Source organism: Pleurodeles waltl, chromosome 12 (assembly GCF_031143425.1).
Source record: "Pleurodeles waltl isolate 20211129_DDA chromosome 12, aPleWal1.hap1.20221129, whole genome shotgun sequence".
NCBI lineage: Eukaryota > Metazoa > Chordata > Amphibia > Caudata > Salamandridae > Pleurodeles > Pleurodeles waltl.
Window position 1 is genome coordinate 677,284,328 of NC_090451.1, and position 132,252 is coordinate 677,416,579.

At 43.3% G+C, this 132,252-nt stretch overlaps 3 protein-coding genes across 3 annotated transcripts; all 3 read left to right on the top strand.

The window, feature by feature from the left end:
- Positions 1-3,044: 3,044 nt before the first annotated feature.
- LOC138267233 (extracellular calcium-sensing receptor-like) lies at positions 3,045-31,789 on the top strand. Its single transcript, XM_069216088.1, has 5 exons — positions 3,045-3,194; positions 4,689-4,967; positions 18,259-19,089; positions 30,659-30,782; positions 30,885-31,789. Exons 1-5 carry the CDS (start codon positions 3,045-3,047, stop codon positions 31,787-31,789), a joined length of 2,289 nt encoding a protein of 762 aa, XP_069072189.1.
- A 937-nt stretch (positions 31,790-32,726) lies between these two features.
- LOC138267234 (extracellular calcium-sensing receptor-like) lies at positions 32,727-94,200 on the top strand. The gene is made up of 8 exons (XM_069216089.1): positions 32,727-32,748; positions 48,839-48,958; positions 60,145-60,301; positions 62,622-62,913; positions 74,057-74,875; positions 86,126-86,353; positions 93,076-93,199; positions 93,296-94,200. Exons 1-8 carry the CDS (start codon positions 32,727-32,729, stop codon positions 94,198-94,200), a joined length of 2,667 nt encoding a protein of 888 aa, XP_069072190.1.
- A 6,586-nt stretch (positions 94,201-100,786) lies between these two features.
- Positions 100,787-117,964, top strand: LOC138267235 (extracellular calcium-sensing receptor-like). The gene is made up of 5 exons (XM_069216091.1): positions 100,787-101,157; positions 101,753-102,583; positions 109,058-109,285; positions 116,853-116,976; positions 117,060-117,964. The coding sequence occupies exons 1-5, from the start codon at positions 100,900-100,902 to the stop codon at positions 117,962-117,964; spliced, it is 2,346 nt and encodes a 781-aa protein (XP_069072192.1). The 5' UTR covers positions 100,787-100,899.
- Positions 117,965-132,252: the final 14,288 nt, after the last annotated feature.

The window sequence follows — 132,252 nt, forward strand, 5'->3', positions numbered from 1 at the left end:
CATTTTAACTCAACACAAAGCCTTTTAAGATACCTATGTTCCTCATATCCAGGTGCGGCATTTCTGCTAGAGCGGAGGAGCGTTGCCCCAGCCATCAGCTGCAAACCTTTTACCAAAAAATGATAATAAACTATGTTTATTATTGTTTTTTTGTAAATGGGGCGGGCCACAGACTGTGACGAACACTGAGGGGGAGTGCACAGCACTCTCCTTCACTGTGCATGCATGTTTGGCGGGCCGCCTCGGGCTGACCAAAGACACATGCGCAGTAGGCTCTATCCAGCATAGCACTGTGTTGCCGGGCTGGAGAGAGCAGACACAGGCTTTCAGTCTGCCTGGGAGCGCCGTGGCTAGACGCTCCCAGCCAATCCTAACACTGCTCTGAACAGCGTCAGGATTGGTCGCAGGGCAGGCTGGGAGCTTTTGCAGCAGCCTGCCTGCGCAGGAGAGGAGCAGGGCAGTGGTGACGGCAGCGACGATTGAGGTATTTTTTTAAATTAATTCCCTCCAGCCTTACGCAAGCCGCCCTGCCCCTCTTTAACACCGCAAGCCACTCCTGCTCACATCCTTAATGCCACCACTGTCGCAGAACGTACTAATGACCTAAACCTTGCTCTATGGAGGCGCTCAGCTCTCACTTACACACAAAGGCACTTATTATGAGTCTGGTGGAGCAGAATTACTTCATGGAAATCCACTCTGCTGATTCCATGTGGGTTGTTTTTTCCAAACCCGTTTTTCCGTGTATGGACGAACCAGAGCCGTCATTGCCAAGCCATAATTCAGCATTATAAAATCACATGAGGCTTTGCCTACAGTAACAGCCAAGCATCTTTCCCTGTTTTATTCTGACACATAACACTTCCCTTCCACAAACTCCATCTCACCCACTGACTTGGGTATACATTTACCACCTGCTCAGAGCAGAACAAGAACATTGGTTTTAGTGCATATGGTGAGATCTGGGAACCCTAGTTTGAATGTATTAACCATCATGTTTGTACACTAAACTACAATTTTCTATTTGCAATCAAAAGTAATGGTCTTTTCCGTCTTGAAAAGCATTTTGCATTGATTAGTGTTTTGTGGCTTGCTACACACAGTAGGGATGAATTCTATTTCTTTTATAATTCTTGGCTTTAAACATTATCTTTTTAATTTTAGTATAGACCCAATGTCTCTTTCAAAACATTTGTCAAATAGGCAATAACCAGCTGTTGAACACAGATGGCTTCATTCATCTGTCAGTTCACCACTGCTGAAACTCTGGAAAACTGCAAATCTAAAATTGCTATCTTGCCTTGTTCAGGGTATCACATGGACTGGAATTCTGGAATTCCTTACTTTTATTGTACCTCCAAACAGATTTAACAAATGTATGCATTCCTATATCAAACGTAATAAGCACTGGCAATGCCAATCAGTGTAGATTTAATATACTAATACATGAAAGAAACTGTTGTACATGGCTGTGTTTTCTTGCATTGTCATATTAATGCCAGGCTCATTGGCTTTGCAACTACTTGTTTTATTAACTGCAATCAAAAGTAATTCGAAAAGGATTCAGGCTGCATGGAAAAAAATCACAAAAACCACAATATAACTCCAGGACCAATTATAAAATAAAGATAACTATTTTATGAGTAAAATACGACCAAAATATGAAAATCCAAAACGGGGAACTGGAAATATGATTTTTTTATAAAAAATAAAGTGAAAAGACTGTGTGTATTCTGTGTGGATTGTGCTAGGGTTCCAAATCGAAGACAACCATTAATGGGGAGAGTGGCTATCCATATTCTGTTTCCCATGAGATCACAAAATCTATTAATGAGTGGTCAATGCTCCCGACCACAGCCATAGTGGTGGTCTAGAGCCACTGAACTGCTATCAACTTGTTGCCTAGGTTAGCAGGTGGAACAGGTAAGGCCACTCCACCCTGCCAGTTCCTTTCTCAGTGCGCAGTGGATGTGGTATTTTATCCTCTGCATCATTCTTTACCTGACACAAAATATGCACCAGTGCTCATAGGTGGATGTAGAGAAGCGGTGAGGTATAACCACCATCTGGTCTCGCTTAAGTAGGAGGGGTGTAACCTGTTGAAGGCAGTTTGCCAGAATCTTTGCCGGAATTTTCATATCTGCATTAGGTAGTGAGATCGGTCGATAACTAGTGCAGTCCAGTGAGCTCTTGCCAGGTTTTAGGAGCAAGATGATTTTGGGCCTAATCATTTCCAGAAGTGGTCAACTGTTGTTGAATATACCTTTGAATCATTTGCATAGTAAGGGGACTAGTTTTTGTGATAAGTCTTTAATACATATTATACCAGATAGCCAACTGTGCGGGTGTCAGTGTGGGCCAGCAGATGCGTGAGAGGAAGTCTTCTGCTATGGACTATGGACCTTGATGAGGGGCACTCAGAGGTATAATGCATCATACTAGTCCCAAAAGTGGTAACGTTGTCAGTCCTCAGTTGGGTGTTGAGTTAGGTGCTTCAGTTGGACAAACAGCTTTTCCAGCAAGGGGCAGACTCAGGATCATCTCTCATTACTGGGGAACTATCTGTCAAGCAAATCTCAACTCTTTGTGATTATAGTGCTGACCTTATCACATATTGCTGGGATGGTATTTTGAGCTTCCTATTATTTGAGTTGTAGTTGGAAAGTGTCTTTGTGGTTTTATATGTGTTTGTGAATGTCATTACCTGTTTTTCTAGCCCTCTCTGCTGTCGTACTCCCTTTCTAGATATGACGGGGTTTTTCTGGATTTTCCCTCTGAACTCCTCTTTGGCCGTGGCCTGCACTACTTGTGTTCTTAAAACTGTTTATTCTCACCCTGGAAAGGGGTCAGCATAGAGATTAGTTGTTCTTTGTCTATTGGTAGCTGGACAGAACTTAGGTCCAACTTGATCTGGATCGTAGCATGGTCTGACACCCAGTTAGGTCAAATTACCATATCAGGAAGTGGGTCAATGTCAGACAGTAGTCAATGCGCATGCGCGAACTATGCACACAAGAGATCAAGGTATAATTCTATTAATCAACATGGTGGTGACGTTCCCCCCGCTCTATTACGATGTTTCCGCCAGTCTGACCAGTGGACACGTAGTAATAGAGCGCTCCCACCTGTCAGACCGGCAGGGTCAGTGCTATGAGATAGCACTCGGCCTCTTTAAGGGAGCCGAGTGCTATCTCGTAGCACAGAGGGGACCAACTAATACCCTCAAAATGCGCATTCCGAGGGTGTTATGTTTGAAGGCCCCTGCACTTGTTCGCTCTCAGCCTTTTTATGGTGGGGAAACCGCCATGAAAAGGCTGGCAGAAAACAAGGTTGTAATCAGCCAGGCTGCGCTGAGTTGAGCACTGCACTGGCTGCCACAACATTACTTTTGTATCAGAAAGTATCATGGATCCAGGAAATTCAACAAACATATTATTATGAACACGGCTCCAGAAGCAAATGTAACCTGCATAATCTACTGGGAGGAGGGGAATTAACGGGCTTATATATTTACTATTCAGGCAACACAGTGCAGCAAGACAAGTTGTTGCGCTTTGTTGTGGGAATGGAAGAGAGATGAAAAACACCATATCTACTAAGATTTGATGCTCTACAGCTCTCAGCCTGTGCTGGTGCACTTGTGGCTGCCTAGTGCCAATGCAGCTACCTTTTCACCATAGTGCAAGGGTGCTTGCATTATAGGCAGGATTGTTTTTGTGTAGAAAGTACTCCTTTCAGCACAAAAACAATCTTTAAAGACATGTTCCTCTTTCTATGTGGGCTGTAGAATTCAGCATCCATAAAAAGAGGAAGTAACAAGAAAAAGTAAAGATATTTCTTCAAGTTACTCCTGCTTCAGGAAGGCATAGCACTTTGACACATTCCCAAGGTTACACATCGTCGTAAATCTGAGAATGATCCAGATTCAATGGATGAATGCATGGGAATGCACACACTCCACCAGGGCCGGACTGGGAACCCAAAGCAGCCCTGGCAATTATGTCACATAAGCCCCCCAGGGGGGCGGACAAAGCATTGTTGCTTTTGATCTTTTGTTAATGGGTACTGATGTTGCAGCACTGCTGCAAAACCAGCCCCTCCCCCTTAACAAAACCGTCCCCCACCCATCCAGCCCACGGGAAAATACACAATGCCTGCTACAGCTAGTCCTGCCCTGTGCTCCACTCATGTAAGGCCTCCAGACACAAAGTAATGCAACACAGTTCTTTCAATTGCCTTACATTACTTTGCATTTACTAGACCACACAAAGGAACACAAGGTGACCTTCAATTGCTTAGTAAATGCCAAAAAAGGACTTTGTGTCGGGCCTGCACAATAAAAGTGACCCAATCTAAAGCCTTCGTAAATGTCACCCTTAAGTGTACCCTACACGCTCCTTGCAGCTGTAATCAATCATCTTCCTGGCCAGATCAGTTTAATGCGTATATCCACTGTTTTAGTGTGGTTGGAGTATATGTTTACAAAGAGGGTTATTTCTTATCCAAAGTGAAAAGATTGACTATAAATAGACAAGATGCACAGAAAATGTGAATGAACTTAGGAAAAGATCTTCAAAAATATATAGCATATACCATCACTTTACCCTTTTCAGTAGCTACAAACAAATGGAGGCAACTATATGTTACTGATCTTTTTTTGAACTGCTTGTTCAAGGTTTGTCTTTCAGAATTACCAGTGGCTCCAGGCAATGATGTTCGCCATTGAGGAGATTAATGGCAACCCTGACTTCTTACCCAACGTCACCCTAGGCATCCAGATCTACGATTCTTGTTTAGAACCGACACAGGCCCTCCAGGGGACCCTGTGGATGTTGACTGGGAAGCAAAGGCACATTCCGAGCTACCAGTGCCAAAGGGATGGTCGCCTTGCTGGATTTGTTGGAGATGCTGGTTCCTCTTGTTCAATCCTCATGGCACATTTACTGGGACTCTACAGATACCCTCAGGTATGCACCCGGTAACAATGTACATATTCATGTAGACTTAAGCCCTGATTTGTGCTCTTAAGTCAAATGCTTGTAGGCAAATACCTTCATTTAGAAAAGTAAACACTCACTTCTAATCAAAAATAATTTATAATTGCGATGGCATTATTTCACATCCTATTACCTAGTACATGTAATTTTGTTAATAAACAAATCTACTCACAAATGTGAGATGCTAGCATTTCAAGGTGCGGTCCCTTAGTAATTTGGTAACCTCCCACAAATGTGCAAGGTTATTGGCACTCCGACACTGCTGGAAGGGACATTACCACTCTAAATATGGTAAGAAATGTCCTCCAGGAGCAATTTTTTTCTAGGGCAGAAACGTTGAGGTACACCTAAACTGGCTGGGTGTAGTGTAAAAGGTTATTCGATAAAAAATATATATTTAATATAGCAAAGAAAAAAAACGGGCCTTATTTATATATTGGGGGAGAGGGTACTCTGTTGCAATAACGACGGAGTTCCCTCCCGGTGGCAATTTATTGTTCAGCCCACCAAATGTAATTGCGGGCAGTCAAAGTTTGGCCACAGCAGAGACTAATTTGTCTCTGCCGTGGCCAATCTTCTCCAGTGAACCTGGGGATCAAGGGCCATTGGAGAAATAGCTACATGTCCCCCGGACCTATTTGAATGGGAGGACATGAAGTCATTTTTTTTTACTGTTCCTTATCGCCACAGGTCTACCGTTTTATAAATAGTGCCCAAAGCTGAATGTGCAAAAAATGCACACCAGTTACATTTGCTCATAAGTAAAGATTTATGCATGTAAGTATTGATGGAAACCTGAAATTCTCTCCAAAAGCACTCATAGAATTCCTTGTGAATTTCAACAGACTGGAAAGTTGCTCCAATTGTTGCTGTCTGTCAACGAGATTTTATCAGTGATGGAACCCTTTGGATATTCATTTAATCATCTCTCTCTTCTACACAGAGGGGCATATTTCTCAAAGTGGGCACAAGGGCGATCGAAAATCTAAGTGAGATGGCTTGATAAATGTAGAGTAGTGCAAGGCAGCCTTGCGTCACTCTGCAGCAGGAAGGTGTTGCATGGGTGGAACCTGGGTGGTCCCACACATCCACCCATTGCACATTCGCAGATTTACCATTAGTGGTAGACCTGAGAAAGAGTCACATTGCTACGCCTCCCCACGTGATATGTAACAAGGAGAAATATCTCTATTTCTTCTTGTTTGTTCCTCTTTCTACGTGTGCTGCACACACACAGAAAGAGGAAAATGTCTCTCAGGACTGTTTTTGTGAAGGAAAGTGTCCCTTTTAGCACAAAACAATCCTGCCTAAAATGCAGGCACCCTTGAACATGATGCAAGGGTGCCTGCATTAGAGTGAAGCAGTCAAAAGTGCACTAGCACTAGGAAAGGACAGGAACACACCATATAATGTTAAATAGGGTGTATTACTATCCTTTCACACAGCACAGGGCAGCAAGATGGCTTGTTGCACTGTGCTGCGTAAAAGACTGATAAATAAGGCCCTGAATCTGGCAGCTAAGCCTATTTTAAGCTGAATGAAGAGACTCCCAATATACGCGACTATTTAAAAAACTCAAAACATTAGCAATAAAGATGCTGATATTTCTGCAGTCTTCCGAGGCAACGTTGCTTACTTGGGGTAGAAGAAAATACATCTGTAAGTTCTGCTGAAAACTGTGCCCTTCACTTCCTCTCAAAGAGCTTTCTGTACACAGCACACTGAACAGCAGGCTTGTCTGCTTTCAGCCCCTGTGTCTCAGCTAACATCTGAAGGCCATTACCAAGTGTGAAACAATACACATTGTGATGGTCTAACTGGCTGTAATGCAAGAAAGAAATTGCAGTTCAGATCGAGACTCAAAACACTTCTTCTACCCATGTTGCCATCTCTTCACCAACTTCCCCATGTATCTATTATATTGTACCATACCTTGTTATTTATTAGGCATGTTTATCTATTTCTCCTTTTTTGCATCACATTCCAGTCACAAACTATGAACTAAATAGGGCCTACCTTTTAATTAGCTATGCATGTACATCTAGGCAGTTCCAGCACAACCTATCATCGGTACGGATTTGGTTTGATCCTATGCCTCTGTTCCTGGAAGCAATTTAGTTCTGCAATGTGTACTTAACAATTAAGAGAAATAGAAACCGAAATGGAATTCAGTATGCAAAATTGAAGGGACTGTCACTGGTTCCCATTCCTTTATTGTATCCAGTTTAACTCTAGCTGTATCCTGTTTACAGCAAGGTTATGTCTTGCCTCAAAGATGTCAGTCAGGATAACACATCTAAGTATCATTCCATAGCCAATTGTAGGTACCCTCCACCCATAGTTTGTATTGCCACCTGACCGGTATCTGACCAGCTGATCGGTATTTTCATGCCAACACGTGGAAAAAATGAGAAGAGTCATTGAAATCTGGTAATTTTACATTAGAAATGCATACTAAAAACCACAAATATAAGGTGAAAACATTTCAAATTAATTTTAGTGCTGTTATGGGTGGGCTTTCACTTATATTAACTGCATGATAGTAGCTCCCAGATGCAGAGTTGGGGACAGTGTTGACCTCAAGAATAAATGAGGCAAGGTGTCCCTAAGGACAAGATTTAAAACAGCATTGCAAAGAAGAAATCAATGAGAAAAGAAAGGACTGAAAAGGATGTTTGAGTTCAGAACTTTAGAGGAAAACAGGAAGGTTTATTAAACTACTAAAGATCAGTACATAAGGTGATACAGTAACACAAAGACATGCAATAATGAACTAAATCAGAAAAAAATGACTAAGTCCAAAATGTGCAGCAAATCAAAAAGAAAACGGGCATCCTACCTAGAGACTCACAAGAGCCCATCTCAGCCCCAAAACTGAGGGTCTGTTATAATTAATGTTTCCATAGAAAGCAGTGAATAACTGCACAGACAACATAAGATGAGCAAACATATATGGACAAATCACTGCTCAGTATTTAAAAAATATATATATCAGCTCATCCATTTAACAATGTCCCCTAACATAAATGTATTAAACTCTTTCTGACTTAGGGTAATTGAAGGAGGAAAAGCAAATGTGTAACAACAAAGAATTGAAAGAAATAGACGTTCTGCCTACCACGTGCAAGCAGGAAGAGCCTTGAAAGTGGCAAAGGCTTCCACTCGGACTTCTATTTGAACATCACATCTTTAAAACATCAACTAGTGCATGTTTTGCTGCATAGTGTCAGGATGAGTCAAAAAAACACACCGTGACTATAATTAAACAGGAGACATATTTTTCAAGATGGAAACAAGGCCCATTTGAGGCCTAGTTAAGCATAGGCTAGAAAAAAACATTTCTATGCAGCTCAGTGTTTTTGTTTTAATAGCAAATGATTCATATTAATATGTACACATAATTATAATAATCAGAAAGTAGCTCCCACACTGTCTGAACTATTCAGAAGATTTTACCCAAGCTGCTGTTTGAGACCTAGTTCCTGGCTCTCCCACAACCCATAAGTACATGCACATGGCTGAGAAAAGTGGCAATTCATCAATAGGTGGATTTAGATCTAGGCAGAAGAATTCACCTTCTGCAACACCCTCTTTCTAAACCAAGATCTAGTCGTATAGAAAGTGTTAAGATGTTTGGGGCTTATTCACAATGGTAAATTTGGTCTAAACCATAGTTATACAGCCATATTTATCCTTTATACCCCTCCCAGAAATTCACAAAGTGATTGCTGAGAGGCCTAAGTGCATTTATTAGTGCTGATGTGTCTGCCACACGTGTGGAGAAATATATAGTAATAAACCCCACTGATGGCCTGTTAAATCAGACTTCTAAGGGATAATTTATTTGGAAGTTTGGAAACATACGTAAGCATGAATTTGTGAATGTTGGACTTGGCCTTCTCTGCCGGGCATTCCCAAATATTTTGCCTTCCCCACAACCTTTCTAAACCCATTTTTGCAGGCTTTTTGAACTCATGCCTAATTTGCATATTCAATTTACTTATAACTCCCTATTAATGAGGCACTACAGGTACCCAGAGCCTGTACATTTAATGCTACAATTGGGCCCTCAGCACTTATTGCTCCACCCTCTTAAGTAGCCCTTTAACACGTCTTAGGCCTGCCTTTGCAGACTGTGAGTGCAGTTTTTAAACTGTCAAATTGGCCTGTCAAAACAAACCTTTTGTCATGTCTGAAACTTCTTTTTTAATACACCTATGTCACCCTTAGGGTAGGCCCCAAACAGCTGACAGGGCAGGGTACAATGTATTCAAAATTTTGGACATGTACGTTTAAGTTTTAGGTGTTCTGGTAATGAAAAACTCCCAAGTTCATTTTCACTTTTACAAGACTCACCTCACCTCACCTCACCTTTAGGATAACATTGGGTTACCTTATTGCATTTAATAAGTATCGAATTTTGATCTAGAGTGTAGGGAGGAAAGTTATGTTTGGTGTCTGAGGATTTGTAGTTTAAAATTCACTTTGATGGTAAGGTTGGATTTTAAATCACATTCTGAAAATGTCACTTTAAGAAAGCTCTAACAAAAGACAGGGCAAACAAATAATCCCCCAGGGTACTGGGTAAATTACATTTTAACAGTAAAGTGTTCCTGGTGGATTTATTAATAAATTACTCAAGTGTTGGTCATATAATACAAGAAAATACATATTAACGCATTTTAAAATAAGAAAACATACTGTTGTAAAAAGAAATGTATTGGTAAAAACAGTCACTAAGGAACAAAATATAAACAGTTCAAATCGCCCAACACCATCGCCCCCCACTGAACAAGATCATTCATCATGTAATTCATAGAGCTTGAATTCAGGGATCTCAGAGAGGTGTAGACTCCTCTTAACTGAAAATAGGTACTGAATCCCTAGTCCAAAATAGAAGTCCTTCTTTTTCAAAATACTAAGGACTCATTAGCAAGGGTAATGCTTTAAGTAGTGTAAAGGAGGAGAAAACACTGACGTTTCCACAAGACCATCATCAGGACTCAATGTTGACAAACCTAAAAAGCACAAACATAAATCCATATCAGTACTCCCTCAAAAAAAAGAATAAGGACAGGATGTGCACCGCTTGCCAACACCTAATGTGCAAAGAGTCAACCAAAACCTGCTGAGCATGTAGGTGTGCCAAAGTGTCAAACCCCTAGTACGGACCACACGTCTAGGTGTCCACCACCACACATTAAATTAAGGCTAAACACATGCTAACCACCTAACCAATGCATTATGATCCAAACTACCAACCATCATTGTGGAAAAAAACAGGGGTAAGGAGTTAAGAAGCAAAAATGAAATCACCACAAAATAAAATACATTGCTCTTACTGCCCAGCAAAAGAGCAAAGATAAGGCCGGCCAGGGAAATAATCTGGAAACAGGTAACCACACTGTAAGTACATGGCCAATAATCACCTAAATCAGTCAAAACTAAACCCTTTCCAACATACTTACTGGAAAAGACTGCTCCAGTTCGTTCCCACAGGTGGCGCTGGTTGAGTACACGTACATATGCCACAGATGCAGAATGCAGTAGACAAGAGGGCAGCAAAGGTCTTAGCCACTACAGAAGTTGTACAACGTGGCATAAAACCAGTATATAAATCTCCACTCTCAGGGACAAACTCTTACTAGAAGAGGTGCAGCCGTTAGCTCCAAAGAGCAAATGTAACTAGTTTTCAATTACGGCAAGGACGATGAAAGCGCCTAAGCACATGGGGTTAAATGGAATCAGTACGGCTCATGTGATCCTACTACACATTATGGTGGCCATTTTAAAGGGGTAAAATGGCCAGACAAACAAATACTCGGCAACGGAACAGCCCAAAAGAAAGTCACTAACAAATATAACCCACATTTTAAATTCAAAATTAACAATACTCATACTTAAAAGTCAAACTTAAACATCAGAAATCAAAAATCAAAGAGGCTGTGTGGGAGATTGTAGTAATGAAGGCCACACACGAAGTCCTTTGTATTGAAGGAAATAGAGGTTTTAATGGTGAACAACGAACGTGACTTCCTCCCAATCCAGCCAACACCAACTGACTCGTTCAGAACTTCGCACCTCAACATTCTCATTCTCTACATTCTTTAACTACGGAGTAGTTAAAGGAACACAGGGAATATTACACATCCTCTTCCTTTCCAATTTTCTCAACAAAAAAAAAAACTTAGCTACACATAAACACGACAAACAGAGAACTGAAACACAAATGTAACTGACAAGTACTAGTACAGGAAGAAATACAGTTTTGCTGGTGAAAAACTCAATAAAACAGGATTACTAAATACAACTAGACAAATTGTACATAGTCCTGTAGATAACATGGTGGTCTGCGTGTCCTCTGGCTGTGACCACCATTTGAAGTGTCATCATAAGAAACAGACTCAGGACTCACATTCTCAAGTTCCGAACATCTAACTCCTGGAACAGGCAACTGATGCTCTGCTCTCTCCTTTCCATCTGACTTAGTAACTAAATCATCATCATAAAACTATTGTACTTCTCTATAGTAGTGTCTACCCGGACACTCCCCTGTTCCTCCTTCCTTTGGTCCTTTGGTAAAGTGTCACTCTCCTTCCATTTATCAACGTTCTCCAACTCCACATGACTCTCACCTACCTTCTTAACTCTGAAAGGACCCCAAAACATAGAAAGGCCACGGACAACTCTGCCGTGTCTGATCTTAACCCGATCACCCTCCGTTACGTCTTTCTCCCTCACGGGTTTGCTCACACCATTAGAATCACACACAGCACCACTAGCCAACCATGCTGGTACGAACTTAGAACCTGGCTTCCTGCCTCCCATCCTTTCCAAAGGAGAAGTCCCCGTAGCTCTGTTCACAGTAGTGCGATGAGCCCAAATCATCTCTTCCACCAATCATTTGACATCTTTCCCACTCTGAATACCCATTAACATGGTACCCTTCACTAATCGGTCCATCCTCTCAACCATTCCATGGGCTTGTGGATTGTAAAGAGCTGTGCGCCTGTGAATAATCCCACTGCTCTCCAAGAATTTCCTCATCTCACGTGAGATAAGTTGGGTACCATTATCAGTTATTAAAACTCTAGGAAAACCTTCCTCCATGAATACTTCCTTCAACACTCCAAAGGTACTCTAAGTACTAATTTCCTGCATAAACTTTACCACTACCCATCTTGAGTGTACATCCACCATGACGGCAGCATTTCTGTACATATTCCCCACACCTTGCATAGGACCAATGAAATCCAAACATACTGTACTCCAAGGTAATCTAGGATCCTCAATATGCCCCTGAACTCCTTATGCACCAACTTTCAATCTTTTTTCACTCTCTTTACACATCGTGCAATCTACGACCCACTTAGAAATCATCGTCCATACCTGGCCACCAGAAATACTCTCTGACTCTCTTCTTGGTCATAGTTTGACCAGGATGGCCCCCATGTGCCAATACAAATGTTTTTTTCTTAAACCCTCTGGCAGAATAAATTTGTCATTCCTCATCACTAAGTTCAGGTCTACCACAGATAACTCATCCATCAATTTTAAATAAGGTCTCAACGACGGACAACGGTACTGTCCCTCCTTTTACCCTCCACAATCATTTGCACAACCCCCTTGAGAACTAAATCCTTCTCCATGGAAGTTGTCCATTCATCTGCCTAAAACGTACTTTCGCCCCAGTCCTCAATATCATCCAATATCATCCAACCAAGCTATGGGACCTTCCTTTTCTTTGAGTAAATCTTCTGCCTTATCTTCACACCCTGAGTCTAAGGGTAGCCTAGATAGACAATCTGCTCAGCATTCTCCCAACCTGGAATGTAACTCATAGTAAACCGATACTCTTGTAACCTGGCCGCTAACCTTGCTAGTCTTGCAGAATCTTTACCTGCCCCACCAGGACACAAAACTTTAAGTAACGGTTTGTGATCAGAACGCAACGTAAAATCGATACCCCAAAGAAACGTTCTGAAATACTCCACAGACCACACAGCAGCCAAAGCCTCACGTTCTATCACTGAATAGTTCCGTTCACAAGCCGTCAGAGAGCAGCATGAAAACGCTACAGTTGTCTCTTTTCCTTTACATACTTGGGCAAGCACTGCTCCTAGGCCACAGGCACTGGCATCCACAGTCAACACTGTTTTAAGGCAAGTGTCAAAAGGAGACAAAATACCAGCCCCACAAATGTCTCTCTTGACTGCCTCGGAAGCAAATTGTTGTTCTCTTCCCCACCTGAAATTTGACCCTTTCCTCAGCAATAATCTTAGATCAGTTTTTTGGGCAAAATTTTCAACAAACTTGTTATAATACTCTATCAACCCCATAAATGAACGCAATTGGTCTTTGTTACATGGAATGGGTGTTGAGCGAATGGCGTTCAGCAAATTTTATTTAGGTCTGAATCCTTCTACCGAAACAGTATGACCTAGGTAATCAATTTCTTCAAACAGAAATTTGCACTTGTCTCTCCTCAAGGTCAAACCAGCCTCACACAGTTTGTTCAAAACTGAATTCAGAACAGTATTATGTTCACTTACTGTATGACCGAAAATCAATATGTCATCCTGAAAATATGTCACATTCTGCATCCCAGAAAACAAGTTTGACATAATTCTCTGAAACACACTCGCTGCCGAAGACAACCCAAAAGACATTCTAGTGAACTGAAACGTGCCCTCCACAGTTATAAAGGCAGTGAGTGCTCGAGACTCGTCATTTAATTTGATCTGGTGGTATGCACTCCTCATATCCAGCTTTGAAAAGTACTTCCCACCCTTGAGTAGAGCCAAGAGTTCATTAATGTTTGGAAGAGGAAATGAGTCTGTGACAACAAATTGATTTAGGCTACGTAAATCCACACAAAAACGAAGTGGTGACACCCATGGAGAGGCCTCAACAGGTTCAATAATACCTTGTTCCTTCATATCTTGCAACATTTTTTTTACTACATACCTAACTACCAGTGGCACACTTTGTGTTTCATAGGAACTGCATCTTTCTTGAGTACAATTTTATGAAAATAGTTTTTCAGTTCTCCCAGCTTCTCATCAAAAACAGCTTTAGCGTCTTCAAGAATTTTCTCCAGACACTCATCCTCTACTATTAAGATCTTTCTACCAGAATGAGGATTAATGATAAAGTGTAAGTCAAACTGATGCTCCCACCCTACAATTGGTGGTCCAGACTCAGCCACGTAAATTTTCCCTTCAACGCAACGATGACCAAACTCTTACAAGAAATAAAATAACCTAAAACAACAATGTCTACTCCTTGATATCCTCTGGGATTTATGTCTTTAGGTAACAAATAAACTTCATACCATAACGCGATCCACGACGACTTTGGTATGATAGTATATAGTGATCCCGAATCCACCATTAGTTCCACTTTCTTCCTTTGGGTCTGTTCTCTCTTCCTCTTTCTGATACAGGAGACTGGACAACTAAGATGCAAACACTAACACCGCTCTCTTCTGCCAAATCCGCTACCGCAACTCTTGAATTGAAGACGTCCTCGCACATCCGAGCAAAGTGTCCCTTACGACCACATTTCCTGCAATCTTTATTCACAGCGAAGCACCATTTAGCATCACTGGTATGAGCTGAACTTCCACACCTTGCACAGAATTTAGATTTAGACGAGAGTGGACTTCTGATCCCTTGTTTACTGGATGTAGCACAACTATGCTTAGAAGAATTAAATTTCTTCATAACTACTGCAACTTCTTCTTCACTTTCAGCGCTACCACTTCCTTTCTTGTTAATCTCTCGTATGCAAATTTCCAATTCTTCCACTATTTTTGCAATAGTAATGGCATCCTTTAGAGATGGATTCGTAGCTGCCCACAAGCGTTCCTGTTTTTTTTTTTACTCCTGCACTGCACAATGATTTGGTCGCGTATTAACTCATCAGTCATGAGACCGAATTTGCACTTTACAGATAGTTCACGTAAGCTAGAAATAAATTCTTCTAACGACTCACCTTCTTTTTGTGGTCTAGTGTAGAATTTATATTGTGACATTACTATATTTTTTTCTTTAGCAAACCTCTTCTCCAACCGTAGTTTTGCTTCTTCATAAACATCTCCTAACGGTTGACCATCACCCTTGCAGATTTCCGGTAAATATTTGAACATATGGTGAGCCTCTTTGCCAATGGTACCTAACAATAACGCCTTCTTCCTATGCACAGAGAAGTTCTGACCATCTAATGCTACCACATAGTTCTCAAAAAGATCTATCTATTCCTCCCATTGGACAGATGATTGAGATTTATGGTCCAAAAATGGAGTTGGAATGTTGATGGCAGAAGCCATCTTAAATTTCTAGAAGGTAACACTGTAATAGCTTTTATTAATGCTGCCTCTCTTTCAAGTGGTTGCTAAGGATCTTTCCTCTATTCCAGCAAAAGCGAGGAAAAACCAGGTTTCACAGCGTGGTTGCTAAAGGACCTTTCCTCTATCTAGTCCAATGAGAAATGAGCAGCTTTTCCTCCATTCACAGTCACAGTGGAGGTGAGGTTCCTCGCTCCCACCACCACACCGATGTGCAGCTTTTCCTCCAATCACAGTGGAGGTGGGGTTCCTTGCTTCCACCACCACACCGATGCGTGTTTCAAGCGACAGGAAGGTGGGAACACTGACCGTTGTGCACAAGCGCGTGAAGACAGTGCGAGACACTCAAACGGTCCCGGTATGCCAGCATACTCCAGGAGTCTCCACGGTATGCAACACCGTCCAGGAGCCTTCTTAACGGTACAGCGCTGTGACAACCTTCGGCAGGATACCAACAGGGCGCGCAGGGAACAAATGTGCAGCACGCGTCTGCCAAAGCGTACAGGTCCACTTTGATCACGCTCTCACTCACCTCAATGTCCTCTACAAGTGTGGCTGGAGCTCGTCGCCAAAAATGTAGTAATGAAGGCAACACACGAAGTCCTTTGTATCGAAGGATATAGAGGTTTTAATGGTGAACAACGAACGCAACTTCCTCCCAAGCCAGCCAACACCAACTGACTCGTTCAGAACTTCGCACCTAAACATTCTCATTCTCTACATTCTTTAACTACAGAGTAGTTAAAGGAACACAGGGAATATTACAGAGATCAATCATATCACAATAGGTCCTAAGATCATGCTACGAATTGCGGCGGCCATCTTAAAGAGGTGCAAGCTGGGCAGAAGAACATATATCCCAAGAAGTAGGTGTCTCAAATGTAAAACAATTCATTCCACCAAGTCCTAGTCCTAGGAAAGGTGGCCATCTGAACAAAAAGCTTTTAGTAGTCTTCAAAGTGCCAGTGCATAAGAAGAGGGGTACAGGAGAAGCAAAACCACCTGCATAGACTAAGTCTACAAAAACTCAACCAGAACATCAAAAGAAACTTAAACCATTAAAATAGTTTTTTTTATGTGCAATAAGTAAACCTAGAAATTTTAAATCCACCGAAGCATAGAATCTGCCAGTAAACAGCAGGAAAATCAGGCATCACAGAGTAGGTGAAAGATGCTATTCCACCTTTCTACATTCCTACACCTCTCCAAGGTCTCTGGATTCAAACTCTATTAATCATTTTGGTGGATGATCTTGTTCAGTGGGGGGGGACAGTGTTGATTGATTAGTACTGTTTATATTGAGTTTCCTTGTTTATACACGTAAGTACATTTAGGAAGTTGGCATTTTCTTGTCTTAAACATTTGGTGCCTATAGGCCGTTCGTGGCTCACACGACTAGGTGTAGTTGGCAGTTAGCCTTTGAGTATTCCTTCCAGCCAGCATCACAATAGAGGGTCTGGGTGCTGGCAAGATGTCCAATCCTCAATAAGTGGGCAGAGCCTGTCAGCTTACACACAAAGGACTTCACACTAGCCAATTATGACCCCAGCCAGACTGGGAGCAGGACAAGGAGACAGGAAGTTCCAGACACTTCCACAGGGAGAAAAATTCCAGAAGCTTCTGCCACTTCAGAGGAGGTACTGTGTATAAAAATGAGACCATCTAACCCACTCTTCTAGTCACTTCTGGACATGTGGGAGAGTCAGGAAAAGGACTGCTCAGATGCTCTGATACGTGAATGACTGCTAAGCTGTGCTGCTGCTCTGTGGTACGAGTAAAATGGAAAGGACCTTTACCCTGAACCCCTGAACATCAGAGTGACGCCAAGGGCTAGCTGGCTGGCCTCCGGGTGAGAGCATCAGGGACAGAAAATGCTCCAACCATCTTGAAGTCTGAACCTGGACATCCATTACAGCTCCCCTTTGGAAGTGATGCAGGGTGCTGCAACTCGACACGGGCTGCACATTGCAGGCTTCTTAGCTCCTCATCAGAAACAACGCAGCATGACCCAACTTGATGCAGGGCCCGCATTGCTCCTTAGATCTACAGCTGTGTGGCACAACTCCCCACATAAAGGACATAAGGTACAATTCTCAGTGGGCCTGACATGGGCCCTGTATCTGGCCCATACTCCATCGCGGTTGGTCTGAACTTGAGAATTTGTCCCGGTCCACAGAGACCAGATAACCACAGTTTGCGCTTTATGCTTTTAAGCACTATTTTTACCAATCCCTGTAAAGTTACATATCTCCATTTCAAATGATTGAAGTTTAGTTGTTTTGACATAAGTCTGACTAGTTTTGTGCCAATTTATTGGAGGGCTAAGCACGGAATAATTCAGTAACTTTGATGGTTCACCCTCATGGGGTATGTGACTGTTACTTCAGAAGGGCTCACAAGCTCATCAACCAACAACTCAACTTGTCACAGTGAGCATTTCCAAATTCCTCTCTGACCTTTTTCCACCCTGCAGGATAGAAAATCAAACTGATTACTCCCTGACTTGCTGGTCATGTAGAGCAATGGCTTTCTCCATCGTAAAAACATTTTCCCTGTAGAAAAAAAATATGTGCATTTGCAAAAGAGGCTCCATTGCTACTGTGCAGAGTTCTCCGCTATGGGGAATTTTGCAAGGGAAGAAGGGGCCCTTTTAGGAGAAGCCACATGACATTTCCAGAAGTGAACCCTGAAATTATGTGCCTGCTACATTCAGAAATAATTGTAAATCCTCACCTATATTCTTATAGGGGGTTTTGTAATGATCTGGAGAGGGTCTTCTGAGCTTGATGTGATCGGTGCATACTGATCTAACTAAATGGTGCAATAAAGGAATGTGTAGTGTCTGTATGGTGAACATTATAGTGCTTTCTATGCAAAATCCTCAAATAATTATGAGATTTATATTTATTACAGATCAGTTATTTTTCAACAATCCCATTCCTCAGTGACCGCAGCCAGTTCCCATCCTTCTTCCGGACAATCCCTAGTGATGACTTTCAGTTCCGTGGCCTGGCCCAACTATTGAGGCACTTTGATTGGAACTGGGTGGGCCTTCTAGCAACAGACAGTGATTATGCCCAAAATGGAGCTCAGGTTTTGAAGACAGAGCTTAGGAAGGCTGGGACTTGTGTGGCGTTTTCTGAGAATGTTATTCTCACTCAACCAGACAGAAATGCACCTTATATTGCCCAAGTGATCAGAAACTCAACAGCAAATGCAATAGCTGTTGTTTCCCTTGATTCACACCTGGTACCTTTGCTCAATGAGCTTGTGAGACAGAACGTAACTGGAAAGGTATTCATTGCCAGTGAAGCCTGGTCAACATCAGCACTTCTGTCTGTGAAGAAGTATGCAGAACTCCTCTCAGGCACAATCGGTTTTGCAATCCACAGTGGAGAAATGGAAGGCTTCAAAGAACATCTCAACAGTGCTCATCCTTTAAATTTCCTCAGTGACACTTTCATCAAGGAATTCTGGGAAGCAGCTTTTGGCTGTCAGTGGCAAGATTATGAAGTAATGCAAGGCTCATGGAACACTACCACAAATCTATGCACAGGGGAGGAAAAGCTGGAAAATCTCTATGGAATTTACAATGATGTTACAAGTCCAAGAATCACATACAATGTCTACAGGGCAGTGTATGCCATTGCCCTGGCTCTACAGAATCTCCAGGCTTGCAAACTTGGAAGAGGCCCCTTTCATCATGGAACCTGTGGCAACATCTCAGATTTCCAAAGCTGGCAAGTAAGATATGATTTTCTCAATGCTTATTTAAAAACTTTCCAAAAGGGGTGTGTCAAAGTAAAATATACCAATAGTCCATGTACACTTTATTGTTTGCTGTGTTATTTTTCAATTGCATCCTTAATAGGAAGGGCACATTCCAAATATAACAGTGTTACACAATCCATTACAATTCTAGCACAGCCCGGTGCATTATAATATGTTTATGAGAATCCAATAATTATTTGCACAGAAAACACTGTAAGTCAACCTACGTATACATGGCAGATACACACTGGGCAGAACTAGCGTTTGAGTAGAGTACAGACAATAGACTGTGATACACAGAGTGAGCAAAAAATCAAGCAGAACATAAGAGACAAAGAAGGCATGAATTGGTGGAAAAAGCTCTGAAAAAGTTCAGATTGACTAGTGGACACTTGCATAGTGTAGTGCAAGAGTTTTAGTGGTTCATACTTTTACAAACACATGCCCAGATTTATAAAGATCTTTTTAACACAGACCCATTGCATAATCCAGGTGGGTATTTATAAACCAATATAAATGGCGATTTGTATTGGTTTGTAAACAAAAGTAACATAATGTAGCTGAATATGCTGTCTTGTGTGTTTTTTGCATCGAAGGGACGTTCCATGAGTGGTTCATGGACATTCCTGTGTATCCATGAATGGATTTTTAAGCAAATGTGTTCCTACAAAGAATTATAGATATGGATTTGTGTCAAAATCCAATTCATCCCTGAGGTTAGCGTAATGAGGATAATTATTTTTTCTCTCTGCATGTGTGCTGAACAATGCAGCATACATACAAATAGAAGATTGCCTTAAAGCATAGTTTTTGTGCAGAAAGGGGCTCCCTTCCTGCACAGAAACTATGCTGACCACAGCACAGACCTCCTTGCAGTATGGTGCAAGGGTGTCTGCATTGAGCATGGCTGATGAAAGTGAGGCAGGGCAGGGACAGAGCAGAAATGTGTCTCTTCTTTGTAATTGTGACGCAGTTCTCTCTCCAGTTCATGCAACGCAGAACTGCAACTTTGCTTGCTGCCCTGTGTTGCATCAGCTCTTTGTATATCTGAGCCCAAGGGCGTAAAATGAAGTCCCAGAAACATCCTGGTTCAGGCACAAAAGAAATTCAATGTTTAGTGGAAATTAAAGCGCATAATCAATTTTCCCCGGACACATTCAGCTAGAAATAACCCGATGAAATCTACGCTACTAAAATTATTGAAAAGAGACAAAGCATATATAACTGGATGTGCAAACGCCAATATTGCAATAAATGTCTCATTCGAATTCACAGAACTCAGAATAGGTGGATAATATCACACTTGGGAAATATTTCACTGTTGGCATATTCTTGTTTCCCGAGGGAGCTATTCTTACCCACGGCTCTGGCGCACTCTTAATGAGACCAAATGCATACAAAATGAGTTAGGTACAAATGTGTGTGTTAAGAAAAGGCTGCTATGGATAATCCTATATTATTATTCTTTATAGCCCTGCCTCAAAATCACTGTGCTCACCGTCTTCACTCTTCCTCACTTCGTGAAACATTCTAATCACCTGCCAATCACCCAGGATACTTTAATCTTTAAATGACCTATCTTTCTTTTTACCTTGGATTTATGGCCCTCTGACATACCCAGTTACTGAACCACGTCATTACTATCCAACTTTATCAACCTTTCAAATTATCAATAAAATGTTATTGCCAAAAAATAATCTTAACCAACTTTAAACAAGCTTTCTTTCCCATAGGTCTAGCAGTGGGAAGGGGGAGGCAATCTATCTTTAAAGGAAAACATAGGAGCATATGGAAAAGAACACACACTATGTTTTTCAGTTAATTAAAAGTTGCTTTAGGCCTGCTGTAGATTTGAACTCACAAACCACATCAATCTGAAGTATTACAAATGAAAACAAATTTATCCCAGAACTTCAAGCTAAAACATGATAAATAATATAGTACCACTTTCCTTAAGACGATGCAAGCTTCTCCACTGTCAGTCCTGGAATGCTCCATGCAAACCTCCACGCCTCTTGAGAAATGTTCTTGTGTCATACATGGCCAGCAGGGCAACAATGATTTTGTTATCACGGGATGTTTCTGTGAGAAAAAGGCCCGTTTAGTGGTCAGATTAATTTTCTTTTGATGGGTCTTTCTAGTTAGGGGCTTGCCTCAGTCCATGCAACTTAAATAATATTTCCTTCCTTGCCCGGTCTTTCCTAAACATCCAAAAGCTTGAACCCGGCCTATGGTGATAGGAGATTATTTCAGATGCAGGAACGGCTTCTTTTCTGTCAGTAAGAGGTAAAACTGCAGGTTTGATTGGGACAATATTTATTCTGCTTTTGCCACACTGAGAGCAAACTAGGGGCAATCAGACTTCGATCTTGAAAATATAAGTGATCTTCCCATCCATGGCAAATTTATCATCCTTTGCTTTCTTCTTAGGCTTCTAGTAGTGCAGTGAGGATCTTAGTATCAAATATAAAATACTACACAATACTATGTGGACTGGAAATCAATTTATTACAGCCATGCAGGGTTGCTAGGCATTCCTGGCACATTTTAAATGAAGGAAATGAAGCAGATATGTGGCAGGATACGATCCTTATTCCCCTACCTCCATACATCTTTAAGGTCTTTGGCGAAGGAAGGGCAACAAAGATATCAATCAGCATATAGGCTATAATGTAGGCTGTGACATACACTCCCGGAAGAACAGCCCACAGTTTGAACAGTACTCACTGTTCCTTGTTAGAACATCACTGCCCTGCACATAATATTGTTGGTTCACATCACATACAACCTATTGCCACAGAACACCTAAATCACACACTGCACTGTGGAAAAAATAAGGGTCACAATTAATGGGCTCTTCCTGTGCCGCATCATCCGAGCGACGGGGGGGTGAAGTCGAAGAACGTTTGTCTTTCTTCGACTTCTTCTTCTAATGACCCGAATGTCCCGATGACTTCGAGGACGAAGAGTGGTGGTGACTCCACGGCAAGTCTCAAGACCTTACTCTCGAACGAGACCATGACCGCCGCGGAGTCGAGTGTCGGGCCGCCATGAGCTTTAGGGGCAACTCCCTCAAAGCTTTCGGGTTCATGGGCCGACACTCGGAGCACGACTTCGGGTCGTGATCGCGCTCCAGGCACTAAAGACACACGAGGTGCGGATCCGTCACCGACATCGTTCAGTGGCAGGAGCCGCAGGGCTTAAAATCGGTCTTGCGGGACATCCCTCAACGCATCCACAACCTCATTAAGAAGAATTAGACAAAAGTGTTGTCGTAGTCATAAAATGACTGAGGTAGTTCTCTCCGGATCTGCACGTAGGCTGGCGTGGAAAGAAAAGAACTGACGTCAGCGCGCCGGGGTGGCACCTATATAGGACCGCAACGTCATCACGGCAAACACGACACCAACAATGCCCGCGGAGTCGACCAACGCCACCTGACAGCGCGCAGAGGTATTGCTCAAAGAAAAAATCTCCGGATCCGGACTGACGCCTGGGGAAACTCAAAGGTAAGGAATCTGCAACTAGAAGTCTCTATCAGACAGGCATATTTAACGTATCAATAACTCCTTAATATAAGTGTATCCGGGGTTTGTAAGTTAAATGTCACTAGTGGAGTGCAACACACATTGTGCCAACACTACAGTGACAATGCAATATATGACTAAGCCTGCACCAGCATTCTGGCTGTGCAGGTTTAAACTGCAAATTTGACCTGTCTAAATTGCCTTTTAAATGCCCATAAGGCAGGGTGCATAGTATTTAAAAGCAGGACATGTAATATTTATTTGTTAAACATGTCTTTCCAGTAAATATACTAAAAACTATTTTTACCATTGCAGGGTTAGCTGTTTCATAGGAAAGAACTTAAGAGTTAATATTAATATTAAATAATGTAATCTCTCCAAAGAAATGTATTTTTTGCATGTTCACCCCCAGAGAGTGCACTGATGCCTGCTAACCCGGCCTCAGTGCCAGTGTTCTAACCCCTTACAACGTGTATGTTGATTTGGCTATCCCTGATTTGCAAAGAAGGACTTACTTATAAGACCAATGTATATGGTACCTAAGGTACCCAGGGCATGGAAGGCAATATGTCCACCCAGGGCTGCAGCACTAATTGTGCCACCCTGTGTGTGACAAGGTACAAAATGTCTCCCAGCCTGCCACTGCAGACTGGAAGGGCAGTGATCACAATGCTAATTCAACTTTGCCACTGAAACCAATAGCAAAGCCCCCACTTGTTTTAACAATATATGTAAGTCTCCCATAAGGGAGGCCTATGAAGCCCTACTGCAGGGACCTGTATGTTATTGTGTAGGACATGTATTTTCACACGTATGTCTTAACAGCAACATCTCAAAATTGTCATTTTGCTGTAGAAAAGATAGTAGCCCCATTGGCTAACAGAGATTTACCGGCTGACCTCTCAGCACGGCAAAGTTAGTCATGGCATTAAACCTAATTTGATGCCCAAGTCGAATGTGATGTCACTATTAAAGTAATGCACCTTTTAGAAAGTTGCCACTCTGTGACCCAGTTGTCTAGTAGCCTCCCATGGTCACTGGCCAACAGACAGCTTTCTGCCTGCCTAGGGAGTCGTGTGAATGACTCCCAAGCTTAGGAATAATAGCATCCTTCTGCAGGGCAAGGTGTTACCTCCCCTTCGCAGGAAGCCACTTAGGGTGTTAGCCTAAAAGGCAAGGTTCAAAGACAAAGCTGCTTTTGGTGAGCAAATGGTGATCACACTTCTGACGGGCTGCCCTTTGTTCAGGTAGACGGACTGGCAACAGAGACAGAGAGGTAAGACCAGTGCCCAAACCAGTTTTCTTATAGGTGTGTAGTCCACAGGTACCTACACCTTTAAGGTGGGCTACCAAGTTCCTAACAGCCGAGGAAGGGTGCGGACATCTTGAGTGTGGACAAAATAGTGCACTCTGGTATTGTCAAATGTCACAAATAGCTGGAAGGTTATCACCAAGTGGGAGGGGGCCTAGAAGCTCATTAGCTAGTGACCACATCATCACCTCAGGGTACCTTCTGGGAATAAATATGGCACCTAAGGCACCCTGAACCTCAGATCACATCAGAACTGGAATGAGGACTCAAGAGGGACTGCCCTTTTGACCCCCCAACTGCTCAAAGAGAGGCTGTACTATCTCCTGGGCTACACTTGCTGCACCTTGGGCTAGCGAAGACAGGACTGTGTCTGTGGCTTTTGACTCAAGGAAAAGTCATACCCCAACCCCAGGGCAAAGAAAGGACTCCAAGTGTCAGTTGGCTGACCCCTTGGAACCAGCTCCAGGGACAAAAGAGCCAGAGTAGCCCAACTCTGCAAGTCAGTAGCCACTTCTGGAAAATCACCACTGACTGCAGCTGGGTGCCCCAATAGTTAATTCCTTAACAGTCAAAAGTTGCACCCGAGTCAGGAGGCCTCTGGACGTCTGTGTCCAGATTGGTCACCCAAGAGGGAGACCAGCCTCTACCAAAGGATATCACTGGTTCTGCTGTCTATAGAGACCAGTGGTCTAGCAGCCTTCTACTGACTCAAAGAGGTCTTTGAGGGACCCCAAACTCTCTGGTCATCATCGCCCCACCAGACCGTAGACTCAGGGGTAACCGCCATCCTGTATTCTCAGCACCAGGACCACTTCATTAAAGTCTATGGCGGTCGTGCTATAAACTTTGTAACTGGACTGGAAAAGGCATTGGAGGCCATGTAACTGTCGAAATCTACCTCAGTGGCCCCCCAGGCCTTCTCCCTGTCGGATCTGATCACCGAAGCTGGACCGGAGTAGCCAAACTAATTTTTACAATTTTTCAAACTTTACAGTTGCCAATGCTTGTTTGTGGTTGGATTAAAACATTAAGAATCCTTTAGAAATCTGTATCATCTGAACCCTCTGGTGGATTTTGCTCCTACTGGACTCTAAAAATTTATGAAAATATAATCTATTTTTATAAATTGGTGTCATCTTTTTTTTCATGTGAGGCTTTTTTTACCACATTGTTTTTAACTATTGAATGCTTTGCACTGATTTCCTTTGCTGCTCAAAGCCATAGCTACGCAGGGTTGAGCTTAAGGTTGTTCAAAAGAGCCTGACTGGACCCAAGACAGTTTTTTTTGTGTCTTTCATGGTAAGGTCGCACAACCATACTGTACAATACACCCAAATCCTCATAATCTCCGCAGAGGAGCCAGATAAAAAGGTAATTTTCCATCTGTTTATTTATTATAAGTTTAATTTATTAGTAGCATTAGATTTCCAACACATATTTTACAAAAGGTACTTTGACCTGCCTAAAGCTTCCAGAAGCTCATTTGGATAGGTTTCCAGCTGTCCCAAGGAGCAGAATAGCTCCTTAATGAGGTGTGTTTTGGCTAGCAGAGTTGGGACAAAAGACTTGGGTGAGGGGAGACGTCCTGTTTCTCTGACAGGATGACCATCTGAGCAGCACCCAGGAAAATTATCTTCAAAAGAGTTCCCTGACAGATGTAGCTCATACCTGGACTTGTCCCCTTTTTGTTCTTCTAACCAGTCAGGCACCTTTACCAGTGCAAGAGGAGCTGCCACCAGAACTGTTTTTGAGTAACAACAGGGAAACGTTTGCTAATTTCCCTTACCACACATCTGCTAGAAGCCCTTTTTTCTGAAGTGCACTGCTGATCAATTCTAATTATACCTGCCCTGGAACCTGTTGGCAGCTCTTGCTGGAGTGAGTCTTGACCCTCAAGTGCTTTTCCAGGGGCTCTGAGGCTCCTAGATATGTCAAAGTGTACTTCTTCTAATAGCCTGAACACTGGAAGTTAGAAACTTTTTTTGGTTACAAAGATTCATGGAGGACCGTGTCAAAACTAAGTCAATGAGACAAAGATGCGTTTTTGCAGGGCAAAAGATTCAGGTTGTTCCTGCTTGGAGTTCTTCTGCAGCATCAAATCTGTTTCATGAGACACTGCACAGAGGCTATCCAGCCTTATGGACCTCTGTTGAACTACACCTTTCGGCCTTGCCCCACTGTAGGAATCTATGTTCAACAAAAGTGGTTAGGGGCCTGATTTGGAAGTTGGCGGAAAACGTGCCTTGTCACAATGGAGTATGCTTCCGGCCAACCTGAAGCTCAGCACGCCTCATGTACAGTCAGTGGACCTTCAGTGTGTAGACAGCAGAGAGTGCTCCGTCTCTGCTCCCTGTACACAAATCTGACAACCCAACAGAGTAAGAGCCCTCGGAGGTTTAGCCATTTTGTTTGTCTTCCCCCTCATATTTATACTGGGAGGACACATGTCCAGTTTTCACTGCCCATCACTGCCATGAAAAACATGGTAGTAAGCCTCAATGAAAACTTTTAAGTGACCCTAGCATCATGTGAAAATGCTCCAATGACATGAGGGTCATTCTTTTTTCTTATTTTCAAAAGGTAAATCCACTTTGGGAATTTAAATTCAAACAATTGTAAATTTGATATATGGCTCAGTTATGTTGACAGAGCTGTCTGTCAAACTTACAATTCATTTCCAGGAGCTGCCAAAGGCAGCGGACATCCCTAAGCACGGTGTGCAGAGTACCCTCACTAGAGTGGGAGTAAAGTATTCGATCATGGCAATGATAATTACTCTGTCCACAAACAACTAAATCAGCCCCTACGTCCGAGGGTAGAAATGTTCACTGGACGAAGGCACCAAAAGTATCTGGCCAGTGAGGGACCTTCCGTGAGTGCAAATTTTTAATTTATCTAGCTCAGGACTTTCCCACCAAAAGTCAATGGCTTTAGCAGAATCTCATCAACCAGCAATCTGGCCTCATGCAGCCCTTCTCGGCTACACCCTGCTGCCTTGCCTCCCTGAGGTTTTTGGACTTCCATTTCAGAGACATAGGTCCTGATTTAGATGTTGGTGGATAAGTTACCACATCACAATGGTGGCGGATATCTCATCTGCTGATATATAAATCCCATTGCATCCTATGGGATTTAGATTTCGGCTCATGGGATACCCGTCACTGTTGAAATGGAGTAACTCATCTGCCAACATCTAAATCAGGCCCTAAGTTTGAAGGTAAAATGTATGACCAGAACAAACCTGGTTTCTGGATCTGACCCACGATCTATCGCTGACAGCTTTAAATCATGTCTAGGTACTGGTCAAGTGCAATCAGATGATTGGTGCTTGATACGCGCAGGGATTAATTTTATTTAAATCTTTAAAAATGCTTATCTTTGGTTTACCCTCAATGGACTTATCTCATTTTGGTATCATTTTGTTCATTAAAATAGTCTCTTTGGTTATACATTTTGGTGGGATTTTTATTGTGTTCTGTTGTCAACTTTCAAACTGTTTGGTTACTTCTAAATGCTGTACACATTCTCTTAAGTTAAGCCTGTCTGCTCAACATAACTACCAGGGGTGGAGTTCAGAGAGAAACTACTGAAACCTTTTCTAGAGCTAACAAGAGTAGAGTAGTGACATTATTATTTGTGGTCGACTGCCAACCTACCATCCACGCCAGCTAATAACACTGTTTCTCACTGTTGTGGCACCTTGCGCTTTCTGCAGGGTCACCCCAGATTTTTGCCTTCCTTCGCAGATGGCTTTTAGGACTCTGTACACTTTTCCTCTGCTAACCTGTGGTGAAGTGTTTGTGCTCTTCGTTGTTAACCTGGTACAATTGACTTAGACCTGATTGGAACATTTAATTTACTTGTAAATTCTAATAAATGATACTACATGTACCCATGGCCTGTAAACTAAATGCTACTTGTGGGCTGCACCACTCATAGTGCCATCCACCTAAGTAGCCTTTTAAAACATGTTTCAGGCCTGCCACCACAGCCACTGTTATTTCTCCCTAACAAAATAAACCTATTGCCAGACCCAAACCTTCCTTTTTAATACTAATAAGTCACTCCTACGGTATGCCAAAAACCACTCCTAGGGCACGGTGCGCTGTATTTAAAAATTAGTACCTGAGTTTAAGTTTTCCATATCCTGAGAGCGAAAAATGGCTAAAGCCATTTTTCTGTGTTGCAAGGCTCTTTCTTACATTGACTAAACCTGGGTTACACTATTACACTGAATAAGCGATAACTTCTGTTTGGGAACAGGTAGAGAAATACTTCTTTCACTCATGCGAATTGTAATTTTAAATCCCCTCTTAATGTAAAGTTGGATGTAAAGTTACTTTCCTGAAAATGCCAATTCTAGAAATTTGGCATTTTTCTGCTTAAGCTAAGTTTGCCTTTCTGCAAGTGTCCAGGATCTCATGATCGTGAATGGCTATCCTGTGGTATTTTGTGTATTCCTTCCAAACATGTAGACAAAAATAGGCCTAGGTGTGGAGGAAAAGAATCTTCTCGACTAGACGGCTGGGGAGGAGCGGAGCCCTGCCTTGATTACACTTCAAAGGACCCTGCCTGCACCACCTGGACCTGGTGCTGGCCTCTGCTGGAGATCCCCAAGAGGCGCACCCAGGCCCTGATCCCTTGGCTAGCATCAAAGTGTACTTCTCCTGAAGTCAAAGTGGAAATTCAGATGTTTTAGGCTCCTCACAACTGCAAAGCGGCCTTTTTGCACCATGAAATGACCGCCCATGATGACTGTCAACACAAACCTCCATCAGGACCTGGAGTCAGGGTTGACAGTGGCTATCCACAATGATTATCATTGCAAAGATACAGCAAGACTTGCATTTTATGCCAGCACTGATAAACTGCATCGATTGCCAATGCAAAGCTTGGGAGATGACTGTCTCTTCAACCTACAACTGCGACCGTCCTCAACTCTCGGCCTACCTATCATGCCGACAATGACCTAATCGCGGCTCTTGCCAACACAAATGGCAGCTTCTTACTTGGCCTTGAGAAGCTAATTCTTCACCGGGACGAACCTGGTCCAGGTATATAAGTCACACTACATTGCGGTAGCCTGAACTTCGCAGGAGTAGCTTTATCAGTACGTTTTGGGGGATGTAAGCTTCAGATTTCCCAACAATCACACTGACATATCTTGTTAAAATACATTATGAGAAGCTGTACATGAGGGGGGGCTTAAGAGGCAGATCAGAAAGGGGGAAGTGAAAGCAAGAGAGAGAAAGAGATTTTTTGTCTGTGAGTGCATGTACAAATACAGGGTGAAATCCGACAGACACCTCTCCATACCCGACTAAAAACACCTGTACCCAACTATTTACTACAGATTAATTTTTTAGGGGGGTGTAGTACCCAAACACCCCCCTCCCCTCCACCAAAGCTATGCACCTACTGAACTTGTGACTTGAACCAGAACGGCTAGATAAGAGCTGCGCTTTGTGCTTTTTGGCACTCTTTTTACCTAAAACTTTAAAAATTCATAACCCCTGTACTACTGATTGGATTTCTGTCATTTTGGTGTCATTTTTTATTACAATTTACAAGTATAGTCTATTGTCTTTCTGCAGTTTAGGGCCATAACAAACTGATTTCACAATGTTCCCAGACACCCCAACAAATTTGCTTCATTGGAGTTGGCACACAATACTATTTAAGTCTTTCCTCGTAGTATCCAACTCAGCTACAAGTGAAATGTGAAACCTTTTGGCTATCGCTAGTTTGCAACATAAAAAGTAATTTGTTATAACAATTGACTTTGGTGTTTATAGATTAAGTGGAAATTACTGACCAGTATTGTTATCTGATCTCTGATGTATATAATTGTATGTACGATGTCTCTCCCGCACTGTCACTTAAGTGATCAGTAAAATCAACACAGATGTTGTGTGTGTGCATATATATATTATTTGTAATACAAATGTCCAGATAAAACTCTTTACATATGTACAATATGTCTCTATATCTGAGTATGCATGCTTAAAATTGCCCTTAAAATTGGGTGATCCTGTCCTGATGGTCTGTTTAGACGTAGCCAAAAGCATAAACATTACAAATTAAAATTTAAGTTGTTTCCTTGAAATATCTCCATTGTGTATTTGTACATAAAATTTCAGCACAGAATGTGTTAAAGTACTCATCACTCTATTTCTAACATATGACTGCCTACCAGAATAGCAATAATACTAAGGTCTTCACTTCACCTTTCCTAGCTTCTCCACTATATCAAGAACTTACACTCCCAGAATAAAGATGAAAGACAATTTATTTTTGATGCTTCTGGCAACTCTTTACCCCAATATGACATTGTACACTGGCAAATAGTAGAAGATGGCACAATGCAGCACAGGCTGGTGGGTCATTACAATTACCAAGTCCTATCAGGGGAGAGCCTCTATATCAACACCAGTGTGCTTAAGTGGACAGGCAGGACTAAGGTAAGAAACTCAATCATATTTTCTTTCCACGTCAACCACTGCTTCAGAGAAAAGCCAAATAATGCACTCCTTTACCTTTTTTGTATAAATAAGAGCTGCAATGCAGATATGTACTGTTTATTTTCAGTGATATACATTTGTGCAGGTTCTGCCTTTACCCTGGGCTTAGTTCCTACAGATAATGGGGTAATACATGCAGCATGAGGGAAGTATTCCATGACCTTTTAACTTTGTTGTCACAGGTTCCAATTTCTCTGTGCAGTTCCAGCTGTCCACTTGGATTTAGGAAGGCTGCAAAGCAAGGAGCACCCACATGTTGCTTCCAGTGTGTTGTGTGTCCAGCAGGGGAGATTTCTAACCAAACTGGTAAATCAAAGAGTAGCCTTACAACTTACATAAAAAGCAACATACATAATGTAGACAAATATAACGTTTAACTTATTGTTTTCATCAATTTACTTTTTATAGGTTCTACAGAATGCTCAAAGTGCCCTTCTGATCAATGGCCTAACAGCAGACAGGATCAATGCATGCTAAAGTCCATAGAGTTCCTTGCTTATGAAGAAACTCTAGGAGCCATCTTGGGTATCACTAGCATTTTGCTATCACTTATCCCTGTTGCCATCTTAGGACTCTTCCTCTATTACAGGAACACACCAATTGTCAAAGCCAACAACCGCAGCCTCAGCTACCTCCTGCTCCTGTCTCTAGCACTGACCTTTCTTTCCACATTGGCTTTCATTGGCTATCCCACTCCAGAGAAATGCCTTGTCCGCCAGGTGGCCTTCGGAATCACATTTACGCTCTGTGTCTCCTGCATCTTGGCCAAAACCTTAACAGTGGTGATCGCTTTCAGTGCCACCAAACCTAACAGTGACTTAAAGAAATGGATTGGACCTCATTTTCCATATGTGATCATTGGCCTCTGTACATTTTTTCAGATGCTGCTTTGTGTGTCATGGCTAATTTTCTCACCTCCATTTTCTGAATACAATACTCAAACACAGCCTGGAAAAATAATCATTGAATGTAATGAAGGGTCATCCCTTGCTTTCTGGTGCATGTTGGGCTATCTGGGGCTGCTAGCCTTTGTCAGTTTTGTTGTTGCATTTTTGGCCAGAAAACTGCCAGACAGCTTTAATGAGGCTCAATACATCACTTTCAGCATGTTTGCCTTCCTCTGTGTTTGGCTCTCTTTCATTCCCGCCTATCTCAGTACAAGAGGCAAGTACACTGTAGCACTGGAGAGTTTTGCCATCTTGATTTCTAGTTCTGCATTGGTTTCGTGCTTATTCCTACAAAAGAGTTACTTGATCCTGGTGAAGTCGGAAAGGAACACAAAGCATTACCTGATGGGAAGGGGTTCCAGGTGATGCAAAATACTTTGACAAAATATCTACTCTTTATTGTACAACCTTTTTCTTTGTACCAAGTATAGCATGTTCACTCTTAACATTTATACAGTTTTACATCCATCTAGTCTAACACCATTCAAATTAACTGACGGACGTATACCATGCTAATAAGCATGTAAGCTCCCTTTGATTATCATCAATACCTTAAAATAAACATTTTGTAAAATACCTTCTGAGCTTCCTATTTTGGACAATATTTGAAGAACTGACCTTCCAACTATACTAGCAGATTAATATTGTCCCTTCCTAGTCATCTACAGCAGTAAGAGGCATATTTATTATAGGTGATGTGTCACCCTGAGCCTTGAAGTTAACACTTTCAGTTAAAATGTGTGTAGTTTGCAAAATGAGGAAATTTGCTCTAAATTTTCCTATGTTTCCTATACTGTATGTGTGATGCACAATGTTGCACACATGCAAACCTGTAAAAGATTAGATATATAAAAGCATTCCTCCTTGATAATGCCAATGTCAAATTGGCATTCTTTTTTATGCAAAAGCCTCTATATTTTTTTTAGTAGACAGAGTTTTGCAACAAAACACATAGGCGGTTTCTTGGGAACATCCATGTGCCTTCCAATAAACACCCCCTCGACGCTAAGTACTGCAAATTAAGGCAATTTCAAGTGACTTTCCAGTACACTGGACAGTATATTTCAATAAACATTTTACACCAATGTTTGTCACTGGGTCAGTAATCAGACTGGGGCGCAAATTAGAAATTTGCGCCCAAATCATATTATCAACAGTATGAAATTACCAGAGGGTCTTTAGCTATTTTCACCTTTCATGTAGACTGAGAGGTGGCACTCTCTGTCTGTCTCAGTGCTCGGTACCCTGGAGCGGGGCAACTGTCAGATAATAGATTAATAAGGGAAATAGCAGTGATGCCAGCATGCCGGCCCCCTTCACAAAAGGTGAGTGTGCACAATAAAAAGGCATACCTCAGGAATCAGAAATGTGGGGAAATATTAAACTAGTGAAGAAAAATGTTTTAATTGTGAAGAAGGGTAAGGCCCAGGATTGAGATACAACCAATACCCATCAGGTGCATGTATAAGAGGCAGAACAGAGCCTAGACCACTTTAGCACCAAAGTTTGTGGATGGCAGACGAGGACCTTGATCCTTCTGGCTGATGATTCTCTACAACAACATTGAGGGTAAAGCTGAATGCAAAACTGAGAAGCGGGCCGAGGGGGCGATTCCTTTATTTAACACAATGATAAATGCCACATGCAAAAGGGGGCAAAGCAAAAGAAAAGCCTTTACCACAACTAGAACAGAGGGAATAGAATCCGGCTGTATGTATACCTCTCACCTACAAAAATGTTGCCTGTATTTATTTTCCACCACTGGCATTACTGCTGCTTGCATTGCAAATGTCCAAAGCGAGTTTGAAGCTGGTGAGCAAAGGGAGTAAGCTTGCCTCCCTCAGTGTGGGGTTGGGGTGGTGGGTGGAGCCAAGTTCTCTCTGTGTAATTCTTGAAAGAAATAGAGAGCAGGCAAGTAGTGCAGCTTACAGCTGTTTTGTAGCACTAGCTTACATAAAACTTTAAAGTTACAACTACATTCTGTGACAACATAAAGTAAAACTCTAATGGTGCAGAAATAGCTCTACTGGAGCAGGGAATATCTCTTGGTTCCAGTCACTACCACATCATAGAGGAATCAGGATCCACTGATTCTGCTTTCCGGTCTTTGCATGAAACTTGCATCAGGACAGCAGAACAATGTGGATGGCTGGTTTCATACAAACCTTCAAGGTTGAGCACCTTGGTTAAAAAAAAGTGGTGGCTGAACTCAAACCATCCTCTAAAAATAGAAAAATCTCAATTAAGGTTGGAAGGAGGGGACACTTAACCATTGATAAAGAGAAAAACCCGTTAACCATAAAACTAAAAAGCTGACTAAACCCTACATTTACCATAGATTGTGACAAATTCAGTTCACCAAACTAAACTTGTAACAATAATCGAAATACAAGTCATAAATTGTTTAGTCAACGCCTGCATTATTTCTTATCAAAACAATCGCCTTCATTACGAGTCTGGCAGTCACTGGACCGCCAGACTTGCGGATGGTGATAGTACCGTCGCCAATGCGGCGGTTTGAGTGCCATATTTCAACCCTGGCAGTTGAGCTGCAGGAGGAACACCAGCTCCACCAGGATCAGGGATCCCAGCGGTCTGGCAGTAGGTGGTGGTCCTAAGCAACAAGCACCGCCATGATAAGGCTGGCAGAGAACAGGTGCAGGCGGCCCCTGCACTGCCCATACACTTGGCATGGGCAGTGCAGGGGCCCCCTGGCCAGCCCCTCTGCAAAGTTCACTGTCTGCAAAGCAGACAGTGAACATTGCAAGGGTGCTGGTGCATCCGGCGATCTACAGCATTGCTGCCAGCCCATGCTGTAGACTGTTTCCCCTAGGCCAGCTGGCAGAAACTCAGGTTTCTGCCCAATGACCTAGGGGGAAACTCTGCCCGATGACCTAGGGGGAAACTCCTAATGGGCCCGGCGGGGAGGTAGCCAGTATGATGGCAATCGCCCCATTGGAACTTCAGCAGACGGTGCAAATTGTTCACCGAACTCATAATCAGGCCCAATGTCTTAAATATTGTATTAATCATCAATTAAACACATTTGAATATAAAGAATCAAAGTAATGAGCTCTCCTCCACCACCACACACTCACTAACACGTCTAGACACAACATTGCAAGCAAGGGCTCTGAAGGAGTAAGTGATCGCAAAAACGTAGAACATTTTCTCAACAGGTCAGTCCCATTCCACTGTATGGACAGTAGTTAATGCTATATTGTGCTAATGTATGTTTTAGGGGTAAATGCATAGTTTTTAAACCACCTTCCTCAGGATAGTAACCATATCTCAAACATCTACAGTCTGCAAGGCAAGTTGGTCCGAAAGCTTGCAATAAAGAATATATGCATCGCAGCCAGAATATTATTTCATTACAAAACAATGTGGGGGTACACTGCTTGCAGACGGTGTAAAAGAACCCCTTAATGCCAAGTGAATGTAGAACAGATAATGTAGTATACAATAAACAGCACAATGTGAAAAAGTACAAGAGAGAAAAACCGATGTACAAAAATGACCTTACTGTAAATGCAATAACATGTCTTTGGGTAAGAATACATAAAGCAGAAATTCTTTCTAATTCTATGATAGGCAATGCCTAAGAAACCTATAAGCATCAAGCCACAAACTTGCCATCATAAAAGCGAGCTAATGAGTCACTGTCAATAAAACAAGTCCCTGTTAACTACACCCAACCTGGCATCTCCGCTCTGCCGACCTCGCCCTAGCAACCGTCCCAAGCATCCGCAGAACTACAACCGGCAGTAGATCATTCTCGCAACTCGCCACCAAAACGTGGAACACTCTTCCCACCCACCTGCGCCAGACCAAAGACCTCCTTACCTTCAGGAAACTTCTGAAGACCTGGCTTTTCGAGCAGTAGCAGCACCCCCCCTCCCCTCCTCAGCTCCTTGAGACCCTCACAGGTGAGTAGTGCGCTTTATAAATCCCTGATTGATTGATTAACAAACCCTGCACTGGGGATAATCAGTCCAAGGTAAGGCATAGTGCTATAGAGTTGATAGAAATGCATACCCCCTAGGAGTTAATGGGAAAAAGTACATGCAACACAAACTGTGTAGAGACCAAAGTCCCACTCAAACCATCCGCAGGTTTCGCCATAATTCATCGAAGGTTAGATTTTAGGACCAGGGAGACAGCTGAGTCAATCTGCGCCAGGTGTCTTATGTCTATTGTGTTTTTATGTTACATGACAGTACCTCTTTCTAAAAATATGAAGGTGTACTTGGTGTCCATCATTCTCCCTGAGGCACATAACTTCATTCTGTCTCTGGGTGTCTCTCGCACTGTTTCTACAACATTCTTTTTCTACTTATTTTCCTTTCTCTTTTCCCATCCCTTCTCCAATTTCTCTTCCTTTTACCATGAGTCATCTCTTCAAGCCCTCCTCTAGTATTATTTCAGGAACTCAGTCTCCCCTTTTCTCTTTACACCTTCATTTCACTCTCTCTTTCAGTCACTTCTTGCAGGAGGCTGCCCTGGTTTGTAGTGGGTACCACAGGTACTTACACCAAGTCCAGTTATCCCTTATTAGTGAAATGTAGTCAGTGTCTAGAAGCCAGGCTGTCTAGAGGTAGCTGTAGGCAGAGCAGCCAAAGCTGAACTAGGAGAGATGCAAAGCTCTTGCAATACCTACTGCAGTCACACAGTACTTACAAACAAGAAAGACAATACTCAGTGATACCAAAAATAAAGGTACTTTATTTTAGGGACACAATGCCAAATATATCTTAGAGGCTACACTCCCTTAGGAAGTAAGTATTATACACAAAATATACAGTAGTAACCAAAACCAGGTTAAGTAAACAGTCATAAAATAGTGCAAATAGTGAAAATCACCATATGTTACAATGGGCCTAGGGGGAACACACACCATATACTAAAATAGTGGAATGCGAATGTTGGTTTCCCACCTAGGCAAGATTAGTGTGTAGAGGAGCGCTGGGAGTGTAAGAAAACACCAAAGGTAAGTAAAGTACCCAACCCCAGAGCCCAGGAAAGCAGGAGTAAGGTACAGCAAGTTTCCTCAGAACACACTAGAAGTCGTGATAAAGAACTATGAAAAAACCAAGCAAGACAGCAAGAGACCAACAATGGATTCCTGGACCTGAAGACTTGCGGAGAGAGTCGACTAAGGGCCTGATTACAACTTTGGAGGAGGTGTTAATCCGTCCCAAATGTGACAGATATACCACCAGCCGTATTACGAGTTCCATAGGATATAATGGACTCGTAATACGGCTGGTGGTATATCCGTCACTTTACCGTCACTTTTGGGACAGATTAACACCTCCTCCAAAGTTGTAATCAGGCCCAAAGTCCCAGAACTGCTGAAGAGTCCAGGAAGAACAGGAGCCCCAGCTAACCGGGCTGAAGGTGCAAAAGTGGATTCTCCGGTTAGAAGAAAAAGTCAGAAATGCACCAAAGAAGACAGCTGCTGGTTCCTGCTTGGTGCAAGAGATGTCCCACGTCGAGCAGAAGAATGCAGGCTGGTTTTCATTCTTGGATTCCGCCAACAAGCCTTGGCTCACGCAAACAACACGTTTAGCGGAAAAGGCGCTACCTAGGCCCAGGAGGGACCTGGGTGTCTTAAGTCAGACTGAGGAGACAGAGGGGGCTCTCAGCACTTCAGAGAGCCCTCAGAAGACCAGACAGCACCCACAGGAGTACCAGGACATGGGGACAAAGGAGTTGCAAATTGCGGTTGTCGCAGCACTACACAAAGGGATCCCATGCCGCTGGAGAACAACTCAGGGAGCTGAGCGTCGCCTGATAGAGTGCTAGGGGCCTGGGCTACACTGTGCACAAAGGTCTTCTTGGAGAAGCGCACAAAAGCCCTAGGAACTGCAAAACACGTGGTGCAAAGGGGTGCTGTCTGGCTCGGGGAGGCAAGCTCCTACCTCCACCAAATTTGGACAGTCAGGGTCACTTCAGTCCACCACCTGTGTTCCAGGATCCACGCTTGTCGTCAGGAGAGGGGACCCAGGTTTACGGTCGACGCTGCAGAGAGGTGCCTGCTGAAGCAAGGAAGTGACTCTGTCACTCCACAGGAGATTCCTTCGGTACTTCTGGTGCAGGATGAAGACAGGCAGTCCTCGGAGCGTGCACAACTTGGAAACTGTTGCAGTTGCTGGCAGGAGCTGATGCTACAGAGTTGCAGTATCCTTCTTGGATACTTTGTTGCAGTTATAGAGTTCTTGGAGAAGTTCTGCGGTTAATCTGACGGTAGAAGGTGAAGCAGAGGTTGCAGAGGATTCCTGCTGGAGTCTTGCAAAACCAAATCTGAGGAAACACCCACAGGAGAGACCCTAAATGGCCCTCAGAGGGGGATTGGTCACCTAACCAGGTATGGACCTATCAGGAGGGGTCCCTGACGTCACCTGATGGCACTTGCCACTCAGATACTCCCAGAGTTCCCTGACCATCCTGAAAACAAGATGGCAGAACCCAGGGACACCCTGGGGTGGTGATGGACAGGGGAGTGGTCACTCCCCTTTCCTTTGACCAGTTTCGCGCCAGAGCAGGGACTGGGGGTCCCTGAACCAGTGTAGACTGGATTATGAAAAGAGGGCACCATCTGTGCCCTTCAAAGCATTTCCAGAGGCTCTGGAAGGCTACCCCTCCCATGCCTGTAACACCTATTTCCAAAGAAAGAAGGTGTAACACCCCTGTCCCAGAGGAAATGCTTTGTTCTGCCTTCCTGGGATAGGGCTGCCCAAGCCCCAGGAGGGCAGAAGCCTGTCTGTGAGGTGGCAGCAGCTGTGGCTGCAGTGAAAACCTCAAAAGACTGGTATGGCAGTACTGGGTGTCCATGGTAGAGCCTCCATGGTACATGGAATTGGCCCCCCAATACCAGGATCAGATTGGGGGTACAATTTCCACTTCCTAGACACCTAACATGGCCATATTCGGAGTTATCATTGTGAAGCTACATATATGTATTGACCTATATGCAGTGCACACTTATAATGGCGTCCCTGCAGTCCCGAAGTCCGGGAAAATAGGCCTGGACAATATGGGGGCACCTCTGCTAGTGCAAGGGTGCCCTCACACACAGGTACTATGGACCAAGTTTTCATTGTCTGAAGGTTAGACATATAGGTGACTTATAAGTGACCTGCTGCAGTGAAAATGGCTGTGAAATAGTGCTTACACTGTTTCACTCAGGCTGCAATGGCAGTCCTGAAGAAGTGTTTGTATGAGTTCCTTATGGGTGGCAAAAGAAATGCTACAGCCCATAAGGATCTCCTGGAATCCCAATGCCCTGGGTACCTAGGTAACATATACTAGGGACTTATACGGGGGATCCAGTATGCCAATTAGGAGTGGAATGCTGGGTTACCAGTATGTAAGTACAAATTTGGAACCAGAAAGAGCATAAACACTGGAGTTTTGATTAGCAGTACTCCAGTGACATAGTCAAGCAAACTGACAAAACAGTAAAACATGCTGACGTGTAGGTCACAAACTATGAGCACTGGGGTCCTGGCTAGCAGGATCCCAGTGACACAGTAAAAACACTCAGACAAACAGGCAAACATGGGGGTAACCATGCTAGAAAGAGGCTACTTTCTCACACTTCTATTATTCTTCTCTGCAGGTGTAAATCTCGTTCTCTGTTTGTTTAGTTTGCCTCTAACTTTCCTTTGTTCTTTCTCAATGTCACAATTTATTTTCTTCTCTTCCTCTGGCTGCTTTCTTTGCCTCTTCATATCATTTTCTTGTGTTGAATCTGACTCTCTTCACAATCCCTTTCTTTCTCCTATTCTGTCACCCATTCTGGCCCTATCTTCCTCTCTTTTTTCACCTTCTGCAATACTGTCTATGATTCCATTCATACTAGCATCATTTCTTCCTATAATACTGTTGTATTATTACCTCTCTTACTCATATAAAACAAGTCTCCTCTCTTCAGCCAAAAGCAGACATCTCCTTTCCCTGCCCCACCATGCCAGGCCTCACTCAGAAGAAGACATGAGCTCTTTACATTTGTTTGTAAAGTATACTCTTGGAGCAGCACAATTTAAACTCCATGATTTATAAATCATGAACATACATTTATATACTTAACCCCTTCGCTGCCAGGCCTTTTCCCCCTCCTGTGCCGAGCCTTTTTTCGGCTATTTGGGGCAGTTCGCGCTTAGGTCCTCATAACTTTTTGTTCACATAAGCTACCCACGCCAAATTTGCGTCCTTGTTTTCCAACATCCTAGGGATTCTAGAGGTACCAAGTCTTTGTGGGTTCCCCTGAAGGAGACCAAGAAATTGGCCAAAATACAGTGAAAATTTTGTTTTTTTCAAAAAAATTGGAAAAAAGGGATGCAGAAGGCAGCTTGTGGTTTTTTCCCTGAAAATGGCACCAACAAAGGCGTTGCGGTGGCAAGATCACTATCTTCTCAGCTTTCAGGAACAGCAAGACTTGAATTGGAACACCCAATTTTTCAATACAATTTTGACATTTTACTGGGACATACCCCATTTTTACTATTTTTTGTGCTTTCAGCCTACTTCCAGTTAGTGACCAAAATGGGTGAGAAACCAATGTGCTGGATCCCAGAAAGCAAAACATTCTGAAAAGTAGACAAAATTCTGAATTCAGCAAGGGGTCATTTGTGTAGATCCTACAAGTGTTTCCTACAGATAATAATAGCTGAAATAAAAAAATATTGAAATTGAGGTGAAAAAACCAGCCATTTTTCTCCACGTTTTACTCTGTAACTTTTTCCTGCAATGTCAGATTTTTTAAAGCAATATACCGTTATGTCAGCTGGACTCTTCTGGTTGCGGTGATATATAGGACTTGTAGGTTCATCAAGAACTCTAGGTACCCAGAGCCAATAAATGAGCTGCAACTTGCAATGGGTTTTTATTCTATACCGGGTATACAGCAATTCATTTGCTGAAATATAAAAAGTGAAAAATAGGTATCAAGAAAACCTTTGTATTTCTAAAATGCTCACAAGATAAGGTGTTGAGAAGCAGTGGTTATTTTCACATCTCTGAATTCTGGGGTGCCCATACTAGCACGTGAATTACAGGGCATTTCTCAAATAGACGTCTTTTTTACACATTGCCTTACATTTGAAAGGTAAAAATGTAGAGAAAGACAAGGGGCAATTACACTTGTTTTGCTATTCTGTGTTCCCCCAAGTCTCCCGATAAAAATGGTACCTCACTTGTGTGGGTAGGCCTAGCGCCCGTGGACACATCACATTTTTTCACAGAAAACAGAGGTGTTTTTTGCAAAGGGCCTACCTGTGGATTTTGGCCTCTAGCTCAGTCGGCACCTGGGGAAACCTAGCAAACCAGCGCATTTTTTAAAACTAGACACCTAGGGGAATCCATGATGGTGTGACTTGTGGGGGTCTGACCAAGTTCTGTTACCCAGAATCCTTTGCAAACCTCAAAATTTGACTGAAAAAACACCTTTTCCTCTCATTTCTGTGACAGAAAGTTCTGGAATCTGAAAGGAGCCACAAATTTCCTTCCACCCAGCGTTCCCCCAAGTCTCCCGATAAAAATGGTACCTCACTTGTGTGGGTAGGCCTAGCGCCCACGAAAGGAAATGGCTCAAAACACAACGTGGACACATCAAATTTTTTCACAGAAAACAGAGGTGTTTTTTTTACAAAGTGCCTACCTGTGGATTTTGGACTCTAGCTCAGCCGGCACCTCGTGAAACCTAGCAAACCAGCGCATTTCTGAAAACTAGACACCTAGGGGAGTCCAAGATGGGATGATTTGTGGGGATCTGACCAGGTTCTGTTACCCAGAATCCTTTGCAAACCTCAAAATTTGACCAAAAAAACACTTTTTCCTCTCATTTTGGTGACAGAAAGTTCTTGAATCTGAGAGGAGCCACAAATTCCTCTACCCAGCGTTCCCCCAAGTCTCCTGATAAAAATGGTACCTCACTTGTGTGGGTAGACCTAGAGCCTACGAAAGGAAATGGCCCAAAACACAACGTGGACACATCACATTTTTTCACAGAAAACAGAGGTGTTTTTTACAAAGTGCCTACCTGTGGATTTTGGCCTCTAGCTCAGCCGGCACCTGGGGAAACCTAGCAAACCAGCGCATTTTTTAAAACTAGACACCTAGGGGAACCCAAGATGGGGTGACTTGTGGGGCTCTGACCAGGTTCTGTTACCCAGAATCCTTGGCAAACCTCAAAATCTGACCACAAAAACACTTTTTCCTCTCATTTCAGTGACAGAAAGTTCTGGAATCTGAGAGGAGCCACAAATTTCCTTCCACCCCGCGTTCCCCCAAGTCACCCGATAAAAATGGTACCTCACTTGTGTGAGTAGGCCTAGCGCCCACGAAAGGAAATGGCCCAAAACACAACGTGGACACATCACATTTTTTCACAAAAAACAGAGGTGTTTTTTGCAAAGTGCCTACCTGTGGATTTTGGCCTCTAGATCGGCCGGCCCGAGGAGGGGGCAGAAATGGCCTAAAATAAATTTGCCCCGCCAACCCCCCGGGGAGCGACCCTTGCCTACGGTGTCGCTCCCCCTGCGTGACATTGGCGCAAAAAAAAGATCCCCGGTGCTTAGTTGTTTCTGCCCCCCCTTCGGGGCAGATTGACCTAAAATCGGCCGATTTTCCCCCAAGGGGGGCAGAAATGGTCTAGATACAATTTGCCCCCCAGGGGAGTGACCCTTGCCTAATTGGTCGCTCCCCATCTCTAAAAAAACAAACAAACAAAAAATAAAAACACAAAAAAAAATTAGCCCTGGCGCCTAGAGGTTTCTGCCCCCCCCCGGGGGCAGATCGGCCTAATAACAATAGGCCGATCTGCCTCTGGGGGGGGGGGGGGGGGGGGGGCAGAAATGACCCTAAAATAAATTTGCCCCCCCCATCCCCCCCCGGGGAGCGACCCTTGCCTACGGGGTCGCTCCCCTTTCGTGACAGTGGCGCAAAAAAAAAAAAAAAAAACGGTGCCTAGTTGTTTCTGCCCCCCTTGGGGGAAGATTGACCTAAAATCCCCCAAGGGGGGGCAGAAATTGTCTAAATACAATTTGCCCCCCAGGGGAGCGACCATTGCCTAATGGGTCGCTCCCCATCTCTAAAAAAACCAAAAAGAACTCAAAAAACAATTTGCCCTGGCGTCTAGAGGTTTCTGTCCCCCCCCCACGGGGGCAGATCGGACTAATCACAATAGGCCGATCTGCCCCCAGGTGGGGCAGAAATGGCCTAAAATAAATTTGCCTCCCCAACCCCCTCCCCTGTGGAGCGACCCTTGCGTGACATTGGGGCAAAAAAAAAATCCCCGGTGCCTAGTTGTTTCTGCCCCCCCTTGGGGGCAGACTGACCTAAAATCGGCCGATCTGCCCCCAAAGGCAGAAATGGCCTAAATACAATTTGCCCCTCCAGGGGAGCGACCCTTGCCTAAGGGGTCACTCCCCATCTGTAAAACAACAACAACAACAAAAAATCCCCGGTGCCTAGTGGTTTCTGCCACTCTCGGGGGCAGATCGGCCTAATTAAAACAGGCTGATCTGCCCCCCAGGGGGGCAGATATGGCCTAAAATAAATTTGCCCCCCAGGGGAACGACCCTTGCCTAAGGGGTCACTACCCTTGCGTGAAATTCGCGCGAAAAAAAAAAAAACTCCCTGGTGTCTAGTGGTTTCTGTCCCCCTTGGGGGCATATTGGCCTCATAAAAATAGTCCAATCTTCCCCCAAGGGGGGCAGAAATGGCCTAAATATAATTCGCCCCCTAGGGGAACGACCCTTGCCTAAGGGGTCGCTCCCCACCTCAAAAATTAAAAATTAAAATAAAAAATAAAGAAATTATCCCTTGTGCCTAGAGGTTTCTGCCCATAGGCCGATCTGCCCCAGAAAAAAAATCCCCCCCCCCTGGGAGCGACCCTTGCCCAAGGGGTCGCTCCCTCATGCCAATTTCAATTGAAAATAAACATCCCTGGTGTCTAGTGGGCGTTTTGACAGCTGCCAAAACGCTGAGAGAGACTTAAAAGGGAAGGAAATAACTTTCCTTCCCTTTGAAGTCTCTCGGCCTCCTCCACGTGATCGGAAGAGAAATGCTTTTGCATTTCTCTTCCGATAGCGCTGGAAGCTGAGCTTCCAGCGCGATGGGAGGAGGTCTTGTGACAATCAGTGCGCGCTAATGTCACTGGGAGGGCGGGGGAGGATGGGGGGTGGAAGGGCTTCCCCTTCCATCCCTGCCTTGGAGGGTGGGGGGGAACACCACAGCACTGTGCCTCAGGACGTAACCATTGCGTCCTGGGCACAGAAGGGGCTAATATGGTGCTTATATTCAGTGACTTCTCTTGAATAACGTGTGTTACATTTAAATGACTCAATAGAATATATTCCTTGCAAAAACTCTAACTCTGTAATGAGTGAATTAAGTTGATCAATTGACTATTCTAACTATGTTATGCATCTTCACATTTAACAATTATTATTTCCACCTTACAAATAGTTGTAACCAGCATCCATTTTGATTTTGAAAAAGCTTAACTTGACATAAGGCTTCATTGAAAATGCGTTCTTTAATTTGCCAATGTGTTGACTTTTCCTTCTGCAGTTCATGTTGAACACTTTGTCTATTTTCCTGAACTTCTACAGAAGTTACATTCTATGCTGACACCTCCTATGCTCCCTGGATAGAAATCCTCATTAGTAATTATTTTTCTCAACCGAAGTTTAAAATAGAAAAAGGAAGTTATTTTATGGAACTCCTTATTTCAACAATTTGCTTTATTTGCATTGTGGCCATTACTTTTCTGTATGTTATTATATTACAATTTACCTTATTGGCACATTTCGACCTTTAAACTATATTGCTTTATCTCATCAATTAATTTTTACTCTTCATGTTTACTGGATGGATTAATACTCTTAAAAAACCATTTAATCAAAATCATTAATTCTTGGTCATTATAGGGAAGTCATATTGGCTTCACAAATTTAAAATATATTTCTGTTAACTCCTTTACAGCACCGCAGGTAGACTAACAAAGGTCCATACGCCCAAGGGGAAATATATTTGATGATTTTATGAACAGATTAAGGTGTAAATACCAGTGCGCCATCAGGTTGGTTTACAACATCAGGCCTGGTTTAGATTTCGGTGGAGGGTTTACTCCATCACAACGGTGATGGACATTGTTCCCAATGGGATTTAGATTTCAGTGGATGGAATATCCTTCACTGTTGTGACGGAGTAACCCCTCCGCTGAAATCTAAATCAGGCCCATCATTTTTCTGTTTCACAGCTTTCTGTCAGGGCATTTCAATACCAGACCAAATACAACTAGTTAGCTCCTCGGGCACAGACCACAATTACTTCACTTGCCCACAAATTCAGTTTTCCACTCAGTCTCTCCCTGTACCTTCTATCCTACGCGACTTGAACATCTACATACCACACACCTCCCTTAACACGGCATCAACTCCCATGGTTATGAAATGAAATATAAATATTCTGAGCCTTGCATACTTAACTCACTTACCACGCATTTAACCTTCCGTGCTATCACTTACTGAATCACAGTCAGTGGTTTTTGTGAGTATAAATAGAAGATAGACTTCAGGGTAAGACTACTATTGTTCCTTTTTGGAGCAGATACCAAATCCAAGCACTGACACTGCAGTTGTTGACAGTGGCTCCGGATCCAGCACAGCAGCCCCAGCAGGTTGCTGAGAGATTTATCGACTCATTTTAGGATCTGTCTACTTAATTAATTCTCAAAGCATGACCATTGTGTCTTGACTGGTGGACCAGGCTACCTGGTTATTAGTATTAGAGGTGTGTGAATTGTGGAAGATCTGGCTTATTTTTATACACCTTTATTGGTGCACAAATATGCCAGTGCAGCCCCTCCGGTTGGTAAGTGGACTGCTTATGATGTTTATATGTAGTCTACTTGGACCAGCCTGTTTCTCTGCTGAACAAACGGAAGCTACAATTTGAGATTCCAAAGCACAATTTCCATTAAACACAGCACTCAAATTACTATTTAGGGACAGCTGAGCTCAGCAGCTGTTGGGATGCATACAGATGAGGAAGGTGTGCATGGTTGGACCATATGTCTGCCGCAGTAGAGGCAGCAGGGTGAGTGTGAGCAGGCAACAGTGCATGTAAAAGTGCTTGATTAGGCCAAGGATCCTGTTGCATAATAATGATAATAGGAGTACAAGCCATGGTTGACGTCCGCCCACACCGGATGGCATGTGCAGCACCACAAAAAGGAGCTTTAGATGTATACCTGCCCTACCTCACCAGAACCTCCCCAGAGTTGAAAACCAATGGAAGGCCAGCAGAGGTATGTGCTGGGCTGGGTACTCTTACATGAACACACCACAGAAGAAGCTTGGTCTTACATTTCTTTATTCTTCTGTGTGCAATTGTGAACCCAACTCTCCAAAACTGAAATCCAATCAACACACCCAAATATTCATGTCACGGTTCTACGGAGTCCTTCAGAGACAGTACATTTCCACCCCTTGTTAAACAAAAACGAAACTTTTTTTTTTAACAAACATATATTATAACTCTTCTATGCTTTTGTTTGGGCCTTTTACCAAATGCCCAGATTGTGTCCTTTAAAGCTGAGAAGAGAGATGAGAACCTTCCACAACTAACACAGGTGACATGGGAACAGATGCAGTCAGAGATTGCTCTGTAGTCTCACTTGAACCAGTCTTAGCTAGGACATTAGGAACTGGTGAAAGTCAAGACATAGGTCTGAAGTGTGAAGAGTCTTGTGTAATGCTCTTCCCAGGACGATGAGCAGTCACCATGTGTCCCCTAGTAGTTACAACATTAAACTATTCAGCATCAAAGGGAGCATCTGATTTAGGCTTTCTCTTATGTCGCACACACTCGATCTCCTTCACGAAAAGTAATGTTCTTGGCACCTCTACATACAGTTTAATTTTTTGTTTATGACTCAAAGTCTTTCTGACGAAGTTAACCATCTTCCGTTGGTCCATTGTGGTAACTTGTTCGTCATGGCTCTCCCAAACATGAGTGTTGTCGTTAAATGAGGAGTCAATCCGTATGCTCTAAGAGTAGCATGGAGAGCTGACTTCAATCTAAGCTTTTCTAATTTTGCATTCGGTACAGTCTTTTTCAAGGTGCTCATAATGTATTTGACAATGCTATTTGACTGTGGCCAAACAAGTGTGATATTCTGAAAGTTCACACTGAGATGTGGAAGAAATTCTATGAATTCTCGACTGCTGAAGGGTGAACCACTGTCTGATTTCAAAATTGAGGGAACACCTCATAATGCAAAGATTCCTTGTACTCTTCCATGACTTTCTCTTGAGTAATAGATGAAAGATCTTCGATGAGTGGAAAAAAAGGAATACGCATCGATAAACTCTATCAGGTGATGCCCATTGTCAAGGGGACCAAAGAAGTCCACAACAACTCCCATAAATTTTTTGGCAAGTCTGACATATTCAAGCAACGTGGAGTAACTTAGGGAATTAAGCAGTTGTGCAAATGACAAGCTTTCAATTCTTTCTCAAGTCTCTAATCAAGATGAGGAAACCAAACTCAGTCTCAATGAGCTCGTCTGGTACCAACAATTCCACAATGTCATTTGTGGACCACTTCAATTACTTGTGGTTGCAGACTCTCTGCTATGATAATTCTTGAACCTCATAAACAATACCTTCTTGAGTAACTGATAGTTCATATTTTATATTCTTGAATTTCTGATATTCACTGTCACATGTGAGTGATCCAGTGTGCTATCTCCCGGATTGATATGTAATGATATATTTTACTATCAGCATGTCACTATCTTTGCTTTTTGCAGAAATAATTAGTTCCAATGAAACAGCAGCAGGAGCATTTGACTTCACAATGAAGTTAAGGTAAGCTTCAGCCACTTTGGGAGGGGTACCTTGAGAATGTGCTTGCACTCATGAAAAGTAGTCAGTCCTTCCCTGGTCGATGCACAATAGTGTAGTCATATTCCTGTAGTCGGAAACCCCAGTGTTCAATTCTGGAAAGCATCTTGACTTTGGGATTGCCCAAAGATAGTAAGCAATGCTTGATGATCAGTTACTAGAGTGAAAGGTTTGCAATATACAAATATGCAGAAATGTTCACATGCCCAGACAACTGCGAAACTCTCTTTTTCAGGCTGTGAGTAGGCAAGTTCAGCTTGTCACAAACTTCTGCTTGCCTAGGTCACAATATGTCGTCAGGCATTTGGGTTTCTATTGTGTTGGGCAAGGATCCCACCCAACCAAACTGGGCTTGCGTCATGAAAAACCTTTGTTTGAAGCTTTGGATCAAAGTAGGCCATTTCAGTGGCATTATCAATTGCATGCTTCATTTTCTTAAAGCTTTTGTGCACAGTCACCTGACCAGCAAAAAGGAAAATTATTTTTTGTTAATTCTCTTAAGGGTGCACCTAGGGTGGTGAAGTCACATTAGTATCTAGAACAGAAACTGGCCATGCCAAGCAATGAATGTAACATAGTAACATCTTGTGGGGGATTAGCAGCTGATAAGGCTTGTACTTTACTTGGACCTGGCATCATAACCCCACTGTAAAACATATGGCAAAATAATTTGAGTTTTGTTTTGTGGAACTCACACTTCTCCACATTCAAGATTAAACCTGCATCAGGAAGTAGTTGAAAAACTTGTGTAATACATACATCATGTTCTCTTTCTGTGGCCCTAAAAACCAATATGTCATCACTGTAATTGAAACCATTTGTAACAGGATGTATTATACTTTGAATGACACCTTGCTAAAATGTTATGTAGCTGATGAAGAACCGAAACCTAATCTTTTATATCTGATCAGACCAATGTGAGTAGAAAATTTAGTAATTTACCTGCAATTTTCTTCAAGTTCCAAATAATGATATCCTTTGCTCAGATCAAGGCGAGAGAAGACTTTGGCACCATTTAACTGTGTGATCATGTTAGCAAATGCGGACCCGGGCGTTGTTCTCCTTCAATTACCTTGTTAGCTTAACACATGTCAATGGTAATGTGCACAAATGCTTCGCTGTCCTTTTTAGGTACTACCATTATGGGTGAAAACCATGGAAAAGGACCAGTAGATTGCTCGATTATATCACTCTTTAGTAAAGGCTCAAGCTCTTTCTCAATAGCTTTTTGTTAATGAAATGCAATTTGAATGTGTCTTTAAGTAACAGGACGAATGTCCTCATTGATATGAAGTTGCACTTTCATGGTTTTCAGTTTCTCTAATCCAAGAACCAACAAATCAAACGTACTATTTCATGATGAGCATTCATGTTGTAGTTCACTGATATCAGTCCCATTTCAGCAGCTGTATTTAAACCGAGTAAACAGACATGTGACACAGCACCCTGAAGTACATGAATGAGTGCTTGTACCTTTGTCTTTTTTATGCCTCAGGGTTGCTACGAATGAACCTTGAGTCTTTAAAGGCATCGTTGCTTGCAGCCCAAGTAGACACTTTAGTTTTTGACAGTGTTGTATGGGGCAATGGAGACAGTTCATTGTATTTCTCTTCAGGTATAATGTTTATCAACATACCACTGCCAATATTAAAAGATATGGAACAGCCCTTTATCTTCAGTGTGATTTTTGGACAATGTTTGACTGACTTTTGTGCTTTTTCTCATCAAATTTTCTTTGAATTGTATTTTTCTTCACATGACGACAGTTAGATATGTGCGCATTATTCTGAAGTAAATATCAACAACAGGCACTGGCACTGAAACTGAAGAGCTGTTAGACGAAAACTTAGATGATGATCAATTCATTTGTTGTTGATTTGTCTCAGTTGATGTTGAGTAGTACGCCGCTTCTGGAACATTCGGGCGTACATTTTATTTTTTCAGCATGAAACCCTTAGTTTTTCCTTTGTCATGCAACCCATTAAAAAATGGTTCTTTTTCCCGCAGCTGTTGCACATTTGTCCATTGGGGGGACATTTACCTTAATCTGGGAATGAAAATCTGCATCTAATGTAGATTATTTTTCTTCAGAGACATCACTTTGTGACCTGTAGTCTTGTGTTTCTGCTTACTTTACATGTTCATGACTGACTCACTTTGGGCAGCTTCTGCCTACATGTCAGCAGTTTGTCATTCTGCACTGTTCCTGACGTATGGTTGCTGTGAGTACTCGCTCCAGACAAAGGGCTGATTTAGATATTGGTTGACGAGACGAGATACTCCATCACAACAGTGATGGCTATCCCGTCCACCGCAATCAAAATCCCCTTATATCATATGGGATTTAAATTTCGCAGTACGGGATATAGGTCACAGTTTTGAAGGAGTAACCCATCGGCTGATATCTAAATCAAGCCCTTAGTCATTCTCTCAGCATTCGTATTCTGAAGGAATCTGTCAAACAACCATCTATGACTCTAAGATGTATCGCTTCTTCATCATTGAGTTAGTTGAACTTACAATTTCTGATGAGCGTATCAAGTCTCTCAACAAATTTGTCAATTGTTTCACCCCCGACTTGAGCTCTTATTTGCGTTCAATTATAGCTGACTCTGGTGCTTCTCTGTACTTGGTGATTGCTGCCTTTAGTGTTATTGTTCTGTATATCTTATAGCTGTTTTTACTAGCAGGTGCCTGGCCAATTGTTGGACTTTTTGCCTTACGCAGGGTCATCCCCAGTCTTTTTGCCTCCTTCCTCCTGGTTTTTCTGACCTCTCGCTGTTGGATCTAGGACTCTGAGCACTTTATCACTGCTGACCAGTGCTAAAGTGCAGATGCTCTCCAAACTAAAGTTGGTATGATTGTCTTATTCCTAATTGGCATATTTAATTTACCTATAAGTCCCTTGTACAGTGGTATCTCTATACCCAGGGCCTGTAAATGAAATACTACTAGTGGGCCTGCAGCGCTGCTTGCGCCACCCACTGAAGTAGACTTTCAAACCTGTCTCAGGCCTGCTAGCGCAGGGCCTGTCTGCGCAGTTTTCTGCCACAGGGACCTGGCATCTAAATTTACTTGCCAGGCCCAGAACTCCCCTTTTACTACATGTGAGTCACCCCTAAGGTACGCCATAGCTAGCCCTATGGGCAGGGTGCCATGTATGTAGAGAGGCAGGACATGTGCCATATTGCATGGCCTGTCCTAGTAGTGACAAACAGCCTAACTTGGTGTCTCACTGCTGTGAGTGCTGCCTTCTCATAGGATTGCAATAGAAATGCCCTGCCTTATGTGTAAGGGGTATTGTCTGATTTATGAGGGGTAGCGTAGGCGTGTTTGGTATGGTTGTGATGGTGATAATAAATGCTGCTTACTGGTGTGGGTGTATTTTTTATTACTATCACAGAAATGCAACTTCTAGAAAGTGTGCTTTTATCTGTGCTTATGACTCTGGTGTTTTGCAGCTTGACTCCAATCCACATCTGGGCAGAGTGACAGTTGGGGCTTTGTGCATACTTTTCAGAAAGCCTGTACACAGGGAGGGTGGAGGTGTCACAGAGGTGCATCTGCATACTGAATAGTCTTCCTGGGCTGAGAGAAGGGAGAGGCGGGGCACACCTGCATTTATAAAGACTGTGCCCTGGCCTCACACAATAGGGTTGTTAGCCCCCCACTGATGTTTGGAGCCTGTGCTGAAAGGAGAGAGGGGGGCACTACCAGAACCAGTTGTAACTGGCTGGAACCTCCTCTCCTTACCATTGTAAAAGACTCTTGGAATCATCTTGGAACTGGACACCAAAGGCTGAAAGGACTCACCAGGAACCGCCATGGACTGCTGCTGCTGTGCTGACCTGCCTGGTCACTGTGAAGGACTTGCCGCTTGCTGCCTTTCCCTTGTGCTGGCCTGTAGCTGGGCCCTCCACCTGAGGACCTTATCTTAAGATTCTGCTCCCCAGGGGCAGGGTGCTGTGGCCCCTGACCCCTGCATCCATTTCTTCACGAGGGGTGCTTCTCCGTGGTTGCGGCTGCAATAGCACTGATGGCAGCGCGCTTATGGAGCCTTGGGAGCTCGTAGGCTCCTTGCTGCATTGTGCCCCTTTAAATAAGATCACCACAGCGGCCCAGGAAGCTGGAAGAACACTCGCGCACCGCATCGGGTGCAGGCGAGTGTCTGCTCGGGCCCCAGGAGGGGTCCAATCTTCTTGTGGCTTCACGTCAGAACCAGGGGAAGGCGCGGGGCGTGCCCCCTTCGCCCTGGCCTCTGCGTTAGGAGCAGGACGCTCCTTTTCTGCTGTTAGGTAAAACGGGCATTACTGTGGCCCCCCCCTTTGGTGGAAGGGCCAGTGGAGGCCCGGGGGGGCCCCCAGAGATCGCGGGTCCCGGGAGGGGCCTGTCATTAAACCGGAGGGGGTGCGTGGTGCCCCCCTCCTGCCCTAAGTTGTTTTTGCTGGCTTTGGCCCCCCTCGTGAGGGCCGGTTGAGCCCTGGGGGGCCCCCAGTAATCACGGTCCCCGAAGGGGCCTGTCTATAAAAGAGAGGGGGTGCATGTCACCCTCCTCTGACCCCAGAGTATAAGGGAGGCCCCCGTTTTGCGCATAGGAGCGCCGGGGGCCCCATTGTTCGCATTCTAGGAACTGGAGGTGCCTTCATCCAACCAGGTACTGTTTAAAGGACCAATATAGTTGCAATCCAAAGTTCTTTCTACAGACTTTTGTTTGATTCATATATTACCTACCAGCGTTTCATGTTTTTATACATGTGTGCAAATGTTCCTTTTATGGGCATGACTTGCTAATATGTTTCCCTAACTTGCCATAGGTTTTCTAATGTTCCTACTATGGGCTTTTTATGATATTCTTATGACAAGTGTTCTAATGTGATAACGTGTTTCCTGACTACTGCTTATGTTGCAGAATACTGAGTAACCTGTGTGTTATGTGTGACTACTGCTAGTTTGCAGAGTAACTAATGTGTAACGTTCTGACAACTGCTAAGGTAGCAGGATAGTACTGATATGTGATGTTTGGTCTGATAATTGCCTTGTGCACAATACAGTATATTTTCATATAATCTGGTGTTGTGTTTCCTTTGTGGTGGGGATATTGCGTCACATGTGTTGTGTGTGTTGTGCAAACGCTTTACACATTGCCTCCAGGTTAAGCCCGACTTCTCGTGCCAAGCTACCAAGGGGGTGAGCAGGGGTTATCTTGGACATGTAACTCCCTTGCCCTGACTAGAGTGGGTAAGTTCTGCCTGGCTGAGGTGCATACCCTAGTCAACCAGAAACCCCATTTCTAACATTGGTTGTCAGCGGTGAGGATAGGACTTGCGCTTGCACAATACCATTGTGACTCATTATTCCACTACGAGGATTGCGTTTAGACCATCACATGTTTGGCTTCTCTTAACTTTCTCTCTTTGGTCATTTTTCCTGTTTTCAGTTCTCATGCTTGGGTATGGTGGTTGTCACAGTTGAGTTATTTGTGCCTTTTCAAGATGGGGCTTACCTTTGATTTAGAGGACCTGCCATTTTACACACAGAAGGAATTAGAGGGGTTCTGTAGAGAGAGAGGGCTGCCTCTAGAAGGGGACCTCAGGAGATCTCAGAATTTCTTTGAAAGGTTTGTGACATATACCCAGGGAGGGAGTGTGCTTAGGGAGTACCCAGAGGATCCTGAGAGTAGCGAGGGTTCCCAATGGGAGGGCTCCCAGACCTCATCCCTAGAGAGTGGTAGAGAGACTGATCAGGAGGGTGAGAATGACCGGTTGGGGACACCAGTTGACAGGGAAGGCCCCAGTGATAGGGAGTCCCTTGCTGGGTCCAGTGTAAGAAGCAGGGCTACCTCTCATTTCTTGACGCCTGATGAGCTAAAAGATAGGCGGGAAGAGAGGGACCTGAAGTTACAGTTAGCGCACCTAGATGTTGAGGAGAGAAGGGCTGAGGTAGAGAAGGCCTTAGTACAGGAGAGGATGGCAGAGGCAGAGAGGGCCTTTGCCAGAAAAAGACTCGCTCTAGAGCGCAGTCTGAAGGTTCTGGACTCACCAGCGCTGCAGGTGGAGTCCAGTGGTGGCAGCAATGTACAGTGCTATAGCAAAGATGTTCCTCACATACCCATAGATCTGGTACCTAGGTTCCAAGAGGGGGGTGACATACGTCAGTGGTTAAAGGAATATGAGAGGGCTCTGGTAGAGCGCAGGATCCCTGAGAAGGATTGGGGAGCTTTATTCCTGAGGAGGGGAGGGACCCCTTACTGACTCTAGAAGAGAGTGACAGGGAGGGGTACTCCGCGGTAAAGAATGCACTGATTGTGAAGTATGGTTTTTCCCCTGAGGAATACAGAAAAAGGTTTAGGGGTGGTAAGAAACTGTCCCACCAGTCTTGGGAGGAGTTTGTGGAGGATTGCTGCATTGCACTGGATGGATGGGTGAAGGGTAGCACAGTAAACAATTTTGAAGGGCTGTTTAATCTGATTGTCAGAGAGCACCTGCTTCGTTGTTGTTTTTCAGAGTTACGCCAACACTTGTCAGTGTGTGAGCTCTCTGACCCCAGGGAGCTTGCAAATGAGGCAGACTTCTGGTTGCGTACCAGAGGGTCTGGTGTGGCATTAGGGGGTGTTCCTAATGAGAGTGGTCTAGGTGTTTCCCAACCAGGTGTGGTGGGAAAGGCTTGTGTCCCAGGTAGGTCCCAGTGTATTGGGGCGGGTAAGGCACCCCATGTCCAGTCTCAGAGGAGAGGGAATGGGGTTGGGCTGTGGCCCAGGGTACCCGAGCTCCAGTTCCAGGTCCTGGAGGGTTCCATGAGTGAACGCCAGGAGGTGAGCCTAGCCTGTGCCGTAGGGCCAGCTGTTCAGAGGGATACCATTTTGTCATTAGGGCTTGGGCGGGTGGCTGGTGATAGCGTTCCGCCGGTCCTGGTGTCTGGTAGTCTCGCTCTACAGCAGAGGAGGGGGAAATCCAGGCATAGGGTTGAGAGGGGGCTGCGGGCCCCAGTGGAGAACCTGGAGGGTCAGGGGTCAGCTCTAAGAGCAGAGCCCCACAGGAATGACCTTGGTGAGACCATTTCTGGGCTGGGGGGAATCCAGACTCTGTCAGATGGGCAGAGGTCAGGAGACCTGCGCCAGCCAGACTCTTGTGTGGCCCTTTGGGAAGGTGTTTCCCTGGTGGGGGGTAGGTGTGCCCCCCAGGAAGTCGTGGTGCGCCAGGCAACGATTCAACCGCAGGGTGGTGACTCTGGGTTGAATGATCAGGTTCAGGGGGTAAACTCTGACCTGATGGGGAGTAGGAGTGCTCCCAAGGAAGTCCTGGTGTGCCAGGCAGTGGTTCAACCGCAGGGTAGTGACTCTGGGTTGGATTGCCAGATTCAGGGGGTAAGCTCTGATCTGGTAGGGGGTAGGTGTGCTCCCAAGGAAGTCCTGGTTCGCTGGGCAATGGTCCAGTCTAAGGGTGTCGTCCCTGGACTAGATAGACAGGTTCAGGGGGTAAACTCTGACCTGGTTGGGAGGGGCGGTTAGTGTGCTCACCCCCGTGTGAAACTTCTGGGGGATATTGCGTCACATGTGTTGTGTGTGTTGTGCAAACGCTTTACACATTGCCTCCAGGTTAAGCCTGACTGCTCGTGCCAAGCTACCAAGGGGGTGAGCAGGGGTTATCTTGGACGTGTAACTCCCTTGCCCTGACTAGAGTGGGTAAGTTCTGCCTGGCTGAGGTGCATACCCTAGCCAACCAGAAACCCCATTTCTAACACCAATATTACATAAATGTGTCTATATGGCCTTTGTCTTCTTTGAAAGCTCGGCACTGGCTGAAATAGTGGTGTGACTCCACATATGACAAACGTCGATCTTCACTTTGACATGTGTGGCATGCACAAGTAGTTTGTTGGACCACTGCAAACTCTCTTGGAGAGCACAGTAGGATTTTCGGGTTACGTATCCCCTATGGCGTTGCCTGTTCTAGCATCCTTCCGAGCCCGGGTGCTCCACACATGGAGTTTGATCTTACAGGTCTTTATTCCTCTGCATACAAACTCAAACTCAACATTCTAAAACTGAAATCTAGTCATCACACCCAAACACTCACGTCACAGTTCTATCGAGTCCCTTAGGGAACCTAAAGGTTCCCGTCATTACTACTCACTACACTAAAATGGTCATCCTGTGTGTGTTTTCAGGATTAGTCTTTATGGTTCACAGGCACTGAAACATTCCCATGTTGATGATGATGTGACATGCACACAGGCTGTGAAGCTAAGAGCACCCACTGTGAAACTGAAAGCCTTACTTGAGCGGGTCTGTTGTCCTGGAAGGAAAGGCCATTGGTCCTGCCTGTAGGAAGTTGGCTCTGTATATACTATCCAAAACTGAGAGATAGTGTACACAGAGTCCTAGGGTTCCCCTTAGTGGTTGATAGTGGCAAAATTAGATAATTCTAATGCTCAATTTTGTGGTAGTGTGGTTGAACAGTAGGCTTATCAGAGGGTAGTGTTAAGCATTTGTTGTACACACACGGGCAATAAATGAGGAACACACACTCAAAGTCTTAACTCTAGGCCAACAGTTTTTATATAGAAAATATATTTTCCTAATTTATTTTAGAACCACAAGATTCAAGATTTGTAGTAATTACATAAAATGCAAGGTACTCCACACAGGTAAGTAAGGAACTTTGAATTAAAGCAGCAGTACACACAGTATAGGTTAAAATGGCAACAAGCTATTTTAAAAGTGGACACAGTGCAAAAATCAACAGTTCCTGAGGGAGGTAAGTACGGTTAAGTTTCTGAGGTAAGTAAAGCACTTACAAGTTCAGTCTCCTGGGCATAGGCAGTCCACCGTTGGGGGTTCAAGGCAACCCCAAAGTCTCCGCACCAGCAACACAGGGCCGGTCAAGTGCAGAGGTCAAAGGAGGACCCAAAACACATAGGTGCCTATGGAGAACAGGGGTGCTCCAGTTCCGGTCTGCTGGTAGGTAAGTACCTGCGTCCTCAGGGAGCAGACCGGGGGGTTTTGTAGAGCCCTGGAGGGGACACAAACAGGCACGGGTTGCAGTGTACAAAGTAGGCGTTGGGTTTTCTATGGAAACCAATGGAGGGACCCTGGGGTCACTTAGGCGATGCAGGCAGGGCACAGGGGGGCTTCTCGGGCCAGCCACCGACTAGGCTAGGAAGAGGGCCGCCTGCTGGTCACTCCTGCACTGAAGGTTGGTTCCTCTCGGTCCTGGGGGCTGCGGATGCAGTGCTTGGTCCAGGCGTCGGGTTCCTTGTTACCAGGCAGTCGCGGGCAGGTGGAGCCTCTCTGCAGGCATCGCTGTGGCGGTGCGGGGGTCGTCTCAGGTTACTCACGAAGTCACAGTCGTCTGGGAGTTCTCTCTGTGGTGTTAGTTCTCTGGAGCTCGAGCAGGGGGCATCGGGTGTAGAGTGTGAAGTCTCACGCTTCCAGCGGGAAGAGTGAGTTCTTTTAAAGTTGCAAAAATGTTGCTGTTGGTGAACAGTGCCACTGTTCTCAGAAGTTTCCTAGTCCTTCAATTTCAGGGCAGTCCTCTGAGTCCTCAGAGGTCGCTGGTCCCTGTCGGATGCGTCACTTTGCAGGTTCTTTGAGTCTGGAGACAGGCTAGTAGGGCTGGGGCCAAGTCAGTTGTTGTCTCTGTCGTCTCTGCAGGGCTTTCAGGTCAGCAGTCCTTCTTTGTGTAGGTTGCAGGAATCTGATTTCCTGGGTCGTCCCTAAATACTAGATTTAGGGGTGTGTTTAGGTCAGGAGGGCAGTGGCCAATGGCTACTGTCCTGGAGGGTGGCTACACCCTCTTTGTGCCTCCTCCCTTAGAGGAGGGGGGCACTTCCCTAATCCTATTGGGGGAATCCTCCAAACTCAAGATGGAGGATTTCTAAAGGCAGGCATCACCTCAGCTCAGGGCCCCTTAGGGGCTGTCCTGACTGGTGGGTCCTCCTAGTTTTTTTCATTATCCTCTCCTGCCTTGCTGCCAAAAGTGGGGGCAGTGGCCGGAAGGGTGGGCATCTCCACTAGCTGGGATGCCCTGGGGTGCTGTAACAAAAGGTATGAGCCTTTGAGGCTCACTGCCAGGTGTTACAGTTCCTGCAGGGGGAGGTGAGAAGAACCTCCACCAAGTACAGGCTTTGTTCGTGGCCACAGAGTGACAAAGGCACTCTCCCCATGTGGCCAGAAACAAGTCTGATTGTGGCAGGCTGGCAGAAACTGGTCAGCCTAGCACTAGGAGTCGGACTGGTATTCAGGGGGCATCCCTAAGATGTCCTCTGGGTGCATTTTACAATAAATCCCACACTGGCATCAGTGTGCATTTATTGTGCTGAGAAATTTGATACCAAACTTCCCAGATTTCAGTGTAGCCATTATGGAACTGTGGAGTTCGTGTTTGACAAACTCCCAGACCATATACTCTTTATAGCTACCCTGCACTTACATTGTCTAAGGTTTGGCTTTGACACTGTAGGGGCATAGTGCTCATGCACATATGTCCTCACCTGTTGTATAGTGCACCCTGCCTTAGGGCTGTAAGCCTGCTAGAGGGGTGACTTACCTATGCCACAGGCAGTGTGAGGTGGGCATGACACTCTTGAGGGGAGTGCCATGTTGACAATCATTTTCTCCCCACCAGCACACACAAGATGTGAGGCAGTGTGCATGTGCTGAGTGAGGGGTCCCCAGGGTGGCATAAGACATGCTGCAGCCCTTAGAGACCTTCCCTGGCAACAGGGCCCTTGGTACCAGGGGTACCAGTTACAAGGGACGTATCTGTGTGCCAGGGCTGTGCCAATTGTGGGAACAAAGATACAGTTTAGGGAAAGAACACTGGTGCTGGGGCCTGGTTAGCAGAGTCCCAGCACACTTTCAATCATAACTGGCATCAACAAAAGGCAAAATGTCAGGGGGGTAACCATGCCAAGGAAGGCATTTCCTTACACCGCCTATGTAATATTTAAATGGGCCAGCCAACCGCCAGCCATGAGAGGGATCAAAAGGGTCCTGATGCCCTAAAAATAGTGCTTGTGGGGCGCACAGCATCCACCTGAACAAATTAGCTACTGGCTGCTCATCACGGCACTGTTTTATTTCCAAAGCTGGATTTAAGATATAGGCCCTCATTACGAACATGTCGGGTTGGCCCGCCATGCCGTCATTGGCTGCCGCGGAAAGGCTGGTGGAGGGGGGTGCCCATGCACTTTGCATGGGCAGTGCAGGGGCCCCAGTGCAGTGCCCCGTCGTGCAGGTCACTGCCCGATTTTGGGCAGTGAGCTGCACAACAGGTGCAACTGCACCTGCCGCACAGAGGCATATGGAGCCGCCGTCAATGTCCCAGCCGGGCCTTTCTGTGAGCCGGCAGGCGGAAACAATGTTTCTGCCTGCCGGCCCAAACAAATGTTCATAAGTTGGCTGTCGGGGTTCCGAGGTCGCTGGCAGTCAGTGTTTTGACCTCCAGCATGAACACAGTGGTTGTTACCACCGTGTTCATAATGACCACCATAGTTTGAATTTTTCATACAACCCAGATTTTGACATTACATATTGTAACAGTTTCACATTTTTTAGTTTGCTTCACAGCTGCAATATTTAATTGTTAATATAGATGATTGATTATTAATGGAATACATCTAATTGGGAGGTAAGTACCAAATCCTTGCACTTCAGAGTTTGTTATGCTTTATCAGGATTATGTAATTCTCCTATTTCAAAATCCTAATGTCCAGATCCCATTAATTATTTTATCCGAACCAAATATTTGAAAACAACCTATAGCAGTAAAACTACTGGCAGTGTTCTAGAGAGAATGAGTGGGTTAGTCTAAGCTTAAGACTGACAATTAAATCAAAATGAAGTCTAAGAACTAGGCACCTCTGAGCATTACCTCTGAGAGGGACCATTAACTTTGCAACTAACTAAGGCATTACCCTTACCGATAATTATGCTCCTTCTCCCTCAGGGAATACAAATGATTTAAAAGAAGTGATCTCACTAACAATGCCAAGAATACAAGAGCTGTCTGTAATAGGCGCAACATATAAGACATGAAACAAGCAAACAAAACTTCGAAGGACTGAAGCAGCAGAATTTCCAAAGCACCTGACCAGCTCAGATGTACATCACTGCTTTCATCCAACAATACCATCAAGTCAGATTGTATATTGGCACCACAGCACAGATTCTGCACCACCACCACAACACTGCTCCAACACACGTACCTCCGCAGTTCAGTGATGTTGGTAAATGGGCAGCAGTGCAGCACCAGGGAAGTAGCAAAGCAGACAATCCATAAGTAATGTAGGACTGTGACAATGGACCGCAGAGCAACATGCACCAGTACAGCACCAGTAGGTGATGTATTGGCCCCAATGTTTAATTTTGTAGACTGTGCCTTGTGTTAAACTCTTCATCTCTTTTTAGACTGATTTTACTACAGAAACCTATCTAGAGAAAGAGTCCCTCCATCAGAAGCGTAATCAGCTTTGGAATAGCGGAAGGTTGGCTGAGTATATATCATGCGTATAGCATGTTTTAAGGAAGGATAGACAGTAAAACAATTTATAACTAATCTCCAAATAAAGCATTCTGCAGTCATCTCGAGGGCATGTCAGCACCACCCCTTAAGAGCCGGCCACAAGCCGGCTTCCCTATGAATGTACAACAACCTCCCTGCCGCCTTGTGAAGACTTCCAACCTGAAACCAAACAAGAGGACATCTCTGATGATGGACAGATGGCCACTCTTACCCCGGGCTCTGCCTCTATGCATCATAGTGTCATGCCTAATGCCTGCTTTTGTTGGACTGCCTCCAGATGCCATGTGCCAGCTATGTATGCCCAATACGTTTGGAAGTATCAGCAATGGAGATATCCTTATCGGAGGCATTTTTCCCATCCATACTGACAGAGTTTACCCAGAAACTTCATCCGACCCCTTCATGGAAAAACCAGCCCCCATCACCTGCCAAGTGTAAGATATATTACTTTTAATTATATAACATAAATATTTGATCATGATCTTTTAGTAAAATGCAAACAAAAATGTGCAATAGTTTGGAGTACCAAAGTCTCTCTTATTGAAGAACACCAGCCTAGCTTTTCAATCCCATTCTCATTCTGTAGCAGGGGTTTCAAATTATTCTAATGGGATTGTAAACAGTTAACTTCGCACTGTTCTATTTTTTTTTTTTTTTTTTAATTTGGGTTCAACGGAGTATTTTGTGTAATTAATTATCGTCGTCTTGTCTGGAAACATCCTATCTAGTTCATGTTAAAGAGTAACTCACCAAATAATTAAGCGGTGTGTCAGAAGGGTGATGGTGTGAGCATTCATTATATTATTATAAGAAATATGTACCTCTTGAACTACATTATAAATATATTGCAGGTCACCTTGGAGTGCCATTAACTTATAAAGGACCTCAGCCTTTGGCTTCGTTCCTCCATAACTTTATGGAACTTCTCAATGACTTGCAAGATCTTTATACTCTACGGCACGTACTTCATCCCATATATCATTGTTACACTGGTAATATATCTTGCAAACTGGCAGCAGAAAATATATACAAAAGGAGACATAACATTTTGAAAGATCAATTTGGAAAAACTGTCCTTTGATCTGACACTCCGATTATCAGAACTATGGCCAACTGCGCAGTTCACTTGGCCATTTCGTGCAAAAACGGTTAGGCTTTCAAAAAGAGCACACCTGACTAATGTCCGACTGGCAAACACTCAGCCACTACAAAGCCAAATAAGCAACGCCAAAAGGCCTGGCCTTGGCAAGTCAACAATTATTTTTATTACTTTTTGTTTTCTTTTTTCAAACATATGCAACAGAAATGTAAAGTTTAAAAAAACAAAAAGTTAAAAAGCCACATGTAAAGTTGTCATGTAAATATATATATAAAATATATATATATATATATATATATATATATATATATATATACATACACACATACATATATTCACTGAAAAAAACAAAGGTTACGGAGATGTTATAGTTAGGAAAAATAATTTTTTTTAAAACATAGAAATTCATTTAAAAAAACAAAGATTACAGGACGCTATCGTTAGGTTGTGAATTTTCTCACACAAAACCAGAGAAATTCTGAAGTTATAGTTATTTCAAGTAACTATAACTCGCAGCCTAAGGTAACTATAACTCGCGGCCTCACAAAGCACAGTATTTTCATCAATAATTTGACTTCTAGTATTTCATTTATATTTTTAATGACGTTATAAAAGTTGTCATGAGTGATGTAATATCTGAGATAATTAGAAGTGCATGGTGAGGGCGCGAGTTATAGTTACCTTAGGCCACGACTTATAGTTACTTGAAATAACTAACTGTAACTGCTGAATTTCTCTGGTTTTGTGTAAGTAAATTCAGAACCTATAACGTCCCTGTAACCTTTGATTTTTTCAGTGAATTTCTATTTTTTTTAACCTAAAGTAATTTTCATTACTATATGTTTATCCAGCCACCACCATGCACGGCCAGACCCTGTGACCAACCCCCCTAACCACCCAACCCCGCTAGGCACAGCTTTTGTCCTTGTGTGGCAGGAGTTGGCCGCATGGCCTGTCTCTTTGGGTGTGAGAATAGGTGTGAAAGGGTGTTTCTGGGTTTGAGAGTGGGTATGATAGTGTCTGTCAGGGTTTGAGAGTGGGTGTGACAGGGTCTATGTGGCTGTGAGAGTGGGTGTGAGAGGGTCTATGTGGCTGTGAGAGTGGGGGTGAGAGCATCTGTCTGGGTGTGAGAGTAGGTGTAAGAGGCTGTCTGGGTGTGAGAGTGTCTCTGTGAGTGGGTGTGTGAGTGTCTCTGTGGGTCTGTGAGCATATGTGTGAGAGTCTGAGTGAGTCTATGAGTGGGTACGTAAATTTCTGAGTAGGTCTGTGAGTGGGTGCATAAGTCTATCAGTGGGTCTGTGAGTGAGTGAGTCTGAGTGGGTCTGTGAGTAGATGCGTGAGCATCTGAGTAGGTCTGTGAGTGGGTTCATGAGTATCTGAGTGGGTCTCTGAGTGGGTGAGTGAGCCTTTGGATCTGAGTGTGGGTGGGTGAGTCTCTGAGTGGGTCTGCCAGTGGGTGTGTGAGTTCGTAAGTGTGTGTGTGAGTGTCTGAGTTGGTTTGGCCAATTTCGGTCCCGGGGACCCCATTCCCCGGGCAATAGAAAGATGCACTTGCACATTTAGCATTCACATTCCACTAATACTTTAAGGCAACATTAAAAAAGATCTAGCTCTTAGGTGAATATTTAACTTACTCATTTTTCTGTGTCTTTCAGATTCAGTGCCCAGAACTACCAGTGGCTTCGGGCAATGACCTTTGCCATTGAGGAAATAAACCAGAATCCAGAACTCTTGCCTAATGTAAGCCTGGGCTACTGGATATATGACTCATGTGTCATGCGCCAACGCGCCCTGCAGGGCACCATCTGGATGATAACAGGACAACCAGAGCCTATTCCCAACTACAGGTGCCGGAAAGACCCACCTCTTGCTGGCATTGTAGGCGATGCAGGATCCTCCAACTCCATTTTAATGGCTCGGTTGCTGGGCCTTTACCGAGTCCCTCAGGTGAGAACATTTGGAACGGTGGGCTGTGAGTGTGGAACTTTAACACATGTACCCGTCTGTAGTAACACAAGCAGGAGCGATGAGGAACTATGTGAGAAAGATGGGTTACTTTGCACTGCTGAGTGACTTGAACTCTGTCACATGGAGGGGTGTTTGACTCCTGTGGCTCTGAGGCCAGCTTTACAAGTTTTGACATTGTTGCATGCAAGACTCACAAGAGTGGAAGTACTAAAGTTCATATTTATGGGCCTTTGATGCAGGGCAGCATAGCTCGTCACCTTGTTGCCCCGCCTTGTGTCAAAGGCAAAAGAACAGGAATGTGCCATATCTATGGCCTATGGAGCATTCTTGTCCTTTCCCCCCTGCGCTGGAGCTAATTTGACAGCCTAGTGTCAAGGAACCCTTGCACCATGGTGCAAGGGTGTCTGCGTTGCATTCAGGATTGTTTTTTTGCAGGAAGTGGCACCACGCATAGAAAGAGAAGAAAACAAGGCAAAATACAGATATTTCTCTTAACTGCACCCCCACGGCGGGGGCATAAGGTTTTGGTGCATCCCCAGGTCTACAAGCTCTAGTAAATCTGGGGATGAGTCCAAATCCAAGGGTATTGCTTGGGAACACCCATTGCAATGCCCATGGAATGACTGCCTTGCGCAAAGTAATGCAACGCAGTGATTTGCACTACCTTGCCTTAATCCATATCTAGGAGGCCATTCAAAGAGACACAAAGTGGCTTTGCATGGGCTCACAGATATGAGTGCAAGGTGTGCGCCGCTGCTGCATCGCAAGAAGTGATGCAATTGCGGCAGAATGGGCTCATAAATATTCCCCTAAGGTCTTGAATACTTTATCCCCTTAAAGCCTTCGCTACATCTTATTTCATAATCAGGAGTGGCCTGAGGCGTTACCAACACAGATGCAATCACTTTACACAATTTTCATAAGAAAAGGGTCATGAAGGATAAGGAGTCCTTGCCTCAAAGTAAAGATCCTTAAACTCTACTTTGCATCAGCTCGATAGACAACTGGTAAAAAAACTTAGTATAAATGTTAATTTACTGTATGCATATGTACAAAACTATCCACTGTAGCTAGGGGTACTGAGCTTTCCCTGTGAAACAGAGTGCACTCCACAGACTTGACTTGTGGAACATCTGCTCTTAAACAAACCTTGAGAAGTTATTTTTAAGAAAAAGGGCTTTTCGTGGCACAATCCTTGAACTCTGGGAAAGAATTGACGTCAGAGCAGGGGTCATTAATAGCGCTGATTGCACATTTTTATACTCCACTCACTTGATGATATAAAGCCACCAAGGGGCCTAATAGGATACTTTAAGGTGTTGCCTCTAAAGAGTTTGACCCACAGCTCTGCAATGGGATTAAACTTTTTTTGTTCTGCTTGCAGAATTTAACTTGCAGTACCATCAAAAGTGTACAATTTTTTATCTGAGCTCCCCAACCTTGCAAACCTGAAGACACGACTTTGGTTTTTTTAAGCCTCGGTACAACAATTAAATAAAGCAAATGTGGGCTAGCCTACCAGATATGACAATCCATCATGGCTCATGCTATGCCTAAGTATGTGTTATTTACCACACAGGTGGTAAAACCTTCACATTCATAGTGTCTTTCTTCTTCGTTGGTTTCTCCATATAGTACTTGGGAAATCCTCTGTGGAGCTGTTTACATCAGTCTTTTAGTTATACATCCTAGCTCAGCCAGTCTCAAATACTATTGGGACTTTTTCCGCTGCACCAAGTGATGCATTGTTGCACCATAATAAGATAGATACTAAAGATGATCCTTCGGGTTGCCCAACACTGCTTTCTTGGTATGCCCCAATCTCCTCATTAAAAGACATGAAAGTCCTCTACTCCACTCCACTCTACATGCTCATCAGCCAACATGTTTTTCTGCTCATTTAGTGTTCAAAACACGTCACCCACGATCATCAGGTCAAGGATATAAAATGGCCCCACTGACTTCACACAAAGTTAACTCTTAGAAATCAACGCACGAAAATAGATGTATATGTTTATCCATCTATAGATAGTTTTTTCACTGTAATATTTGTTTCCAAAAGTAGTCACATAATAGTAATGTGAGACCCTCTTTCACGTGTGTGCATGCAAGCGTGAGTGTTATAAGTGAATAATGTTGGTTCCTGGTGTCAGTAGTTATAGTTTACATAACTATAGAAACATAATTTTCTTATCGACAGCTGGGAAACTAGGTGCATTGGTGGTCTCTCCAAAGTTACCCATCAATCCTCTCATACTCACCAAAGTGTATTCCGGGTGCCAAGGGATCTCTATTTGTGGAATTCACCAATGAAATATGCACTCTGCTATGCTTTGTAGCTCTTGACTCAAAAACCTGGGTTGGCATCCCCAGTGCGAACTGGGATAAGTCTTACATGGGTCATTGTATTTTGTTCACAGAGGATGTATTAATCAAAAGGCGTTGTTAAACTAGTCTCTAATGTTACTGTAGTACTATGAGTCTGCTACCATCCTCTTCTGGTATTGAGAGTGTACTTATACAGTCATTACGGACACTGTCTCCAGTACTGAACGTTTTACATATCAATCCTTAATTTCAGGTGTGATTGTCTAATTATTTCAATGGAAGCAAAACAAGAATAAAATACCCAGAATGCATTACGTTATCACACAGAAATCCAGGACTGGAAACTATCTGTAATGACTTTGAGGGAGGTGGTCACCCAGAGTAACATGTAAATATTCCTAGTGATGTGAGGACACTATGGTGTATTCCAAGATGTAAGAGGACAGAAAGTTATTTTAAAATCACCTGTTTCACATTACAACCATTGGTTTACAGTTGTCATCTCTCGCCACTGGCTTGCAAGTGGCCAATCGTCAGCAGATTTAGGAGTTATCACTTTGCACATTAAGTTCACAATTCCTGCTTCTTCTCTTCCAACAATTTGCCAGTTTGCACATGTTACATGTACAACACGAGTCAGTACTGGGCTGGGCCTGTTGTTTTAATTCTGTTTTTCTAGAGTTTTTTAATATGTGCTAAGTCTAGGTGAACAATGGCCTATCGGAAATGCTATGCCTAAGAACGAATTACGTTTTTCTGTAGGAGGCTGGCCTGGTTTGTAGTGGTACCAAGGGGTACTTATACTCTGCACCAGGTCCAGTTATCCCTTATTAGTGTTGAAGAGGTGTCTAGCAACTTAGGCTGATAGAAAAGGTAGCTTAGCAGAGCGGCTTAGGCTGAACTAGGAGGCGTGTAAAGCTCCTACTATACCACTGGTGTCATATGCACAATATCATAAGAAAACACAATACACAGATATACTAAAAATAAAGGTACTTTATTTTTATGACAATATGCCAAAATATCTCAGTGAGTACCCTCAGTATGAGGATAGCAAATATACACAAGACATATGTACACAATACCAAAAATATGCAGTAATAGCAATAGAAAACAGTGCAAGCAATGTACAGTCACAATAGATTGCAATGGGAGCACATAGGTATAGGGGCAACACAAACCATATACTCTAGAAGTGGAATGCGAACCACGAATGGACCCCAAACCTATGTGAGCTTGTAGAGGGTCGCTGGGACTGTAAGAAAACAGTGAGGGTAAAAAAATAGCCCACCCCAAGACCCTGAAAAGTGGGTGCAAAGTGCACCTAAGTTCCCCAGAGAGCACAGAAGTCGTGATAGGGGAATTGTGCAAGGAAGACCAACACCAGCAATGCAACAACGATGGATTTCCGGACGAGAGTACCTGTGGAACAAGGGGACCAAGTCCAAGAGTCACGATCAAGTCGGGAGTGGGCAGATGCCCAGGAAATGCCAGCTGTGGGTGCAAAGAAGCTGCCACCGGATGGTAGAAGCTGTGGATTCTGCAAGAACGAAGAGGGCTAGAAACTTCCCCTTTGGAGGATGGATGTCCCACGTCGTGAAGAAGCTTGCAGAGGTGTTTCCGTGCAGAAAGACCGCAAACAAGCCTTGCTAGCTGCAAGGGTCGCGGTTAGGGTTTTTGGATGCTGCTGTGGCCCAGGAGGGACCAGGATGTCGCCAATTGCGTGAGGAGACAGAGGGGGCATCCAGCAAGACAAAGAGCCCACTCAGAAGCAAGCAGCACCCGCAACAGGCACTACGAAGAAGAGTGAACCAGAGCTCACCCGAAGTCACAAAAGAAGGTCCCACGACGCCGGAGGACAACTCAGGAGGTCGTGCACTGCAGGTTAGAGTGTCGGGGACCCAGGCTTGTCTGTGCACAAAGGAAATCCTGGAAGAGTGCACAGGAGCCGGAGCAGCTGCAAATCACGCGGTACCCAGCAATGCAGTCTAGCGTGGGGAGGCAAGGACTTACCTCCACCAAACTTGGACTGAAGAGTCACTGGACTGTGGGAGTCACTTGGACAGAGTTGCTGAGTTCCAAGGACCACGCTCGTCGTGCTGAGAGGGGACCCAGAGGACCGGTGATGCAGTCTTTTGGTGCCTGCGGTTGCAGGGGGAAGATTCCATCGACCCACGGGAGATTTCTTCGGAGCTTCTAGTGCAGAGAGGAGGCAGACTACCCCCACAGCATGCACCACCTGGAAAACAGTTGAGAAGGCGGCCGGATCAACGATACAAGGTCGCAGTAGTCGTCTTTGCTACTTTGTTGCAGTTTTGCAGGTGTCCACAGCAGTCAGCGGTCGATTCCTTGGCAGAAGGTGAAGAGAGAGATGCAGAGGAACTTTGATGAGCTCTTGCATTCGTTATCTAAAGAATTCCCCAAAGCAGAGACCCTAAATAGCCAGAAAAGGAGGTTTGGCTACTTAGGAAGGAGGATAGGCTAGCAACACAGGTAAGAGCCTATCAGAAGGAGTCTCTGACGTCACCTGCTGGCCCTGGCCACTCAGAGCGGTCCAGTGTGCCAGCAGCACCTCTGTTTCCAAGATGGCAGAGGTCTGGAGCACACTGGAGGAGCTCTGGGCACCTCCCAGGGGAGGTGCAGGTCAGGGGAGTGGTCACTCCCCTTTCCTTTGTCCAGTTTCGCGCCAGAGCAGGGCTGGGGGATCCCTGAACCGGTGTAGACTGGCTTATGCAGAGATGGGCACCATCTGTGCCCATCAAAGCATTTCCGGAGGCTGGGGGAGGCTACTCCTCCCCAGCCCTGACACCTTTTACCAAAGGGAGAGGGTGTAACACCCTCTCTCTGAGGAAGTCCTTTGTTCTGTCTTCCTGGGCCAAGCCTGGCTGGACCAAAGGAGGGCAGAAACCCGTCTGAGGGGTTGGCAGCAGCAGCAGCTGCAGTGAAACCCCGGGAAAGGTAGTTCAGCAGTACCCGGGTCTGTGCTAGAGACTCGGGGGATCATGGAACCGTGTCCCCAATGCCAGAATGGCATTGGGGTGACAATTCCATGATCTTAGACATGTTACATGGCCATGTTCGGAGTTACCATTGTGACGCTATACATATGTCGTGACATATGTATAGTGCACGCGTGTAATGGTGTCCCAGCAATCACAAAGTCCGGGGAATTTGCCCTGAACAATGTGGGGGCACCTTGGCTAGTGCCAGGGGGCCCACACACTAAGTAACTTAGCACCCAACCTTTACCAGGTAAAGGTTAGACATATAGGTGACTTATAAGTTACTTAAGTGCAGTGGTAAATGGCAGTGAAATAACGTCCACGTTATTTCACTCAGGCTGCAATGGCAGGCCTGTGTAAGAATTGTCGGAGCTCCCTATGGGTGGCAAAAGAAATGCTGCAGCCCATAGGGATCTCCTGGAACCCCAATACCCTGGGTACCTTAGTACCATATACTAGGGAATTATAAGGGTGTTCCAGTATGCCAATATAAATTGGTGAAATTGGTCACTAGCCTGTTAGTGACAATTTGGAAAGAAATGAGAGAGCATAACCACTGAGGTTCTGGTTAGCAGAGCCTCAGGGAGACAGTTAGTCATCACACAGGTAACACATACAGGGCATACTTATGAGCACTGGGGCCCTGGCTGGCAGGGTCCCAGTGACACATACAACTAAAACAACATGTATACAGTGAAATATGGGGGTAACATGCCAGGCAAGATTGTACTTTACTATACTCTCTAGTCTAAAATCATTCAAATGCATCATCATTAGAACTTGCTATATATAACACATTTGCTTTCTTGTCAGAGGAAATATCAGCTTTTTATGTGGCATGTACCCCAGGGTTGCAGGCATGACATAAATAACTACCAAGACATTCCTGTGCTGTCTTCACTCACTCATACAAAAGTCATGTAGGAAAGTGGAGTATTATGCAGTGAGTCTGGGTGGGTCTCACTATACAATACTCTCACAATCCCCCAAATCTAGGGCCTGATTTAGATCTTGATGGACGGGAATACTCCGTCACAAATGTGACGGATAGCTCGTCAGCCGTATTATGATCCCATTATGGAGATCATAATACAGTGAATGGGATATCAGTCACGTTTGTGACAGAGTATTCAATCCTCTGAGATCGATATCAGGCCCTTAGTTCTTTGGAATCATACTAATAAATCCCTAGCTCAGTCCTGGTAGTGTCACCAAGTGGTCAGGGTTTAAAAGAGGAACATGTGTTCAGCATTTCAGAGCACCAACATGGACGATGAGTAAATGACATGCCTCAAACAAAATCCTATACGAATGTATAAAAATAGAGCAAATTTTATATAAATTTAGACACCAAAATGAACACAATCAGATATGTATAACTGGAGTTATGAATTTTAGAAGAAAAAATATACAATCAGTGCAATACACAGCTGTTAAACTGTAATGTTGTTGTCAATGGGAAGTTCAGCTAGTGACAAGCGGTCACTTGCAGATCGAGTGGGTCCTAGGATCAGGGTTGCGCAGTCAGTACAATTTGACGTGGCTTCTAGGGCCCGGTTGAGTGCTGTCCTAGCTGTCTTGAGTGCTGAAGACAGAAGCTGCGGGTGCTGGAAAAACACACTTGTGAGACTGTCATAACGATGTCGAGCTCAGGTGAACCCACTGGAGGTTAAGCTAGTGTGGGTCCCTGGATCAAGGTTTATCGGGCTAGTACAACCCGTTGCATAGTGGTCCTGGCTGTCCTTGGTGCTGAACACTGAACTGCGTATGCTAGTTTTACCACTTCGATGGTACTGGTGAGGAAGCGGATGCAAAAGCTTGACAACAGAGCCAATGTGGTGGGTAATTGAAGATGCTGCCGGGTTCCCTCAATATGGGAGTGTGTGCCAACTTTTCTCCCCAGAACCCTCTATTCTGCTACTTTCTAAAATGGCAGAACCCAGGCTTGCCTAAACAAACTAGGTAGCCCACCCAAGGGAGCGTACCAAGCCTTCTGGGGGTGTAAGCTTCCTGACTACCTAATTTCCTGGCTTGCTCAGGTGGAAATGTGCCTGTGGGCAGTGGGTCAGCGCTGTTTTCTTTGGGGGGGAGAGGGGTTGGGGGCTTTGGAGGGGCTGCCTGATTGTACAGGGAGTGCAGAATTATTAGGCAAATGAGTATTTTGACCACATCATCCTCTTTATGCATGTTGTCTTACTCCAAGCTGTATAGGCTCAAAAGCCTACTACCAATTAAGCATATTAGGTGATGTGCATCTCTGTAATGAGAAGGGGTGTGGTCTAATGACATCAACACCCTATATAAGGTGTGCATATTTATTAGGCAACTTCCTTTCCTTTGGCAAAATGGGTCAAAAGAAGGACTTGACAGGCTCAGAAAAGTCAAAAATAGTTAGATATCTTGCAGAGGGATGCAGCACTCTTAAAATTGCAAAGCTTCTGAAGCGTGATCATCGAACAATCAAGCGTTTCATTCAAAATAGTCAACAGGGTCGCAAGAAGCGTGTGGAAAAACCAAGGCGCAAAATAACTGCCCATGAACTGAGAAAAGTCAAGCGTGCAGCTGCCACGATGCCACTTGCCACCAGTTTGGCCATATTTCAGAGCTGCAACATCACTGGAGTGCCCAAAAGCACAAGGTGTGCAATACTCAGAGACATGGCCAAGGTAAGAAAGGCTGAAAGACGACCACCACTGAACAAGACACACAAGCTGAAACGTCAAGACTGGGCCAAGAAATATCTCAAGACTGATTTTTCTAAGGTTTTATGGACTGATGAAATGAGAGTGAGTCTTGATGGGCCAAATGGATGGGCCCGTGGCTGGATTGGTAAAGGGCAGAGAGCTCCAGTCCGACTCAGACGCCAGCAAGGTGGAGGTGGAGTACTGGTTTGGGCTGGTATCATCAAAGATGAGCTTGTGGGGCCTTTTCGGGTTGAGGATGGAGTCAAGCTCAACTCCCAGTCCTACTGCCAGTTCCTGGAAGACACCTTCTTCAAGCAGTGGTACAGGAAGAAGTCTGCATCCTTCAAGAAAAACATGGTTTTCATGCAGGACAATGCTCCATCACACGCGTCCAAGTACTCCACAGCGTGGCTGGCAAGAAAGGGTATAAAAGAAGGAAATCTAATGACATGGCCTCCTTGTTCACCTGATCTGAACCCCATTGAGAACCTGTGGTCCATCATCAAATGTGAGATTTACAAGGAGGGAAAACAGTACACCTCTCTGAACAGTGTCTGGGAGGCTGTGGTTGCTGCTGCACGCAATGTTGATGGTGAACAGATCAAAACACTGACAGAATCCATGGATGGCAGGCTTTTGAGTGTCCTTGCAAAGAAAGGTGGCTATATTGGTCACTGATTTGTTTTTGTTTTGTTTTTGAATGTCAGAAATGTATATTTGTGAATGTTGAGATGTTATATTGGTTTCACTGGTAATAATAAATAATTGAAATGGGTATATATTTTTTTTTGTTAAGTTGCCTAATAATTATGCACAGTAATAGTCACCTGCACACACAGATATCCCCCTAACATAGCTAAAACTAAAAACAAACTAAAAACTACTTCCAAAAATATTCAGCTTTGATATTAATGAGTTTTTTGGGTTCATTGAGAACATGGTTGTTGTTCAATAATAAAATTAATCCTCAAAAATACAACTTGCCTAATAATTCTGCACTCCCTGTATATCAGAGGTGGTGATGTGCCACTTTACTAGTCATCTTGTCAGAGAGGGAGGTGACACCTCCTGCCCAGGAAGGCCTTTGTTTCTGACTCCGGGGAGTGTTCACAGTTCCTGGCAGGAGCTCATATTCCCGTCTCAGTGGTAGGAGTTGCAAATTGCCAGCTGGGGCAACGGAAAAGCTGGGGCAACCAGGTGGGCACCCTCTAAGGTAGCCACCTGGGAGCGTGTCACACTAAATCTGACTTGGAGTAAAGTCAGGTTTAGTGGGGCAAGTTGTTTGATACCAAATATGACATACTTCAGCGGAGCCATCAAGAAGCTGTCAACCTCGGGAAACCCAAGTGCCAGCCCAAGTTAGCCTATGGCCCACAGGGCACTTATAGTAGCCTTTATTGGGAAAGGCCACAATTGAGACATATAACCTTGCACTTATACTTCCACGCTCTTAATATACTGCATCCTACCTCCTGGGCTTTAGGAGGTCTACCTTAGTGGTGAATGGCAAATATTAAATGTAGTGCTTTGACCTTGCCACACATAGTGACACTCTTGCAGTCTGCAACGGCAGGCCTACTGTCATCTGTTTACTTGGGTCAAACAGGGTGGCACAAACTGTGCTACAGGTCCTGGTGACCTCTTTTACTCCCATGCCCAGGCTATCACTGGGGTCACTAACCTGGGAACTAAAAGGGGGTTAATGTCCTTGCCAAATGGGAGTGGCAATTCTCAGTCATCATGTTTTAGGGAGAGAGCACTGGTACTTGGTCCTGGTTAGCAGGCTCCATTGCACTTTTAAAGTCATAGCCATCATCACTGGGGTGAAAAGCATGGGTCTGGCCATAAAGAATTGCACTTTCCTACACATGTAGAGGACTAAACAAGAAGAACACATTTTAACATAAGGTAGTTAGAATAACCGAGGACTAAGATGGTCTGTAGGTACAGATGATTTTGAGACTTAGTTGTTTATTTGAAGGGAAGCCTTTGTGCAGTGTCTGCCTGAAGGGCCCTCTGGCATTCTAGCAGTTAGGCACTCTGCACAAACTCCCGGGCTCTGAAATTTAATTCCATGCACTGCCAGTGGATGGGCACTGGAATATCCCTTAAAGCTAGTACCATTAAAGAAATTAAATTGTCTGTCCCCTTACAGTGATGAACGGCACAAGAATTCCTCATTTCTTGCACTAACCAGATCAAGGAATTCTCTGGCTTCAGGGCATTCTGTCTGCATTCCGGTTTTAAAAAAAAATGAAGATAGGCAGACACAACACCTGGAAATGGGCCCGAAGATGTGCATTTACTTTTGGCAACTAAAAATATAAATTCAAAAACCCTTACTTGGAGCTCATCTGTAGAATTGACCCACAGAACATAGTACGTATAAAATCCCTATTGAAAAATCATGCTGAAACGTACACAAATAATTTATTGTCTCCATCTATGCAACAGTGCTGTGAATTAAATACAAGGCTACAGGTTCTCAACCTCACTCCCCCATACACATGAAAGAAAATGGGAATCCAAAGTATGTGGTACAGTTTAAAGTCATGAGCAGTTGCTGAGTCCATGAAATCCTGCAGGATGTGACAGGAACAGTCTAGTATCCACATTAACAAAGTAAGTGCTGCCATGGAGAACATAAAGTCTAGAGATGTTGTAAATCTCAAACAAGTTCAATTAAGCAGTAAGCTACAGCCAATGGTGTGGAACCCAACATGTGTGATGGGCCTGAAAAGCAAATAAAATAAAAAAGAGATAGAAGCAAAGAAGTCGTTTCATCACAGGTCAGAGACTAAACAGGACCAGACACAAACGTGGTGCAAGAGAAGACAGCTCATTAATCACTGACATTGATCAATCTTAAAAATAATAATAATAATAATAATAATCATGAGATGGAACTGGCTTGGCCAAAGTGTGTAATGCTTTAGGAAGCTATTGTTCATGTGTAATGAAGTCATTAGTCTGTATATGGGAAAATATTAAATGTCCATGTGACTAATCACAAACCCACCATAAAACTATTCACGTATTGCATAATCAGCAGATACACAAAGACCATTTCAAACACAAAATATGTTCTATTTTTCCACTTCTAAACAGATCAGTTATTTTTCAACCAGTCCACTACTTAGTGACCGAAACCAGTTTCCTTCATTTTTCCGGACAGTCCCCAGTGACGAGTTCCAGTCCCTTGGGCTTGCTCAGTTGGTAGTCCGCTTTGGATGGACATGGGTGGGCCTCTTGGCGGATGACAATGACTATGGTCAACAAGGCATTCAAGTTGTTAAGAATGAGCTTCTCAAAGCTGGAGTGTGCATCGCCTTCTCTGAAAGTATAATCCTAGGCCAAGCAGACAGGAATGCCTTCCATATTGTCCAAATCATCAAAGCCTCTACTGCCAACACTATTGTTATCTTCTCCCTTGATGCAGGGTTGGTTCCTCTTCTAAATGAATTAGTATGGCAGAATGTAAGCCACAAGATTTGGATCGCCAGTGAAGCCTGGTCCACTTCTATCCTGTTTTCTATGGAAAAGTACACCAACCTTCTTGCTGGCACTCTTGGCTTTGCTCTCCACCATGGACAGATGCCAGGCTTTCAAGAGTACTACACTAGCATTCGTCCTGAAATATCTCCAGGTGACATATTTATCAAAGAATTATGGAAAGAAGAATTCAAGTGTCTATGGATGGACCAAGTCTCTTTCTGGAGGAACAAGACTGGGCTGTGCAATGGATCCGAGTCACTAGCTAGTCTTCCTAGACTTTATGATGCAAACAATTTAAGAATCACCTACAACTCTTACCGGGCAGTTTATGCCATTGCGTTGGCTCTCCATGATCTTTGTTCTTGCAGGCAGGGGGAAGGCCCGTTCCATTATGGATCCTGTGCAGACACTAGGTTGTTACAACCATGGCAGGTAAGCGCCTTCAACTCTGCAATAGTGCCTATCTACCTTAAAATAGGTCTAAATGACCAGACATCACAGCTCTTCAATTAGGTATTTTCCTCTGGAGGCTGCTGTGTATGTTTCAATGCACACAATTTGCAATATGGCTCACTGATCAATGACACATTTAAAATAGTCACCCCATGGTGATGTAGTTTTTCTGATAGTGTCAATCATGGGCACATTTACAATAGAGTGAATTGCAGCAGGCCCAGAGTGTTTAACTTTGCTTTTAGAAAGCTTATGCCATATTTCACAAATTAGTTTTTTTTTCTATTTACAGGGTAAATGGACATTTACTTAGGCCTCTGCAAAATTTAAATAATGCTGGCCCAATGTGCATAGTTTTAAGAATTTCTCATTGCACTTGTCAATAACCAAAATTATGTCAGTACGTCATATCAGGTATAGATGTCACCATTCGGGGAAAAATTAAAGCATAGTGACGCCTGAATAACGCAAACAACCAGAATGAAAGGAGCTCTTATTCGCAGCAGGTGTAGTCTAGGCACTATTTTTCTTTTGTGGGAAATGCATCTTTTTGTCAAACATTGACACAGGACATACACATAGTGCTAAATGACAGATTACCATTTTGGGCAATTACACACAATGAAATAAAATTTTGCATAAATATGTCAAAACAAATTTCATACACTGTTATAGTTATTGCGAAAAAGTGGCATTTGCCTAATTGCATCATCAGTTTCTGGCTTCCTGAAACCTAGGACAGAGGTTTCTCCTCAGGGGGTCCGTGACTGCTGAGAAAATGAAATAATTTTAACAGACTAGGTCCCCAGCTTTCAGTAATAACTAAGTGGGGGGTCCCCGGATTCCAATAATGATTTAATGGGGGAGCCCCAAGAGAAATTTTTGGACATACCTGATAAACTCACACTGCAATGAAAAGATCAGGTTGGGTTATGAATACGTTTTTAGGGCCGAGTGCACAAGCGCTCCATCCCTGTTGTAATCTCTCTTTGGGCTTGTAACCACGCCCATGTCACACCTGTCACTTTCATTGGTTTGTTGGATTGCCTTTTAAAATCCACTTGATTTCATTAGTGAAAGGCATGCTTATGTCATGCCTTTTCTGGTGTTTAGCCCTCCTCGAGCGCACCGGCCACCTACTGAAAACTTATGAGGCTCCATGTTTTCAGCCTGGTTTCTGCACTCATTTATTTTCCACGCAGTGTGATTGCACTGGTTTTTACATAGCGCGATCGTATTCTTTTTATTTATTTCTATTTGTGTGGCAAGAAAAGTCCGATTAGGAGTTTACAACGCTAATAGCTCTAACTCGAACAAATACCTGTTTTCTTAGGAATAGTTTCTAACTGAATGATTACAGTAATAGAGCTACAAAATGCCACATCGATTGATAAGAATGACCCGAGCATTCAAACCTAGTAAAATCCAAGTAACTATGGAAACAAACACATGTATCAAACAAACAAGATGCGCAAACAACCTCAAGAAATCTCAGTGTACTAAACATCCATAAGGTGCAACATTTTTCACCTTTCTCAGATTCGTTGTGAACTAAGATATCAGTTGGACTTCCATGTTTCTATGCATCAACATTTCAGGTGTACAGACTTTGTTAGTAAAATGCAATAATGCAATTTAACTTTAAGAAAATGGTGTAGTAGCACATTTGTCATATAACAGAAATAATAATAAACTCTAAATAAAAAGATCATGCTGCCTTTAGTCCCCTCTAAAATAAAACACAGCGCCTATAAATAGCGTGACATTTAGAAAAGCAAAGTGTCAAAAAGCTAAAGTAAAAATTAGAAATTAGCCCTCAGTATCTCACAGGCAATAGTGAAAAATGTGCAATGCCCTTTCTGGCACACCAAAATGATGAACAATTAATGCAAAATAGGGTAAAGGGATTCTCTCCTGAACAAAAAGTAAAATGGCCAGATCCGTCCCCAGTAAGTAAATCACTATTAATGCTCTGGACAATAAAGCACAGAAGTGTCGTGGCACAACATAGCATAAAGAAGCACCATTAAGTTGTTACATGCACAGCACCATCCACTCTATTAATTTCAGACCAACACTTACTGGCACTTCAGTTTAATTGGCTGTTAACCCCTTCACTGCCAGGCCTTTCCCCCCTCAGGTGCCAAGCCTTTTTTTGGCTGTTTGGGGAAGTTTGAGCTTAGTCCCATAAAACCTTTTGTCCACATAAGCTACCCACGCCAAATTTGCATCCTTTTTTTCCAGCATCCTAGGGATTCTAGAGGTACCCGGAATTTGTGGGTTCCCTGAAAGAGACCAAGAAATTAGCCAAAATACAGCAAAAATTTAGTTTAAAACAAAAATGGAAAAAAGGGCTGCAGAAGAAGGCTTGTGTTTTTTTCCCTGAAAATGGCATCAACAAAGGGTTTGCGATGCCAAAATCACCATCTTCCCAGCTTCCAGGAACAGGCAGACTTGAATCAGAAAACCCAATTTTTCAACACAATTTTGGCATTTTACTGGGACACACCCCATTTTTACTATTTTTTGTGCTTTCAGCCTCCTTCCAGTTAGTGACAGAAATAGGTGTGAAACCACTGCTGGATACCAGAAAGCTAAACATTTCTGAAAAGTAGACAACATTCTGAATTCAGCAAGGGGTAATTTGTGTAGATCCTACAAGGTTTTCCTACTGAAATTAACAGCTGAAATAAAAACAAATGTTGAAACGGAGGTGAAAAAACAGCCATTTTTGTCCACGTTTTACTCTGTAACTTTTTCCAGCGATGTCAAAGTTTTTAAAGCAATATACCGATACGTCTGCTGGACTCTTCTGGTTGCGTGGATAAATAGGGTTTGTAGGTTCATCAAAAAACCTAGGTACCCAGAGACAAAAAATGAGCTGCACCTTGCAATGGATTTTATTCTATGCATGGTATACAGCAATTCATTTGCTGAAATATAAAGAGGTATCAAGAAAACCTTTGTATTTCCTAAATGGGCACAATATAAGGTGTTGAGAAGCAGTGGTTATTTGCATATCTCTGAATTCCGGGGTGCCCATACTAGCATGTGAATTACAGGTCATTTCTCAAATAGACGTCTTTTTTACACACTGTCTTACATTTGGAAGGAAAAACGTAGAGAAAGACAAGGGGCAATAACACTATTCTGTGTTCCCCCAAGTCTACTGATAAAAATGGTACCTCACTTGCGTGGGTAGGCCTAATGCTCGTGACAGGAAACGCAACATGGACACTTCAAATTTTTTCTTTGAAATCTGACGTGTTTTTTGCAAAGTGCCTTGCTGTAGTTTTGGCCTCTAGCTCAGCCGGCACCTTGTGAAACCTAGCACACCCGCACATTTTTGAAAACTAGACACCTAGGGGAATCCAAGATGGGGCTCTCACCAGGTTATGTTACCCAGAATCCTTTGCAAACCTCAGAATTTGGCCAAAAAAACACTTTTTCCTCACATTTCGGTGTTAGAAAGTTCTGGAATCTGAGAGGAGCCACAAATTTCCTTCCACCCTGCGTTCCCCAAAGTCACCCAACATAAATGGTACCTCACTTGTGTGGGTAGGCCTAGTGCCCGCGAAAGGAAATGCCCCAAAACACTATCTGGACACATCAAAATGATCAAATACAAAAAAAAGAGTGTGTGCTTCCAGCGCAATGGGAGATGACCTCTGATGAGGTCAGCACGCGATCACGTGCTGACTTCATCAGACGTTACTGGGGGGTCTGGGGTTTGAAGGGGAAGCGATTCCCCTTTCAGCCCTGCCCTGGGGGGGCGGCCCTCATGGGGGGGGGGGGGGCGCTAGCGCTTCCTCCGAGGGCCGGTACAAGTAGCTAATGGTTATGTCCATGGCACCTCAGCGACGCAGCCACAAACGTAACCATTATGTCTACGGCAGGGAAGGGGTTAAATGAATGATTTGTTGCACAAAACCAATTATACTTTGTATTAATTAAAAAGCAACAACAAGGAACTTTTTCTTTACATTCATGAAAGATGTTTTGATCATAACCATAAAATGCTTCAAAATACTTTGCTTCAGCTGCAGAAGCTAGGAAAGGTTTGCTTTGCTGAGATGGAGACCATAACTTGCAGCACAGTTTTGATGTTTTTTCTGAAAACAAATGAAAAATCGGGCACGCATAGGTCATGCACAACACACACATATGAAATTTTACAAACACGGGCTAGTGCTGCTTGATTATGATAAAAAGAAAAAACTATGTTCGTTTTGGAAATAGCCCTCTCTGCAGCGTCAACCCAAAACCTTCTCCCTTCCACCTCCTACTTTTCCTGGATTTTTTATTCTGTCGGCCTTAAGACTCTGTGCACTTTACTACTGCTAACTGGTGCTAAGGTGCTAGTGCTGTTTCCCAAAACCATTGTTTAACTGGTCTATACCCAACTGGCATATTTAATTTACTTGTAAGTCCCTTGGAGAGTGGTATAACATATACCCAAGGCCTTTAAAATAAATGTTGCTAGTGGGCCTGCAGCACTTATTGTGTCACCCACTAAAATAGCACTTCAAAACATGTCCCAGGCCTTCAATTGCAGCCTGCATTTAGTGTCCCACTGGCAAGTCGGCCTGGCATTTAAAATCCCTTGCCAAGCCTTAAACCCACCTCTTATTACATATCTCACCCCTAAGGTTGGCCCTAGATCACCCATAGGGCAGGGTATTGTGTAAATAACAAGTTGGACATATACTTTCAGGTTTTACATATCCTGGTAGTGAAAAACTCCCCAAATCATGTTTCTCTACTGTGAGACCTACCCCTCCCATGGGATAACATTGGGGATTACATTTAATAAGCTGTATTTCATAAATGAGAAGAGGTTGATACACCATGTTTGGCTCCTATGGACTTGTAATGATTAACCCTCTTTAATGGTAAAGTAAAAAATAGCATTACCATTTTGAACATGCTACTTTTAGAAGTTTGTATTTTCCTGACCTTAGCCCTATGTGCCTACGACCTGTCTTAAGTCGCATGAATGAGTGTAACTAATAGTTAGGACTTTGTGAATTCCCCCCAGACAGTCACACAATAGTGGGATTAGCAGAGCCTGAATGGCCAATCAATTGCAAGGATGAGGCGGGGGGAAGCCAAACACAGCCCTACTGGCATCTGAATAGGCTGTGTCATATCCCCCCCTCACATTAGGCCTAATGACCTTGTATTGTCAGTGCAGCTAGCTTGGATGCAGGAAACTCACAGAACTTCAAAGAACCTTCCCAGAAACCTCTCCCATCTTCGAGGAAAACAGTACCAGAGTATAAAAATAGGGCTCTCAGACCCACTCTTCAGTTCACTACTGGACCTACGGAAGGGTTCTCAGAGAACTGCCTCCTGCTGTAACCTCTTCTGCACTAAGTCAGACTGCTACTGTACATGGAAGGGCTGCTTTGCTGCCTGGAATCTGTGTTGATCCCACAATGTCAAGCACTGCTGTTGAGCCTTACACTTCACTTGCACTCAAGATTACCAGAAGTGACTCCAAGGGCTTATTTGCTGACCTCCTGTTCAGAGCCACAGGGACATAACAGAATCCTGAGTGAGTCCTGAACCCCTAATAGGTCTCCATACTCTCCTACCCTTGATTGTGGTGATAAAAGTGACCAGATGTCCGCGGTTGGTGCTTTTATCTTTTAGGTGCAATTTCGAACCTTAAACTTAAAATAATCGTAACTCCGATTTTACTGAGTGGATTTTTGTCATTTTGGTATCAAATTATTTATTAAAATACTTTGCCTAAGTTGGTTTGGGATTTTTATTGTGTTTTCACTTTATTGCTGTTTCTGTGCTGTATAAATACTTTACACATTTCCTCTAAAATAAACCTGACTGCTTTTTGTGCTAAGTTACCCAGAGCTAAGCATAGGTTAATTAAGTGTCCTTTTGAGGTTCACCCTGCAAGGAATTGTGGCTCTTGCTTGACGAGGGCTCACACCAACAACCCAATTTCTCACAGTTAGGTATTATTTTCATGAAATAAAAACGATTTTGGACAAACCCTAGTACATAACTAGTTTTATCTTTGGCCTGGGCAAAGTTTTAATTATGCTAAGACAATTTCAGAATTTCACGTTTCAAGAAATTCAGTACATTTCTCAAATGTATGCATTATACCATTTTGTGTATTGTTTACCCAGTCGTGCATCTCATATTAAAACATTGTCTCATAAGATACCAGTGGGAGATTGTTTTGATTAGAAAATGTTTCACTGAGGACTTTGTCTAATCAAACCAGCGTTGTGCCAGTGTGTTGCAAGCTTTTTTGAGACACAAAGACCCTCATTACTAGAGGCCTGATTAATTGTGATATGCGAGTAACTCAAAGTATGGTGTATTTTGTAATTATGGGTTTTTGATCAATATTGGCAGATCAAACCTACTGATATTTATCAGAGGAAGAATGTCTGCTATTGATAGAACATGCAGATTTTGGTGTTATAAGAATCAAATTATGCATGTTATTCCCACAAGGTCATAGTTGGGTCTTAATTAGTGCACCCCATAAATTCTGACTTGGCAGAGTCATAATTTATGGGATGTGATAAAAATCACATCAGTTTCCAGCTGGTTGTAATGAGGACCAAGGTACATGCTTGGGTAAAAAAAAAAGTAACACAAGTTAATGGAAAATTTCATAGAATTTGAAATAAGTTCATGAGAAAAGAATGCTATTCACCCAGCCTTAGGTTATTCCTGGCACTGCACACAACACATAACCACCCTTCAACTTGAAGTTGAGGGGGCTACTGGATGAGTAAGGTGTGATCGCTATGTAAGGTAAAATGGGTTCCGTTTTTTGCCTTAGTCTTCTTCATGGACTCTGTGTCCACAGGTAGCAAGAGCAATGCCAAGGGACAAGCAAGTGATTGTCAGAGATAGCAGCTTCATGGTTACTGCTATGTCACACTTGTACAAAACTTTAAGACTAACCTGAACTTCCCTACATCTATGTTAGAAAAGTGGTTGTTGGCTAAATGGAGTATGACCCTGGTCAAGCAGCAACCACAATTCTAGTCAGGGTAAGTGTCAGGCAACCCCAAGTCAACCCGTGCTCACCCTTTGGCAGCTTGGCACAGAGCAGTGAGGCTTAACATAGAGGTAATGTAGGTAATGTGCAAAGTATTTGTGCTACGTTCAAACAGTAAAACAGTGTAAACAACACATAAAAAGATTCCACGACAGGTTGGAAATATAACTCTGATTTTAATAAGTACAAAAAGACCACAACAACAAAAAATGCAATAAACAGGACTTGAGTTATCAATTTTTAAAGGTTCAACTGTAAAATAGAGCTTAGAAGCAAGAGGGTGTGAATCATAGATATCCAATCGTGCCATACCGGGATAAAGTCAATAGTTCAGGCCAACCATCATGGAGCGAGGACAGGATACAGGGACCCAGTGAGGTCTTCTGAACAAAAGGACCATAATCCTGGTTGTGTCCACAACAAAGATGGGGGGAGCAGCAAAAGCAATGTGGCGGCATTGATACCTGCAGCGGAGGAGGTACATCAATTTTCCCCATGCTGTAGAGGAGATGCAATGCTTTTCTTTATGCAGCAGCAGTGGCAATTCGTCAGTTCTGAGATATGGCAGGTTCGAAGGAGATGTGCTGGGTCTGCCTCTTCAAAAGCAGAAATGCATCCCGCAACAGAGGTGATGTGATACACCTGCTCCAATCCATGCAACAGCAGCGATGCACCAATTCCGATCTACGCAGCTACAGCGATGCACTGGGTCGACAGCATATGTCAATTCTGCTGAAACAAGCACCTCAGGCCCCCTTCCAAAGGTCCAGGACCACAGTGGCACCATTCAGCAGGGCAAACTCACAGCTGGAAGAGTTCATGTGCAGCAGTAGGTCGGTTGGAAGTCTTTTATATCCCTGAGACTTCAGGTCTGGAGACCTGTTTGATGGCCCTTGGAGTCCCTCTGGGTTCAAGGGATGCAGGTCCAGTCCTTCTTACCCAGGCAGGGGGAACACAAAGCAGCAGTCCCACAGAGCGGCAGTCCCTCAGCAGCACAGCAGTCCTTCTTCCAGGCAGAGTAGTCACAGGTCCAGAAGTATACTGAGTTGGAGGTGTCAGAGGTCAGTACCTATACCCAGTTGGGCCTTGAAGTGGGGGAGACTTCAAAGTAAGGGTGGATGGAACTCGCAGAGTTACATAGGAGCTCACATAATTCTGTGGAGCTCCACACATCCTGAGTAAAGTGTTAAAATAGTGCCAAATACCCACTGATACAATGCTCCTGATAGGCTAGCATTCACCACACTCTGGTTGTCTTTCACCTCCTCACCTGCTGCCCCCGGGCTCAACCCAGATCACCCTAGCCGTTACCCATTTCCTGCAGGTGCTGCTGGTGGTAGTAGCCGGTGGGGACCTGCTGTCCCAAATGCCCACTGGTGAAGAGTTTCTTGCCCCCCCTCCCCAGTATGGGCATAGCTGCCCAATCGCTCCACTTGGTAGCTGAGCCCAGCCTCCGCATCGCCAGCTCCGAGTCCCGGCATCCAAAGAGCAGACATGAAGGACTGTGCGGTGCCTGGCTAAGTGCACTCACAGCCTCCGCCTCCTCAGGCTATGTATTTTTCTACAGCTGACACTAAGAATGCTCGTGCATTACCTTCCTGTGCGTGTACACGCTGTTGACAGACAATCTATACACTTCAGCCAATCGGCACTCATACCATTGTTGTGCATGCATTGCATTCCAGGGCTCAAGTTGAAAGTAAAGTAAATAAACCTGGAAGAAGTAACTGTCCCTAATGTGGTTGTGTATGCTGGTCAGTCAGATTTGCATTTATACCAGGCTCACAGTCACAGCTTTGTTTTGCACCATGTGACCCACTTGAAAGTAAGGTAACCGAAAAGGGTGGGCAGTAAACTCTGCCACACCTCGTGGTGGAGTTTTTGATAAACTCCGTGCTCAAAGCAGAGCACAGAGTGGCAAAACTCTGCTCACTTCAACGGTGGAGCAGAGTTTACCCCCACCTCTACTTAAAGGACAGGCCTTTGAAGTGAACAGAGGTCCCCCCCTTCCTGGCCTGGCTCCAGGCTCACTACAAGTGGTTATACAGCAGGTGTGAGTGAGGCTGTGGCCTGCTCCTTTCTCCTGTTCCGCCAGGATGGCCCATCAAGTTACACCTAAGCTTCCATTGTGTGTGGCTGTCTTGAAGGAATACACAAAGCCCAGCTGTTACCCACCCCAGAGAAGTGATCAGAGACAGGAAGTAGGCACCAAACAGCTAAAGAGAGAAAACACCAACTTTCTAACTTGTATTGCACCATGCCTCTGGGTTCTTCAGGGTCTACCTTAGGGGTGACTTATTTATCTAAAAAGGGAAGGTTTGAGCCTGGAAAGGGAGAGGAGGTAGGTAAAAAGTAGAGGGGTAGACTACCATTAGGACGTTGGGTCTAACAATCATAAAAGCAGTACACAATTTTCTCTAGAGCACATATCACGTGGCCTGTTATAAAATGGACACTTGTTCTTTAAAGGCAGCATTCTGAGAAAAGCCTTCTGCATGGCTCTTTTTTTTTTTTACTAGATAATCTTCATATTTAAATTCTGTCAACCTAACCACAATGCGAGATTAATGTATGCTTTTCATCGTTTTCTTTGGTGATTGATAATTATTATACACCTTCAGTGCACTCTCTTCTAAGTGAGAATATTCCTTAAAAATGCACATTTTTAGCTTTTTGATATGCGTTTGTGGTACATTGCACGTGGTTGCAACGTAGGTAGCAGACAAAAGATGGCACATGTACAGCATACATCAATTTGATAATCATCTTAAGGAATTCCTTAGGAAACACAAAATCTAAACAAAAAAATCTTGAGTGGTCTAGTCTTTGGGCCGATACGAGTTTCTCTTCTTTTTGCAACAAATGTCTGTACTTGGAGGACACCCATACATACAGACAAATTCACACAGAGCTACACTCCTACACTTCTAGTACACCCAAGTTCAAAGTAATATTTTCACTTCTTAGTATTTTTCTCCTGCTGCAGTCTCTCTGGCATCGCTGTGATTTGCACAACTTTTCTCCTACCAAGAATCATTTAGACTGCAGTAGGTGGTGCCATGGCCTTTGTATGTATGACTGAAGCTATTTACTCCAGCGCACACCACTAAGAACTGCAAAGTCCATTTCCTTCCTCTCTGTGGACTGTAAACCAGAAGTGGAAGGGGCACACCAGGGTTGAGCTCATTCATAACAGCCTATACAGTGATTAGTTTAAAATGCAACCACCATATTTAATTATATTGTCAATACTGTATCATCAAATTACCCAACCAAGATGGATGCAAACTTCAGCATCTCAAGCTATTTCCTACTGACGAGCCCTAGGTAGAGCGAAACTAGTCTGGGGTTGTTTGTTGTCCCTTCTGGAGGGGGCCTCACCTGTCTGTTTAGGATATCCTGTTCCCATGAGGAGAAGGACTGGTACTAATTTACATAAGGTGGGCCTTCGTGTGAAGTGGCTTGGTGGAAGAAAGTTGAATGGACTAGAAGGTGGCCCGAGCTATTGTCAGTGGCTGAGATTAATTCAAGCATTCCATCCCTTACCTTGGTGTTGAACTTAAGCAACCAGCATCTGTGACAATCACCACCTCTCTTGGCAGCAGCAGCAGCAAAATGCTGACTCAGCAATCAGTGACAAAATGGTTACCCATGCTATGCCCCACTAGCAAATACAGCATTTGGACAGAAGGGAGGCCTGAACTCAGAGATGGTGTAAGTGGCTTGGGGAGGAAGGCACTGCTGAAGTCAGAAAGCTCTCTAGAGGGAAGGTAAATAGCATGGATGGGACAAGGGGTCCTGTGATTTAATAATTGCAGTTACACAAATAAAGGACCTTAATCTTCATCATAATGTACAGTCAATAGCGCAATGTGCACATTCATGAAGTGCTGTGGGGTTTTACTGGCTGCCCAATTATTAAAAACAAAGCTCACTTCTTCTGTGTACTTGATTTTGTGAGTTACAATTAGTTGCATTAAATGTGTTTTCTTGTGGCCATCCTAAAAGACTGTGAAGAATATGGTCTTGCTGACCTACATTGCATTTAGCTCTGATAATTCAACTGGGTGAATCTACAACATTGTGAATTTAGAAACAAACCACACCATTTGTTATAATTTTTGCAAATTATCTAAATGAAAATACATTCACTATGTTTGTCTATCGATGTTCCCTCCTCTCAGGTACTCCATTACCTGAAAAACAGCACATTTCAAACTAAAGATAGAAGAACGGTGCTTATGGATGAGAACAGAAACCCCATTGCTCAGTATGACATCATTAACTGGCAGAGAAGTAGCGAAGGCACCCTCAGACACTTGAAGGTGGGCGGCTATGATTACAGCACCCCTCTAGGACAAGTCCTCACTGTGAATGCCAGCGCCATCCAGTGGCCAACAGGGGAGACACAGGTACTAAATGGAAACTGGCAGTGTTAAATAGACAATCTGATTAAAAATTAATGTGGTAAAGCTGTTGAATGGTTTATAATGTCCTGTTAGACTTGGCATTCTTGGTGTGGTAACACCTTACATTTTGGTTTACAACCACCTGCTTTGTGGACCTCGTTTTCATGGTTTTAGGATTCTGGGCACTTTACCACTGCTAACCAGTGTTAAAGTGCTTATGCTCGGACCTTTAAATGTGACTACATTGCCTTAAACACCACTGGCATTTTTAATTTACTTATAAGTCCCTAGTAAAGTACTAGTACTAGTATTACGTGTGACCAAGGCCTGTAAATTAAATTGTACTAGTGGACTTTCAGAACTGATTGTGCCCCCCCCACTTCATTAGCCCTTCAAACATGTCTCAGACCTGCCATTGCAGAACCTGTGTGTGCAGTTTTAAACTGCCACGTCGACCTGGCAAGTTAACCATCTTGCAAGGTCCAAACCTTCATTTTTAATGCATATACAGGGAGTGCAGAATTATTAGGCAAGTTGTATTTTTGAGGATTAATTTTATTATTGAACAACAAGCATGTTCTCAATGAACCCAAAAAACTCATTAATATCAAAGCTGAATATTTTTGGAAGTAGTTTTTAGTTTGTTTTTAGTTTTAGCTATGTTAGGGGGATATCTGTGTGTGCAGGTGACTATTACTGTGCATAATTATTAGGCAACTTAACAAAAAAAAATATATACCCATTTCAATTATTAATTATTACCAGTGAAACCAATATAACATCTCAACATTCACAAATATACATTTCTGACATTCAAAAACAAAACAAAAACAAATCAGTGACCAATATAGCCACCTTTCTTTGCAAGGACACTCAAAAGCCTGCCATCCATGGATTCTGTCAGTGTTTTGATCTGTTCACCATCAACATTGCGTGCAGCAGCAACCACAGCCTCCCAGACACTGTTCAGAGAGGTGTACTGTTTTCCCTCCTTGTAAATCTCACATTTGATGATGGACCACAGGTTCTCAATGGGGTTCAGATCAGGTGAACAAGGAGGCCATGTCATTAGATTTCCTTCTTTTATACCCTTTCTTGCCAGCCACGCTGTGGAGTACTTGGACGCGTGTGATGGAGCATTGTCCTGCATGAAAATCATGTTTTTCTTGAAGGATGCAGACTTCTTCCTGTACCACTGCTTGAAGAAGGTGTCTTCCAGGAACTGGCAGTAGGACTGGGAGTTGAGCTTGACTCCATCCTCAACCCGAAAAGGCCCCACAAGCTCATCTTTGATGATACCAGCCCAAACCAGTACTCCACCTCCACCTTGCTGGCGTCTGAGTCGGACTGGAGCTCTCTGCCCTTTACCAATCCAGCCACGGGCCCATCCATCTGGCCCATCAAGACTCACTCTCATTTCATCAGTCCATAAAACCTTAGAAAAATCAGTCTTGAGATATTTCTTGGCCCAGTCTTGACGTTTCAGCTTGTGTGTCTTGTTCAGTGGTGGTCGTCTTTCAGCCTTTCTTACCTTGGCCATGTCTCTGAGTATTGCACACCTTGTGCTTTTGGGCACTCCAGTGATGTTGCAGCTCTGAAATATGGCCAAACTGGTGGCAAGTGGCATCGTGGCAGCTGCATGCTTGACTTTTCTCAGTTCATGGGCAGTTATTTTGCGCCTTGGTTTTTCCACACGCTTCTTGCGACCCTGTTGACTATTTTGAATGAAACGCTTGATTGTTCGATGATCACGCTTCAGAAGCTTTGCAATTTTAAGAGTGCTGCATCCCTCTGCAAGATATCTCACTATTTTTGACTTTTCTGAGCCTGTCAAGTCCTTCTTTTGACCCATTTTGCCAAAGGAAAGGAAGTTGCCTAATAATTATGCACACCTGATAGAGGGTGTTGATGTCATTAGACCACACCCCTTCTCATTACAGAGATGCACATCACCTAATATGCTTAATTGGTAGTAGGCTTTCGAGCCTATACAGCTTGGAGTAAGACAACATGCATAAAGAGGATGATGTGGTCAAAATACTCATTTGCCTAATAATTCTGCACTCCCTGTAAGTTACCCCTAAGGTAGGTTCTAAACAGCCCAAGGGCAAGGCGCAGTCCATTAAAATACTTTTAAGTTTTACATGTCCTAGTGGTGAAAACCTCTTAAATTTGTATTTCACTACTGCAAGGCCTGTCCCTCCCACGGGATAAGATTAGCATTACCTTATTACATTTTATAAGTCTAATTTCTAGTTGGGAAGAGATGGGAAAGCCACGTTTAGTGTCTTTGGAATCATAATTTAAAATCACAACTTATGGTGAAGTCAGATTTTAAATTGTTATTCTGAAAATGCCACTTTTAGAAAGTTGGCATTTTCTTACTTTAACCAGCTGGTGCGTTCTGTCTGTCTCTGAATACACATCTGGGTGGGCGACAGCGGGGCTCTTGTGCATTCCCTCCAGATAGCCACACACAAAGGGACCATAGGTCTGACTAATAGGAAATCAATATCTGACGGGCCATCTTCGGTAAGACAGCAGGGCAGAGCTGACACACCTGAATGGGCTGTGTTCTGATCCCACATAAAGAGCTGCACAACCCCCTGTAGTAAGTCTGGAGACAGATCAGGAAGGGCAGGGCCTCTGTGCACTTCAAAGACCTCTCTTGGATGTCTCCCCCACTTCAAAGGCACCACTGGGTATAAGAAATGGACCTCAGACACCACCAACTCAGTACACTGCTGGACCTGTGGATAGTCTTCTAGTAAGAAGTACTGTTGTGCTGCTGAAAGGACTGTCACTTTGCTGGACTCTGCTGGAGCCCTGCTCTCCGATGCTGACCTGCTGTCTCCTGCACTCTGGGTGGTATTGAGAAGTACTGGCCCCAAATCTCTCCAGCCCAGAACCAAAGTGATTGCAAAGGCTTGCGGTCTTGCCTCAATTTTTTCTAAAGTCTCAGGGACATCAAAGACTTCTCGTCATCCTGCAACAGCACCAGGACTTTGCTTGCTGCATGTCTTGCCCTGTCAAGTGGAGCCAATCAGTCCTCGGTCCCTGAAAGTGGGTATGAAGTGCTGTAACTGTCAGAACCTGTGCATCGAAGCCATTGTGCGGCTGGAACCAGCATATATCACATCGCTGCCAACGCCGGTGCATCACCTCTGCTGCGAGGATCAAGGGCACGGCATTGCAGACTGTGTGACGCATCGCTGCTATTCCTGATGCATCATTGACTTTGAGAGGCTCAACCATTAAAACAGTGAAAACACCACACAAAAAGATTCCAACACCGGGTTAGAGAAACAGATATTAATTTAATACATAAAAAACAACAAAATTACAAAAAGCCAATGAGTAGAACCGGAGTTATAAATTTTTAAGCATTACAGTAAAAAAATAGTACCTGAAAGTATACAGCAGCAACAGGACATAGCTGATTGCACTGGACTGGCTCAAAGTCATAAGTTCAGGCCGAATTAAATGGAGGGCTGGTAAGATACAGTCCCAGATTAGCCCCACAGAAGGTTTACCTTCTCAAGTCATGTTCACATTGGAGAGGGCTGCAGGGAACAAGAAGAATGTCACTGCCGGTGGAGGTGTAGCGCGAACATCAGTCCGGACATTGCTTCGCAGTGGTGGTCCTCTGCGGGCAATCGGTGTTTGCTGTGCGAAGAGACAGGCTGGCAGCTCCTTGTTTTGAATTTTGGAGCAAGCATCGCAGTTACAGTGCAAACAGGCCTGCTTGCTGTTGCATGGAGCCCAAAAGCTTGATTTCAACAGCCTGTGGGCCACCCCAAAGGGTCCGGTTCCTGAGAGACACCACGTGGGGGTCAGGAACTGCTCCAGATGGGCCCAGGAGCTAATGGGAAACTTTTATGCCCCTGAGGCACAGACCACAAGGCCAGCAGACTAGCCATGTGAGCTACTCTTGATTCATGGGTTCAAGATGAAGTTGTAGGCCCAGTTCTTCTTCCCCAGGTTAGAAGGCAGTAGGCAGGAGGTCAGTACTGCAGGGCAGCAGTTCTTTTAGAGCAGCTGACCAGCAGAAAGGCAGTCCTTGGAGCAGCACAGCAGTCCTTCTTCCTGGAGTATCCATACGTCCAGACGTATACTGAAGAGCTGGTGTCTGTGGTCCCCTTTTTGTATCCTGGTGCCCTAGTTCTCGAAGGTGGGAGAAGCTTCTAGATAGTGGCTTTGAAGTATGTGACTTCCTTGCCACTTCTGTCCTGGCTCCAAGCTGATTGAAGTGAGACTGGAGAGTCGTTAGGCCCTTTGTTTAATGGTAGAGCAGTTTATTCAGTTGTAAGTGGGGTTGTACTCAGCTCAGCCCCCCATCCTGTCAGCAGATGGCCCATTTAGGCACATCTATTCCCTCTAGTGTGTGACTTTTTGAGAGGAATTCACAAAGTCTAAATGTCAGCTACACCCAGTTATGTGACCCAAGACAGGCTACAGGCACAAATGAGCTAAGGGTAGGAAAATGCCAACTTTCTAATAGTGGCATTTTCAAAATTGTAATGAAAAATCAGACTTTACCATTAAAGATAGTTTATCATTACAATTTCGCAAACACCATCCATGACAAAAAATGACAACTTACTATAGTGGCATTTTCAAAATTGTAAAGAAAAATCTGATTTTGCCATTAAAGATGGTTTATCATTACAATTTCGCAAACACCCACCATGACAAGCCACCAGCTCCCAATTGGAAATTACAGCTTATTAAATGTAGTAAAGAATCCCCAATGTTATCCTACGGGAGAAGTATGCCTCCAAGTAGTGAAAAATTAATGTATAAGTTTTTTTACTACCATAACATGTAAAACTGAAAAGTACTTGCCCAACCTTTCAGTTACACGTCACCTAGGGCCTATCTTCTGGGTGGCTTATATTTAATAAAAGGGGAGGTTAAGGCTTGGCAGGGGGTTTTCAATTAAGAGTTGGGGTAAACTCTGCTCCTCCGGCAGAGTTAGCAGAGTTTTGCCATTCCATACTCCAACCACTGCGTGGCAGAATTTACGGGCCCCCGCCCACCTCTAGCAAAGTGAGCATTTACTGACCTGGCTCTTCCAGCCACATTGAGAGGAGCCCTCTTGTAACACTTTCTTATAGTAGAGTTAGCAGCTAGTTCCCCCATTGGGGACTGCTACTAAATATGTGACTGGCTGTTGCCTCTGCGACTGGTGCAGGAGTAGCTCATTTCAGGAACATAGCACTATGATAGCAGGGTCTTGCAGTGGACATAGGATGGAGACTGAGATCACGTTGCAGTGTTTTTTACATAGATAAATCTCAGCAACAGGGACTGAATGAAAAGTGCCCTAGCAGTGAGCCCAATTTCATGCTGAGGAGCCTTTGACATGATGCCACACACTGCATCCTGGTGTCCACCGTCTGGACACCTTTTAAAGGGCTACTTAAGTGGGTGATATAACAACTGCTGCAGGTCCACTAGTACAGGCCTTGGGTACATGCAGTGCCACTTTACTGGTGATGTACGGGTAAATTAAATATTCTAATTGGGTCTAAGTCAAGGTTATAACGTTTTAAAGAGAGAGCACAAGCACTTTAGCCCTGGTTAGCAGTGGTAAAAGTGCAGAGTCCTAAGGCGAACAAGGGTTGAGCTAAAGGTTTTACAAGTGAGCATGACTGGTCCCAAGACAGTTTTTGTGAGTGTATTACATGGTAAGGTTGCACAACTATTCAATATAATATACCCTAAAACCCAGAGCAGCTCTGAATTAACTATAGAAAAGGGCTCCTAACAATATACATTCTGATACAAACAGAGGCAGTGAATAAGATAGTAGCAACCATCAACTATTTCCCTTAGATCAAAAACTGGTCCAAACGACATTTAATATAAAAATCAATTTTGTGCTCCAACAATGACTTGTCTTGTACAGTGCTGCACACTGCACTTGCTGCAGTCACACTGTCAGCTAACTATGCACTCACTAAGTCACCATAACATAAGGCCACTGGGCTGACATACTACCTTCCTGCCAATGAGAAAATGCATTAGAGCCGATATGGAAGTACATGCCAATAGGCCTCCTTTTGAACCTCCTCTGTCACCTTGCTGTCTGCACCTGGAAATTAATCTAGAGTTTCTCATGGCTTACCAGGAGACCAATAGACACACAGTTACAATTTTGATCAGACAGTTTTAAAAAGGATTTAAAACAACAACTTTATCCAAAAGGGAGCATTCCACAGATATTGTCTTAACTTTTTAATTCATATTGGAAGGTTTAAAGTGACTAATGTTTCCTATAAGGAGGATGGGTATATATTTCAGATACACTGCATCTACCACAGAAGCACACCAATTATTAAACACAGCACCCTGAGTTATCTGTTGCTTCTGTACCTCAGCCAAAGATGTCTATGCTTGTTGGCTTTTATACCGATGCATTACAGAAGTGCACCATCAACCAGCCATCATTGGGAAATATCTTCACTCTTTGTCTATATTGTATCTTACCACAACCTGCATCCTGATGGTCATTGTTTCCAATGCCAGACAACACAATCAGCACCAAAATCTCTACCCCTTGCATGTTCTTCTTTGTCTGTTGTCAAAAGTGTCATAATTACTTCTACTGCTACTGACCCGGAAAGATGAGAAGAACTACAACGCATTACTTTTTAAACACATTACTTTGTCGATTTTGCATTTGTTTTTCTCTCAAAGTATTGAAATCTTTCTGTCTCTAGATCCCTCGCTCGGCATGTAGTCCCTCCTGCCAACCTGGATTCAGAAAAGAAGCTAAACAAGGAGAACCTGTCTGCTGCTTCCAGTGTGTGCCATGTCCTACTGGGGAAATATCAAATCAAAGTGGTAAGCAGAATGGGATCAGTGAGATTGCAACTGATGTTTACCTCTGTTATATACACATGGATGTCTTATCAAAGAATTCTTTGTTTCTTCCTTCAGACTCTACCGAGTGTTCTAAGTGTGCATCTGATCACTGGCCCAACATCAGACAAGAACAGTGTATCCTCAAGACTGTGCAATTTCTATCCTTCAATGAACCTCTAGGAATCATTTTGGCAGCCACAAGTATTTTCTGCTCATTTCTTCCTGCTGCAGTTTTTGGGCTTTTTGTCTACTATTCGAACACGCCCATTGTCAAAGCCAACAATCGCTCCCTCAGCTACCTCCTGCTCTTGTCCCTGACCTTGTGCTTTCTCTGCTCTCTGGCTTTCATTGGTTTTCCCACATTGGTAAAATGTCTCCTCCGCCAGGCAGCCTTTGGTATCACCTTTGCTCTTTGTGTCTCTTGTATCTTAGCCAAAACCATCATGGTGGTGATTGCCTTCAATGCCAATAAACCCAATTGTAACCTAAAGAGATGGATTGGACCTCATCTCTCGTATATGGTCATCAGCATCTGTACACTTGTTCAGTTTCTCTTGTGCCTTTGTTGGATAATTCTCTCTCCCCCTTTCACACAATATAACGCTCACTCTCAGCCCGAAAAGATAATAGTGGAATGCAATGAAGGGTCTACCTTTGCATTTTGGTGCATGCTGGGTTATTTGGGGCTTTTAGCTTTTGTTTGTTTCATTGCAGCCTTCCTGGCTAGAAAGCTGCCAGACAGCTTCAATGAGGCTCAATTTATCACCTTCAGCATGCTCGCCTTCCTCAGCGTGTGGCTCACATTTGTCCCAGCCTACCTCAGCACCCGGGACAAGTTCATGGTTGCTATGGAAATCTTTGCCATTTTGACTTCCAGTTTAGCCCTCCTTTGCTGTATATTTTTTCCAAAATGCTACATCATCCTGGTTAAACCAAAAACAAACTGCAAGAAACATGTTTTGGGCAGAGGAAGACGCTAGTTCATGCATTTAAATACACAGACTTTGATTATGGTTTTGTGGTTATTTGCATAAAACTATATTGGGTTGTACCATATACACAATTGGTGCCACACTTTGTACTATATATTTGCAGTCTTTGATAATATCTCAGTTTTCTTTTGAATGTGCAGGAGTTTCAAATAAATCTACAATGTTTTACTGCAGTTTATGTTAATGGTTTCCAGAATTCAGTTAAAACCAATTATAATTGATAAAACATCATCAAAGAGAATATTTGTGTTCCAGCAGGAACTAGAAAACTGGGGGCAGCGCATTTATGTTAATATAGCACATTTTCCTTATTTGCTAAAGGTGCACCTTTTAAAAAGCGCTTTTAAGTGAAAAATGGAGCTGCCGCTTTAAAGCTGCTCTGAGTTTCACTGTGCATGCGGCTACCTGCCTACACTTTTAAGGGGTTTAGGAATCCCCTGGCAGGTGGGGGCAGTGAGTGCCCACCTGCAAGGGGATGTCCGAGGGCCCCCATCCAGAGGTGCTTCACCTTTTAAGTGGCACACTGTCAGTGCCCCTCCTGACCGCTTCTTTACCTCTGCCCCCACGTCTATAATACGGCTTTGGTGCAGAGGCAAAAGGATTCACTCATTTGCACGGGGCCAGGCCCCCATGCAAATTAGGGGACCACCCCTGGTAATAACGCTGGTGCTATATGTTCGCCAGCACTATCTGTGTTACAGAAAGGGCTGCAAGAGTGTCTGCAGCCCTTTCTGTAATACCAAAGTGCCCCCGCAGGGTGCAAAGTGGACACAAATGTTCATTGGCACCTGGGCCACTTTAATCGGCTCCGGATTAGCTGTGCTGTTTAGTTTAATATTGATAGTGTTTGGTGATTAAAAATGTTTATGTAGAGACCCACTTGTTAGGTCTAGGGGAGTAATGAACTAAAGCATCCACCTCATGAACCTCTGGTTGACTTAACCCCCACTGGCAAAAATTCAGCTGGGTTCAGTCACCATCTGCGGTTGATAACAAAAGTGCCTTTGAGATTGGTAACAGTACAAATCTATCAAGATTCAAGAGTCAGGAAGCCTTTCAGGGTGAACCTAGCTTTACAAGAATTTATATTTTTACTATCCAATAAAACCTTGAGGTGCACTGCACATTTTCCCTTGCTATTCAAATCAAGGCTACAATACATCTAATCCTGATTACCTTTGTCGGTCTGCCCGTCTAGCAATGATGGAGATAAAGTAGAGCCCACGTTAAGGCTGAAGCCTCTGTCCCCAGTTACCCCACGGATCAGTTCTTTACAGTGTTTCATTCATGTTGGTATAGTGTGTGAAATGAGGCAGAATACCAGGCTATTGGAAAGACAAATAGGTTAAAGACAATTAATGAGAAATGGGAACTTTGGGGTATCACTCAAGATATTACATTTGCTTTGGCACATGCAGGGGAGTATGGCAGACTGAACAGCCCAGCCCCAGTTAAATACTGTGCTGACAATGGACCAAGCAAGCACATAATCTCGGCTTTTTTCAAAAGTACCTGATCTCCTGTTCCCATTGCCAGGAAACTCTCCTACTTGTGATGACCTATTAAACGTTAACTTGATTGTAAAAGCACAGGTATTTCCACTGACTTTAGCACAGACACACTGTTACTGGCTTCACTGTACTAAGCACCCCACTCATAGGATTGTGTAAGCACAGATAGACAGATTCTCACAAAGTAACAGCCTCTTAGTAAGGCACTAAAGATCTGGGTGTCTACGCTAGGTTATAGGCATTCATTTTTGGCTTGTTTGTAACAATAGTCTGAAAGGCAAGTACATCTGATGGCTAATGATTTAAATTCAAATGCTTAAAAACTAGTGTAGACATTCCTGCGAGTATACAGAAATGTCACTTTCCTGGCATTGAACCGCTGCCCAGTCCTGACCCTAGTTAGGAGACAACAGATTATTTTTTGCTTTTGGCTGTGGTGGACACCTCACATGTCTGGTAGTTCAGGCCAGGACACACTTATCTTGCCCACCTCCACTATTGGGAGTTATGGAAGGCACCCAAATCACCTACCCTGCCCCTGTCCCCCCGTCCGTCCCCTAGGCAGACAAAAAAGTCTCCTCAGGTCTCTAGGCATTTACCACAGATTGGGCCAATTAACCATGTGTCTAATTATGCAAGATCCCATTGCTGAAATTATTCCCTGTATCCCTCTGGCATGTGTGTTATAAACGAGAGAAACGCAGTAAAAGGGCCAGAGATACCCAACAGCAGTGTGCAGCAAATACACTGCAAGAGAAGAAAATTACAGACAAATACACAATTGAAACCCATAGTTTCTCGATTCTGAACCATAAAATATATTTCTTTTTCTGAGGACTCACGATCTATACAACACTGAGTTACTCGCAGCTCTACATGACACAATCCTCAGTACCTGAGTAGCAGTTGCACAACAGAACGACAGTGCAAGGCACCAGCACCTTGGAGAACTGAGGCTCAGTGTACCTAAGTTTAAGGGGCACAGATGACTGCACAACTGTGAAGTAATGTCAGCTATGGCAAAAGGGATGCAGGAGTATGCCACATTTGCAAATGCAGGAAGTGGTAAGCACACATTAATGACACGTCATGTGATAACGAGCAGATCACTCAATTTGAGTTAACCTGCCTTCTTTGCAAAAAAGTAGGTTTTATTCACATCTTTAAATAGACAAAATTCACATTCACGTATGGAAACATTTACAGACTTGTTCTGGGTATGCATCTGCATGTGCTTACTGTGGTGGACACACCATAGCACACTGCCTTGTTATTTAAATTAACATGCAGCACATCCAGGCCTTCCAGATCTTTGTAGCACACATGTCAAAACGACGACACCAACCCAACTTCAACATAGTGCATGAGCAGTTCCCCATCTGTCGGCTTCTAATGATCTCAGACATTCGATACTGGGAAAGGACCACCTCAGGGATGGAAAGGAGCCTTCTTCAGGCCAGGGCTCTACCTCTCTGCATCATTGTTTCCTGCCTGATGCCTTCTTTTGTTGGCCAACCATCAGATAACACTTGTCGGCTCCAAGTACCCAGCGTGACAGGAAGCACTAGCATCGGGGATGTCCTGATTGGTGGCATCTTCCCTATCCATGCTGATCGGGTCTACTCAGAAGTCTTGTCAGCACCCTTCACAGAAAATCCTGCCCCGATCATCTGCCAAGCGTAAGCGATGAGTTACTTCTATGAACATTTTACATGGTTGATTCCTTCCGTGATCTATGTGCAAGAAGTGAGCTGTGAGATTGTAGAGTGTAAAGGAGGGATATTTGATATTTAACTTCCCGAAAACTGCAAGGCGAATTAGAAAGCGGCAAAAACTGATATTTCTTTTTGATACTGGCAAACTGATTTAGAGTTGAGTTCATCGCATATCAACCATTTTTTGAATGAAAAGCTAAACCAGGTATAGCATCCGCCAGATGAATTTTCGCAACTACACCCCTATGGTAGAGGAAATACCATTTGCGGTTTCTCCCCTTAATTTTTCATTTCCTCTAAAAATTGAAAGGTTATACATTATCAACTAACTGGAAATCTGTCCATCAACATATAGCTGTTGTTTTCTCTTCAGAGATAAGTAATGAATTAAATGTGTGATGTGAAAATGTAATAAAAGATACCACATGCAAGAAATAGGTCACATAAAAAATCTCTGCCTCAGAGGCAGGACAATCAAAATTGGGCAGAGTGGCGACCGTCAGTTTCTCCCTGTTGACTTTGATCTTCTTGTGATGCATACCCTAAGTACTGCAGCATTTCATCACTTAAATGTGCCTCCGCACTAAGGGGCAGATTTAATAAAAGTAGCACTGCACCCAGAGAAGCGCCCCTTTTATTGAGCCCCTTAGCGCCCCCCTACCACCACTTTTGCGCTGTATTTAAAATATTCAAAATACGGCACACCATTGCACAGGGTAGGGGGCAAGAGTCTGATTTTTTGACACTGTTGATGTACTGTTCAGGGTTAGCGCCAACATTTTGGTGTTAACCCTGAACAGTACACAGGGGCCCATTGTAACCAATGGTATGCCCCCTTTTAACGCCTGCACTGAGCAGGAGTTAAAAATGCCCAAAAATGGCGCAAATAAATCATTTAGATTTCTTTACACCATTCTTTCAGTCCCTCCTAACTGGGAATCACCCGCCTTGCATACATTATGCTTGACGCACTTTGTAAATCTGGCACTGCGATTTTTGCCTCATTGGGCCACATTAGGGTAAAAAATGTAACAAAAATGACACCATTGTGGCGCAAGGAGGCCCTAGGCAGTCCTAACTTCTTTAGTATGTATTAATCTTGAATCAACAATTGATGACTTTAACAAAGGTCGAATGTGAATGAAATGTGAGCGTGCGAAGTTGCATTTCATCACACCCTTGAACTTTCTTTTTTACACTTAGGCACTTGCACTTTGTTTACGGCTGGTAGAGAAATACAAGTGTATTTTAATTTCACTCACCTGATAGTCAGGAGAAGCTGATTCGATGAAATCTGGATGGTTAGCATTCTCCGCAATTTTGTTTAGAGCTGAGTTGAGAATTGTATTTGCTTTACCTTGGGCTATCCTACGTTGGATGCACACCAGTGACAATAACATTTGCACCATGCACTCGCAGTATTTTGGCCCCAATTTACAAACCAGGCATTAATGAGGAGGCTGTTATTATACATATTTTGTGCTCACTGTTACTACCAGAAATATACCAGTGCAAAATTCGAGTAAGCTCAATTTACACTTTACTGTAAAGAAGCTCTAGTGCAAAGATGGGTGCAAACATCGATGGCACCGGTTGTGCCTTTGTTTATAGGTTTATTGTATTGTAATCACATTTAAAAGCGGGTTCTACCACTGACGAGGCATTGAATCACCACAGAGATGGTGTGAAAACTGAAATGAACTGTGGACAATCTGCAAAACGACAATAATAAAGATGAAGGCTTACATGCAAGTGATTTAGAGTGGGCTGTGCTCAGAGAGGAGGGTACAAATGATGGAGAGTAAATACATGTTCATGTGAAAGAAAAAATAAAGGAAACAATTGAAAGATTTAGGTGAAGATCAGTTTCACATGCAAGGTTTTAGGGGCCAGATGTACTAAAATGCAATTTTGCATTTTCTAAATAGCGACTTCGCAGAAATCATCATTTAGGAAATGCAAAATGCTATGTACAGAGATACTGATATCCTAATAGCGATTCCTACAAAGTAGGAATCGCTATTAAGAAATCGCAAATAAGGAATCCGATTGCATTTGTTTCAATGGGCTGGTTGTGCATTTCCCAAATAGTGATTTCCTATTAGAAAATCGCTATTGGGGGAATGCAAAACCAAGGATGGTTATGGACAAAAGGCACCCCTTAATGCACCCCAAAAATAGGGGTGCAAATGTAGAGCACACATATGCCCAAGGGGCATGTGTATAGTTTATTGCAATAAATAAAAAGCATTTTGGGCGCCTTTTTTTTTTTTTTTTATCGCATATGGTTACCATTGACTTTAAGTTGATGGTAACTGCATTTCCTAAATTCCCAAATTGCATTTAAGAAATGCTTTGTACATCAGAACAGGAATCTAAAATAAGTAATCCTTATTTGCAATTTCCTGTCCTGGGGATTACAAAATTGTGATTGCTACAGGGTAGAAATCGCAGTTAGCCAGGCCTTTGTACATCAGAAAAGGCTATTTTGCATTTCTTAACCGCCCAAAACACTGATTCGGACCGTTAAGAGATGCAAAAGGGCTATGTATATCTGGCCCTGGATATACAGAGGAGAGATTTTGAAATTACATTGTTTGCAGGTGAAGTACCATTCTAAAAAATGCTGATTCGCGTTTCCTCCCTGACAAATAATGCAAGATTTGGTTTATATAACATTAGCCATTCGCACCAGAAAAAGAAAATCCTGAATGGGGATTTGGTTTTATTAGTGTCTCTAGGGTAACAGTAGCATTTAGAATTAAATGGCAAACCAAATTATGTGCAAGGGTCAACTAAATGATGTGCCATGAAATTGCAACTTAAGCAGTAGAGGGTCACATTAAGTGGCAATATTTTGTCATATTAACAACAAAGTATTCCTATATTGTCAAAGGTTTCAACTCATTAGTACAAATCTAATACTAAACACATCAATCATTAGCAGAAAGGTGACCAACTTATCTTTGCAACCATCTGCCCTTAATAAAACCTTGTGAGGCACATTTTGCTGTTTGTTTGTTTAGCAATTTTGGACCCATTTGTCCTAGGAACTGTTTTCTTTGTAGAAATCCACAAATGATGCCGTGTTCAGCAAACTATGCAGGATGTGACACAAACTGATAGTAACATGGACAATTCCTCAGGTGGAAAATCGCATAATTCCATGGTGTGCCGCATAGCTAAAACCACTGTCAAAGATAATAGTTACCAAAGGTGAGACCCATTTGCTTTGACAATGCTTGATTTAATTATTGCTTCCTAGAACTTTAAAGATATAAAAGTAAAAATACATGTTAAGTAAACAGGCATGAGCCTTTTTTATATTACGTTTTGCATTCACTGTTTTTGGCTACATCTAAGCATCTCTTCCTGGTCCGCCATGTGATGGCCATGTCTGTGTGACTCCCTGCAATCTGTGTTCCAGATTCAGTGCACAAAACTACCAGTGGCTTCGGGCCATGACCTTCGCCATTGAGGAGATTAACAAGAGCCCTGATCTCCTTCCCAACGTCACTCTGGGCTTCTGGATCTATGACTCCTGCATGATGCGACAGCGGGCACTGCATGGCACCTTCTGGCTGTTGGCGGGGCAGAAGGAACCCTTCCCCAATTATCGGTGCTTGCACAACCCACCACTGGCTGGCATCGTCGGGGATGGAGGATCGTCCAATTCCATGTTGATGGCACGAGTCCTGGGTCTCCTACGCATGCCCCAGGTGATCAAGTACTTTTAGCATATGATTATGTTAATGTTTTGACTTGGCAACATGCATTGGATTAGACTGACTTTTAAGGATCTTGGAGTCAGGATTTGAGAGGAATTCGAAGGGTGTTTGATGTGTAACTGCCCAGTTACTCCCACTTTGAATTTATTATTTACAATTAGCAGTATACAACATAACTATTTTTTCCGAACTTGCATCAACTTTCAGTGCAAACCTCTACTTGCACTCAAAAGTTGGTTAAAGCTATTGATTGCAATGCACACAACTCTTAAATTAATCTGGGCCTAAATCTCCCTTCAAACTCCACAGGATTTAATTATTGCCACTCAACACTTGGTACAGATTCTGATCTGAGGGCTCATTCTCACCTGTGCTTTTCAAGTAAAAGTCGAAAAAAAATTGAAACGCTGATACCTGAGACTTGGAGTTCGAAAATTGTAAAATCTTACTCAAAAGTGGAAACTTGCTAAATAGCGTTATGCTAACTAGTGGTGAAAGAGTGAAGGAATTTCAGGTAGACATTATATACGTATGTTTTGCTGAACTAATAAAAGTAATGAATATTAATTATTTTATTTTTGGACAGATCAGTTATTTGTCAACAAATGCCCTCCTGAGTGATCGGACTGAGTTCCCTTCGTTTTTCCGGACAATCCCTAGTGATGACTTCCAGTCGCGTGGACTGGCACGCTTAGTGATACACTTTGGCTGGAACTGGGTGGGTCTACTGGCTGATGACAATGACTATGGCCAACAGGGCATTCAAATTGTTAAGCAGGAGCTCCTCAAGGTTGGAGCTTGCATTGCCTTCTCTGAGAACATTATTCTCAACCGAGCAGACAGGAATGCCTTGCATATTGTTCAAGTCATTAAAACCTCTACTGCTAATGCAGTTGTCATCTTCGCTCTTGACACAGGTCTAGCTCCCCTGCTGAATGAGCTAGCCCGGCAGAATGTCACCCAAAAGGTATGGATCGCCAGTGAGGGCTGGTCAACATCTGCCTTGTTCTCCATGGAAAAGTATAGAGAGCTCCTCACTGGCACAGTAGGCTTTGCAGTCCACCATGGGGAAATGCCAGGTTTCCAAGAGTATTTCACTACCATCAATCCTGAAACATCTCCAGGTGACATTTTTATCACAAAGTTTTGGGAGGAAGTCTTTGGGTGCAAGTGGGTCGACCTAAAGGCATCAGAGACCTACATGTGGATGAACAACACTCAAATGTGCACAGGCACCGAAACATTAAGCAGAATTCCTAGGATCTTCGATGAGACCAACTTACGGATCACCTACAACTCCTACAGCGCAACATATGCATTGGCTATGGCCTTGCAGGACCTGAGTTCCTGCACACAGGGGCACGGCCCCTTCCATCAGCGGTCCTGTGCAGACATCATAAATTTACAACCCTGGCAGGTGAGCTCTGTATCTGATGCACGAATATTCCTTTCTTCCCTTAAACTGGGGCAGTACATTTTCTTCTAATTTTTTTAACTATGAAAATGATCTAAACGTTTAACCAAAAACATGTCCACATTGACATTTATCTGTTCTCTTCTTTAGCAACAGCACCTCCTTCTACAACAACAAAGCAATCTGCATTTTAAACATAAAAAAAACAAACACAAAAAATAAATTGTAGAGTTTCCACCTAAGTTTGGAAAAAGTATATATTAGGATGGATAAACAATATCAGGCAGGATTCACAGGCATATTAGAAAGTATATGCATAAAACACCCCTTAAAATATCTGGGAAATTGGGTTACTGGTTGACTGGGGTGTGAGTCCTGGTCAAACAACAACCACCATCCTAGTTAGAAAAATGCAAAGGCAAACGCCAAATTAACCTGTGCTCAACCTCCTGGTAGTTTGTCACAGAGCCGTCAGGCTTAACTTAGAGGCAAGTCATAAAGTATTTGTAGAACACTTCAGTAAAACAGTGAAAACATCACACAAAAGTATCCCACACTAGGTTAGAAGAATAGGGCAAAATTTTATGAATAAATCAAGACCAAACAACAAAAATCCAATCAGCAGAACCAGAGTTCTGAAATCTTAAAGAATAGTCTGCCACCTCAAAGCATAAATTGCCAAACATGGTTATCTGGTCGCGCTGGACCAAGTAAAATCCAAACGTTCGGGCCGACTGCGGTGGAGTGTGGGCCAGATACAGTTCCAGATTAGTGCTACTGAAGTTTTACCTTCTCAAGTTTTGTACCAAATGTCCTGGTTCATGTGAAAGAAGGTCGCCGGGAGCAAGGAGAGTAGCCCTGGAGATGGTTGGCATGGTTCTATGAGCCAGTCAGGCAGGGTGAAGCCTCACAATGGCGATCCATGCAGGCAGAAGTTGCTTGAGGTGTGAAGAGATGGACTTGCGGCTGCTCATGTGCTTATTTTTCGTGCGAGCAGTGTGGTTTCAGTGTGAACGGCCCATTCGCTGTCGTGAAAAACCTAAAACCTGGAGAGCTACACCAAAGGACCAATACCTGAGAGGTGTCTATTGGGAGTCAGGAACTCAATGAAAATGTGTCCGAGAGATATGGAGAGTCTGTTATGGAGCCTGAAGCTTAGATCAGATGGCCAGCAGACTAGCCCTTTCAGCCACCCACTTTGCAGTCCTGGGTCCAAGATGAAGTTGCAGGTCTAGTTCTTCTCCTGCAGGCAAGAGGGCAGCAGGCAACAAGTCAGCACAGCCACTCAGCAGTTCCTTGTAGACCAACAGTCCAGCAGAGTTGCAGTCCTTGTAGCAGCACAGCAGTCCTTCTTCCTGAGAGAGTATCCACAGGTCCAGAAGTGAACTGAAACAGGGGAGTCTGAGCTCCTGTATTCATACCTTGGTGTCTCTCACTCTGGAAGGTGGAAGAAACTTCTAGACAGTGGCTTTGGTGTGCATGGGGGATCCCTGTCTCCCCTGCCCTGGCTCCAAACCGTCTGGAAAGACAATACAGGGTGTTAAGCTCTTTGTGTGCAGACAGGACACATCATATTCGGGTGTAAGTGAGGCTGTGTCAAGCCTCTCCCTCTTGTCCTGCCCAGTGTGATCTGTTAAGTCACACTTAAGGTCCCATTGTGCATGACTGTCTAGGAGGAATACACAAAGCCCAATTGCCAACTATACCCAGTCATGTGGCCAATGACAGGCTGCAGGCACCAACTGACTAAAGCAAGAAAATGGCAACCTTCTGAAAGTGACATTTTCAGGATTGTAATTTAGAATCCAACTTCACCATGAGTTAGGATTTTAAATTGGGATTAAAGAGACACCAAGTGTGAATCAGGTATCTCTTCCCATTTGGAAGGTACAGTTATGAAAGGTAATAAGGCAACTCTAATGTTACCCTATGGGAGAGATAGGCTTTGCAGTAGTGGAAAATGAATTTAAGAGTTTTTCACTATCAGGACAAGTGAAAATTAACTGTACAGGTCCAACCTTTTGACCGCATTGGACTCTGCCCTTTGAGCTGTCAAGGGCTTCCCCTAAGTGTGAAATATTTTTTTATAAAGAGGGAACATTTCAGCATGGAAAAAGGTTTATTTTGCCAGGTCAACATGGCAGATTAAAACTGCACATTCAGGCTCTGCAACTGCAGGTCTGAGGCATGTTTTAAAGGGCTTCCTAAGGGGCTGGCACAATCAGTGCTAAAGGCCCACTTTTAGCATTTAATTTACATGCCCTGGGCACATGCTTTGCACATTACTAGGGACTTTTAAGCTAAGTAAATATGCCAAATGGGTATAAGCCAAATCTACTGTATTTAAAAGAGAGAGCACAAGCACTTTAGCACTTGTTGGTGGTGGTCAAGTGCACGGAGTCCTAAAGCCAATAAAAACAAATTCTGCAAAAAGGGGAGGAGAAAGGCAAAATGTTTGGGGGTAAACTTGAAGAAAGGGCCAGGTCCTGCAGTAATGTTAATGAAATGCAAACTAATACATTGTCAATTAACATTACAGTATGTTTACAATCAATAAATGGTGACAATCACCTGAAAAATTCTGAAAACGAACAGGCACCCCAATAGCAATGCAATTACTCGAAAGACTGAATAGTTTGAACAGTGCTTACAAGAACGAGCCATCACAGCATTACCTGAACACGTTGCAAACATTTATCTTTCATGATGCTAATAACTGCAAATACCCAAAACAATCTTTAGCAGATAAATCACTGTGACAACAAAAAAAAACAGTGTATCGGCAAACTGCTGAGCAAAAGGACAATAGTTAAGAATTTCAGAAAGGGAGTGAATGTAGCTGGAAAGATAAGCCAAGCTCGTGGATCAGGGTTAAATTGTGGTAATCTCTGAAGACATTTGCATCCCAAGGGAGCAGGAGATCTGTGTCACACCTCCTTACAAAGGCTTAAGAAACTTAGTTGATGAAAGGGGCAAACTGTAGTCTGATCAACAGCAACAGGTGCATAACCTCAGGCACAGCAAGCTTAGCCTGGGACATAAAAGCCTCTGTCAACCCTGCTGATCTCAAGCCAATTTCTAAAGCAGCAGAGTCATTGAAGAATAAAATATCAAACAGTTGTTCCTGGGAGGGATTGTGCTCTTCTGAACTTGTAGAAGCAGTTTCTCGAAGCTGTGAGCTTTGTCCATGTCTCTGGACATCTTGTGCTGGCTCGAGCTTCCACAAAGGCAAAGCAGGCTAGTGGATACTCCACAAAGGCAAAGCAGGCTAGCAGAGCTTCATTAGTGACATCATTATTGTTCCTAGTCAGAAGAAAACGGGAAGCACTCAACTTACGCTTCTAGGTACACCAAAAGGAGCCAGATCCACACGGCTCTTAGTCTGAGACCCTCTTAATAAATGCATCAGGGATACTGATACTTCAGCAATCTGCACTTTAGAATGCAGAATTACTTTGGAAATGAAGGGTATCCATTATGGCTTCAGGAACTGTTCAGAAACTGATGTTACTGTAGCAGGTCGTTATCCAGACACTTATCCTGTCAGGTTTTGCCTGGCAAAAATGTTTCACTAAAAAACAAAGTCTGGGGTCATTTTTCCTGCAAAATTCCTGCATGACTCGGACTTCACATTCGGTCAGTAACTTCTGTTCTGAGAGACTTCGAATGGGGGCCTGAAAGGTGTTCCCCTAGTGAGAATTTGTGGTATTACTGACCCGAACAAGGTGCTCAATAGAAAATAATCTGAAAAATCTTGGGGGGGGAAAGTCTCATGTCTAACACTAAACCAAAACAAATCAAATCAAGAAATTGTCTCTGTCATACTGATAGTCCAAGATTTTCCCTCTGCAATCCACAGATATGGATGTTTTTTGGCTGAATTTATTCCATATCTAATCCAATAACTTCAAGTATTTTCTGGAGGTGCCAAGCCCACTGACATGGAAAGTCTGGCGCTGCTCAAGGCAACGGCAACTATGAATAATTGTGCTAAGACTGAGGGAATGCAAGGGTCTTGTGACACACCGGCCAGAGTTTCATGACAAATTAATGGAGACCATTACCGCAGAGTGAGGCACTTGACAAACATAGGAAAATCAGTATGCCTCCAAATGTTAGTATGTAAAGAAAGAGCACAACACAGTCTAACCTCCCTTAATCCAATTTCCTCAGCACTAGGTCAGCCGGAGTAGGGGGCAAACCAGTTGCCTTTCTCAACCAATGTAGGCACACGCCACAATGTTGCATTGCCTCCACCTTTCTGTGGCTACATGCTCTGAAAATAGCAGTGGACAATTAATGCCATGCACTACCCATATGCTCATGAATGGTGAAATGAGCAGAGTGCCACAAGTGTTTAGTGAGACAGCCTGAACTATTGCATAAGGCACTCATCCCCTTGTGAACAGGATCATGACTGAAGACCACGGGAAGGAATTAGGCACATTCTGGGATAGACTGATGCCTTTGTATTTAGGGCTGAGCAAAATGCCTTTCCACTGCTTCCTTAGTGGAGCAGCCGAATTGGCTAACATCATGTCCCATAGTCATTTTGTATCTGTGGGATCGCGTAGGATTCAGTGGAGCACTGAAATATACTTGGTGTCCTGCTTCCTATACCCTGTGAAGGTGTACAATACTAAGGGCCTGATTTGGAGTTTGGCGGACGGGTTACTCTGTCACAAAAGTTAAAGATATTCTGTTCTCCGAAATAACAATCTCCAAAGACTATTATGGGATCATAATACGGTGGAAGAGATATCTGTCGATTCACTTTGATACATGGGTGAATGTTAAACTTGGGGGAGGCTCACACCTATCTAGGGCAGTTAAAACAACAGTCGGTGTTAAACAAGGCCGTGTATTGGCCCAAACACTCTTTAACTTGTACATAGCAGATCTCTTTGCCAAGTTAAATGATCAATCATCCCATTCCCTCTATCTGAGCGGACGACAACTATCTAATATGTTATATGCAGATACATTTAAATCAGGTCACAATAGTGGATTATGACACTGGTCCATAAAACCACAGGTGCTTTAGATAATTTTATTGGCTATCCATGGAACACTTGTGTAGTCGATGCGCATTCCTGTAGCATTGTGTCAGGCATTAAGGGTGTGCTTGTGATGGCAAGGGATTATGACGTATTGATGTCTCCCCATTCTTTTCTCCACACCTACTTCTGGTCTGACTCTTACATTCCATATTTGTAGTGCTGGTGCACTGGCCACAAGGCCACAATATGATATGGAGAGAGGAGGTATTCATGACCAGCACTACTCATCGATTATATCTTTGAGTTTTAGTTTTATCACTGACTCCCTTGGCGGGCCCCTTTGGAGTGGTACTCAGACCATCGCCCCAACCCTGAATGACCTTCTCTGTATTTAAAGGACCATCATATGCATGAATGCAAACATACTGTTACCTCTACCTACCTTAACTCTCACCCAAACTTTTGCCTTTTGCTTGGCAGAGAGTACACACAGATCTCTTCATCAAATGGCTCACCAGTATTATACACTGAAGCCTTCTAGATATGCATAGAAGTCTTAAGAAGGTGCACTTACCCCTAACCTAGCTTACAATGCAGATCAGCTTCTACCTGTCCAGTGCAAGGGATTATCATTCATTCACAGTGTAATGGGAAAGGGTCTTTTTGCAAAACGTAAGTCGCCTACATCATTAATATTGATGGAGTGAGAGCCAGCTTGTGATTCATTATGAACATTAGTGAATGCTGCGATGGAAGCCTACACAGCACGGCAGACGTCCGGCCCAGTGTTTGTATTAACAGTGGTCCTGCATTGTGATTCCTGCACATTAAAGAAACATGGGTCACAATGCCACAGGTATTGGCACACTGTGATTGTGACTTTGGGAAGTGCACACAGTGGTCAATAGTACCATTGTCTGCCCATCCAGATTTCCAACTTGCACAACCACACTGAACATCCTACACTTTATATTTTCCACCTGTCCTCGGCAGACCCTAACCATTTCATGCTTAGTCACATTTGTACATACCAATGTGAGTCACAGTGGAGGGAGGATCTCAACTTGACTTGACGTGACTGCCAATGGATCACAATTCATACATTTTGATAAATACTGATAATTATGACTCACAGGACACTTTTGCAGAACATTTGAACTTTGTGTTGCAAAGCCAATTCCACTGGCTGTGTGAATGAAATTGTGCGTCAGGCCTGGCTTTACTGTCACATTTTTCTTTGTTGCCCATTTTGACGTAGAGATGGAGAGAAAATAGAATGCATAGAATAATTGCAGTTCACTCCACTCCTTGTGACTTCGACCCCGCATGTGCTCCTACTTATGCCTCCACATTCTTCTGCTGCCATCCACAATGTATTTGTTCCTAGAGTTGATTTTTTTTTCCGTTTCCACATGTGTTGCTCTGTTTACCATTAAAGTTCACATGATCAACTCAGTTAACCGATATTCCACTGTAGGTTTTCCACTACCTTGAAAACATCAGACTTCGATCTAAAGATGGCAAAGTGGTCTTTATGGAAGGCAGCATAAGTCCAGCCGTGCAGTATGACATCATTAACTGGCAGCTGAGCACTCAGGGAACCCTCGGGCACAAGAAAATGGGCAGCTACGACTCCAGTGCTCCACCACAGCAGACACTAACAATCAATGTCAGTGATATCCAATGGTCAACAGGGAAGACACAGGTATATTATGCAATGACATTTCTTTCTGAGGAGTTTTTGCTAAAAGACAAAGTATTTCGCAGTTATTGATTTAAGATGCGCCCTTGCATTTTATTCAACATCTCTAAAACATACAAAACAAGTTAGAAGCGAATTTCTTATTGTGGATAATCCTTAGGTAGAATCTCGAAAAACTGTAACATTATTTCATCCACTAGTTCACTGATGGTAACATTACTGTCAATGAGATATCAGATACCTGGTTTACGCCGCAAATTTAACATTAAATTATGACACCAATCCGATTAGTGGAACACAGACTATGGCGTCATTTCAAGAGTCTGATGAAAAACTGTGACATCAATTGACATGGACTATGGCATCACTTCAGGTGTCAGATATCATTCTGGTGCATCACCCCATGCAGCAGATTACATACCGTGACATCAATTACATCAGACCACAGAATGTGGCATCAGCCCAGATGCCATACATCAGACGGCGACAGTTCCAGACACCAGGCCCCAGACTTTGGCATCATTTCAGCCACCACATTTCCACCAGGTCTCTCTACTACCCTGCCTTTAGACGAGTGTGACATAGTAGTGCTGAGTTATGGTGTTGGTCATGTAGGTGGTTCAAATTACAGTATTCTGCTGGTTGAAATAGTGTAGCACTTTACCTGTTAAGTCTCTCGGAACCAACTATGTATTAGGGAATCTAACTATGTAACCTTTAATGTACGGGGGGATTCGAAGGCTGGGACAGAGCACAGGGTGCGCGGGTGCACATGTTGTTTGCGTACCGGGTTCATACCTATAAAGCATTGAGATGCTTTCAAGACAAAGTGTCGTCTTCACAGATTTGGGGGTGAGCTGATCCGGAGAACCCATGTCTGCAACTAGTCAGAACTGAAAAACGGTTGTGAATTTCCGTGGAGCAGCTCGTTGTATAATTAGATGAGGACTGCGTGTACAGTACAACTCTTGAAATGAATGTTAGGAAACAGTGTTAAGATGTCTAATGTGCACGGTACTAAGGATAGAAATTTTTGAACTCACTTCTGAATGTTATGAACCGTTACTGCCTCGAGCAGGTCTCGCGCACTGAATAGTATGCGCACTCATTAAAGGAATGTCATTGGTTGAGTGAAGCAAGATTCTTATTGGCTGACATACCGGAGCGTGTCATTGGTCAGTTAAAGTGAAGCAAGGTTTTTTTTTATTAGCTGCCTTAATCGGAGCGCGACATTGGCCAGTTTTCGACGTGTAGGCGGTTCACTGTGGACATGTACTCGCGAAGGAGTAAACGACGTGCCGCCATCTTGGAAAGATCATCGGCATTGTATTGATAGTATTTGTGGGTGCACATCGGCATGGAAGTTGTATTAGCTTACAGCGCTCTGCGGTCTAGTGCTTTTATGTCATTCCATTTCAGTAACTGGACCTTGAAATGAATTTATAAGGAAGTACAATCTATGAGCTTTGGCAGGTATATACGTAAAAGTAATCCTCAACTACCCTTTCATAGCAGTTCTATAGTGTTACTATAGTACAGTAAAAAATCATCATGGCATCTGGTAAGTGGAATGAGTGGAAATAGTACTTTGAGAAATACATAATCACACCTGAAAAATCCTGCTGCATTGTTTGGGTCCAAGTGGTTAGAAAGTGTACAACTGTGTACAAAAGAAACCCAGACCACAAAATCAGAGAGATGTGTTTAAAAAAAGCATTGGAAAATTTAGACACGTACTTCGAGTGACCAGAATTTTAAAGCCAAAAACCGGGACATTTCACAAAAATAGAAGAAGGACTGCAATTTTACTTCAACCCTGCGCAACAGATGATAGCGCTCATCAGTGTAGAATTTCAGGAGAGAGAACATAAATAAAAATGCTATTTTTTAAATCCAGTATTATGCTTGGTAATTAATTTGCTCTCTTGTAACACCTGCTAACTATCCCTGCTTTTCAAAACATAAAAAAGCACCTGTTACTGTTTTCAGTCGATCCTCTTGAAAAAAAATGGGACATGAGCTAAATTTACAAAAATTTGCTGGGACAGCTGGTGAAAAACTGGGACTGCCCTGGCAAATCCAGGACGCCCCCTCACCCTACAAGTACTTCAGTCCAAATGTGTATGTCACGTTAGACCATTTCACATTTTTTCATAGGAAGCAGGGAAAAGATGAATCTGTTGAACACTGTAGCTGCACTCAAGAATTTAGCCTTAATGTGTAGATTTGCAAACCCACATGACAAACTCACCCGAGACTAGATGGTTATGCATACTGCAAATCCTAATATCCAGGACAATTTATGGACCAAAGGGGTGGTCACACTCCAGGAAGTGGTTGATATTGTAAAAAAAAGCTGAGTTAAAGGGAAGGTGTGTGTAAAAGCAGTAATTTCTGAAAACAAAGATAAATCTGAAGATGATAAAGACAAACATGCAGTAGCCAAGGTTCAGCTAAAAATACATCTAATGGAGCACAAACGCAGGGCAGAGGAAGGGTGCAAGGCAAAAAGACAAGGAAATTAGTGGTGAAAGCATGTTTAAAGGTAAGTGTTACAGATGTGGAAACAAGGGACACTTGGTGAATGACAAAATATGTCCAGCTGCAACCAAAAATGTTCTGAGTGTGATCTGGTGGGTCATATTTTTAAGTGTGTGGGAGGAAAAAAGACAAAGTGTGAACATGCTTACACTGGGTTCTGATACTGAATCAAAGGAAACAGAAGAAGATGACGTAAATATGTGTGTGGAGTGTGGCTGAGGGTGTACTGACGGTGGGCAGTCAAAAGAAGAACCCTCAATGTGAAATATCAATTGGGAGTATTGTGATATCTACTGTAGCTGATTCTGGCTCACCTTATACAATAGTGAACCTAATGCCAGACTGTGACATCGGCCATTGCACTGGAGATGGTGACACAATCAGACCTCAGACTTTGTCCTGAAGCCTCATGTCAGTTTGTGGCATCCATTCTGTCTCTAGGCCCCAGACTAACAATATTCCAGGCACCACACCTCAGATTGTGAGGTCACGTTGAGAACCTGATGTAATTCTCTGGTGTCGCTTAATTCATCAGCGTGAAGACTGGAATCACTTTGAGCACCAAGGTTGGGTGTGTATGTGTGGGGCTGGGTGGGGGGGGGTGCAAACACACCACATGGCATGCCAGACTGACTCACAGTGAAAGTAGTTGTTTTCCTGCCAGCAAACTGCCAAGGGGGATTAAGAATATGCAAAGTTTGCTTCATATAAACATGTAGAGAGATGTGTACTGACCTGTGAAAAATAGTAGGCACTTTAAATTTTACTCTGACCGTGGTTAGAAAAAAGAGTGAGATAAGGGCCATTTAGCCACCCCCTGATAATGTGGCAAGCAGCATTTTGAAGGGTTATTATTTCTTTAGGTTACCCTTTTGCCCAAAACAGCGCTTTCCAATAGCATAACGTTGCCCCTATAATTGTTTCTACTATTCCTGCCCAATGTTCCCCCAGCCTCCCAGAAAAGGCTAAACAGGTGCCCTCTCTCATTTGGCTCCATGACAAGCTTTTTTGATCCATAATCACCATCCTGTCCTGCAAGGCTTTATCTTAAGAGATGGTAATGTCACAGGTTCCTAGCCTCATTATTTTGTAATAAATCTTTTTTTTCTCAATATTCTGGTCGGTGCAGTGAGAAGAAATTATGTTTTTGTCTCAGCAACGCGCAGGCTATTACAAACCTTAAAGTTTGGGAATCTGAGGTAGATTGAGCTAATGAACGTCTGGTCTTGTTCATAGTTTCCTGTTAGTCTAAACAATGTCTGAGTATTACCTGCATAGTTTTGAAAGGGTTCTTCAATGCATCTTGAAATGACTGGAAAAGGTTGCCAACTATCAGCAGCGAGGATGGGATTTTTCTAACCACACATTACTCTTGGCATTATTCGTGACCAAGGAAGGACTGAAATCGCCTGTCTACCAAATCCAGTACCCAACTAACTTAATGAAGCCTCCTCAGAACAGTAGGATGGTCAAGGTTGTCGAAAGCAACAATGTTTAGAAGAGAAATTATGAATTTCACCGAAAACAGAAGAATCCCTTCTGTGCTATGTTATACCTCTCTTGATGGGAGGGTCACTACTCAAGCTTTTCATTGGATGGAAGTCCTAAATGGTCTTGCTAGCATCATCTTCTGATAGAACGGTGAAAAATAGCGGACACTGCTGGGCAGGATCCTTATTAGGCAGTATCACCCTAATGTTCCTTCCCTGAAGTTTCAGCCTCTTGACCAACAATAACCTTCCAGACACCTGCCATTTTATAAAAAATTGAGATTTTAAGGCCAGGTGTCCAAGACTACTTTCAATAAACAATCCACTGCAGTAATAAAGAGCTGCATGGATGAGCACACAGCTTCCTCTACCTTCCTACTAAAACAACTTGTTTACATTTGGAGGTGGCATTATTTGTTACTTTTGGCGCTCTTCTAAAGAGGAGTTAGAACGATGTTTATACCACTCAGGCTGATACTTGTGACAGAAAGCATACACCACATGGATCAAATAAGGGTTATAAAGCTCCATGGTCCTCTAGGGGTCTGAGGATTTCATAACATGATGCATTTTACTAGCCAGTATAGGGACACACCTTTCGTGATTTAGCCATCATACTCCTACATTTCATCAGCAGGATCCCGAGGTCCTTTGTCTCTTATAATTTAAGATTACCCCAAACTGGTGTGTCCAATCTATTTTTCTCCTTTAAACCTAACGAGGAACCCTACTGGTAGCAAGTAGCCAGTCCAGGATGTGTTCTTTGAAATCGGGAGTAATAAAGAGTACTGGCCAAACCTCAATTAACTCATCAGGTCGCATGACACTTGGGCTTCTTTACCACGAGTGTCAAATTCAGCTACAAACTAAATAATAGAAACATTTTCTGAGAAACAAAATATTTGAGCATAAATGTTGTGGGAAAATAATAGAAATAACGCTGAAAACAACAGAAAAAATAGTTAAAGTATAATTTACTCATAAAACAATTTTAAATATAAAAACAGTTGTAGGCTGCAAGATCCTGACTATGGAGTCTTGTTTTGACATTAAAAAAGATGTAAGGAGATGAAAGCCTTTTCCACATGTGGACCCATGACCCGAAACAACATCTCCATATCCATCATGACCACCCAAACCCTGCTCCAAATTAGGGAAAGTTGAAGACTAATCTCTTTAAAAAAAATACCACATCACAATGCATTAATCATTTGCAACCTGATTCGAGGACTTTATACTTGTCTTTGACCCTGTACAGCACTCAGCTGCCTTTTGTCTAGGTTTGCACTATAGAAATACCATATACATATGTAGAAATGTAGAGGGAAATAGAGAAAGGTTTGAAAGGAGAAATAAGGGTATAAATTAGGGCCTCACATTAAAAATGGAAATAGGGGAAGACATGATAGGGAAAATATGTTTGTAAGAAGGGATTGAGGGATGGAATCGATGATGGTAGGAAAAAGGACCATGAATTAACAAATAGTGGAGAGAGGGAAAATAAATTTTGGATAACCATGTGAAGAGCAAATTTCAAAAGTTAACATCACACAGTGATTGAATGTGAGCAGGGTGGGCAGAGGGAAAAGGGAACTACTCAAAACTTGTAGATACCCAAGACAGATAATACACTATCAATAGCAATGTCAGTTATAGCATTATAAAGAAGCATGTAAAAGTAATTTTAACAAACATGAATTCTATGAATTGGTTTTTACCTAATTCTAAATGCAAATCAAGTTAAAATGTTTAGTGAAGCAGTATACATGACATGTTTTTGCCTAATAGATGTTTTGGTTATTATATGAATTTGTTTTTCTTTGAAAACTGGTACTAACTACTGTCCTTCCATAGTTTGTAGTCACCCTTTATAAATGCATTGCCTTCAATTGTGTCATTAGTTAGTAACAAGTCTAATTTAATTCGGTTTGAAACATAGAGTTAGTAGGTGGCAGGTGATAAATTACAACAATGATTCATTAGGCAGATCTATTTACAACTTAAGAACAATATGTTTGAAGGAATTGTACACTAAGGTACTTTCCAAGAGATTTTGAAAGACACTACTGCAATTCTTTCTTTTTATCCTGCCTGAATGACCTGAGAATGAAATTTCCTTCCAGTAGTAGTAAAAAGAGTGATGGCCAGGAAGTGTTGTCCAGCCAAGTATCTGCGACTAACATTTTATCTAAATTATTCTTAGGTAACAGCTCTTGTTTATCTCTCCACTCCACTGACATGAAGCAAACAGAAAGAGTGAAACATGTATGTTCCATTTATTCAGTAATATGCTTATCCTGATCCAAAGAGATTGCTTAAAACAGATCACTGAGAACATTTAAATGGAGAATAAGGAGAGGCAAAGCAGTATCGGAGGAGGGTCCCACTGACAGACTTAAAAAATAACGGAGCTGGGTCTGGCGGCTATGTAGGCTCATGCATCCATACCACAAACTTGTGTTTGACTTCAAATCCACAGGTTCAGTTCTTGGTGGGTCTAACCAGTCTTTCATCCTTCTGAGGTTGATTTATTGATTACAGTTGGGTGACAATAAACACTTGTTATCCAGCTGCAAGTGGTGAACATGTATTTTCCAAATACATTTTTATGACACTAACAATTGCTGGACGTGACAGCAAATTATTTATAAAATTCCTCCCTTTCAGCCACTAGTCAGCTCCTGGCTATGGTGGAGTTCATGTCTGTTTATCCATCGATGTTGATCCATGAAATGTAGCTACAGGAACTGTTTTAATTGCTAAACTAATAGAAGAACGTCTCTTGAGTCAGGTTGTTGAAATGTGTCAATCCTGGATATTGGACCTTACTTTGGTTTCTTATAGTGCTGATGACAGATTTTGCTTTGGCAGTCTTGGAATTCAGTTGAAATTTCAAAAAATGTGCTCTGTGTTCTTGGAATAACATCCTATTTTGATCTTGACACCAAGACATGATATTTGATGGAAGACCCTGAGAAGGTAGGGATATAGACACCTGAAAGAGTCTTTGGTTTTAGTTTTGGTGATAAACACATCTTCAAAATAAAATGAGTGTGAAAGAGCTTAGGTTAAGACAATATTATGAGTATCTGTTATTTCTACATGAAAGATACTAGAACTGGCTAAAGCCCACCTTTTACCTTTACTCGTCTTCCCTACAATAACAACTATTTCAGATTTTTTTGTACCATGCCCAGTGCCTAATTTGAGCCGGTGTTTTGGTGCTCAGAACCAGCACTTAGTCCTCAATACCATCTCTTATGACATATTGTATTTGTAAGGGTGTTATGGTAAGTAGTTGCATTGATACTGGCATGTGGCAGTGCTGACAGTGACTGTGGGTGGTGCAAGCCACAGTGGCCTCTTGAGAAATACCTTGAGCCAGGACACATTTTTTTGTCTTCTTTTTTACAAATTAAGCTCTAACTTTACCCTTTACATAGAGCCTTACAGTATCCTCCACATAAGTCTGAAACTATTGAAACATATATAATATACATTAAATGTTGTTTCATGTATAACTATGTTTTGTCTCCTAGGTCCCGCTATCAGTTTGCAGTTCAAGCTGTCGCCCTGGACTTAGAAAAGCTGCCAGACAGGGAGAACCCATCTGCTGCTTCCATTGTGTGCCGTGTCCCACTGGAGACATTTCCAACCAGACTGGTTCGTGGAATTTGAATATAATTTACAGTAAATGATAAAACCTATGATATTCCAATATATTCTTATTGTTCTCTTTCCTCCAGACTCAACTGAGTGTTTCAAGTGCCCATCTGATCAATGGCCTGATGAGAGGCATAAGAAATGCATCCCAAAAGTGGAGCAATTCCTTTCCTTTGGTGAGCCTTTAGGAGTCGTCTTAACAGCAGCTAGCATTTTCTTCTCATTTATTCCTCTTGCAGTCCTAGCACTTTTCACATATTACTGGAACACACCCATTGTCAAAGCCAACAACCGGTCTCTCAGCTACCTCCTGCTCCTTTCTCTCAGCCTTTGCTTTCTCTGCTCATTGGCTTTCATTGGTTATCCCACAGAAGAGAAATGCCTCCTCCGTCAACCAGCTTTTGGCATCACTTTTGCTCTTTGTGTTTCCTGCATCTTGTCCAAAACCATCATGGTTGTCATAGCCTTCAATGCCACCAAACCTAACAAAGATTTAAAACGATGGGTCGGGCCCAAGTTTTCATATGTAGTCATTAGTGTTTGTACACTTTTTCAGGTTCTTCTCTGTGCCTCTTGGTTGCTTCTCTCTCCTCCTTTCCCAGAAGATAACATCCACACTCAGCCTGGAAATATAATAATTGAATGTAATGAAGGGTCCCCCATTGCTTTCTGGAGCATGCTGGGATATCTGGGACTTTTGGCCACCATCAGTTTCCTAGTGGCCTTCCTCGCTAGAAAACTGCCTGACAGCTTCAATGAGGCTAAATTCATCACTTTTAGTATGTTTGCCTTTCTCAGCGTGTGGCTCACATTTGTTCCTGCCTATCTCAGCACGCGGGACAAGTTCATGGTTGCAATGGAGATTTTTGCCATTTTAGCTTCCAGTTCATCCTTGCTTTCCTGTATCTTTTTCCCAAAATGTTACATTATCCTGTTAAAGCCAAAGTCAAATTCCAGAAAATATCTTCTAAGCAAGAGAAAACGATAAACCAACTTTTTAGAATTGTGTTTTTTGCCAGAATTTCTGATTAATCAGGCCTGTAGATTTCCATAAAAAATATTGTCATTTTTGTTTTCAAACGGTTAATAGAATCTATTATATAGGTCAGCTGTGTAGGTACTGGTGAACTGAAGGTTGCATTTGCTCTTTTTAGATACAAGCACCTTTTAGGCAAGTAATAGTTGGTGAAGAGCAGATTACCACCAAAAATTATGTATGAAATTAGTAAACTCTTCTTTTTTCTGAATGGCCTCGATTGAAAAACATGTCAGTTTGCAGACAAGATGGTCCAAGAGCATTAGAAATGTTAAAGTTATAGTTTTACCTTACATTCATAATTTATGCACCACCTTCAAATTAATATAACTCCCACACCTCCATACACAGTGCAGTGAACGTGGTAGCCACACTACAATAACTGTAACCCACCACTCTACCATGCACTCACAAATTATGTGATTTGCAATGTCATAAGTGTTGTTATGAATGCCTTGATTTCATATGGTATACATGTTGTAATATGAAAGGCGTATGATCAGTAAATGGAGAATGCACAAGTTAGAGCTTACCACTCCCGCAGCCATTTCCTATGGAAAGCTGGCCCTATCTATAGCTATACAGTGGTGACCGCAGGGTCGGTATAGTAAGGGTAGCTTATAAAATATTACTTCATGTTAAAAAAAACGTAGACATTCACTGAAAAAACAAAGGTTAAAGTGATGTTACAACTAGTTATGCTAATAGTATCTTACTTTGCATTAACAAAAACATAGACCTTTACTGGAAATACCAAGGGTAAAGTCATATTATAGTTAGGGGAAAATGTCAGTTAAATTGTAATGTTTCAAACTAAAAAAATAACAGTAAAATGTACCAGTTATAGTTTACTGAATAAACTTGAAATTGTGCACTGCTTAACACCTCACATATTACATCACTCATGAAATGTTCTTTGACATCATAAATACATCACTAATGACAACCGAAATGACATAATTGATGACAACATGGAGCCTGGCGGGGTGCGAGGACTAATGCACCTACTGCAAGTATCTGTTTTTGACCTAATGGACACTGATTCAAATCTCAGAGGTTCAATTTACCTCTTCATCTTTTGAGGCTGATAAGCTGAGCACCATTGAGTTCGGCAGCAATACACATCTGTTATTTCAGTGCCAAGATACACTTAATATGTTTTACTAATGTGTATGCTATGTTATGCCTGAAGACTCCTGCCAAAGAAGAGTCTCAATCTTCTGCATTCTTGTTTGTTCTGAAGAAAGAAATCCCTAAAGCGAGGGCTTTCTTTCAGCAGACCTAAATAATTAACGTGTCCCTAATGGCAGAGACATTCTACACTTTTCCTATCATGCATCAAATGGCATTTCCTGGCTGGAAAATCAGGTAGCACACGTATCTCCCTAAAATTGGTTGAGTTTAAGCCATTGTGACCCAGCAGTCCTGTGATAGACAAGCTGCCATGCCAACGTTTTCAGCTGGTGAACATAGTTATTGGTCCACAGCCATAAATAAGACTTCTGTAATGGTACAGAAATTGACAAAATGCTTTGGAATGCATAAAACCTTATTAAAACAACTACCTCTAATTAGTTAAAGCACTGTGTTCCAGCTAATAGGTTTGCACAATAGAAAAACAAATATGTGTATCCAAGAGAAGAGTTTAAATTGCCAAGTTGTTTTGTGAACTATGTCATATGGGGCTTTGCATCTAAATTTACCTCAAACCAGTAATACCAAAATAAGCTCATGGTTTTCCACCATCCAGCATGTAATGTATAATGTAAACATGTAACTGCCACTGAGTGGCTATAATTATCAATATACTTGGTGTTGATAAGAAATTGGCATTACATTACCTGTAAAAACTGGGTGTTAGACCTGTCAACCTTATAATGGTCCCCTCCAACACATTTTGCCTTTCTCCTTCACTTTTTGCTGAGCTTGTTTTTGCTGGCTTTGGGACTCAGAACACTTTACACTGACCTGTGCTAAAGTTCATATGCTCACACCTTAACACATGGAAAGATGTGGACACATGGATAGTGGTTTATCCCCAATTAGAATACTTAATCTACTTGAATGTGGCACTACCTGTGTCCAGGGCCTATACGTTAAATGCTACTAGTGGGCCTGCAGCACTGTCTGTGCCACCCAATTAAGTAACACTTTAAAAATATCTTAGGCCTGCCATTGCAATCTATGCATGCAGTTTTAAACTGCCTTTTTGTTTTGGCAAGATACACCTTTTGCCAAGCCCAAACCTTACTTTTTAATATATATTAAGTCACTTCCCAGGGTAGGCCCTGGACAGCCCAGAGGATGCAGTGCAGTCAAAAAGCAGGACAAGCACTTTTAAGTTTTATATGTCAAAGGAGTGAACAGCTCTTAAATTCACTTTTCACTACAGCAAGACCTACCTTTCCCATAAACTAATATTTAAGTTACATTATTACATGTAATATGCTGAATTTCCTAATGGGAGCAGGTAACCAGTTCATGTTTGTGTCCTCAGAATTGTAATGCAAAATCCTAACTTATGGTCTGATTTTAAATTACAGTTGCAAAAATGACACTTTTAAAAAGTTGGCACTTTCCTGACTTAGCCATTTAGTTTTGGTAGCCTGTCTCTGAATCACATGACTGCATGTAGGTGACAGTTGGGCTTTGTGTATTCCTTCTAGACAGCCACATACAATAGAGAACTTAGGTGTGTCTGGATGGGCTATCACTGGAAGGATAGGGGGGCAGAGCTAAGCACAGCCCTGCTTACATGCGAATAGGCTGTGTCCTGCCTCCACGCAAATGGCAGCGTACCCCCTGTAGTTAGTCTTCAGCCAGGATAGGAAGGCCAGATCTTGTGGACTTCAAAGGGAAACCTCTAGACGCTTCTGCCCCACTTCAGAGGCACAACTGGATATAAATACTGGACCTTAAACACCAACTCTTCAGTACACTTCTGGATCTGTGGATACTGTGCCAGGAAGAAGGCTGCTGTAATTCTGAAGGTCTGTCACTCTGCTTGGCTGCTGCCCTCCTGGACATCTGACTTCCTGCACTGCTGCCTTGCTGTACTGACCTGCTGCCCCCTTGCCTGGGTGAGAAGGGCTGGACCTGCATCTCTCAAACATAGAACCCCAGAATGACTCCAAGGGCTAGTTGGCTGGCCTCCAAATCTGAAGCCTCTGAAACACAACAGGCTTTCAGCAACCCTGCACCTGGACTCTACCATCTGTGTGTCTACCCTGCTAAGTGGTGCCACCTCAGACGTGTACCCTTGGAAGATGCTCTGCCAGCCTCTGTGGATCCAGCAGAATTGATGCATCTCCTCTGGTGTGTGGCATAATACCATGCAGAACTGCATGGATTGGAACCATTGCAAAGACCAGCACCGACTTGCAGCCCATAGCTGCATTGAAACTGCCGCTGCCCAATGCATCCTCGGCATTGGTGCTTGCATCCCTTGTTGATGGCAGTCTTGACAACAACAAACTCAGCATCAAATCCTTATAGTGCCTCGGAACTGATGCATCGCCTCATTGCACTCCACATCCATGATGCCAGACTTCGCCTTGTAAGCCCTCATTGATGGGATCTTTGACAATGATGCAGGATCTCACACGCAGCCTTGCTGCAACTCCGAACCGATGCATCACTTCAGCTGAGTAACGCATCTTCAACGGGGATCTGTGCAACAATCTGCAAACCATGATTTGAGGTACTCTGTTCAGCAGGCCTACCTGGGTACCTGTCGCCAGCCCACCCTTTATCGTGGTCAGCCTGAACTTGTGACTTTGTCCCTGTCCAGCGCGATCAGATATCAACAGTTGGCACTTTACGCCTTTTGGTGCTATTTTTACTAAATTCTTTAAGTTTGAATATATCTGGTTCTACTGATTTGATTTTTGTCATTCTGGTTTTGTATTATTTATTAAAAATGTTTCATTTGGTATAAACTACTCCATTTTTACAGCTTTGTTTTGGAGTCATTCTGTGGTGTGTTTTCATTGTTTTACTGTTTGAAGTATAGCACAAAAACTTTACAAATTACCTCAGAGTTAAGCCTTACTACTCTGTGCCATGCTACCAAACGGTTGAACACAGGTTAATTTATGGATTGCTTGTGACTGCACCCTAAGAATACTTGTAGTTGCTGCTTGAGAAGGGTTTCACCCCCCTCATCCAGTAACAAAACTTCTTACACTGAGGTTTTTTTCTGTTTTAATTATGGGCATTATTTGTTTATATACTCAGCTAATTAACATTTTCACTCCATATTTTGTTTATGTCCTTTGGGCTTTCTGCCTTCCCAAAGGGAGCAGAAAGAGTGTTATTGACTTTTTCAGACGGGGGAATTGCCCAATGCCACTTCTTTTTCCTTCTGTTTTATTTTTAACTATATTTCCTTGGTATTGAGTGAGTTTTCTCCCTCTCTTGGAGACAAATTGAGGGCAGACACCAGCAATTTATTCTCCGTGGGTGGAAAGACTGTTATGTTGTTTTTGGGATGGAGGCACAGCCGATGCCTGGGCAGGCCACCTCCATACTTTTTTTAAACAAAAAAAAGACATCACTGGAGCTTGCAAACCTTCTTTCCCCGGGAGGCAGAAACATTTATTTTCTAAAGAAGAAGCATTTGAACATTGCCAGCAAGGCCGCCCCCCCCCCAAAACAAAATCCCATGTTTCTGCTGGGTGAACCCCACTTGTGGATCACCCTTTGAGTGCTGTCACCAAGTAGGTATACACAATGGAGAGGTACTGCTGAAACAGTACATAGAGCCCTTTTCCGTGATACCTCTTCCACACTGATCAGTGCTCTGGGGCAGAGCTGTGCCACCCTGCGCAACAATCAAATTGAAAGCATTTGGGGCCAGATGTAGAAAGCGTTTTGTATGGTGCAAACAGCGAATTTCGCTGTTTGCGCCATGCAAAACTTACATTGCGATGCTCATTCCCATTTTGCGAGTCAGTAACCTGGTTACCGACTCGCAAAATGGGAATGCGACTCGCAAATAGGAAGGGGTGTTCCCCTTCCTATTTGCGATTCGCATCGCGATGTAGAATTGCTTTGTGACCGCGAACGTGGTCGCAAAGCAATTCGCAGTTAGCACCCATTTGAAATCCCCTTTGTGAATGGCTCTGAAAAAATGAAACAAAAACGTTTCATTTTTTCGAGTGTATTGCAACTCGTTTTCCTTTAAGGAAAACGGGCTGCAATACAAATAAAAATAATGCTTTATTAACAAGCAGTCACAGACATGGTGGTCTGCTGTCTCCAGCAGGCCACCATCCCTGTGAGTGCTGCGAATCAGAAGGGGTCGCAAATTGCAACCCACCTCATTAATATTAATGGGGTGGGTCTTTGCGATCCCCTTCCGATTCGCAGATGGTGTCAAGGACACCATCCATCATCCGGGTTTGTGACTCGCAAATTGCGAGTCGCACACCCATTTTTTCGTACATCTATCCCTTGGTGCCTAATCTCACCCACTGCGTTCACTTTCATACTGTGATGTTAGTATGTTGTACACGCTGATAATCACAGTGACAAAAACCATTTAAGATGATATGGAAGCGCTTCCCTCGTGTTTCCATTATCTTTTTCAAAACGAAAATCCATTGCGGCTTGCACAAGAAGTATTTCCCCCCACTACGCCATGGACGAGCTGTTCAGAACCTCTCTACTGTGGAGGCAGTGTAGTGGTGGAACTGTTCATCCACGGCACTGGAATGGTTACAGAGACACTTGACACCTTTTATATGTACACTGCAGTGCAGGGTGGTACCCTGGCTACTGGCAAAAGTTTCATTTTCATTTATTAATCAAGAAGGATGGTAGAGAGTCCTTCACTGCATCTAGCCTTTAAGAGCCACATAGCCTATATCAGCTAACAGATATTCAGAAATCACTAGTATTCTGTCTATCAGAAGGGATGTATAAAAGTGTTTCTATCCCTTCCAACACCTACTCCACACAAGACAGGCTACGCATAGCTCTGAAATGCCAATTTTGTTCAATTTGAAGTGCTATTTATGATCTCCATTTCTAGTTAGACGCTTTTAAGAACCAATGTAAAAGATTCCAATGAAGTCTACAGTATAGAGTCGCTGCTCTGTTGATAATTTAGAAGTGTTTACCTTCAAACATTAGAAATAGTCACACGTGTTGGAAAACTTGTAAGTTAGGTTTATGGAGTTATAAGCAAAGTGTCTCACTCCTGTGCCTATTTTCTATGTGCTGTTTAGGCCTGTAAACTTTGCTGCGAATAATAATTTCTAAATGTAGCTGGTTTTGCTCTTTCTTACAATTTTTCAGTTCAGATGATCATTTGCCACTGCTGTTTTAATACCCAAGTATATTTTTATGATAACATCCACTAATAGCAAATATATACAGCGTTTCCCTGGTTTAACTGACCACAATCTTTGTCAGTCAAGAAAATAAAGTTGCTAACTCCAACTTCTCCCGGAAGGATAATTCCTCCAAATGTAGCACAAGAAAACTGTAGGTACTGGGATCAAATCTAACTTCGTAATAACTTATTCAGGGTAAAAACTGGCAGCAGTGATAACCATGGCAGAATCTACACATTTCTAGAGGTAAACTGTTCGTGGGAGAAATGTAATTGCCTCCAATAATTTTAGAGTAAAGTGCTGTCCAAAGAGATTTTTTAAGGAACAAAATACCATGCAAATATTGATTAGGAGGAAATACCTCAGCCTACAAAAATGGATTTTAGTCCCTATTAACACACATATCACAATCAGAACCTACGTTGCTCAGCCTTAACTAAACCTCTTTTATGGGGGTAGTTTGACATTCAGCTTCCTGGTCCAAAAAAGAAAAGGAAATATTTACAAAGTACAAGACACTGGAACATGTTTGTAGTTTACATTTTGATGATAAGGCAAAGGTCAGAGTTAGATTAAGAACTCTCTCCCAGTATTGGAGCCCAAACACGGAATGCACCAAACAGCAAAGTATGAACGTTTTTATTTTGGATACAATGGGATCCCTTCAAAAGGTAATCATATATGCTCTCAGAAATGGCCAGGCTTGCTTTTTATTCCATTGGCCATTTTCCCACTGGGCTGCAGTTATTGCCTGTTGGTTTTATAAACCCAGGGCTGCTGCCTATGTTACTTTCACCAGCTCCTGGATACTAACTGCAGTATGCACAGGGGCCTTCAAAGAAGGAAAGAGAGGGATGGTAGGGAGAATGACAGCGTGAAAGATCCAAGAAGAAATGGAGAGAACTAGAAAGAGTGAATGGGTGGCTGGAAAGAGAGAGATAAGGCGAGGTAAGGAAACGAGCATGGCTGGTTTGCTAATTAGAACTGCCTAACACAGTCTGAACCAATATCTGAGATGAGAAGAGGCATGTGAGGATTTGGGTTTATTACATGGTATGTCTATGTGTCCTTACTGTGGAATACACTCTCAGTCAGGCTCATTTGTACAACCTTTAGCTCAAGCCTGGGTAGCTGTGGCTTTGAGCAGCAAGGCTTTACAAATGAACTTAGTGTAAAGCATTTAACAGTACTAAAACAACAAAATAAAAAAGTCACACAACAGGAAATAAATATGACACTAAGTTATATAAATATATTACATATTTATGAATTTTTAGAGACCTTGATGAGCAAAATCCTCCAGAGGGCTTCAGAGATACAGATGTTTATAAATATTATCATTTTTTATTGCAGCCACAAACAAGCATTGGTCAATAAAAGGTTTGGAAACTTTTCAAAAGTTGGAAAACTTAGTTCTGCTACTCCTGCCTGGTTTGGGTGACCAAATCCAATAGGATGAAGGTCTGGGAGGCCAATGGACTGAATTGGACAGTTACCTGTTTTTCAGTCCAGGTCCAAACTTTACAGCACAATCTTAATAGAGTATAATGGAGTGGTCCTGATACAGGGCATAGAGGATGAAAAGATGCTCAATGATGTTCAAGTTGCTGTGTGGCTGACAGGGGTGCCTTTGTGGTGATTCCTTGGTCAGCGGGTGATGTGGGGTGAATTTGACCACAGAGGACGGGGTCCGAGGAAGTCCTCATTGATGCAATAGTGGGACAGGCAAAAATCTTTAGTGGAGTCTGGTGTCTATCTTGGATGACCAATCCAGACTCTGATCACACTCCTGGGTCCAGCAGACTCGGGTGCAACATGTGGTTGCTGAGTATTAGTCTGTTGGGGTGTCTAACAGCAGGTAGCAGCAAAACTTCTATGTTGGCTACCAACTTGCCAGTTTGGGCTTCCTAATCTTTTTTGTCTCTGGAGCTGTTTCCAGGAGATCAGCCAACTGCTTCTTGAAGTAATTGCTTTAGTCTGGGGTCGGGCATGACCTTTCCCCATGCCAGGAGCCACAGGCACAGTCCCAACTGTTGTAAGTACCTCTAGGACCTGGGTTGGTCATTTCTGGTTTAGCTTAATTTTAGCGTTCATATTTTATTCATTTCATTAAGGACCCCTTTTAGCAATGGATTTTACATATTTTTTATCAGCTGGCTTATTCTACGAAAGGGAGGAACAGACTGTGTTGTTTAGTTAGACATATAATCAATACTTTCTGTCAACGGCTTCAGAGCTCTGTACACAATATGCTGGTTTGTGTTGCCCATTCAAGAGACAGTTTCTACCACCTAGACATAGCATTGCATTGGAACTGTACTTCGAACAGGGTATGGTTCATTATATAAATGATGCGCTGAACCAGAAGGGGCAGAGGGCATGACTATCCTGGGACACATGCTGTGCAGCACACAATTTAGCCTGCGCTGATCTACCAGCCTCTCAAAGGATTGCCATCCACATCACCGACTGGCTCCTTACACTATTTCAGGTATGGGGTTGGGACTAATCCCTTAGATCGGGCTCGGCAGAAGAGTACACCGCTATGATCTCAGTGTAGATATCGTTTTAGGTAGGAACCACTAGAACATTTAGAGCTACATACATCATTGCTGATTTTTTTCTATTTTCTTCCCCATGTTTTTAATGCTGATTGCCTTGCTTTGTTTCATCTGCCTAATTATCACAGTTCACTCTCTATATGCTGGGTTGCGGTTACTTCAATAAATGTATTGCAAATGTATCTCACATCTTTTGTGTCTCTCCTTGGCTTGCTTGAGTAACTGAGCGAAAGGGGTACAACCTGATTACATGGCTTCTCTGGGGAGTTGGAGTGTCAAGTTCAGGTTGCCATAATAACCCTTCACCCCATTGTTATAGGGCTTGGGTGAGGCACTCTGAGCTATCCAGGAGTTAGGTCAGCAGGTGTGGCTAGGACTTTGGCCCTCATTATAACATTGGCAGATAAATACGGTCTAACGGGGCGACGGCCACCAAAAGACCATTGCCGTGGCTACCAGCCGTCTGCCAAATAATGACCGTAGCCGGAATTCTGCCAGAAGGATGGTGGAATTCCGGCTGTGGCCATGGCGGCAGGTGGCGGTAAGGTGGTGCTGCTGCCAGCAGCAGCGCCATGCCAGTAGACTGCCGCAGACCGTATAATGACCCATCATACGGCCTGGCGGTGTTCTGCTGGCGGACGCTGCTGCTGGAAGTAGCACCCCGTCCCATCTCCTGCTGGAGGACCCCCTGTAATCAGGTAAGTTGGGTGCTCCGACAGGGGGAGGGGGTGGGGCTGTTTGTGTGTGTGTGAACGTTTGTGAGTATGTGTATGCGGGTGTGTGTTATGTGCATTTATGGATGCGTACGTGCATGTATGTTGTGTGTATGTGTGTGTGCCTGTATGTATGTAAGTGTGTGTGGATGTGTGTGTAAATGGATGTCTGCATGCGTGCGTGAATGTGGGAATAAGTGTGTGAATGCGTGTGTGAATGTAGGTGCAGGAATGAAGGGGGGTCTGGAGAGGGTGGGGGGGAAACCAGGGGTGAGGAAGGGGGGGCGGGGAAGACCCCTATCAGTGACAGGGAAGGGATTCCCTGTCAATGATTTGTGCCTACCTCAATGGTTTTTGTGGCGGTAAGGAAGCCACGAAAACCATGGCGGTAGGCGGGGTCATAATCCTGCAGGCGGCCTAGTGACGGCCGCCAGGCTGGACTGTGAATTCTCCAGCCTGGTGGTCGTTACCACTGTGGCGGACAGTGTTGTTCATTGGCAGTTTGGCTTGAGCCAAAACGCCAATGTCATAATATGGGGAAAAGTACTGCCAGCCTGTTGGCAGTACTTTTCTCCATTTTACCGCATCCGCTAGAGTCATAATGACCCCCATTGTCTCTGCAATTCTACTGTCCCAAACATGCAGTCCTATTTCCAAAGTAGGAACAGCATATAACAACTTTGCTAGCCCAAGGTGCTGCATGTGCAGTTCAGCAGATGAAGTAGCCCTACTTTGTGCGGTTCAAGGGGAAGCAGGGCAGCCCTTCTTTGGTCCTTGTTCCGATTCCAGTGTAATATGAAGTTCAGGGTGCCAGGAGGGCCATGTTTATCTCAGGAAAGTGAACTGAGGAGACCATGCAGTTACTAGCCAATGGGCTACCAGGTCTCTTCCCCTGGATTGAATAATTTCCACCAAGGAGTGGCTTTTGGCAATCCCAAAGTACACTATTCTAGCAACTTGGAAGATGTCTGAACCTTCCCCTGACTGTGAGGAGCTTGGTAGCCCACCATAGAGATATTACTACCTGGGGGCTACATGCCTACAGAAAAAAACAATTTGAGCACTGGTCTTCCCTCTCTGGCCCTGCCTCGAGCCTGCCTACCTGAACAAAGGGCAGCCCCTCTGGAGTGTTATAGGCATTTCACCACCAAAGGTGGCTTCCCCTCTGGGGCTCACCTTTTGGACTAAAACTCCAATTGGCTTCATACAAGGGGGAGGTGACACCTTTGCCTGCAGTGGCTGCTATTGTTTACAAGCCTGGGAATCATTCATACTATTCTTTAGGTGGGCAGAAAGCTGCCTGCTGGCCATGGCCTGTGTGAGGCTACTGGACCACCTGAGTCACAGAGGGGCAACTTTCTAAAACTTGCATTAATTTAATTGTGACATTAAATTTGACCTTGGCATCAGGTCGGGTTAATGCCACAACTAATTTGATACATTAAAGCAGTGGTTCTCAACTTCCACAGGGGGTCCGCGACTGCTTAGAAAATTAAATAATATTAACAGATCAGGTTCCCAGCTTTCAGTGAAAACTCAGTGGGGAGGCTTCAGATTATAACAATGATTCAGTGGGGGTCCCCAGGTTCCAGTAATGATAAAGTTGGGGTCCACAGAAGCCAAAAGGTTGGGAACCACTGCCTTAAAGTACACAGTTCCATTGAGGAGTTAGCCAGGCTGGGATGCCAGTGTAACCCTGCGATGGCCAATGGGACTTTTCACAGCAAAACAACAATTGTAAAGTGTTGCTGTTAATTCATGTGAAAAATATATGTCCTACTTAAGAATACACTGCTCCCTGCCATAGGGCTCTATAGGTTTTCTTTTGGAGAAACATAAATATATTATTAAGTGAACAGGTGGCTTTGCCATTAGGTTAAATGCTATACACAAAGTAGCAGTGTGAACACTGCTCTTTCATTCTGCAGTGGCAGGCTGGCAGCCTTTTTGTACTTTGTCACACTCAGGGTGGCACAATCAGTGCAGCATGACATGCTTTTGTATCCTGGGTACCATATACTAAAGATTTATAAGTCAGTACCTGCCAATTTGGTATAGCCAGATGGACAAGCAGTAAGAACACTGACGATAAGCTCTGGTTGTCAGGCCTCAGTACACTCTCAGAATCGGAAAACCAGCAACATCAGTCCAAAAATGTGGGGTTGAACATACAAAAAGAGGCATTTCCTTACAAGGCAAGACTAAAATGTCCTTCTCCTCTGAACTTAATTTGCAATGACTCTAGAAGGATGCAAAGCATACTCTTCAGACACACTGGACATGTCACTATGAGAGAGGCACTCTGTTGTCACATGTAGGGACCTACACAGTTCAAAAACGCTATCTACATTTCATGCAGTGCTCCCTAACTATGAGATCACTGTGAGACACTTCTTTTTCTGTGGCCAACTGACCCAGGCGGCCCGACTGACTTGGAGCAATGGATTTGTTGAACCTCAAGCTGACGTAATGCTGAGCATTTTACTGTTGCTATGGGAAGGCAAGAAAACAATCTCACACTTGTGTGATAATCTCCTAGGAACCATGGGTTGCCCTCTTGCAGACTTGAAGGCAAAATGGGATAAGATGTTATGACAGAAATTAGCGAAGAAGACTGGGAACAGTATAACTGTGTACACACTAGAAGCCTTGAGGTGCAAAATTTTTTAATTATTCAATGTGAATATCTTCATCAGACCTAACTCATACCCATCAAACTCCATAGGATGTTAGGCACCCAACCCCAGGTGTTGCCACAGATGGCACACTGCAGACGCCAGTTACATTCACATGGTATAGAACTGTCAAGTTCTACATGCATACTCGGCTAGAATAATGGAGGTCATTAATGAAGCCATGGTGTGTCTCTTGACTAGGGGCCACATGTACGAGGATCCGGTTTTGCGACTCGCAATTTGCGAGTCGCAAAATAGGATGTACAGCTGTGCCAGTGACACTGCGAGTCGCAGTGGGGTTGCAAATGACCTATCTCATGAATATTCATGAGGTAGGTCGCAATTTGTGACCCCACTGGGAATAGCAGCACTCACAGGATGGTGGCCTGCTGGTGTCAGCAGACCACCATGTCTGTGACTGCTTTTAAATAAAGCAGTATTTTTTTTTTTAATTGCACCCCGTTTTCCGGAATGCATTTCGAAAACAAAAATTAAAAGTTTTCTTTTCATTTTTTCAGAGCAGGCAGTGGTCCATGGGGCCACGGCCTGCTCTGAAAAAATGTTTCTGCATGCATTCACAGAGGGGAAGGGGTCCCATAGGGACCCCTTCCGTTTTGCGAATGGGTTAGCACCAATTTGAAATTGGTGCTAAATGCAATTGTTTTGCCACCGCATTCTCGGTCACAAAACAATCATACATACCATTTAGATTCGGTATTAGGAAGGGACGCCTTTGACACGCCCCTTCCTAATACCGAATCGCAAAACCCAAACAGCGATTCGGTAACAGGTTACCGAATCGCAGTTTGGACTTTGTACATCCCAAAAAGCATTTTTCTAGTAGCAAACGGGCTGATTCTGCAAACCGGCCCCTTTGTGACAAGAAAAATGCTCGTACATCTGGCCCTGAGTCCTCTAAAATATTCTTGTTGGAGAAATTCCTGCATACTACTAAAAAGAAATTTGAAGGTAGATTCACAAACCTCACCTACTGGCAAATCACAGAATGATGCTGGGGGGGACTATACACCCCCCCTTCTGTCATCATTAGTGAACAGACGTGATCAATTTGGCTTCTGACAAAAAAAGCATTTGTAAATGAATAAGTGAAAGAAACGCATTACCCAGGGCTTGCAGGACTAGGTCTTGGATATGTTTGACCAAAATTCAGACAACATGCCTCCATGAACCTAGGGTCTTCTCCCTCAATCTTGATGAATAACATGAGCCACAGCTTACCATTGGTGGGACATGGAGATGAAGGGTTACAATGTCAGATGAACACGCAATGGGATCATGAAGCCCAAAATTCCAGAGCGCCCATGATAGATTAAGCTAAAGATAGCAAAATAAAGGGTTTCACATTATGACAGAACCCTTAAGGTGTTGCCGGGATTAAGTATAAACACCAGGGGATGACTTATACTACTATGCATGTGGCACCTGTCTCCTACCACTAGATTCCCAACACTAATCATAGACAATATGACTATAACACGTCTCATGCAGCCTCAATGCAATCAAGTGGACCTAGCCCACCTGTGGACCTAGTCATTGGCCTGTAGCTTTAATAGTATTTTGTTGAATGGAATATGTTGTCAATATCGAAGTGTTTTAATAATTAAAAATTATGTTTATTTATATGTGTTTAAGTCAGCCTAACTGAGCTGCCAAATTAATTTGCTGGGCCTTTGCTTGAATTCACTGATATCCATTTTAAAGTTGCTAAAGCAAATGTGGCTTTGAAAGTTGCATGTACAAGTTTCCTAGTGCGTGTATTCATTCTGTGTTTTTTTTCCATTTCATAAAATAATAGAAATTAGGTTAATTTCATAGTGGTGTTTTATTGTCATTTATCTATCCGTGTGTTTTAGGAAGAAAGGATGTGGCGATGTTCTTATGGGTTGCATTAATTAAGGTTTTTGCTGACAGAGTCACAACTCTATTTCTATT

Excerpts from the sequence above, each read along its gene's own strand:
- LOC138267233 (XM_069216088.1), top strand. The coding sequence starts at position 3,045 with ATGGTGGTGACGTTCCCCCCGCTCTATTACGATGTTTCCGCCAGTCTG. Across the intron at positions 19,090-30,658 it reads CAGATTTCCAAAGCTGGCAA|GTTCCAATTTCTCTGTGCAG; the intron begins GTAAGATATGAT and ends TTGTTGTCACAG. Across the intron at positions 30,783-30,884 it reads GGAGATTTCTAACCAAACTG|GTTCTACAGAATGCTCAAAG; the intron begins GTAAATCAAAGA and ends TACTTTTTATAG.
- LOC138267234 (XM_069216089.1), top strand. The coding sequence starts at position 32,727 with ATGCCGGCCCCCTTCACAAAAG. Across the intron at positions 74,876-86,125 it reads GGTTGTTACAACCATGGCAG|GTACTCCATTACCTGAAAAA; the intron begins GTAAGCGCCTTC and ends CCCTCCTCTCAG. Across the intron at positions 86,354-93,075 it reads GGCCAACAGGGGAGACACAG|ATCCCTCGCTCGGCATGTAG; the intron begins GTACTAAATGGA and ends TTCTGTCTCTAG.
- LOC138267235 (XM_069216091.1), top strand. The coding sequence starts at position 100,900 with ATGACCTTCGCCATTGAGGAGATTAACAAGAGCCCTGATCTCCTTCCC. Across the intron at positions 102,584-109,057 it reads TAAATTTACAACCCTGGCAG|GTTTTCCACTACCTTGAAAA; the intron begins GTGAGCTCTGTA and ends ATTCCACTGTAG. Across the intron at positions 116,977-117,059 it reads AGACATTTCCAACCAGACTG|ACTCAACTGAGTGTTTCAAG; the intron begins GTTCGTGGAATT and ends TCTTTCCTCCAG.